Below are 144179 nucleotides of genomic sequence, written 5' to 3'. Positions count from 1 at the left end.
AAACAGGCTAGGACCGCCACTGGTCTTAGCTAATTTTAGGCCAATCTCCAACCTTCCTTTCACATCAAAAATTCTTGAAAGAGTAGTTTTCAAATAGCTAACAGATCATCTGCAGAGGAATGGCTTATTTGAAGAGGTTCTGTCAGGTTTTAGAGCTCATCACAGCCAGGGCTGGACAGGGACAAAAAATCGGCCCGGGCATTTTGACTAGAGACCGGCCCACCAGGATAGAGATTGAAAATGTGACGTCATTCAGGGGTAAAACCGCAAAGGATTCTGGGAACTTGTGGCAAGAGGTACTAGCGCACGCAGGCTTTTAATTGAACTCAGTTACACAGCGATAAAAAGAAACCCCAAAAATGGCAAGAAGCTGTTGTATTATTAACTGCAATAGCCGGTCGCATGACAGCCACGGGAAGCCGACGGGTGATAATTGGTGATATAGGTTACAAGCAAGTCTGGCGCTGAACAGAAATTGTCGCGCTATGCTCCTTTATTTATTGTGCATAAATAGTGAATTGTCCTGACACAATATTGTGTTTCGCTTCTGTTATTACCACGGTACATTGACAAAAACATATACTTTTATTCACAGGATAAAACAGTTGTTTTGTATCACTAATTGTCCAGTGCGATTACAACATACAATATTATTGTCACTGCTACATTTCTGTAATGCGTACCAGAAATTATTTCCACTACTAATTAATTACCGTTGAGCTCAAAGGTTATATTAATAAACGGTTAACGAATGTGTATTTATGACGACGATTTGTGAGACTGGTAAACTTACCTTTGTTTGTACGATGGTCTTTCGTTCTACACAGTGCATTTCAAGGTCTTGTACCCATCCGTCGGTAAACTGTACCTGGGCTTGTTGCAGTGACCTGAAGTTACTAAAAACTTCATGAGTGTATGCACTCACTCCAAGAACCGTATAATTATAAATCTGAGCGTGGTGAAAGTTGGGCAGCACGCTAATGTCTTTTGTCCACTCTGTGTGCTCGTAAGGGTCTGACCCTTTCACTCCTTTGATTTTTTCCTCGTATCTTTTCTTTGCCTTTTCGTCGAGTCTGTCTTTGTACCGTCCGGCATTGTTCTCCTTCGTTTTGTACATTCCTTTTTTGTGCGGCAAAGAAAAACCAAGAAGGTATTGGAACCAGAGAATGAACGTTTTGCGGTGCTGCAAATGCTTGCATTTGATGCGGTACTTGGATTGTTTTGCCACGAGTTCCCGGCATGCAATGCGCAAAAGTCACATGATCTGTCAATCGCTATAGGAAAAACCATAAAGCCTTTGCATGAAAACAACTGCTTTGATGTACACTGCCTTGTTGGTATATATGTATCAATCTAATAAACTTAAACCTACAACATCCTCCCTATTCTGGATTTTAAACAGTACATAGCGGAAACAAAAAGACTGCTTGGTCGAGTTAACCTCCTGAACTATCTACAACACATGGTGGAAACCTTAAATTAAGACCAAGAACACTAGAGGTGAGACATGATCATTAATTAATATTAAAATTAATAAATGACAGATTTAGTGATATTTTCATAAACACCTTCTTTCCTTTTTTTGTTCTCCATTTTCTTTAGTTCGTCTATAAGATTGCTAAACAAGGGGGCGGGTGCATCCGGCCTCCTCGGCTGTAATTGGTCCAGCCCAGAGTCGATCATGACCAATTGGCCAATCCAACACCTTTCATTATATATACCCTTCCTAAAAAAAATAAAATAAAAAAAAAATCCAGCGGCCCATAAAAACAAAAAATCGCCAGCGGCCCACCGGGCAAATGCCCGGTATGCCCGATGGCCAGTCCAGCTATGATCACAGCACAGAAACAGCTTTAGTGAAGGTTACAAATGATCTTCTTATGGCCTCTGACAGTGGACTCATCTCTGTGCTTGTCCTGTTAGACCTCAGTGCAGTGTTCGATACTGTCGACCGTAATATGTCAACGTGATTAGAGCATACTGTCAGTATTAAAGGCACCGCACTGCAGTGGTTTGAATCATATCTGTCTAATAGACTCTAATTTGTTCGTGTAAATGGAGAGTACTCTTAACACACTAAGGTTAATTGTGGAATTACAATGGTTTCCTAACTAGGACCAATTTTGTTTCTGTTATACATGCTTCCTTGAGGCCAGTGGTTCCCAAACTTTTTTTGCTGGGCCCCCTTTTGTTTTACATGAAAAATGTCACCCCCCCCCCCCGTGCTCCATTTTTTGCTCCATTGCGGTTTAAGAATAAGAATAATAAGAATAAGAACAACTTTATTTATCCCGAGGGAAATTCTTTTGTCATGTACATGCTCAAAGCAGCAGGAGAGACAGAGGAGCAGATGAATAAGATATAAGATATACAATATATACAATAAGAATAGTGTACAGTAATATACAGTAGGATAGTGCAAGACATAGTATCGGATAACTCTAACAAAGTAATATACATAACTATATCCTGGTGAATAAATAACTTAACTATCAGTGCAGGCGATTCTAGAAAGTGACAAAGTATTGTGCAATAGAATAAAGGGAGTAGCAGCGTATGATGGGGGGATGAAAACAAATGTTCAATAAGTACTGTTGGGTAATATTGCACGGTCTGGGAGGGAACAGAATAACATAGGTAATCGTCTCAGGAGAATCACCTACAGAGTGAGGAAGAGTTAAAAAGTCTTATTGCCACTGGCACAAAGGATTTCCTGTGGCGGTCAGTTCTGCATTTCGGGGTAATGAGTCTTTTGCTACGTTTGCTCCGATGGTCCATCATGGGGCTGTGCATGGGGTGGGAGGGGTTGTCCATGATAGAAAGAAGCTTTTTTAGCATTCTCCTCTCAGACACCTCCTCCAGGTTCTCAAGTCTGACACCCAGGACAGAACCAGCCTTTTTAATCAGTTTGTTCAGCCTGTTGGCATCAGCTGTCTTCACCCCACTGCCCCAGCACACAGCTGCAAAGAACACGACGCTCTCCAACACCGAGTGATAGAACATGGTCAGCATTTTCCTACCAACATTGAAGGACCTGAGTCGCCTCAGTAGGAAAAGCCGACTCTGCCCTTTTTTGAAGATAGCATTGGTGTTCTTGGTCCAGTCCAGTTTACAGTCCAAGTGTACCCCCAGGTACCGGTAGTCCTCAACGATCTCCACATCAGCCCCTCTGATGGTGACAGGGGTAGGAGGAGGAGCCTGCTTCCTAAAGTCCATAATCAGTTCCTTTGTCTTTGTGATGTTAAGTTGTAGGTGGTTTAGCTCACACCACTCGACAAAGCTGTCCACCACACTCCTGTACTCCTCCTCCTGTCCATCCCTGATACAGCCCACGATGGCAGAGTCATCCGAGAATTTCTGCAGATGACATGACTGAGACTTGTACCTGAAGTCAGATGTGTAGAGGGTGAAGAGGAAGGGTGATAGGACAGTCCCCTGCGGCACCCCTGTGCTGCTCAGGATGTTATCTGGGCAGCACAGAGACGGAGCGCCCCCAGAACCTCATGCCCGTCCCGGACCCACCCAGGGGCAGCCAGGCTACCAGGTCAGTAACCCACGTCCGTCAGCACAGACCCTCCCCTAGCCCCGCTGCACGCAGCCACGAGGAAACCGTCACCTAAGAGCCAACAGAGCCCTTAATTGGCCATGACCGCTACCCCGGGTTGAGCCCCCCAAGGAAGATGCTCCTGGGGAACCCCCCGACGCCCTAAGCCTGTCCCTACCCCCACACCAATCACAACAGTGAAGGTGGGACCAAACTATGACCCCCCCACCCCCACTAGGTGATGGAGCTGATCAAAGGAGCCCAGAGCAATTGATCTGATGTGGTGGCAGAGGCTGTATCAAGACTAATGTAATCTAATAGATAATTTCTATACTGGCTAGAATTAAGATTATTTTTATTTTTCCAGTTCATGAGGACTGTTTTCTTGGCTATGCATAGGGCAGTGAAAACCATGTGGGCTATATTCTTTTCTGAAGTGACATTATCTAAGCTGCCCAACAAACATACTAAAGGAGAAGTTGGAATGTTACATTTCAGACACTTCGATAAGTCTTCACATATCTCACGCCAAAACTTCTGAACTGGTGGACAGAACCAAAGAGCGTGGATATAATTGTCCGGTGAATTGGTTTGGCAGTGTGAGCAGTTGTTGGTAGACGTAAAGCCCATCTTGAACATCCGATGACCTGTATAGTGCACTCTATGTAGTATTTTGTATTGAATTAATTGAAGACTGGGATTTCTAATTAGATGAAAGGTTTTTAAGCAAATCTGAGACCAGAAGTTTTGGTCTAAGTTAACTGATAAATCCGCTTTAGCAGGTCCGCTGTCGCAGAGCTGATGACGTCATACGCCTGCGCCCCGTTGGCATCAGGGGCGATGTAAACAATGACGATAATGGCGAGGGAAAACTCACGCGGTAGATAATATGGTCGAAGACCGACTGCTAACAGTTCGATGTGTTTGTTACACACAGCCATCCTCACCTTAACGTGACTGGGGGAACACCAGCGGTTGTTAACATAGAGAGCGAGTCCTCCTCCCCTCTTCTTCTCGCTGCTGCCTGGGTCCCTGTCCGCTCTCACACACGTAAATCCGTTTATATCCACCACCTGGTCCGGGATGTTTTTGTGCAGCCATGTCTCTGTGAAACACATAACACTGCATTCTCGGAAAACTTTCTCTGTCCTTGTTAGTGTCGCGATCTCCTCCATCTTATTAACCAGAGATCTGACAATGCCAGTCACCACAGACGGGAGAGCAGGACGGAATCTTTTCCTCCTCAGTCTTCGCGTTTTCCCCGCTCTGCAGCCGTGGTAGTTTATTTCTCACCTCAAACATTTAGTAAACAATTAAGCAAATACAAGTAATCTGCAATAAATGACAGGTAGTAATAAAATAAACTACAAACTCTTTTACACTATGTCCACACCTACATGGGTATTTTTGAAAACGCAGCTGTTTCGTCCACACGTAAACGGCGTTTTGAATCACCGAAAACGGAGATTTTTTTAAAACTCCTTTTTTGCGTTTACGTGTGGACGAGGAATACAGAGTTCGACAAGCAACGTCAAAGGTATGTGCCTTTTTTCACGTCATGCTGTGCGCCACGTTATTGTTTACATGAGATGAATTGCAGAATGGCAGATAGAGACAAAATACTGTTAATCTGACTATCTTCAGGTTTTACACGCTTACATTTACACACATGCAGTTACTGTCCCTCTATTTAGAAAGGCAGAGGCGTCACGGTGTGATTATTTTACGTGTAGTTGTTTTTTTTCTGTGTAATAATATTCAACATTGCTATCAATACATTTTTCAAAAAGTGCCTCTCTGTGCAAAATGGGTTCAAAAACATAAACAACTGTGGGATACTGTTTGTCCGTGATTTGAACTGGGGGACCAAATCGTGGCAGGATCAGCCTGATATTATTTGTATCCCTCTGTAACTTTACTGTATAAAGAGCTAACATCTCCAAAATGTCAGGAGTAGTTAGTCATTACAACAAGTGTTTGTGAACTAAAAATCAAGAATGTGTTATACCGTTTGTCCGTGATTTGAACAGCCCAGTGCTGCTCCCGATGAAGGGAAAACCAATTCTGCAGGGGAGACGTACCTTGGCACTTGTGCAGGTGAAACCAAAGGGAAGATATGCTTCATCATATTCTCTAGTCTTTGTCTTAGAATGAAGTTGGTTTGGAAACATATTCAGCGATGCTTCATCTCCTGCTTTGCCTTTCTGTTAGTGATGTTCGATTCATGAACGAATCGTTCAATACTCGAGAATCACTTTACTGACTCGTGAATCATGATTCACAAGCGCAACTGACTCACTGACTCATCCCTGTTGCTGTTAGCAAACTAATTCCATTAGTAGAAATATATCTAGCTTATAATTAAAATTGTGGGGAAATAAACAACAGCCAGTTTATTAACAAAAACATTTCTGCTCTGAACTGGAAGAAAAAACCCTGAGTAGAAGCTCACATCAAGACAATAGGTCCTCGGTTCACAGTAGCATCGCTCAGCTAGCATGCTAACAGCACATTTGAGGTACTCGCCCCCTCCCTTGCTGTGCTGAATCATAGCATAAGCGAATCACTCAGGACTCACTAACCCCCTTCCTCCTGGCTCACAGCTCAAACGAGTTGAACGAATCACTGACTCACCCCCTCCCTCCTGGCTCACAGCTTCTTCTTCTTCTTCTTGGTTGGCAACCAATGTTAAGGCACTTTATCGCCCCCTGGCTCACAGCTCAGTGGACATTTAGATGAGAAAATATATATTTGACACATTTAAGGAAAATACAAATAAAATAAAAATTAATAAATGTTCCCTATAGAATTTTTTTGTTCTTTTTTACTCTAAAGAAAATAGTTGTTTTCTTTTACAATCATTCATCTTAGCAGTAGGATTTACATTAAAAGATAAACAAATTAAGTTTGAGTGAAAATATACATTTTTGCACTCTCTGGTCAACTGACTCAGTGACTCAAATGACTCAAGACACCCGATTCACTTTGGTGAGTGACTCATTAAAACTCAATTCAGTAAAAAGAATCGAATTTACCATCACTAGTTTCTGTGAGCGCCCCGTGCTAGCAGTGTCCAAGCGTTTTTTTTTGTTTTGTTTTTCCCCCCCCCTTTTCATACCGCGCCCCCCCTGCAATGGCTCTGCGCCCCCCCCTAGGGGGCGGACCCCACACTTTGGGAAGGTCTGCTTTAGGCAGTATCATTAGAAGGAATAGGACACAGTTTCACTGCTATGCACCTGATACCCAACTTTATCTGTCCATGAAGCCTGATAACACACAGACATAAATTACCTCAAATTTTCTGCTTTTAAATTCAGATAAAGTTGTAGTTTTTGTACTCCACCCTAACAGTCTTGGAAATACAGTATCTAACCAGATGTTAACTTTGAGTAGCATTAACTTGGCCTCCAGTAACACTGTGAAGAATCTTGGAATTATTTTTGATCAGAATATGCACATATTAAAAAAATACATAGGACTGCTTTCTTTAATTTTACCATCTTATCCATTCTTTCACCCTTAAAATAATCTCTAAACTTTTAACCTCTTTCTCTTCCAACTTTTTTTCTTTTGCTTTTCCTTCTTTTTTCTTTCTTAACCAAGTCCTATTTTGGTAGTCTCTTTTTTGTTTTCTTTGGTATAAATATAAATGACCTTTAAGTGAGTGTAATTGCAACCCAAAGATTTTGATCTCCATGAGAGCCTTCTCTATTGTTCTTTTGTTTCTTTGTTTAAAGTTTTAGCTCAGTGGTATTTGAGAATGTGTATCTAGATACCACTGTTATCTTTAAACTAGACATTATGCATTGCATGTTTAAAGCAAACTACTCTGTCAGAAGAGAGCATCCTTAGCATATGACTTCTACTGTGAGTGTGTGTGCATTTGTGTGGTCTCCTTGCTTTCAGGCATTTAGAACAAGTCATTCAAAGTTGTACAGAACACACACACACACTAACGCATTCACTCAGTTTGGCAAGTCTGTAGTGTATGTGTATGGGCGTCTTTCTTCTGCATCCTGCTCAGTGGTCACTTACCACACACACTCCACCACCACATCAACATGATGGTTATATAACTTTTGATGTCATCTCCACTGATGTTCCACTGAGTTTCAGTGGAATATTCCTGCTCAGAATTTATGCATTTGAAATCAGCTTGGACGTAATGTCATTCGCTTATCTTTAACGTTTTTCAAACTATTTTTTTTCTAAATTTCATTTCTTTCTTGTTACAACTTTGCTGTGCACACACATACTTTTTCAGCTGGTAAGATTGTGGAGCAGAGATAAAGAGCTGGCTGAACTGAACCAGATTGGAAGAACAGCGGCAACTTTTTATCTTAAAAGTGAGCAGTGCATCACCCTGTTTGTACCCATGTGTGTTTCTCTAACATGTAGCAGGTCTGATTTGTGTCACGAGCATTTCCAGTTTGAAGTTCAACAGCATCTGGTCCAGGGTTTATTTTCCATCCTGTGTTCCTTCCAGTGGCTCTGCTGCTTCCAGGAAAATTTAATCATACCTCACAAATAATGCCCACAACAGGATACAGAGGCACACAGAGAAGGAGGAAAGTGAGACAATGACACTGAAAAACGTTTGAATCGTTTTATTATAAATGTACAAACTCCTAGTTAAGCAGTCAAAATTCTTGCCCTTGTCTTGGTATTTTTTTTTTTTTTTTACAACCAAAATAGTACAAGTTAAAAATTATTTTACCACTTCTATCAACAATGGGAAACACATTAAAAGGACAAACAATACAAATTTTTATCACAAAGAAAATAACAGGCAATTACTTCAATACAAAATCTAAAAAAACACATTATACTGGTTACATGGGGCATATCATATGCAAATCTGCTTTCATTAAGCAAATAATTTGAAAAGCTGTATTTGCTGTATTTGAGGCTGATTTGTGTAATTTTGACTCTGTGTAGATTAAAGAAAGTTCTAAATAAATTTAAACTTGTTGACCTAATTCTTGTTTTTTTCTCTTTTAAGTCATTAAAGATGTATGTTGTACAATCATTCCACTCTGTAAAAAGAGCAGTTCAAAGACATCTTTAAAAGCCCCAAATTACCATAACATTCATGGTCATTTTGAGTAAATATAAACCTCTTACAGTCCCTTACTGTTTCCACATCCACTATAACCAAAACAATCGTTGCTTCTGATAAATCATTTTGCCTGGAAAAGGTTATAAGACCATTTCCAAACAAAATCAAGTCACTCTACAGTGAGAAAGATTATTGATGTGGAAAATATTCAAGACATTTGTCAATTGTCCCAGGAGTTGACATCCCAGCAATTCCCCCTAAGGTCAGATCATACAATGCTCAGAGAAATTGCAACCAAAGAGCTACATCTCAGAATCTACAAGCCTTAATTAGTATGTTAAATGTTACAGTTCATGACAGTAAAATAAGAAAACAATTGAACTAGTATGGATTGTTTGAAACACTGCTGCCAGGAAAAAGTATCTTCTCTCTAAATAGAACATAACAGCACCTCTTGGATTTGTAAAATTGCATCAGAACAAACCACAAGACTTCTGAGAACATGTACTTCAGACAGACAGTACCTAAGTTGAGATGTTTGGCCATAATGTGCAGCGCCATGTTCCATGAAAACCAATCAGCAGACACTTAATACCGTCTGTCAAACACAGTGGTGGAGTGATGATTCAGCCTTGTTTATTACAACAAGACCTGGGAACTTGCAGACTGAACCAAGCATGAACTCTGTATACCAAAATATTCTAGAGTCAAATGTGAGGCCATCTGTCCCCCAGCTAAAACTGGTCATGCAACACGACAATGATCCCAAGAACACCAACAAAATAGCTGACAGAGCTCTGCATAAACAAATGCCTACAAACCTCAAAGAACTGAAACAATGTAAGCAAGTATGGGTCAAAATTCCTCCACAGTGATTTGAAAGACTAATAGTAGACAGAAAAGACTACTTTACATTGCTTCAGCTTATTGCTGCTAAAGGTGCATCTAGAAGCTACTGAATCACAGGGTCTAGTTAGTTTTCAGAACGGAGTCCTGTGAAATCTCTCCTCTTTTAGACAACTCTCCTGATCAGGATTCAGTTAACCTAAATTTGCTAATCCTGTTAAGCATTCACACAGAGTTGATTATAAATGTAGTACTTCAATCTGGGTCTCCACCAATTTTATTATCCAGACATTCACATAAAACAGGTAGTGTTTATAATCTGGGAGTATATTGGGATCGACTAACTTTTGAAGCTTGCCTTCGGCAAGGCTTTTTTCTTGTTTATGTGGCCACTTCTGCATTTGCTTAATTTTTATAGTTCTGGAAGTTGCTGCTTGTATATAACAACGTTATCCTTTAATAAGTCAAGGCTTATTGTCTTATTTCTTTAGAATATAATGTCACGCCAAAGCTAATACAACATAAAATTGATTATAATGACTAAAAATCAGAAGGAAAAGCAAGTTTCTCCTAATCTAGATGCATTTCATATTGATGCTCATCAGAGACTGGTCAGTAGGAGGTGGTTTTTTATTTACTGGTAGTAGGTTAGGCAACATCTGAAAGACTGGAAATCCTGGGTTAAAACTGAGGTTACTTCTTAAAGTCCTATACATATTTCAGGCTGGATTTCACAAAATTATGTATAAATTATGCGCAACCCCCCCCCCAATAAAATTCTGATGATAAGACAGTTTGTTCCACATTAATTGTTGTTTATGTGAACAAAAAATACAGATCTGGAGAAATAATTTTGGCTTTTCTATAACTTTTCTATAACTTCTCCATGTCACCCAAGATACAATACAATTCTGCTTTTCTTGTCTGCAAGTGCTGTGTCCGACAGTTACTGACTTAAGTGCGTGCACATCAGAGCAGCAACCCAGTGACCACACAGTGTTTAATTTATCCACAGTTTTTTCGAAACAAAACACAGACGGAATATCTGTTCAGGTTTCGTATTTCTTCCATCCTCGGCTTTGTTTTTACTCACTGGACAAACTAAATTGCCAAATATTCATCTAACCATCTGCCCATTATTCTAAATAAGCAAAAATGACATCATACATCATCTGATGACCATTATCCCATGAGTACAGTTTCTTGTCCAGTGGACAATAAGCCAGCTGGGAGTTATGTGCATGCATGTTTGTGAACGCCAGGCTTGGCACTGTGTGCGTAAGCGTGTGAGTGTCAAATGCGTAGGTCACATTTGCATAGCGACGCTCCATACTATCCACTGCATAAAGCACGCCACATACCAAAAAGCTGTTACCGTAACGACCTCTTCTGAGACCTGTGCGAAAGGTCTGTATTGGTTGAAGGTCTCGAGGGTGGAGGTGGATTAGCAGGATAACTTCCTGGTGGAAGCCCTCTGTGTCCAAAGCAGGGTAAAGCAGCCACAGGCCGGACTCATCTACCGCAAACTCGACCTGCAAAATACACAAGCTCAAGTTTGTATGACTTTTGCATCTTAAAATAATTTTAGACTGCAATCTTTCAGGTTGTTGTTTTGGTTTTAGAACCTATAATTTTACTGATCTATTCATTCCCACTGCAGTTATTCATCTGCAGCAGGCAGCTGTTTACATACTGTGCTTAGCTCCCCAGACAGCAGATTAAGGTAGATTGAGGTAGTTCTTGCTGGTGGAGATCAAAAACAGATTTAGAGAATCTTTAAAGAGTTTAAAGTGAGCCTGACTGGCTGACTTTTCTTTCTAACTACAGTTGAGGCCAAAATTATTAGCCCCCCAGGAATTTTGGAACATTTTGCTAAACTTCTGCCCAACGTTTGCAGCATTGATGAAACTTGATACATTTAAACATTCACCAGTGCGATTTAGTAGCTTTCGGTACATTTTGTAATATAAAATACCTTTTTAGGCTTGCTTCATATCAAATATAATAAAAAATGGGGTGGTCAAAAATATTAGCCCTATGTGAATGTTTGCTTTCAAAACACCTAGAGTAATTAACCAGTCAGCTTTGAAACCACATCTGTGCAGTCAACTGGCTTCCTAACAACATTCAATCAGCATAAAAAGGGTTCAAGGAACAGGGCATTTGAACACATGAGAGGAACTACTGTTACTGGCCATGCCAAAGATAAAGGAAATAATTCTGGAGCTCAGAAAAAAAGATAGTAGAGGTTCATGATAAGGGGGAAGGCTACATGCCATTTCCAAGCAATTCACAGTGTCTAGAACTGCTGTATGTTGCATCATTGCCAAGTCCAAGGAGACAAATTCTGTAAGAAACAAACCTGGCTGTGGCCGTAAGTTCAAGATTTCAAGAACCCTGGAGACGAAAATAGTCACAGATGTCAGCAAGGAACCGCGGACATCTGCCAAGACGATTGTTACTGACCTGGCCTCTTCTGGAGTTGGTGTTTCAAGGAACACAGTTGTGACGGCTCTTCATCATGGTGGACTTCAGGGGCATCATCCCAGAAGAACACCTTTACTCAAAGAGCGGCACATCACAGCCCGACTGAGGTTTGCCAATGAACATTTGTAAGGTAAAGATCAGTTCTGGAAGTGCTTTGATCTGATGAGACTAAACTGGAACTGTTTCAGCACATAGTTGTTGCTTATGTTTGGCAAAGAAAGGCACAGGCCTTCAACCCCAGGAACACAGTTGGGAACATCATGCTGTGAGGCTGTTTTGCAGCCTCAAGCACAGGGAGCCTTGTTTGGTTGCATGGCATCATGAAAAAAGAAATTACGTTGACATTTTGAAGGAGAAAATGCAGAAATCTGCTCATAGTCTAGGCTTAGGTCGTCGCTGGGTCTTCCAACAAGACAATGACCCAAAGCATACATCAAAATTAGTCCAACAGTTCCTCAAGGATACCAAAACCAAGATCCTGGAGTGGCCCGCACAGAGCACAGACCTCAATCCTATTGAGAATCTGTGGCGAGTGCTCCAAGTTAATGTCCATGCTTGGAAACCATTCAATTTGGACGAGCTAGAACAATTTGCAATGGAGGAATGGGCCAAAATCCCTCAGGAGACCTGTGAAAACCTAGTAAAGACCTGCTCTAAGAAATTGTTGTCAGTTGTGGCTCAGAAAGGGTACAGTATTGACTATTAATGGCCATGGGGCTAATAATTTTGGATGTCTCATTTTTGCCCTTTCTTGTTTTAACTTGGTGTATCAATAAAATATCCTAATTAAACTTAGTGGACATTGTTATTTTGGAAACAGATACACTATGCAAAACAGAGACTTGTTGTTAATGGTCATTTTCACACTAAAATCAAGAATGTTCTCTAATTTCATAATGGGGGCTAATAATTTTGGCCTCAACTGTACCTTCCTAACATCCACCTGCAGTTCCTTACTGAAAACAGGAATCTTCTGTTTAAATTCTCAAAAACAAACCACAAAAGTGATCAGCTGAGCTCTTTAGTAATTTATAATGTTCCCACACATAATTTTAATGACGCTTGAAAGACTTCTAAATGTTCTTGTTTAAATCATTATGGAGTACTTCTTGGGCCGTTATTTAAAAATGAAAGTAATGAGTCTTACTTCAGTCTGTGTCCTGTGAATTTGCTCCTCCAGTAAAGCATCGTGCAGTGTGGTCCACGCAGCCACATATCTGTGCCTCAGGTCATATCTGATAACGTCCCTGCTGAAGGCTCGATTATAGTAGAAAGCCCCATTAAACACAACATGGCCTGTTCCAGTGAAACTGTAAGGTAGCTTGTATGAATTACTTGTCTGACCTGAACAGGAAGGACAGAAAATAGATATGCACAACCTTAATGATCATCAAACTAAGATATGTCCATCATGTAGAGAAAATATTTTACTGCAACTAATTGATTGATTGATTGATTGATTGATTGATCATACTTTATTCATCCTAAGGGAAATTGGGTTAATAAACATTGCAACGATTTTTACCTTAATACCAGTATTTCAAATGGTTAAAAATTTATTTTGTTTTCTAATCACACTAATGTTGAGACTAGATAATTTCTGTTTATAATGTTATGCAATAAATCAGACTGTATTTTATATTTCATATTTGGTTTCACAATTATCCTCTCATTTGTACTGTCTTATAATTAAAAGACCCGCCTCCACACCCTTTAAAAAAACCCAAACTTGTTTCCAGGCTGTGGATGATCTTTGTCTTTGTCAAGAAAATTTTTTAAAGTATTTCAGCTTTTTAGAAACATCTTGGTTTCAAGCATCCAATGAAGAACAACCATATATGATTTTTGTCAAAACTTTGTGATTAAGTAATCGTCATTAGGATATTGAGCTATGTAATTGTCATTGTAAAATTTCCCCAAATTGAGCAGCCTTATTTTCTAAGGCAGAAAATCCCTGCAATATCCAGGAGAAGACAAATATTGCATGCTGATGCATTAAAATGATGTTCGGGCTAGCTTTTCATCCAGATGCAAGGGCGAAGGCAGTTTTACGTCACTGCAAAGGGACAGCCATGGTAGATGAATGCCCTTTCCTGAGCCTGGTTCTGCTGGAGGCCCCTTCTTGTTAAAATGGTGTTCTTCCTTCCTACCATCACCAAATACTAGCTCATAATGAGCCGTATGCTCATCAGGGTTCTCTCTAATAGTGTCTATTACATGGGCCTTTCCTTACAATGTGAAGCACTTGGAACAACTGTTGTTATCTACTGGCACTACACAAATAACCATTAATTTAAACTATTTTTACGTACTTTAGGAAACCTCATTTAAAATGAAATTGGACACCAAGATTTAGAGGATTAAATATAAAGATCATTTGATTGTTAAGTATCTAAACTTTAACTCCTAGACCTGGTAATATTGAAACACAGGTGCTAAAATGAATTTCACAAGTGTATAGAATTTTACCATACTCATGTTCAGCTTGAAGGACCTGATTCTAATCCATGAATCTTTTTCTAACACATCCATTGTGTGTGAAATATTGTTTCCTGTTTTTCTGTTTTTTTACTTTTACGGATCTTCATGTCACTGTTTGTTCTGTCGTTCAAATATGAAATGCATTTGCCAGTGGAATCTGTTCTGATTGCTAAAATATTGATAGAACTTTTATGAGATGAATTAGGGTACCTGACATTGTTTGAGATTAGAAGATAATCTTTTTCACAAACACAAACCTCTGTACCTAATTTGAAGGTGTCCATGTCTCGGAACTCCAGTAGGTTGCTGCCATAGTGACCACTAGTGAGGTAGATGACGTTCCCATGACCACGAGCATCTCTCATCCAGGCTCCATCACTAAGGCCATAAGTATTTTTCTGGACCGGTTCAGAGATGCTAGCTACTGTGTCCTTACACACTCCTGTAAAAATACACATTAGGTGTCAGCAAGGATGCACCTACTACCAGATGAGGTATTACAATATGCAGATCAGCCAAAATGCTATAATTACACCTTTCTAGTAATTATTTTGTCTGTCTAATATCTACAAGACTAAACAGTTATTTTGAAGAGGGAAACTATTGATAGAGGCCAAAACCACATTTTTTATCAGGCTGGGAAGCTGAAACTGAAGGCATTTTAACACAGGATTTTGTGAGATCTCCCTGAAGTGGCCACTGGAGCCCTGGAGGTTACCATTTCATTTTTATGAAATAATCAACATTATTAGCTTCATATGGAAATGAATAGGTTCATTAGTCTTACTCTACCTGGCTTTTTGGTAACCACTGGTTGGTCAGCGGGGCTCTCTGTCCAGCTGAGGCGGCTTTTGGTTCTTGACTGAGGCGCTGAGGTGGGAGCTGCACCAATAGGTGGAGTGATATTGGTGTCTGAGGGTGAAGTGGTATACTGGCTGACAGGCGCAGTGGGGTAAATAGCAGTTCTGGTAGTTAAGGATTTTTGGGTAGTTGCCGTTGGCTTTGGAGTTGTTGTGGAGGAGCGAACTGGTTGGGTTGCAGTTATAGTTTGTTGGCTGGTAGATGGGGGAGCTGTTGGTGGATGGGATGGTGAAGAACTGGTCAACGGTATGTCTTTGAGGTCTGGCTTTATGGTAGTTTTTGAAGGCCTGTTAGGTGGCAGCTGCTCAGACACCTGCAAATCCACTGATGATTTTGTGGTTACAGAAGCTACAAGACAAGATAAAAGAAGAAAGGGCCTTTCTCTGTAATTTTTAAAATGAATTTTACCTTTGATTAAATTAAAAAAGCCTTTAGCACATAACTTGAAAGCATTGATTTTACAGATCAATGCAACAGACTTACTGTTCTGTGCTTTGCCTTTCTTATCCTCCTTGTAGCTCTCTTCCTCTGCCTTATAAAAGGTCACACCCCTGATGACAACAGTGTTTTTGTCTTTCATTGGCTGCTTTGGCTCTGTCTTCTCTTTGATTGGCTTTCGTGTTTCTGTCTGATTCCTGATTGGGTTCTGTTCCTCCACACCATCTTGCTGGTGGTTTGTCTTCAGCTGGCTGTCATAATTCTTCTGTAACAGAAAATTCAGTCTCATTTATAATGAAGAGGGACTATCTACGCACGATAGCAATCTTCTAGAAGAGTGCACAGCATAAAATCAGACAAGAGTTTGTCTTGGCTTGTGATCTGTTAAGACACAGATTTTCACAAGGTTTTTACCTGCTTGTGGCCATAGGCAGCTGCTCCACTTTTAACTCTTGAGCGCTCATCATTCAGTTTCTTTTTTTTCGGCTGGATCTTTTTTTCTTTATCCTTTTCCCTCGCTCTTTCCTTTACACGTTCTTTCTCTCTCATTCTTTCAGTCAAATTTTGTGTGAATGCCTTGAGTTCAGAAAAAGACACATGCAGGGTCAACCAACTATTTCAGATGACATCACTTTGCACTTAGTCTGGACTCTGTGAATATACAAATATATATTTTTAGAAGTCTGGATATTCAATTCAATTTTATTTATACAGCGCTAAATCACAACAGTCGCCTCAAGACGACTATCTTACAATCTATTATTGTAAGGTAGACCCTACAATAATAGATACAGAGAGAGAAAAACCCAACAATCATATGACCCCATATGAGCAAGCACTTTAGCGACAGTGGGAAGGAAAAACTCCCTTTTAACAGGAAGAAACCTCCGGCAGAACCAGGCTCAGGGAGGGGCGGGGCCATCTGCTGCGACCGGTTGGGGAGAGAGAAGTAAGACAGGATAAAAGACATGCTGTGGAAGAGGGCCAATGATTAATAACAGGTATGATTCAGTGCGGAGAGGTCTATTAACACATAGTGAGTGAGAAAGGTGACTGAAGAAGAAATACTTAATGCATCATGGGAATCCCCCAGCAGCCTACACCTATTGCAGCATAACTAAGGGAGGATTCAGGGTCATCTAATCCAGCACTAACTATATGCTTTAGCAAAAAGGAAAGTTTTAAGCCTAATCTTAAAAGTAGAGAGAGTGTGAGTATGAATGGTTATCTGTCTCTCTGGTTCAGCCCTGTGTACCTTGCCTCTGACCCTAAAGTAGCTGATATAGGCTCCAGTGCCCCCCGACCCTGATAAGGATAAATGCAGGGAAATGGATGGATGGATATATGTCTTCTCCTTCACTATAAAGTTCATTCTCATTGTATGTGCAGAGGAGAATTTAAAACAAAATCACAGAAATATTTCTTTAAGAGTAAAACTTCTATGGCCTAAAGACAATACCAACTATATATTTTTTTAATTAATTGTAAAAATAAGCTATTCCAGTATTGCAGTACAGCCATCCATATAGGGGTATCATATTTCAAGGAAATGTCCAACAATCATATTTCTGATATTTTTTTTAAAAATGAATACATTTTGTTGATTTTTGCGGCTCACAGATAACAAACTTTACAAGTGTAAGTGAGTGACGGGCATTTGCCATCCTTCTTTTCCAGTGAGCTGCTGTCATTGATGACACACTTGCAGCATTATAGTACAATAGTAGTGACACAGTCAAATGTAAACACAAAAGTAGCCAACGTGTTTTTCTTGGAAATTTTAAGTAAAGGGAAGTTGCATCTTAGGTTGAGCCTTTTGAACTGCTATTTAAGGCCCTCCTTTTACCACCATGTAAACTGTGTGAGTAACTTTCATCCACTGTTTGCTTTTCCTGTTATATTGAGTGCAGTTAAGTGCAAGTGCTCCACCAATGCTTGGTGGAGTCATTTGTTTATTTTTGGGTCGCACATTACGAACTATTAGTTGCTCCTTGGTAGCCTAGTTGTAACCGGTGATGTGTTTTTGCCTTAAGTAGGGTTTGTTGCTTCCACCTTTAGAAGGCAGTCACGTCCGGGCTTGTCTCGTTTTTGCGGGCACTTTGGAACGTAAACGCTTGACATTGCTATATCGTTGCTACAACAATGTCAAGAGTTTAGAGCACATAACTGGTATACTAGTATTGCCCTAAAGTATATGATATGGCACAGTTTAACATCCAAGCACAGTCAAAGAGCAAGCTGACAGAGGATATGAAGAAGCCAAAGTGTTTAGTTTTACCATTTGTTTGTGTTAGCAGGTCTGTCTACCTTTGCAAAGCTTCTGCATTAAAAATATATACATGCTGTACATAAGAGTATGTACTGTAAACAAACTATCAGTTTTGATATTTAATAAGTGTTTTTTGGACAACATGTGCTCACCTTCTCTATGTTGTCCACCCTGGTCAGTAGCTTGGTGGTAACAGAATGGAGCTTTAACAAGTCCATTCCATACAGAGAGCCTTCCAACAAGTCAATGATAGTTGCCAGCTAAACAAAATCAAGAAATTGTTTTTTTTATTATTATTATTAGTTAAACATCTTCCCGCTCAAAACTAACTTAACAGTGTATCATTAGTAACCAGAACACATGTATATGTTTCTACCTTGATGTCATCTTTGCTCGCTTCCTGTAGTTTTTTAAACCTGTACTCTCCCTCGCAGGGATTGACAGCGGAAGGTGGAGCCATGCACACACACTTCTTGCAGTCTGTTCCTTTGGTAATTGTCTCTACAGTGTAAAAATCCTGAGATGGTGATTTTAGGTCACTTTCATGGACATGGCTGCAGTCGGATCGCTTGATTGGTCGAACAACACAGCGACACACACAGTCGGACCCTGAAGACACTGCTTTTACTTTGTCGTAATCTCCCAGCAACTGAAACAGAGGAAGAAAGTTGTCTTTCTCAGTATATTTTTTCCACTATATAGGCCAGATAGCAGGAAACCTGAATAAATAGTGAATGTAAAATTGATAGTATATTATATTATACTTATATTATAATTTATTTAGCAGAAATGCAGGAACTAAAATCAGAAAAAGAGTTGAAATGTCTGACGATATGCAGCTGCAACAGTGGTGAGCTGTGTGGAATGAAGACAGCTATAGGCATTTACAAACAAGCCCTCTTTGGTTTGGGCCACTTACAGTTTGAGGATATTACATAACCAACCACCAGGGGGATGCAAACTTTTACCATAGTGTACACTCACACTCACACACAAACACACACACAAACACACAGCTCTGGGCTTGATTTACCATGACAGTATGAGGTAAAAGGAAATTTCCCGTATAGATAAACTTTTGGAATCGCTGTGTCAGAAAAAACCCCTGAAATCCAACTTAAGATGGAAAACGAGAGGTTCAGGGTTTACTGTTTAAAGCAAAGTAAGTCCTAACAGCACAAGTGCTGTGGGATCTCATGTGGTTTTCCCTTGGTGAGGTAGATGGAATGTTTTGCTGAGGTACTAACTGCTGTTACTCTTCTGGAAGAAGAATTAAGCAGGTCGAAGTAAACAGGTCATGGATTGAAGTTTTACTTTTTATAATTTGCATAAAAGAGCATGGCTTTGCAGAACTTTACTTCAGTTCAGTCAAATGTAAAAATAGGTCAAACAGCACATCATCTTGTGCGTTTAACTTTTAAAACGTTTTAAAATTGAGAACTGCCTTAATTATTAAAACTAGGAATTTCTATTCTCCCAACTCATTTGCAGTATGTGAATATACATAAACTTCTTTGTCAGTGTAGTTTAACATAGAATACAATTAATCATAAAAAGGCGCACATTATAGTTCACAAACCTGGCTTATTATATTCTCTTGGTTTTCCAGCTCGTCCTCCAGAGGCTCGACAGTGGGTTGGAACTGTGGAACTCTCCCCTGAGCGGCTTTCTCCGGGAACTGGTGACTACCCTCTGCTTTGCCTGTGGAGTTGGCATCTTTAATCGGCCTCAGCTCGTCGGTTTCAGCCAGCAGCATCTTCTCCCGAATGCTTCCGTCCACCGCCAGGCTTCTTACAGCACAGCAGAAAATCAGCAGTGAAAGTCCGCGCCACATTTCTGCACAGCAGCTAAGGATAAGAAGGACTCTGTATACAAACTAGTCTCAAGTAATTATCAGGTAGTTGTAGCCAAAAATTGCGAAGCAAGTACGAATGAATAAACACCCACGCATCAAACGGTCCAGTAAATTACTTCACTAGAAAGTAGGCTTATTGTCCTTCCGAGAGGGTAAAAACGAGTCCATAAAACGGTTTAGCTTGAAAAAAGTACTCAAACTTAAAAAAGAAAGAAAGAAAGATCTCGTGTACTTGTTATTTTTTATGAAGAATAGTATTAAAATATTTTTGTAAAAGAAACGAATTATAACTTAAAAGCTAAAATAATAATAATAATTTTTTAAAAAGGTTGCTTTAACTCGGGTCAGTGTGACGTGTCGCCGGTGAGCTGGGTGGCACCGAGGACCTCGACACCGGCCCCGATCAGAACTGGACTAACTGCGCTCGAGCCTGAGCCTGAAGTGGGAGTGGGACAGATGGGCGGGGGAGGGAGAAGGGAGAGAGAGAGAGCAGAATGGCTCCAGGTTGGACACTTAACATTACACACAGCTTACTGCAGTTTGCCAGCCAATCAAAGTAGCCTAACTGGGCACTGCAAAGGTCCCGAGGGGTTTATTATGTCACAACTGTTTTTGCTTTCCCAGTAAACCTCACGGTGAGTATGTTCACGTTTAATAAGGTTGCCATTAAAACCGATGTCAAACAATTTTCTTACTGTTAATGTCTCGAAATATACCACAAGGTATTTAGTTTAACCAGAATATCTGAAAACTGATCCTGCTTATTGTAACAAAAACTATTAGAAATATAGAGACTTTTTTCAAATTATATTTTAATATTTATATAAAAATACGTCATATCGTATATGAAAAATTATACAAACAAGTTAAACTATTGTATCCTTCCTCACTCTTTGTGTCTGTCATAAACACATGGCCATTAGAATGTCATCAAATATACACCCATCCGTTCACTTCCGCTTATCCATTTCAGGGTTGTGAGTTGGATTCACGATGTTCATGATGAAAAGGCACTTTCGCTGTAGTAGGGAATTGTGCTTTTTGTGATTGTCTTCCAAGTACATGCTGTTCGAATGACAACACGTTCTCACTCCCAAAGCATAACATGATGTTCATATTAAGTATGGACAAAATCTTAGGTCAGTGTTTGAAAAAGTAACCCCTATGAGCCACAAACTCATAAGACAGCAAACAAACTCTAAGTGTTCTGTACAAAAACCCAGTTATAAAGTACACCAAAAGCTAAAAGCTATGTTTTGTTGTGTTAGCTAAATATTGTGGAAATCACAGTGGTCATTAAAATGTGTTTAGAATTTGCAAATTGATGATGATTTATCTCAAAAATCATGGTGTCGCCTACATAAGCTGCCTTTATAGGTTGACGGTATCGGTATTGGAATTGATTAAACTGGTCCTGTGTTTACTCCGTGTCAGAGTGTGAATAGCCTAGTTCAGGCACACTCTGGCTGTGTCCCAATTCAGGGTCTGCACCAATGACTGTATAAAAGATGGACGACGCGACACCGCCTCCTCCCATTGTGCAAAAATGAAGCCAAAATATCCCGCTTGTGGAGGCTGCCATCTTGCATTTTTGGAGCCAGAGTCTGCGCAGTAGTGACTTGAGGTGGAGCGACTGCTTCACGCTCCCGCCCACACACCCGCTGGACATGACCGCAAACACGCCCCCCTACACTTTTTACGTAGCCCGGCTGCTCCATTTTTTTGCTGATGGGTGGACTGACGACTTGTTAAATTAAGGTAAATACAACCACGTCACTGTTATGAAAAAGACACATAGCTTAACATCTTATAGTTCTACAATATCTAAAATCACTCTGTTGTTAATTCGTTTGCTAGATTAGCCGCTAGCATACGCAATGTGTTGGGGGCTTGTTGCTAGCTAGTTAGCGATGCTACACACCTGTTACTCTAATAGTCTGTATTATTGAATGATTCAGCACTGCTTAGGTTTTGTTATACATTTTTAGACAGCGATAAGATCAGCTACACACTCCACAAAGGCCCAGAGTTACTGTTAATATCAAAAATGTAATGCTGTCCTTTGAGATTTTAACATAAGACTGTGAGTGTAATGGATCTAAAACTGTTTAATTCTTCAGAACCGTCTACAGTCAGGTAACATGGAAACTTTAAAAACAGCAGCAGAACGTTTCAGTAGTGTAGTCTAATTTGTTCTTTTCATTTAATAATAGAGTCTATATTATATCAACAGCTACATTCACCCTGGGGAGAAACTAGTGAGGCAGACCATGAGGACTTAGCTGGGTTTCTGGGTCCAGAGGTTTGGAGAAACTTCTTTCCTTTCTTTCATCACAGCTGTCCTGTGCCAGATGTTCTGTTGACCCACTGAGAGAGGCTTCATTTAAGAAACACCAGGAAGACCGAAGCTCATGGCATTGATCAAGTGGGACTTATCATCTTCACCAGCAGCTCCCTCACAGGGAAATCTTCAGCACTCCTCTGTAGGCCCACCCCAGAAGATGGATAAACCCAGCATTTCATGAACACTGTGATGGAGACCTTTGGTTTGTGTAACGTGTAACGTTATAAATACTCTGATACTCCCCAGAGTCTCCGGACTTTTACATAAAGATATTATATTCAGTCCTGTAGAAAGTTATATATTTAAAAATATATTATCCTCTCTGGTTACTCTGGTATGAATAACTCTGAATCACTTTATGGTAAATAACACACTATCTGCAAAAAACTGTTAAAGAATTCCAGATCACAAATTTATAGTTAAACATACAAGTGACGACCTTTGACCTTCATCAGGTTTTATTTAATTGTGTCAGAGAAACTCAAATGTGCTCTTCATGCAGCTGAGTACATAAAGTGTTTAAAATGGAAGCTGTGCAGGTCTGAGATCAGCAGCTCTCAGAAACACCAAACAGGTCCTGTTAATGCTGATATATAGTGACACAGTTACAGGGGTGATTAATCCTTTTGACTTTTTGTCTTTAACTTTATCAATAAAACAGCTGCAGCTTTCACTGACAGCACATGTGGTACTTTAACCTTTGTACTGTTTTCATCAGTTCATTTTGCAGTTAACATGTGAACATGTTGGATGATCTGTCTGCTGTCACTGGGTGGTGCTGAGGTCCGAATCTGAGGGCAGCTCCTGTAATAACAAAGAGAACAGAATCATCACAAACTGAATTATAAAGTTTATCTCTTAAATCTGAAGTAAAGCTGATCCTTCTGTCCTCACACTCAGGATCTGAATCTCTTCTCTTACATTTTTTTCAGTTCTACAGTTTAATCCATAGTTACAGATTAATGAGGAGTTACTGAGGTACAAGCTTAAAAAAATAAAAAATTGGTGTTACTCTTTACACATGTGGAGACTGAAAACATGCTGTTGTTTGCACATATTTAATAATCAGCTCTACACAGGAGCTGAAGCAGAGTGGAGCCTGTTTACAGTATAACACTTGTAATAAAAGTACAGTAACGATAATTAGTGACTGAGCAGCCCGGGGCGTTTCTCTTGATTTCTTTAGTCAGGGTAAATTCATTCACCTGCACGGATTAGCTAAACAAACTTTACAAAACATGTTTCCCCGACAGCCGAGTGCTCATCTTAGCTAGCTAGGTCCTGAGACCTAGCGCGGTAGTTACGGATTAGCTTACAAACACGTTTAACTTACCGAAAAAGTGCAGCGGGGCCTCGGGTCCTTCTGTCGGGTAGTCCAGTTTACTGAAGAACACCTCAGTCTGTCAGGTTAAAACAATCAGGCGTGTTTTCGGAACGTAAACGCTGGCCGTCCTCTCAGAGCCTACGCTCTATCTGCTATTCCCGAACAGAGATACGCAAGTTTCTCCGTGACTGCAGCTGTCAGTCAAAGCTGTTATGATGACGTTACACCCCAATTTAACATCACCGCGGTAGGAATTAGAATCAAACTTATGGGAAAGGAGACCCCTTGGACATCAGCGTGATGAGAACTATTGATAACAAAAGAAAGAATCTTTGGAAAAAGTTTATCTTAGTCTGACCCTAGTCCCATCCGCTAACATGGAGGAGGCGGGGTTTATGACCTATACTGCAGCCAGACACCAGGGGGCGATAGAGACGTTTTGGCATCCAGTACGCATTTTAAGTGCGATTACGTCATCGCCACGCGTCGACGGCTGTCCCAATTCGAAGTGTACTTCAAATTAGTGATGGTAAATTCGAGTTTTAATGAGTCACTGAGTCAGTTGACCAGAGAGTGCAAAAATGTATAATTTCACTCAAACTTAATTTATCTTTTAATGTAAATCCTACTGCTAAGATGAATGATTGTAAAAGAAAACAACTATTTTCTTTAGAGCAAAAAAGAACAAAAAAATTCTAAAGGGAACATTTATTAATTTTTATTTTATTTGTATTTTCCTTAAATGTGTCAAATATATATTTTCTCATCTAAATGTCCACTGAGCTGTGAGCCAGGGGGCGATAAAGTGCCTTAACATTGGTTGCCAACCAAGAAGAAGAAGAAGAAGAAGCTGTGAGCCAGGAGGGAGGGGGTGAGTCAGTGGCCGTTTCTCAATTCTCAAGTACGTGAGTACGTACTCGCGTTCTCGGCGAGTACGTACTCGCCGAGAACGCACGGGAGTACGGACTCGCCGAGAACGCGAGCACGGACTCGCGATTTGTACAATTGGAACACCAGCGTACGTGATGATGTCACAGGTCCGGAGTTTTTACTGCCGTCCCCTCTTAATGTAACTGTGAGTAACATGTTATGAAGCTTAACTTTAATCACAGCCAAACCGGTTTACTCAGGAACAAATAAAACACTGAAATAAACCAAACATTAACATTTAGAAGTGATCTAAGTGACTTATATATCATTTTTAACCTCAGTAGTGAAACCTCTAATAATAAAAATAGTGTACATGTACATACGTGTACATACCTCAATAAAAACAAGCAGGTGAGATGTTGGAACGCTTTTATTTTTATTTTAGTGGACACTCAATACTATAGACAGCTGCTGGGGTTTCTTTAACCTGAGTGGTGAGAAGACCGCGAGCGGGGGGGGGGTTTGAAAACGATGTGCCGGGAGTCCGCTGTTGAGTTTTGGACGAAATGCATTCTGGGATATTTAGCTGTACCAAGTCCACACCGATGGATGCTCGATAAAACGGGCGGAGCGAGAACACATCCGGGACTTTTTCGCGTTCTCGGCTTGATGCGTACTTCGAATTGGAACAGTACTTGGTCTCCGACTGATGACGTATCACGAGTACACGAGAACGCAAGTACGCACAAGTATGCATATTGAGAAACGCCCAGTGAGTGATTCGTAACAGGAAGGGAGGGGGTGAGTCAGTGAGTCAGTGATTCGTTCAACTCGTTTGAGCTGTGAGCCAGAAGGGAGGGGGTGAGTGATTCGCCTTACACTATGATTCAGCACAGCGAGGGGGTGAGTGATTCAGTGATTCGTTCAACTCGTTTGAGCTGTGAGCCAGGAGGGAGGGGGTGAGTGATTCGCCTTACGCTATGATTCAGCACAGCGAGGGAGGGGGTGAGTACCTCAAATGTGCTGTTAGCATGCTAGCTGAGCGATGCTACTGTGAACCGAGGAGCTATTGTCTTGATGTGAGCTTCTACTCAGGGTTTTTTCTTCCAGTTCAGAGCAGGAATGTTTTTGTTAATAAACTGGCTGTTGTTTATTTCCCCACAATCTTAATTATAAGCTAGATATATTTCTACTAATGGAATTAGTTTGCTAACAGCAACAGGGATGAGTCAGTGAGTCAGTTGCGCTTGTGAATCATGATTCACGAGTCAGTAAAGTGATTCTCGAGTATTGAACGATTCGTTCACGAATCGAACATCACTACTTCAAATGCATATGTCGCTACCCGGCGGGGGGAGCCAAGATGGCGCTCTGAGCAGTCACTTATCGTTGAGCTCTGCGAACCTGGCCATTTTTTAAAATATATTACACACAGTGAACAGAGATTTTATTTACGCAATAGTCATCCTTTACTTCTACTTTTCGTATCTATTTGTGAACCAAAATGAGCAAACCCGAGAAGAGAAAGACCGAATCTAAGAAGCTGCAAGGTAACAGCGGTTCCGTTAGCAAATTTGCTAATGTTAGCCAAGCTGCTCAGTCTTCTCTCACTACTGAGAAGCCCGCCGACGCTAAAAATACTCTCATCGACTCCATGCATGACTATTTGGAGGCAGTTTCCGAACCGCTTCAATATTCCCGGATGGAAGAAGAGTTTCCCACTCTCCCTATCACTCCATGTGCCTCTCCCGCTGGTAAGCTTAGAGAAGTTGCGGATACGGAGACATCTACGGTTCTCTCCCAGCTTTCATCACTTACCATGTTGATTAACTCGAGTTCGGACACTCTTGAAAAAATGGTGAGTGACAACTCCATAGTCATCTCCGAGATGAAAAAAGCTGTCCAAGAGAACACTGAACATATCACAGCTGTGAAGGAGTCATTTGATGCTGTCTGCGCTGAGTTAAATGATATGAAAGGCAGAGTTGTCAGTGTCGAAGCACAGCTCGAAAAATATAAAGCAATCGCTGAAGCACAGGAAAAGCGCATCTCTCACCTGGACAACTATTCACGGCGTTGGAATCTGAAGCTCTACGGTCTGACCGAGAGGGAGAAGCAGGACGTGCGGCAGGAGGTAATCAAAGTCTGTAGATCGGTCCTACCGGAGGTGCAAGATAAATTCCCCGACGTCGTTGACACCGTCCACCGCATCGGTCCCAAGAAGTCCAACAACAACCAACCCAGGGGAATCATCATTCAGTTTACATCCAGGATCTACCGCGATGCTGTCTGGCGCGCTGCCAAGAAGTCCACCTACCTGAAAGGTAACAACCTAAAGTTGGCTGAGGATCTGTCCCCTGATGACCGCGCCCGGAGAAACAGACTCTGGCCGGCTGTGGAAGCTGCGCGCAAAGAAAACAAGCTGGCGTTCTTCGTAGGAGGTCGTGCGTTCGTGGAGGGAAAAGAGATTTTTCCACCCCTATAATTTGACCCAAGGTATTTTGAGGTGAAAACTGAAGTATCTTAAGATTAACTTCGTTTCACCGCTGTTCTTTTTTTTTTGTTGAACTCATAAAACGATCAGAGTTAAACTGATACATTTTATTTGTTATAAGTTTATTGGTCTTGAGTTTGGCTGCAATATTTTTGCAGTAAATATTATGAGCAAGCTGAATAAGCTTCTTTTTATTTTTTTTATTCTTTTTTGAATAATTAGTTATTTAAATGGAGCAAGAAAAATTCTAATAAGCTCCCTTTAAATGTGAAGCGTTTATTTATTTATTTTACCACATTGGTTCTATTTTCATAGACTATTGTATTCCTGTTACTATTCAAGTTCACAATTTCCTTACTCAGGGGTTGCAGTTCTCATCTTATATAGGACTCTCTTAAGTGACCAGGTTCCCAATTCAACTTTTCTTCATTTACTTGGTCTAAGCTTTTTCTTATTTGTCACTTTTAATTTTTGTTACTATCCTTATGTCTCTGTCTGTTATTTCTTTAAATGCGAGAGGTTTAAGAAACAGTGTTAAACGTAAGGCTATTTTTTTGTTTTGCAAGCAGTTCAACTCAGATTTCTGTTTTATACAAGAGTCTCATTCAACAGAACAAGAAAAAAACATTTTGGAGATCGCAATGGGGAGATGATTTGTGGATGTCCCATGGTACAGAGCGTGCTGCTGGTGTTTGCATACTTAAAGGAAGATTTAATGGTAAAATTTTGAATTCTGAAATAGATAAAGATGGTCATTACATTTTTCTAATAGTTGAGGCTGCACACTCTATCTATATTTTAGTCAATGTGTATGGTTTTAACTGTCAGAGGGAGAATAAACTATATTTTAATAGGTTGGAGAAGCACCTACTGCACTGGTTATCTAAATATCCCAATTCTTTTATAATTTTTGGTGGAGACTTTAATACAGTGTTTAACAGCTATTTGGACCGATGGCCTTCTAGAAGTTCAGACTCTAACTCATTCATAAGACTGTTTGCACAAAGATTTAACTTAGTCGATTCTTGGAGGGATTCTCATTCATCTCAAATAGCTTACACATGGTGTAATAGGACTCAAACCAGGCACTCACGTATCGATTATTGGCTTATCTCAAAAGATTTAGAAAAAGTTAAAACGGATATTTATCCTACACCGCTCTCAGACCACAAAATGGTTAGCTTATCAATCCCATTGTCATCTTCCCCCATCACTAAAACTTCATACTGGAAGCTAAATAGTACCATTCTTGAGCATAAGGAAGTGATTTGTGAAGTTCAGAGATTCATTAAACTTTATTGGAATAAAGCTCTCACAGATAATAAATTTTGTAGCAACTGGGAACTTTTGAAATATGAAATTGGAAAATTCTTTAGAAAATACAGCAGTGATTTGGCAAAAGAAAGAAGATCTGATGAGACACAAGTGATACAAAAGATCACGTCTTACTTCCAAACCAATAGACGCCCTCAGTGAATCTGATAAGATAGAACTGGTTGACCTGCAGCATAGGTTGGATGAGATTTACAAACGCAAAGCTGACGGAGCATTTATTCGGTCTCGCAGAAAATGGCTCGAAGAAGGAGAGCAGAATTCAGCCTATTTTTTCAGACTTGAAAAACATCAATCTAACACCAACTCTATCCTACAACTAAATATTAATGGGACAATTTCTAATGATAAGGATACCATAGCAAAATATTGTTCAAACTTTTATTGCAAACTTTATTCTTCTAGTTATTGCCCTCAAGCTTGTCTGACTTTTTTTTAATTCTTTAGACAAAATCACTCAGCTGAATGAGGAGGAAAGTCAGCTTTGCGACAGATCAATTTCTTTGATCGAGGTTGCAGATGCTATAAAACATCTAAAGATTAACAAATCACCTGGAACTGATGGCCTTACTGCCGAGTTTTACAAACAGTTCGCTGACAGTTTAGCCCCGTTTCTTTTAGAAGTTTTTAAGGAAAGTATGGATAGAGGTGCACTCCCTCCCACTTTATGTCAAGGTTTGATTACCCTCATTCCAAAACCAGGAAAGGATCCTTTGCTCTTAGACAATTGGCGACCAATCTCTTTACTGAATAATGATTATAAGATACTGGCACAAGTTCTCGCTAATAGAATAAAACACGTATTAGATGAAGTTATTGATGAGAGTCAATCTGGATTCATGCAGAATCGTCATATCTCAAACAACATAAGATTAATTTTAGACATAATAGATTACCCAGAACTTGTACAGGATGATAGTCTTATTCTTTTTTTAGATTTCTACAAGGCGTTCGACTCCTTAGAGAATGAGTTTATTTTTACTGCTTTAAATAAATTTGGGTTTGGTCAATCCTTCTGCAATGCCGTTCGGACACTGTATTCCAGGGGTAGGCAACCTTTCTGATGGCTAGTGCCATTTAAAATTTCCTCAGAAGTCAGAGTGCCATATGATTGCATTAGCAATAAATTTAATAACGCTCTATATGAACAGTTACACAATATATAGAACCACTTTATAGAATTATATTTGTTTGCAGATGTTGGCAGCTATCAGCGAATAGTTATCAGCTATTTTGAAACAAAAAAAGACACTTTTTATCCATAACAAGAACTCCATAACAGCAAATGGACTGTACAACAGAAAATACAAATGCTATTTATGGTCTCCTCACAACAATGATAAGAAAAATAAACTCAGCCAATATGGCATGTTTGTTAATACAGAGACACTCATGTTAATGTGATCTCAGGTCTCCCACTCAGAGACACAGGTCTCCGAGTGTCCAGCATTCAGACGGCTGCCTGAGGACACTCATGTGAGAGAAAATCTGCTCATACAGATATGTAGAGCCAAATACTGTCAATAAGGCCTCTGCAATGTTCTGGAGACAGTTAAACTTGTCAGGTAGTGATGTTCAGCAGGTGAAAATGCAGTTCCATGAACACACACAGCTGTGGATTCCAGCTGCTTCGATGTTGCATTAACTGGCATTTACTCAGCCAGCATTTTGACTAAAGACCGGCCCCCCAGGTATTAAAGCCATAAAGCCTTTGAATGAAAACAAACGTTGTTGTGACAGTGATGTACAGTCTTGTTGGTATATGTATGATTTCTTTACATTTTACATCAGATAAAAACTTTGGTTGTAAGATTCAGATAATTATTTAATAACAGCCAGACATTTTAAATGAGAATATGAAAGTATTTCTTTGCGCCCCCCTTTCCCTGTTAATGCCCTACCTGGCCCCCCTGGCAAAACTTTGCTAGATCCGCCCCTGCACAGTTACCAGCTGTCAGCTACTTAGAAAAGGATCCTGGTGTTATTTGTCTCTCAGAAACAGTTCATAACTTCCCTTCAACTCATTCATGTCACCTAAAAGGTAAACCTGTTTCTCCATCACCTGTTCAGCTCTGATGATTCAGTAAGGACATCTCCTGGTTTCATCTTCATGTTTCCCTCTCACCAGATATACAAACCGACATCATGACCAGCAGCTTTTACAGCTGTGGCTCCAGCAAACATCAGCTGATACTAGAAATTAATATTAAATAAATTCTAACAACAGCTGATCAAGCTTAAATGTGCTGCTGTTGTTTAGCGCGACATCCGGCGGTTTCCTCTTTCTGGCGCAAAGTGGGCGATAAACAAACAAGAGAGAAAAGCCAATCAGCTGATCATTGATCAGTTTCATGATTAAAGTAGCAACATCAGAGGGAGGGGAGAGAATGAGAGAAGAAGAGGCAGCTGTGCAGCGTAACGACAGAATAAATTCACCTTTGTGTCTTTTTCCATCCTAGCTGAAGTCCGGGCCAAACTGCGTCCCTTCTCAGCTCAACACGAAACGCGTAATAATTTCTCTGAATGCAGGACGATTCCATCATTTTACGGAACGATTGGCAACTCTACTAACTAACCTTATGAATAAAATAAAGTTTACTATCAGTAACATCATAGCACCGACCCAGCTGTATAGAAACTCCGTCATGCTAGGTAGTACGCAGTACCAGTTATTGTAACTGACTGTAAAAAGTCAGCACAACGAAAATAAACTCCACCTAAACTTGGTTTATATCTGACACAGCTAGACTGCAGGTCATAACTTCTTACCTTAAGTTCAATTCACCTGACACTTGGACCGGCGGCCACCTCGGGTCTCTCCTCCTCCTGCCTCCCTTCTCCCTCATCCACCTGCTGGCCTCCACCACTTGCTAATGTTATTGAATCTGTGGAAGCTCCGCCATAGCCACCACCAAACAATTGAGTTATTTTTACACACCGGCCAACATCTGGCCAATCCACCATCTTTCATTGTTTATACCGTTACAAAAAAAAGAAAGAAAGAAAAGAAAAAGCATCGGGCCACCCCGATGGCCAGTCCAGCATTGGTCGTGCCATCAGTTAACCCTTCGCATGCCAACTGTGGCACGCGTGCCTAGGGTTGCCGACCCCTGCTGTATTCCAATAGTAACAGCTCCATAAAGCTTGCCACTGGTACTTCCCCAAGATTCTCTCTAAAGCGTGGAGTGAGGCAGGGTTGCCCCCTATCTGTATATTTATTCCTTCTTTCTGTGCAACTCCTTAATTCATACATTAAACTCAGTTCTTTAAAAGGCCTGGTCATTGCTAACAGAGAAATACTCATAAGTCAGCTGGCAGACGATACAGCTCTCTTCCTCAGAGACACCTCGCAAGTTTCAGTGGCCATTAACAATATACAGCCATTCTCTAAAGCCTCCGGACTTTCACTTAACCTGCATAAATGTGAACTTCTACCAGTTAAAAGTTGTTCAGCAACTTCAATTCATGGAATACCTGTAAGAAACTCTGTAAGATACCTTGGAATTCAAATAATACAAAACGAGCAATCCAGATGCTCCACAAACTTTACTCCTATTATAGATAAAACCCAAAAAATCTTTAATCATTGGCTACAGCGAGACCTGTCGTTGAAGGGAAGAGTTCTGCTTTCGAAGGCTGAAGGTATCTCCCGTCTAACCTATGCTGCCCAGTCACTACATGTTGATAATACAACCTGCAAGTCAATTAACAAATTATTATACAGTTTTTTATGGAAAAATAAAACTCACTACTTGCGTAAATCAGTTGCTTTAAATTCATATGATAAAGGAGGTATAAATTTTATTGATTTCGGTGCTCTTAACAACACCTTTAAAATAAACTGGATTAAAAAGTATTTAAAAAATCCCACTTTTATCTGGAACTTTATCTCACATCATGTATTCTCTAATTTAGGCGGCCTTAACTTCCTACTGCTCTGCAATTATAGTATTCCAAAAATACCACTGAAACTTTCTCACTTTCATCAACAAATTCTTTTGGCATGGGCACTGATTTACAAACACAATTTCTCTCCACAAAACTGTTTTATTTGGACTAACTGCAATATTATTTATAAAAATAAAACTCTTTTTTTTAATAACTGGTTTAATAATGGGATAATCTTGGTTAGTCAGTTATATAAAGAAGATGGACTCTTATATAATTACTCTGAATTCCTCAGGAGATACAATGTACCGATAACGCCTAAAAAATTCTCAATAGTGTTCGATGCCATCCCATCTGGTCTGTCCATGTTACTCAGATGCTCCCACAGTGCTCCACTACAGGTCACTCCCCCGGATGTGTTACATTCTTCCCTTGGCAATGTTTGCTTCTCCTCTCATAAGTCTATAAATACCAAAATAAGATCTCTCTTTCAGGATGCAATGGTCTCCGTTCCATCAGCCATATTTTATTGGGCCAATTTTGTAACCGATATTGAATGGAAAAAAGCTTGGACTTTACCACAAAGGTTTCTTTTAACGAACAAAATTAAAGAGATTTCCTTTAAATTGATTCATATGTTTTACCCCACCAAACAACATTTGTCCAAATTTATGGCTGAAATAAATGTAAATTGTACCTTCTGTCAAGAGCAACCTGAAACAGTTACTCATTTGTTGTGGTCATGTAAATTTACATGTAAATTCTGGAAGGACTTCCACAAGTTTATTACTGACTCTGTTCTCCCTAATTTTCAACTATACTACAAGGATGTTATCTTTGGCTATTATAATTTTAAAGACAAGGACAATGATGCTTTCTTCTTTATAAATTTGGTTTTATTTTTGGCAAAATTTCACATACACAGGGCTCGCAAAATCGCTAGTCCGACGTCCCGGGGCTAGCGATTTTTCCAGTCGGGCTACCAAAATCCATCTCAGCCCTGCCCGTCGGGCTATCATAGGAATGAAAGATATGTCAATGCTTTTGCATTCTTTCACAAATGTAGCTGAGTTATTATGTCATCGGCATCGATGAGCCACTGTCAATATGTGACACATTGAAATCGTGTTTGAATTTGCGCTTGTTTTTTGCTTTCACTTTCACTTTGCGATCGCGCGAACTGTGTGTAGAGAGTGGCAGCACTAATTGGTAAGTCACAGATTAATTGCGCACCAATTCCTCTGACATCGTCTTATCAATCGTTAGCTTACTATCAAACATGACAAGTGAAATCTCCTGCAGCAAGCTTAAACATGTGATAGAGGTTGATTGCGCAGAGAATTGTTGATCGTTATGTAAGTATGTGTGTAAGAGCAGATGGCTTTAGGCAGGTATTTTAGTTCTGCAGAGCCAAACAAGACAGGTCAGGGTGAAGAAGGGGCAGCCAAAGAAAAGCCGACCACAAAACGGAAAAGTTATGACAAATCAGACAATGAGGGAAAAAGAAAGCGCAGCTTTTTTGGTTTCATGGACAAAAGAATTTATGTGGCTGGAATATGACGAGCTAAATAACATAATGTTCTGCCGGGTGTGTTGTGAGTTTCCCTCGATTTCTGAGTCGACAAGCGCCTTTGTTACTGGGACCAGTCATTTTAAGAAAGACCCCATCAGAACCCATGAGAAATGCAAGAAATACATTATTGCTCAGTCTGCAGTATCTTTCCCAGAACAAACACCAATTGCAAAAAGCATACTAAAAGTAAACCAAGCATAACAAGAAGTCCTGAAAAAACTGTTTAGAACAGCGTGCTATGTTGCAAAGAGTGAACTACCACTGGCAAAATTTAGCAGTCTTTGCAAACTTCAAAAAGCAAATGTCCTAGATCTGGGTTCCACTTGCCTCTTACCCGTGATTTCAGTGGAAATTTCAAATTCAGGATCTGACACAGACTGATTCATGTTGTACACAGTTCTTGCAAGTTCATAGAAATTTCTGTTCAATTACAACCAAATATTTGAGTTGATGGTTGAAATTGCTGTTGTAATTTGTGTTTTAAATATTTTTAGATTGATGTTTTGTTTCCTTTACAATATTATACATTAAAGTATAATATTGTAAAGGAAACAAAACATCAATCAAAAAAATTGTCCTCTTTTTTTTTGTTCGGGCTACTTAAATTTATTTTGGGCTACCAAAAACTGAAGAGTGCCTGCCCAAAGGGCTACCAGGGATTTTGAAATTTTGCGAGCCCTGATACACAAAAGCAAAGTCCTCGGCAGAAAGCCTGAACTTCTTGTATTAAAAATGGAACTCGCACAATATATAAGGACAATCTCCTCATCAAAACACACTAAGGCTCTCAAGACTGTTAACATTTGTAACCGTTTTAAACTGCTAACTTGATTTTGGCTCTTGCAAACTTTTGTTTATTTATGTTCCCCTTAATTTATTTTATTTTTGTACTCACTTTTGTCTCACTGTCTCCGTCACTCTCATTGTTCCTCATTGTAATACCACAATGTTATCTTTTATGTGATTCCTGTTTTACTTAACTGTATGTCTAAAATCCGATCCGTACCGGAAACCCGATCGGTACCCCGCATGCGCAAATCTTACGTCACTTCCTGTCTTTGCCAGCATTGCGACATTCAATATATTTGAATGATACGGTTAGCGCCCAGTTAGCTCCTAGCATTTCTCAACAGCTCTGCCTCCTTTTTGACTACCGGGACATTTAAACAATGGATACCCCCGTATACAAATAAATTCATGCTTTTCTCCTCAACAGAGAGCGTTCCCTGAATGAACAACAGCGCCGTAAAATAAGAAGAATGGCGCCTAATTACAGACTTAATAATACAGACTTTGTAATATCTCACGTGTAGATTCATCAGCCAGATTAAGTGTTTACTGACAACTGACAGTGATAGCGGACATCATCATCACTATTCCAATCAATCCTCTCCACACAGACAAGCATAAACACACTGGACTATCGCTAAATCAAATTTAACACACGTTTGTAATGACGCTAATTCAGTTTACAATAGGGTTCATTCGCTCGGTCAGCAGGTGGCAGTATCCTCATACACTGGGGAGTAAACTGCCATTAAACGAACAGAAGAAGCAGAAAACCCCTGCACATGCGCGGTGCGGATCGGGTAGACCCGATTTGTACGGTCCGACTTTGCACATGAGCAGTAAGGATCGGGGAGTCCTGATCCGTAACTATCTTTTTATTTTTATTTTATGTCTACATTACATTGAAATGTTTCATTACTGGAAACATTTTAAGAGATACTTATTATTCTTAACATCTTAACAGATACTCTGACCCGCAACTATCGTAAAATGCTTCGACCGGAAGTAGACACCTTGCGCGCATGCGGGGTACCGCTCGGGTTTCCGGTACAAATCGGGTAGTGACAGCATACTCCAAATGCGCCGTCGATTTCCCCAAATATCAAGCGTGGTCCGGTGGACGCTTTGTGGTCCCATATATCCCACAATTCATAGCGCGGCGGTGGGTGTGGATAATTTTGCCGCAAAATACGGCAGACGGGAGCGGCCGAAGAGTGAACTGTCAAAAGTAAGTACTGAATATCATGTCACTTATTTATGTGCGTATGTTTAATAATGAAGAACATTATATGTGTCTTTTTGCTGCTGTTACAACCAAATTTCCCCTTGTGGGACAATTAAAGGATTATTCTATTCTATTCTATTCTATTCTATATATATATATATATATATATATATATATATATACATACACACACACACACACACACACATATATACACATATATATATATATATATATATATATATATATATATATATATATATATATATATATATATATATATATATATATATATATATGTATATATATGTATATAGCACAAGTCACCATCAAGTGTGGGATCTACCAAGGAGATGCTCTGTCCCCACTGCTGTTCTGCATAGGCCTGAACCCCCTCAGTGAGATCATTAACAAGACTGGCTACGGATACCGACTACGAAATGGAGCAGTTTTCAGCCACCTCCTGTACATGGATGACATCAAGCTGTATGCCAAGAGTGAACGAGACATCGATTCACTGATCCACACTACCAGGCTATACAGCAATGACATTGGAATGTCGTTCGGACTGGAGAAGTGTAGTCGGATGGTAACAAAGAGAGGGAAGGTAGTCAGAACTGAGGGGATTGAACTACCAGAAGGCAACATTGCAGACATAGAGGACAGTTACAAGTACCTGGGGATCCCGCAGGCAAATGGGAACCATGAAGAGGCCGCTAGGAAAGCTGCAACCACCAAGTACCTGCAGAGGGTCAGGCAAGTCCTGAGGAGTCAGCTGAATGGTAAGAACAAGATCCGGGCCATCAACACCTACGCCCTGCCCGTGATCAGGTACCCTGCTGGAGTAATAGGCTGGCCAAAGGAGGAGATAGAAGCCACTGACATAAAGACAAGAAAGCTCCTGACCATGCATGGAGGGTTTCACCCCAAGTCCAGCACCCTGAGGCTGTACGCTAAGCGGAAGGAAGGGGGCCGGGGACTGGTGAGTGTCAGCACCACAGTCCAGGATGAGACAAGAAACATCCACGAATACATCACGAAGATGGCCCCAACTGACAGCGTGCTCAGTGAATACCTCAGGCAGCAGAAACCCAAGAAAGAGGAGGGAGACGAGGAACCATCATGGAAGGACAGGCCCCTGCACGGTATGTACCACCGGCAGATAGAGGAGGTGGCTGATATCCAGAAATCCTACCAGTGGCTGGACAAAGCTGGACTGAAAGACAGCACAGAGGCACTAATCATGGCAGCACAAGAACAAGCTCTGAGTACAAGATCCATAGAGGCTGGGGTCTATCACACCAGGCAAGACCCCAGGTGCAGGCTGTGTAAAGATGCCCCAGAGACAATCCAGCACATAACAGCAGGGTGCAAGATGCTAGCAGGCAAGGCATACATGGAACGCCATAACCAAGTGGCCGGCATAGTGTACAGGAACATCTGTGCCGAGTATAACCTGGAAGCCCCGAGGTCAAAATGGGAGATGCCCCCAAGGGTGATGGAGAATGACCGAGCTAAGATCCTGTGGGACTTCCAGATACAGACGGACAAAATGGTGGTGGCTAACCAACTGGACATAGTGGTGGTAGACAAACAGAATAAGACGGCCGTAGTGATCGATGTAGCGGTTCCGAATGACAGCAATATCAGGAAGAAGGAACACGAGAAGCTGGAGAAATACCAAGGGCTCAGAGAAGAACTCGAGAGGATGTGGAGGGTGAAGGTAACGGTGGTCCCCGTGGTAATCGGAGCACTAGGTGCAGTGACTCCCAAGCTAGGCGAGTGGCTCCAGCAGATCCCGGGAACAACATCGGAGATCTCTGTCCAGAAGAGCGCAGTCCTGGGAACAGCTAAGATACTGCGCAGGACCCTCAAGCTCCCAGGCCTCTGGTAGAGGACCCGAGCTTGAAGGATAAACCGCCCGCAGGGGCGAGATGGGTGTTTATATATGTATATGTATATATATGTATATATATATATATATGTATATATATGTATATATATGTATATGTATATATATATGTGTGTGTATGTATATATATATATATATATATATATATATAGACCCCTGCACGGTATGGCCCCTGCACGGTATGTACCACCGGCAGATAGAGGAGGTGGCTGATATCCAGAAATCCTACCAGTGGCTGGACAAAGCTGGACTGAAAGACTCCCAAGGTAGGCGAGTGGCTCCAGCAGATCCCGGGAACAACATCGGAGATCTCTGTCCAGAAGAGCGCAGTCCTGGGAACAGCTAAGATACTGCGCAGGACCCTCAAGCTCCCAGGCCTCTGGTAGAGGACCCGAGCTTGAAGGATAAACCGCCCGCAGGGGCGAGATGGGTGTTATATATATATATATGTGTGTGTGTGTGTGTGTGTGTGTGTGTATATGTGTATGTATGTGTGTGTATATGTGTATATGTGTGTGTATATGTATATATATGTATCATAATAGTCTGACAATACATATAATATTGGCCATATTATATTTACATTACCACAGTGAGATGATTTTAGTCTCATGAACAACATAAGCTAATTGTTATTTACTAACTAATCTTGAAATGACTGTTCAGTACAGAAATGAAGCCCAACTATCATGTTTTACAGTCCTGTGGTCTCAGCCTCAGATACTCAACTAATCAAAGTGATGTCATGACAAAAATGAATGACCAACAAAACATTTTTTCTCCTTCATTTATGTCACACGATGCTGTATGAAACGTTTCTCGCGGTTAGTTTCATGGTTGCTAGGCAACCTGAACAGCGCGACGAAGGCTAGACTGTCTCATTTCACAAGCCTCTCACTTCCGCACTTCTCGTACTTATAGTACGCACCGTACGTAGTACGCGTAGTGTGCGTACTTCAAGCGTGCAGACCCTGGCTGTATCCCAATTCAGGGTCTGCAGCCTTAAAGGCTGCATTTTAAGGCCGATTACGTCACAGTGGCGCGCCGAAGGCTGTTCCAATTCAAAGGCTGCTCAAAATGCAGCCTCAAATGTGTCCTTCATTTCCCTGAATTTTAAGCCTGTGGCGGTGTAGACTTCGTGGCCCAACATATCCCACAATTCATAGCGCGGCAGTCACTGTGGATAATTTTGCCGCAGACGGCAGGAGCGTAGCGGCCGAAGAGTAAACTGTTAAACGTAAGTACTGAATATTATGTCACTTATTTATGTGCAAATGTTTAATAATGAGGAACATTAAAACATTACTGTTGGCCACATGTCGGCAAAGTTATTTGCCATTAGCGATGTTTGTACTTTCAGCATTTACTTGGTTTTAAAGCCTTTAAAATATAATAATACAATAGCTGACCTTAATCTTACAGAGAATGTGATGATTTTATGGATAATTAAAGTCAGTCATATATCCACAAACACAACAAGCTGGAAGTCAGTGAATGCTGCTCGGTTTGCAGTCCTGAATATCACGGCACAAGCAGGATTCACTGCACTGTTAATGTTAGCTATGTTATATTGCTGCCTCTGTTCGGTGGTGTCGAGCCAAACGGACTTTAACGTGTGTTTGAACGAGCTGACGGTTCACTCGTTAAGCTGAAAGAAAGATGCTTTAATCACAGGAGTCACAAATGTGTCCACTGTACCATCTGGGAACTCTTCTTGTTTAGCACTTGTAATAACACAAACACTAAATCCTCCTTCTCTTGTGCTGTATTGTAGCAGTGTATACACCTGAGACTGTCACCTGTCTGTCTGTCCTGCACTCTCTCTCTTTTTCTTTCTCTCTGATTGTGTAATAAAAGTATGAACATTTATTTATAAGTTACACTTGTGTTTGAATCCTGCAGCTTATCACACATTTGATTTCCATGTGTGACAACTGCAAGTGTCCAGAGTGAGGACAGACTGAGGGAGCCACTGCTGCACATCATCTGTGAGGCTTTGCACCCCTGATGATCCACCAGGACAAACTCAGCAGTGTGTGAGGAAGAGGAGGAGGAAGAGCCAGCAGCAGCTGACAGATGGAGAGAATAGACAGACTGTTCCCTGTTTGTGAAGGACTGCTAGAAAAGTTTAAAATAACTAATTATCTGTCCTGAATCAGTCTTATTAGGTAATGTTCAAATAATGTTATCATTCCAGTGTTTTCAGTGTGGGAGAAAGTACTCAGGGCCTTCAAGTTACACACTATGAAAGGCAGCAACAAGTTTAATGTTCAGAAACCTAAAGTATGTATCAGCAGCAGAATGGAGCTAAAAATAAATGTTTGTTTCAGTTCTATGAAGCTTTGAGTATTTTGGATTAGTAGCACTGCTGTGTTTGTTGCATCATATTGCTGTAACTGTTTATATGCTTTATATATTCTGAGGTAAGTTGATCTATAGTGTTACATCATATTCTATAAGGATGTTATGTGTTTGTATACTTTCTGCCCAGTTTGGCCCATTTAGCAGAAGTCAGCCTGTTTAAGGCTCTGATATCTATTCTGTATGACTTAAAGCAGTTATGACATGGTCTGATTTTCTCACCCAATAAAGGAATATTTAATATATCAGTCTACTCTTCATTCTATCAGAAACAGTTTTCACAGCTCGTACATTTGCTTTTTACACATATATGTAAGCATTGAGCCAAATTTAGTAATGCCAACATATTAAACGGACAATATTTGTCTCTTATATCTAATACATCTACATATACACTGTCAAAGATACTTGTCTTTGAGTGAAGATTTAAGGTGATAGGACATATAAATAAATGCAACTTGAATCTTTACTGAAGCTCAGTATTTGACACAGAGTTAACTCACATGAATTTCACTCACATGTGCTGTACCAATGTACCTGCACATGTGATGTGACAGTAGAAGTGATTTGATTTGAGAGTTCAAACCCACTGCTGTAATAACTAATAATGATTAATATAATAACTATAATATTGGCCATATCATATTTACACTGACTTTAGTCTCATGAACAACATTAGCTAATTGTTATTTACTAGCTAATCTTAAATGACTGTTCAGTACAGATATGAAGCCCAACAATCATGTTTTACAGTCCTGTGGTCTCAGCCTCAGATACTTATTAAATCACACAAAGCTCATGTAGAAACAAACACATGAACAAAATATGTTCTCCTTCATTTCTGTCAACCACACGTTTCCAGCTATCATGGTTGCTAGGCAACCTGGGCAGCGCGACGGAGGCTAGACCGTCCCATTTCACAAGCCTCGCACTTCCGGCCTTAGCGGTCTTTGAGTACGCGGCCCTTGGGGATCGTTGAGGCTGCGTACTTTAAGGCTGCAGACCCTGAATTGGGATACAGCCCCTGAATTGGGACACAGCCGCTGTGTCCCAATTCATGGGCTGCATCCTCCTGAGGACCCGGCCTTCGCGGTCTACGTGGGCCGGGTCCTCAGGAGGTCGGGTAGGCCGGAAGTAAACGGCAGTGAAAATGGACGGTCTAGCCTTCTGATTAGCGTCACCGCTGTCTCGGTGGAGTTTAATAAACTGGGCCGTCTGCTCCTTGCTATCTAAAATATAACAGGACACTGGCGTAAATTCTCGACCGTCTCACACTTCTGTTTAATCAGTTATCTGTTTGACGTTTATTCAGCTGTGTGAAAACCAAGGAGGAACCCACCCGGAGGATTAATAAAGTTTTATTTTATCTAATCTAATCTAATAACTTTTAATTTCAGCCAAACCGATTTACTCACGAACAAATAAAACACTGAAAAAAGACAAACAATAACATTTTTAGGTTGTCTAAGTGACTTGTATATTACGTTTAACCTGAGTAGCGAAAGTCGGCGGTGATCTGAACATGATGTGCCAGGAGTTGTGCCGTTCTCGGCGGCTTCAGTAACCCTCGAGCTCTCGGCTAGCTATCGAGCTGGTGGGTAACAGACGTCTCCGAAAACGTCGAAGCACTTTTGCAAATATGCGATGTCTTGATAAACCGAGTAGATATTTGAAGTTTAGACACCCACATTCTTGCCTGAAAATATGTTAAAAGATTATTTTGTGACCCAGAAAGATTAATAAGAGCAATTTTAAAACTTAGTAGCGGCCGCCATTGCCGGAAACTGGAGTTTGGCTGGGCCGCGCTATGAATTCTGGGATATGGTGGGTCATGAAGGACACACCCGACCCATCCTTCAAATTCGGGGAAAAGGAGGACGCATTTGTCGGCTGCATTCGGAGGAGTCTACGAATTCGGACAGCCTTCGGCGCGTCGCTGTGACGTAATCGGCCTACAAATGCGTCCTCAGGAGGATGCAGCCCATGAATTTGGACACAGCTAGCCTCTGACTGAGCACAGAAGCCCCACCCATTTGATTTAAAAGAGGAGGGGCTTAAACAGCTTGTTTCAGACACTCTGCAACAAAGCCCGGTAAAAGATAAAGAAGTTTATTTTTTAAAAGCTACTCCTTCACTGTCCAAGAATAAAGCCAAATTGAACTTTAAATAAACATAATACAAAATATAATCTTTAAGAGATTTAGTTAAATTTGCTATTACCTGGCAACTGTATATTTTGATAGAAGGTTAGGGTCTAGACTTTCATTGGTTGCAACAAAGGTACTTTTTTTCATCTTAGTATATAAGGTTGACTCTAAAGTTTTATAGATTCAGCAGAGGTGAGAAAGATTAAAATAATTGTTACTTAAATAAGTTCATTTTTTCATTTGCCGTCTTGTTCTTTTTGTCACTACCCACAGTTCTAGCTCAGAGGTGGGGGCAGGAACATAGACTGATTAATAGCGATCTCTCCGTGAGCTGCCACAGATAACCCAAAGATGAGGGACTAAATGCTTGTTATCTTTTCTAACTTGTTCAATAAATGCATAAAAAATACTTATGTTGTTAGGTAAGGGTATTAGTTTAAACATATACTTTCACTCTTGTGCATACCAGCAGATGGCCTTGCAAGGATGGCTGTGACACTTGGGTACAACGTTAAAGTTGGTAGGGGCCGCAGTGACAGATTCCACCTCACATTTTGCTGGCCCCACCCCACCTTACCACACACTGACTCACAGAGGAAATGAGCTGAGCAAAAGCGTCTTGACACATCAGAGCAGCTCATTCAGTTGACATGTATTTCCTATGTGTGTTGTGCGCAGATCCTTAAATAACCCCAGTCACCTTTTCTTAACAACCTTCAAAAGAAAGAAAGTAGACATTATGGGAGCATCTTCCTCTGGCTTGCTGGATGAGGCCAAAATCAGCCACATCAAAGGTAACTAAGAAATCACTTTTCTTTTTCAGAGCAGCTCAGAAAAAGTTGAATGTCAGTTTTCTAATCCTAAGAAATAGAGGGGAGAGAGTAAAAGTGAAACAGAACCTATAAATGTATGGGCACAATGATAGCAGCTACTTTGGCTTTGTAGTAGTCAAAGTAGTAGCAGTAATAAAAGTGATAGATGTGATTATTGCAGCCTTTGTTGCAAAAGGAGCAGTGAATGATATAGCTGTATCAATGTAGTAGTAAATTTAAAAATAAACCAAACTGCTACTTTGGTTCGATTGCTTTTTAGACAGCATAAATATATTTTTATTAGTCTTCTAGTTGCTAACTTTCAGCAAAAGGCTGACAGGAAACCTGGTTAGGGGTGCAGTGTGTTACAAGGGTCCACGGAATAATGGGTTGACTGGGGAAATTGCGGTTATTTTGGGCTGGGTATGAGCCTTGGCCACCAAGCTAAGAGGAAGACCTCAGTTTGACAGTAACCAAGCAAAGGAAATTATGCTTTAAAGTCTAATTAAATTATATCTATTTTAATGAATACTTTAATAGAAAAAAGTAACAAAACTGATGTGCTCTGTGAATGTTTTTGCTTATTTCTCCATGTGTACATTCCTATACATGTTATCAGCACAGTCACATCCTGTCACTAATCTCCCTCGCAAACTCAAATGTAATTACAGCTATTTCCAACTATTATATTATTATGGGTTGTCAGATCTCTGTCTATCTATGTGTGTCAGTATGTAAGATGAAAGTCAGGCTGGATAGTGACCCAAAGAATATGTGATACTGGTCTCTTACTGTAAACAAATGATTATGATCAATCTAAACTGAAGACACCAGATTAAAAATCCGGAACCACAGTCAAAAGCCACTTAGACACCAACGTACACAAGCAGGACTTTTATTAAATTTGGCCACATGAAAAATTATTTCACACCTGCACACTGTGGTATTGTTTATATTTGGCTGAGTTCCTTTGTATATGTGTGAGGTAGTTGATACATCCTCTCACCCTTGTCAGACATGCACATTATTTCTTCAAATATGCCTGTCTTGTCTTACCTCTCCAAGATTACTTTTTACTTACCGTTTATTACTGGCTTTTTATTGTTTTTTTGTTTTTTCCGCCGCCTGTCCCGTTTGGTTCTTTTGCCATCAGAATTATTGCCGTATTGGTCCATTTGATTGACCTTTGTTTTTATTGTTTATTTATTTTATTTTATTTTCAGTTGTTACATATGGGACAGACATGACTGGGGGAAAGGAAAGGGAGAAAGAAAGAGGGGAGGGAAAAAAGAAAAACAGCGGGGAAGAGGAACGGTGATAAAGGGCACAAAAAAGGTGGTGGTGGGGGGCAAAAAATACATACATATATATATATTTATGTATATATATATATATATATATATATATATATATATCAATCACCTGGATCACCTGTTGAGAAAAAAAGAGAAAACAAGCAAAAAAGAGAGCAATATAATAAACATTATCGCGAAAATCTATGTGTATATAACAGTAAATACTAAATATTGAATGTTATTGTGCAGCTTTAAGTGTTTTGTTAACTGCGTTAAATTTTTTTTTAAAAAAAATCTCCCTGGAGTCCAGTGCTAGTTACATGGGCAATTTTTATGCCTTATCTCCAACATAACTTACAACTCCAAAAAACTTAGCATTGACAAATTCTTACCTTATAAACATTAGGACTTTATTTTTCCTATAGGTGGTTTGGCTCACGTTTAGTGCTGAGCAAATCCTACACAGCTGTCAGCTTTTTGCTCAAAACATTAAAAAAAGGTTAAGGATGACTATCAGAGCTGACAGAGGTATTTGAGTTATGTCAGCCTGATGTCTGAGTGGTCACACTGCTTTCCCATAAAAGTCACAATGAGACACTTGCTGGGCTGGATTTAAATGGTGAATCGCCTTGTAACCATTTACAGCCATTCATACAGTGCTGTGTTCTATCCCTTTAAGTGCTATCTAACTACAATGACATTCTCACCTGTGACCCTTTAACTGCACGTAGTTATATTAATAAACGAGCATGCACAACGTTATGATTCCACATGGCTCTTGTGCATTTTATGCTCAGCTCATTAGCATCAGGATTATTTTCAACAATATGTATATAACTCTTAATGAAATTTAAAAGAACACTTACATTTGGTCCATGCCTGAATGTCAGACAGACTTTAACATGCTGAACAAGCTAGCCATATTATGTAGCCCATATCTGAAGCAGGCTATGAAAGGCATTGGCCTAGCAATTTAAACATTTGTCAGTATAAAAATATTGACAAGTGCAGCTTTAATATGTAGATTTCCATCCTTAAAACTAAATTTACCATTCCCAGTTACTCTGCACTTGCAATGGTTTCCTTCAGTGAACGGTATGTATAAGTTCAAACTCGTTTTGAAATTAGTTTTTAATATCATGGAGTTTTTAATATCTGTGTAACAATGCACAGAGAGAGGAAAACTATGCTAACTGATTACTGGTGTAAAAGAATACACATGTAAATATGTGTCATTATGAAAAAAATTGTTCTAAACAAGTTTGAGTAACATCAAACACAATAATAATCCCAACAACAAGCTGTGTTTCTGTATGCATCCAGGACTGGTTGATGGTACATTCCAGAGCTTCAGTGACTTTTACCGTCAACAGTACTCTGTAGCCTACCTTGGACACTTACACCAGGAGGTGGAGCCTAAGAGAGAGGGGAGGGGGTTATTGCTTACACGGAGGGTAAGAGTTAAATCTTTTCAGACTCAATTCGACTACATATATATTTACGCATGTTGATGCAGCTGGAAAATTGGTATAAATTTCTAATTATGTTAAAGTTTAACCAGTGTGTGCTTGTGTGTGTGTGTGTGTTTGTGCACTGTACAGCCTCAGTATGCTCCTGAGGAGGTGCTGTATGAAGGGAGCATTAAGTTCTCCAACTGGGATGAGCAGTTAAAGAAATGCAGAGAGAGATACATCATTCTGCGAAGAGACTACAAAGCAGAGATACATGACAGCATGGAGGTAACACACAGATTAATACGCTCACACACAGCACGTGAAATTTGCAGTCTAAATGATTTGCATCCTGTGATGAACATCGCTATCTGTGATTCCAATTTTTAGACTTTCAACCGTGGATGTGTGGCTAAGATGGTCCTCCAGCTAACGGGGGCAATTGTGTTCACCAAAGATGACGAATCAAGAGCTCACCTTGAGAAAACCTGTGCCGGAATACTGAATGGTATTTTAGATGTGCAACAGCATGACTGATACTACTCATAGTTTCTCTTCCCAGTGAAGATATGATCTGCTTTTACTCAGCATCTCTGAAGTCAGTTAATGAAAATGAAAAGACTGTCAGTAGGAAAATGCTCCATGATGAGGGTATGAGTACAGCAAACTGAGTAACACTACAAACTTAATCATTTTAGTACAGATAATTATTTATATATGTAGAGCTCGTCACACAAGGCAACAACTTGATAACAAGCAGGTTTTAATAAAGAAGTGGAACCTTCAGGGTTTTCCGCTGGATTTAACAAATTCCTGACCGTTCAAAACATATTTGAATTTTAGCAAGCTGTGATAAAAGGCGGAAAACACAGCAGCCATTAGGATGATTACCAATCAGTGATGCTGACCGCTTGTGTTTGTGAATGTCTAACACTGTGCCACATTGACTTATGGTATAGCATTTTCTTCTTTCCTTTCATAAAGGATCCGCCAGTGCAGTCTGTCATTTGTATTAGAGCCTAGATTGTACTAAATTCTTCTAGAGGGAGAGAGATATTTTGAAAATGGAAACAGGAAACATTGAGGAAAGTAAGATATACAGTGATACATGCTATCTATCAACTGTTCGAGACCACTTGTAAATGTCCTTGTTTTTTTTGTGTGTTTTTTTTTTTTTAAAGAACATTTAAATAAAAAAAGGGTTGAAATATTGTAAATGAAATTTACAATAGTGAGGTGTCTGAAAAATCAGATTGTGTTGACCCATTTAAGTGTCAAATACAAGATTTTATACAAGAGTGTGTACTACTCCTCTCACATAACAGGGCAATTTGATCAGAATAGAAGAAAATGTGGAAAGTTGCTAAAGATGATCAAGCTCAACAGAATCTCTAATGAACCTCAAATTCACATGTTCAGGCTGGTTTGCAATTTGATTTCATAGCAATCTGTCAAATCAAATACCATGATTCATCATTATTAAGTAACAAAGGTCACCAGTATCTATGAAGATGTCCAGTATCTGATAGATTCGAATTTAGTCACTTAATTACATAATAGATAATTTACTAAACAGTCAGAGGCTATGAGTGTAACATAAACAAAAGCTTCATTGTTGGACACAAATTAATAGAGAATACAGTCAAACCCACATCAGTAATTTTGTTGTATTTGTGTTTCCAGGAGTAAAGGAGGACTCTTCTTCGGCAGTCGTTAATCCAGATGCATTTGCTGTGCATCTCCACTTGGCTTACACAGGCCACACCTGCTTCCTGTTTCAACAAGAGGAGGAGCGAGATCACTTCCTGTCTGGCCTGAAGACCTGCATTAGACATCGCAACCTTGGTAAACACTCATATGTATGCTTTTGCCGTGGCCCACTTAGCCTTGCTTCAGATGTGCAGGGTAATAACACAAAATAAAGGCAAAACAATGTCAAATGCCTGCTTCCACAATCACTGCAAGCTAAGAAATTCCCTAAGCAGTCAAAGCCATCACACTTGTAGATCATTTTAAAAGATGAATCGCTCACTTTCAAATTATTTGAAATATCCAATTTTTTTTTTAAAAATGACCAGACCCATCAGTTTCCCCACTTTTTCTCCCCAAAGGTCTTTAAAAGGTCTTTATATGTTGGTATGACTAAGTGCAATTTACCTATGTGCATGACTTCTAATTTCTGAGGATGTCCTAGTTCAGAATTATCCAGAAATATAGAAAATATTAAAGGGTTCGCAGCATTTGAACAACTGAGTATTGTTTAACCTTTTTTGGCCACAGTAGCGGTTTTTCCTGCCCACCTTTAATAGTCAAATAAAAAGAAGATCACAACATTTTACAACAGTACTTCAATAAAGGTAATACTAAATCTTGGTAAAGATGAAAGTTATATACAAAATCTTAGCTCTTAATAGAGATCCCAAGGTGAACATTTTCTTGCAGTGGGGAGAAAGATTTTAAAGATGCTTACGAGTAAACGATAAGATGTTTCTGCTGGTTTTCTGGAGCACATCAGCAGATGTATTAAAATATATTTTTCATAAAAAAATATTGATTTTTTACAAAGTTTAACTGTCTCATATTATGACATAGTTTGTCACATCTCAAAGGCCTGAAGGAGGATCATATCAAATAGTACTGCATTAGGCATGTGTAGGTCTGTGTTTTCAGATATCTGACTTCCATATTTATTTATCAGAGATGTTAACAACATTGTAGTATTCATATTTCTCACCAGAGCAAATCTGTGTCTGAGTCTATCCATGTTATTGTCCATTACAAGTGCATTTGCATTTGTTCTTGTGTTTTCATATCAAATGAAAACAGTTTTACAAAGTATGCATCATTCTTGCTCAGTAACTCTGAATTTTTCTAAATCTCTCCTAAGCTGGTAGTCCTTGCTAATATTTTTGAGCTAAGAGCTCAAAAGGATTCTCAATATTTTATCATGATGTGCAGCGCTACATGCTGTTGATTAAATCCAAATACATTTTACAGTTGTCTAATATCAGATGTGAGTGTAAAATATTTCAAATTGTTGTAGCAGAGTCCTGCTTCTGGTTGGCTTATCTTTAGTTTGTCATTCATGTTGTGGCAGTTGCCCGGGTGACAGATATAAATATTAATGCTGCTGACTTCCTGTGTGGTTAGCTAGGATACAAACCAAAAAACAAACCCCTTCACTTTAAGCAATAAGGTTGCAAAAACACAGCACATCATATCTGCACAAAGATATCCTCAGCAGGAAATAGCACACAGATGGCCGCCACTGACTATTTCACTTTAGATGTGTAAAGCCACAGCACTTAAAGTGATGTTGATTTTATTCATCTCAAAGTGATATATCAACCTCTTCTTCCAATAACCATATCTCTTCATTTAAACACTTCCTTGGAATTGTAAGTCTTTGACTTTTTTAAACATTTGATGATGTTCTGGTGTCCCTTCAAAAAAAAAAGCTAGCCTACCTGAAGTACTTCTGCCCCCACTGTACACTTGTATGATATATAACACATAATGTTAATTTTAGATTATTGCAATCTGACAGTTGTGGTCAGATGTTTACATAAACTCATGAATGTCATGAATAGGCATGAATATCTTGTTAATTTAGGGGGTTTTAATTATTATTGTTCATTTGAGTTACGAATTTGCATTTTCTCTAATCCACACATGATCATACAGGCTGAAGCACACATATATGCACTCATATCCTTATACATAAAACACAACTTGAACAGGTAGTCGTTGACAGGCTTCTGGCAAATTCTGGTTGGATATTTGACCACTCATCTTGGCAGAATTAGAAGACTTAATTTAAATTGGTATGGTAACAATATTAAACAATAGCCTGTCCAGTTTTTACCCTGCCCTTCACATCATGGTAGCTAGGATAAGGCTTCAGAGGAGTGGAGAATTTTTTTGGCCAGGTTTGCAAATTAAATTAAGAGAGTTTAAAAGTATCATGTGGAGGGTATTTACAGATGTCAAAATATTGGACTTTAAAAAAGAAATTTTGCAATCATTATTGGAGATTATTTGGATAGCTATTATTTTTAGTGTTTGTGCATACAAACTAGGTTTTACATAGTCTTTTCTAAAATTAGGAAACCTCTCAGTAGCTGCAGTGAGAAAAAATGCACACTGTTTTGTGAATTTAGCAATGACACAGATGCAGACTTGGTATGTTAGTCAGGGCAAATTCAGGGGTGATAGGTAGTGATGGGACTACAGCTTTTAGTTAGCTCATTTGAAACTGTCTACTTACCACAGAACTATTTCTATCCATCCATCCATCCATCCATCCATCTAAACCAACTGAGCGAGTCCTTGGGTCTACCTCCTCGTGGTAGGACATTTCCGGAATACCTCACCTAGGAGGTGTTCGAGAGGCATTCTAGTCAGATGCTCGAACCACCTCAAATGGCTCTTTCTTATGTGGACGAGCAGTGGCTCTACTTCAAGTCCCTGGTCGGGTTTTCCACTCATAGAAGAAAACTCATTTCTGCCACTTGTATATTTAACCTCATTCTTTCAGTCACTACCCAGAGCTCGTGACCATAGGTGAAGGCTGGAGCGTAGGATTGATGGCTTTGCTTTATGCTCACCTCTGTCTTCAATTCAATTAGATTTAATTTTATTTCAATTTAAACAAATCATAACAATAGGTGCAAAAAATCACTCAGTGGGTTGAGGAGTGTAAAAAAACATGCATCATATTCAATTCAATTTAATTTGAATCTATATAGTTCCAAATCACAACAGAAAAACCCAACAAGAATCATACGATCCCTAATGAGCAAGTGCTTCAGCAACAGTGGGAAGAAAAAACTCTTGGAACAGAAAGAAACCTCCAGCGGAACCAGACTCGGGGAGCGACGGCTGGCTGGGGGTGTAGAGGGGAAGACAGGACAAAGACAAGCTGTGGAAAAGAGCCAGACAGGGTTTTCGGGACAAACTGTTAAATGTTCAGTTTCTATGCCATATGTCAGAACAAGATCTAGAATGTCATTAAAGTGGTGGGTGGGTTGTTTTATATTTTAAAAGAAGCCAATTGATGCTGCCATTTTTAGTATCTACATGGATGTTAAAATCACCCACAACAATTATTTTATCTGAGCTGAGCACATAATTTAGATAAAAAGTCTGAGAAATCGTACAGAAACTCTTAGTAAGGCCCAGGTGGATGACAGATAACAACAAATAAAACTGTTTTTTGATATTTCCAGCTAAGGCTAAGAATCAGGCTTTCAAATGAATATCTGGGTGTTTGGTTAATTAACAAGTTGGAGGAAGTTTTTGGGCAGCACTCAGACAGTCAGGGTTTTCAAACGGGGTGCTAAACGGGGTCTCCAATTCAGTGATCCTGGCCTCAAGAGCTGCAAATAGGCATTTAATTACAAGTATCATTGTTACTAAAGTAGGCCGAGGAGTAAGTAAACATCTGACACAATGAGCAGGAAAGTGCAGGAGGAACAGATGAAAAGACCATGCTGCTAGAGAGTCTGCTATGAGCTAATCTAAGCGAATCCCTAGAGACACATTTAGTGAATACTGTCAATATAATTAGCGGATCAATCAACAGAGAATGTACTTTGTATAAAGTATGTGAAGACTATAATTTGAGATAAGATGTTGTCTATATGTTTTTAAGTAAAATCTATGCTATCTAATCAAAACTATATCTTCAGTCGAGGTCAGCAGCATCCCATGTGTAAAATGCCTCTTCCTCTCCTGAAATATCTGATGGTTTACCAGAATCGCTTTGAGGCTGACCAAAAGTCAAATAGGAAATGGCCGCATGCTGGGTTTTTTTTTTTTTAATTTTTTAGCAGGATATGATTCATATTAATGTTGCTGATGACAAATATACATTTACTTTATCAGCATTAGTGGGACTTTCTGTTCCTTAAACTTCTGCAGTCAATTTTTATTAGAAAAAAAAAATCTGAAACAGCTCAAGGGAAACTAGACTACAAGACATGATGTTTTTTAGTGAGTTAAAAAAAAAGAACAAAAAAAAAATTAGAGATGTGAAAATGGTCAGATGTGTTGTAATGAGAATGGAATATTGATGTCAGGGATCCACTGAGGATCTGATCCACAGATCAGCACAATTTCTACCAAACTAAAATGACTAATGACAAAATACTAAGAATTAAGTATTTTAATACTTACCACACTTGTAGATCATTTTAAGCCACGGGTGTTCTAATACGAATGGGATACTGATTTCAACTTTCAGAAATAAAGGGACAGGATGAGCATGCCACCAGATTATTTCAGAATAATAACAAAATCCCTACTTCCTGCAGACCCGTGGTGTAATTCATCATATGAGAGTCAAGCATATGCACGAGCCCTCCGACTCTACCGACAAGAGAAAGGATGCTATGAATCCTGGGAAATGCTGCTGGGCACTGAGGAACAAGTTTGTACACACACACATTAAAACTTTAAGCCTGTCTGTGTTCTTCATTTCAATTTAGTTCAATTTATTTTTATAGTGCTAAATCACATTAATAGTTATCTCATGGCACTTTTTTTTATAAAGACCCTACAATAACATGCAAGAATAATTAGAAAACTCCAACAATCAGATGTCCCACTACGAGCAAGCATTTGGTGACAGTGGGAAGGAAAAACTAGGAGGGAAAACCTCCTTGTGCTGCAACCAGTTAGAGTGTAGGGAAGGGAGACAGCAGAAAAGACAAACTGTGGAAAAAAGACAGAGATTAGCAATAATTTATGATTAAATGCAAAGTGTTGTAAAAACAAAGCCATAAACAGTGTGCTTGCGTATGTAGGTGCTAGCCTCCCAGGTGATGGAGGAATTGTTGCCATGGTTACACAGTCAGCTTCAGTCCAGGATAAAAGGCAAGAAGACTGAAAGGATACGGCAATGGCTCGCAGTAAGTAAAAATATGACACCACGTCTCTGCAAATTCTGAGTCCATCTATTTATGAAATGTTCCTGTTCAGGATTGTTTTAGTACTATGTCACTCGTTTAGCATGTCTCTTAATATTCTAACTAACACTACTGAATGGTACGGTAAAAAATGATCAAAGTATTAAGCAACATTCACAGGAATTATCATCTAATCAAGCAGTTCTGAGCAGCTTGCGAACATACGAGGTAATGAGCTGCTTTGCAAGATGTGTTTAACAATATATTTATAGTTAGCAATACATAGGGGTATTTCTTTTACTACACTTTTTCACTTTGAACTACAACACTATTATCTTTTACCCCGTGTTCCAACAAATTGTGTGTGGCAGTTTTAGCATCAGTTTTTTATCTCTCTGTTGCACAGTATATTAATTTGTTCGTATGTATAGACAGTGCAAGCAACCCACATGCTGGTGCTGGAAAAGCTGACTGCAGGTCTGGATGCTCTGAAGAAGGAGTGCCGTCAGACAGCATCAGATAATCAGGCGCTCATCAGATCCAATCTGGACCAGATAATGTCCTCTCACTTGTTCCTGGAGCAAAAAGTCAGAGGTACACATTGTTTGACTAAACTCATCTGAAAATGCCTAGAAAATGAGTGACTGTTTTTAATGGCTAAACTCAGCTAAATCCATATTAAGCTACAAACTGAGCGACCAGCCATGGTTCAGCTTTTGTGCACATTTTGTGAATCTGTATCTGTTTCAGCATGTGTATGTGAAGAGGCAGAGAAAGTGTGCAGTGAGTCTGTAGCACCCTACATGTCCTCCATCCTTGAAGCACTTACCGAGAACATAAGCGGAGGTATTCTTGGGATGCAGCGCACACTGAAAACACAGATGGATTCGGCCTTTTTACACAAAAACGAAGGGACAGAGGAGACAAAGAAGGTGAGAGAGGACTTTGGGTTTGTTCCAGTAGTCCATTTTACTTAGGAAGGTTCCTAACTGAGTGGCAGCCAAAATAAGAGCTGTTCCAATTCTCCAAATACTGAAGAAATAAGTTTGAATGCTGCCTTTATTGTTTCCTTTAGCATAGGATACAGTGAACCATCCTTTATGAAAACGGAGGTGAAAACACTCCCATAATTCACTACAATGGACTATCTGACAATTATGAACACAGCCGACATAAGTGGAGCAGATCATGTAAATGTTATTTGTACAGTAGCTGCATTTTCCATTTCATTCCAAACCTCTTGATATATTTACAATTTTTACCAACAGTTTGTTAAGCTCAGAGCTGAATATCATCAGGAGCCTCTAAACACTCAATGTGAAGACTGAGTGAAGAGTTTTAGGTTTTAGCAGTAACAAGAGCAATAACAACTTTGAGCCATCCATGCAAAGTGCAGATTACGCATTCATTCTGATAACATCACCCCTTCTAAAAGTAAACTCTCCCAGTAGCAATGATCACACCCACAACGGGCATAAGACATGATTTTATGTTTCTGTGGTTTTTTGCATTAGATTTCATGCAAGATGTCAGTAAATCTGGCCATAAATGTTCCTTCTTCTTTAAAGTGCCAGCCTTTGTAATGAAGGGATATTTTTCACAGGCTGTTCTCGTTTACATAATCTCCATAAAACAGAACACATTGTGGCATTTTGTACTCCATCTTCCTCATATTGTAGTTTCAACGCAGGTGGGACATTTTCATTAAGGTTAGACTTTTGGAAGGCACCCCTTGTGCCGCTTTTGTGCCATCTTGAAGAGGGTCTCATTTGAAATCAAGAAACACAAGATGTTTGAAGTTGAAGATGTTTGAAGTTTTTGCTTGCCCAAATTTTCAAAAGTGCTGACAGAAAGCATTTGCTCTCTTTCTTTTAGGCCTTGTCCAGTCTACGATCAATGCGTCTAGATCAGTGCTACAAGCAAGTGGAGAACCTGACAGAGAAACTCGAAGCCTTAAAAGAGCGATTTGGATTGAGCAGCATTCATAGACTGGTTCACTATGCAAGTCTGGAGATGGAGCTGGTATGAAGCACAATCTTCAGTATAGACATGGCCTCTCAAGGAGCCTAAAAGTAGAAAAGATTGACGTGAGCTGTTTTTTAGTGTTTGCTGTGTGTGTGTTACAGTTGCTGGACAGTGCTGTCTACACCTTGGAACAGTTCCTCCAGTCATCAGCCAGACTGCAGCCCACTCAGGTTCCTGTTAAGTTGAACAGGGCTACAGAAAGAGTGCTGAAGGTAAAAAAGTTAATTATTTTTAATTTAATTTTTATTTAATAAAAAATCTATCATGTGTGATCAGAAGATTTCTGAAGGAACTGTATAGACCGTGTATTTTAGAAATCCAAATAAATGAAAGATATGTGATTTTCATAAAATAAGGAATAAATATGCTTAGATACACCATTAAAATGTTACATACTGAAACAAAATGATGTGTGCATTCTAGTGGGAACCCTGGACTCTGGTCCCAAACCCTAAAAACATGTCTTTGTAGCGGGTGTAGTGTGCAGCTTGTTAAACCTGGAAAGCCCTGAGAGACTATTTGAAATCTACAAAAAAAAAGCATTTGTGTCACTGGCAACTTGTGTTTTTATGTGGGTCAGTTGCAAATTGACACACTACAAGTTTAATTGCGGATTCAGACAGCAAAGTAAAGTAACCTGTCACAGTGATAAGTAACTTGTTCCTGTTTTCTAGTGTGCCCCACAAATACAATACAATCTTTGCTCAGAAGTGAGTATTACAAAAAATCTTGCTTGTGTGTGTGAGTAGCAGCTGGACTATGACAGCAGGGTAGTCCAGAGGAGGCTGTACGAGGAAGCCCTGCTGGAGATCACTCTGCCTACTCTCACCAGGAAGATGGACAGCAAGTGGAAAACTGTAGGTCAACCTGCTGCTACTTCACTCTGTCTCACTCTATCGTGTGTTATTGATATTTTATATTCTACAAAGCATGGACTGTCTGGTTTTCTGTGTCCAGGAGCTGCAACAGTTTGAGCAGTACATTTTCGCTGACTACAGCAGTTTTATCCTGGTTCATAACATTTACGATGATGTTCTGAAAACCATTCTCAGCAAGCAGATAGAGACAGGTAAATATTGATCTCGATATTGATCTTTGTTCGTGCATTGGTATAGTTTCTTGTTTCTTCTTGTTTCTGGTATTCTCTCCTAGGCTACAAGGAGACAGGTTACAAATTAAACGAAAATCCTGGACTCATTTTATTTACATGGTTTTACCTCAGAGAGAAGCATCATTGTGAATCTATAAATTGTAAGGATTTGGTCACTTTTACCCTGTCATGAAGCATCTTCAACCTATTTTTGGATGACAGTGCATCCAAGCCCATTCATCAGGCACAGAGACCACTCATTTTCTGCTTCTAAATTCAAATAAAACTGAGGTTATTGTACACAGCCCAGAAAACCTTAGAAATATGGTATCTAACCAGATTCTTGCTCTGGATGGCATTACCTTGGCCTCCAGTAAAACTGTGAGGAACCTTGGAGTCATTGTTGACCAGGACATGTCCTTCAATGCATATATTAAACAAATCTGTAGGACTGCTTTCTTCCATTTGCTCAATATCTCCACAATTAGAAATATTCTGTCTCAGAGTGACGCTGAAAAACTAGTTCATGCATTTATTACTTCCAGGCTGGACTACTGTAATTCATTATTATGAGGATGTCCTAAAAACTCCCTGAAAAGCCTTCAGTTAATCCAAAATGCTGCAGCAAGAGTATTGACAGGGACTGGAAAGAGAGAGAATATTTCTCCGATATTGGCTTCACTTCAATGGCTCCCTGTTAAATCCAGAATTAAATTTGAAATCCTGCTCCTCACATACAAGGCCCCATCTTATCTTAATGACCTTATAGTACCATATCACCCTTTTAGAGTACTTCACTCTTGCACTGCAAACTTACTTGTGGTTCCTAGAGTATTTAAAAATAGTAAAAAAGTAGTACATCGTACTTGTATGATTAGGCTTAAAACCTTCTGTAACAAACCACGGCAGACCTGGTGACATTTTTATGCTCTTAAGCATCCTTTATTAACTCTCACACGTTGCTATTCACACCACAGCTGGCGCTAACCCGCTGCCAGCTCAACATACCAACAACAACAAGAACCACACTCAGGACCCAGTAGTATTTATGCAGGGTGGTGTGATGACCCGAAGCAGCTCCAGTGCGTTGGCTTCTCCTCCAGCTGCGCCACAACCACGCCCGCCACACTTTTTCTAAAGCGTATAGTTAGAGAGTGATCAGGTGACCCTGAATCCTCCCTTAGTTATGCTGCAATAGATGTAGGCTGCTGGGGGATTCCCATGATGCACTGAGTATTTCTTCTTCACTCACTATGTGTTAATAGACCTCTCTGTATTGAATCATACTTGTTATTAATCTCTGGCTCTCTTCACAGCACGTCTTTTATCCTGTCCTCCTTCTCTCACCCCAACAAGTTGGTAGATGCCCACCCCTCCCTGAGCCTGGTTCTGCCGGAGGTTTCTTCCTGTTTAAAGGGAGTTTTCCTTCCCACTGTCGCCAAAGTGCTTGCTCATAGGGGGTCATATGACTGTTGGGTTGTTCTCTGTATTTATTATTGTTTATATATATCTTACAATTTGAGTATGAAAAACATGCTTCATATCTAATTCCATTCAATTCAGTTCAATTTTATTTATATAGCAACTGAATCACAACAACAGTTGCCTCAAGGTGCTTTATATTGTATAGTAAAGTAAAGTAATGTAAAGACTTAATAATACAGAGAATCCCAACAAAAATCATATCCCCCCCCCCTATGAGAAGCGCTTTGGTGACAGTGGGAAGGAAAAACAGCAGAATCAAACTCATTGAGGAGCAGCCATTTGCTGCGACCGGGTGGGGGTGTGGGGAGGAAGACAGGAAGAGAGCCAGAGATTAATTATGACTAATATTTGAATGCAGAAACCTGACATAGTGAGAGAAAAAGGTTAGTGAAGAATAAACACAGTGCATCAAGGGAAGCCCCCTCCTGCAGCTTAGACCTAAGCCCGATCTTTACAAGAGGGTGTCTGTCTCTCCAATCCAAACTGGAAGCTGGTTCCATAGAAGAAAGCTGAAGGCTCTCCCTCCCATTCTACTTTTAAACACCCTAGGAATCACAATTAGGCCAGCAGTCTGAGAACAAAGTGCTCTGTTGGTGTGATACGATACTATGAGGTTTTTAAGATAAGATGGGGCCGGTTATTCAAGACCTTTTACATGATAAAAAGGTTTTTAAATTCAATTCTGGATTTAACAGAGAGCCATTGAACAGAATCCAGGATGAGAGAAATATGCTCTCTCTTTGTAGTCCCTGTCAGTACTCCTGCGGCAGCATTTTGGATTGACTGAAGGCTTTTCAAGGTGTTTTTAGGACAGCCTGACAATAATGAATTTTCTACCCCATGTTTTCAGATGTAAAAAAACAATAGGTTCTGAAAACCTGGACATCCATTAGGCAGCTGACAGAATAAAGTGCTCTGTCCTATAATGAAACCTGTGACAAATACTGAATATGAACTGGAGCATTCCTGTTTGGTCCAAACATAAATTCTGATTTTGTCTCTTCCTCATTATCAGCTGTCCAGGATGCAGCTAGTAAGAAGAGCAACAATCTCCTTTTGGACACTTCAGATCTTGCAATTAGTCAGTACAGTTTGCTGGGACAGACGCCTCCAAACTCTGCACCAGACAGCCCATCCGTTCATGCCCGACAGTCCTCCTCAGCCATGCCCACTGATGATCAAGAAACTATTTCTGCAGTGGAAGAAAAAAGTCAGACAGTTGATGTTTGCCCCCAGAGCAAGACAGAAGGTAACACTGATAGTGAATGTGACCAGACACATGTCTCTGACCAGAGCACAGTGCTTCTTTCTCCAGTCATTATCGTGACACAACAGTTGGGTGAAACTGGCAGCAAAGAGGACCTGTTCCTGAAGGAAACCATAGAAGTTCAGATCACAACTGATGCATCTTCTACAGCAACAGAGCCAACAATAGCAAATAGATCAGACACAGACGCAAATGTTACATATGAAGTCAACGCACCCGAGTTATCTGCTGAACAAGGACCGACCATCCCAGACTCTCTGGAGTCGTCCCCTCTGGTCTCACCTCAGACAACAGAGATCCAAGTTCAAAGTGAATCTGCTATGCCTGACCTTTCAGTCTCAAATCAGCCATCAGAAGAGGATTCTTCCATCCAGCCTGCCTTACCATCACACCCACCTGATGCAGATAGTCCAGTAAAAATCAGCCTCGGATCACTAAGTGAGGCAATTGCTTGCAGTTCCTCAGAACCTTCTGTTATGCCAATGATGGGACAGCAGACCACTGACAGAGCAGTCTATTTGACAGGAGAACTTAAAGACAATTGGGAGGTGGAGAGAGTAAAAGAGGAGAAACACAAAGATGAAGCAGAAATTGAGGGGCGTGAGACAATTCAAGCAGGGGAAGAACAGAGAGAGAAAGAAGAGGTAACAGAGGAAGAAACAGGTGAGGGGCAGATGGAGATCCAAACAGGAGGTGAGCCTGCTGATGACAGTTGCAGATCATCTGGATCACCAGTGGAGACCGCCACTGTCTTAAACACAGAGCAGAGAAAGAATAAAGAGATGATGGAGGAAGAAGTGCCAAGCAGTGAACTCGGGGTTGAAAATAAAAAGGATGAAGCAGTCACAGAGAAAGGAGATTCTACAGAAGAAAAAAAAGAAGAGGATAAACCAGTGGAGAGTGCTAATGAGCTACCATCGGACAGCGTGGCTTGCATCAGAGAACTTGTGGTTGAGATTATTGAGATAGAAACAACAGTCTCCCCTGTTGCTGACAGCAGCAACAATCTCTGAAACAAACATTAAAACAGCAAGAGCAGGTCCAGGCCGATGATTCCCAACCAGATACAAGTCACTTCAATAAGCCTTACATTTTCTAATTATTCCAGACAGAAATTTGTGATGATTTAATTAATGTGCCATGTTTTCATACAACAGTAAACAGCTGAAAAATGAAATAGTTTGTCATTCTATTGTAACTCTTTTGTTGCTTTTTATGATTATATATTTTCTTTAACAATTGCATTGAATCATCCAAATAAAGATGTTAAACTTGTGATTTTTTTTAAAAAAAAAGTCGCTTTAATAATTCATTTGATTTGGTCCTCTTTAACCAATAAGCTCCAACTAATGCACTGAGATCTTTCTGAGACCTTTCTAAAGCTGTTGTGGCAGGCATGTAACCACTCCTGGGGTGTACCAGTATGAATATTCAGTTTTATATGGAAAATTTGTACACCATGTAATCCAAGCGGTTGTCTTTTTAATTTTTATGTACATGTGTTAGGGTAAAGAAATCAAATTAATGTTAAGTTGCAATTCCATTCAGGATGTTGAAACAGCTGTCCACAGTATTGCCAGTTTCTCATGTACCCCTTGGGAAAATTAATTGTCCACCCCTGGTGTACGAGATTCCGGTCAGACAAATTGGATGGTCAATCAAGCACAATGATAAAATGATTGGCAAACCATTTGGTAATAGTTTTGGCACTATGAGGAGGTGGAAAGGCCTGCTGGAAAGGAAATCTGCATCTCCATAAAGCTTGTCAGTAGACTGAAGCATGGAGAGCTCTATAATCTCCTGGTGGACAGCTGTGATGGCCTTAGATTTGAGAAAACACAGTGAACCAACTCCCACCAATGCTAGCAAGATGACATGCAAACCACAAAACAGACTACAGAAACTTCACACTGGTCTTCAAGGACCTTGAATTCCGTGTGTCACCACACAAGGAACTCGATTTTCAAATGAAATGCAAAGTTTGGTTCATGAATAGTTTGATATTCCAAATGTGACAGTTGTGCCTCCTTTCTCTAAGTGTTGGCTTACCTGCATGCCACTCCAGGAACTGTAAAAAACAAGATTGATTAAGATGGATTTTTCTCTTGAAGTTTTGATTTAAAGTCATATTTGCTTTAACTAGTAAATTTTAAACACACTATTTTAACTTTAAGATGACTTTGCCTTCCCAGCCTACTGCCAGTAGACTGTTTATACTTTATACAGCAATCCAGACATTGGCCAAGTCATGTGTGGAACACCCTAAATCTGAGACATAATGAATAAGTCAATCAATTCTTTTCTTCCTGACGAACATTTGAACAGATGCATTGTACATTTCATCTTTTAATCACATTGAATGCAAAAGGCATACATATTTTTATTGTTTTTATCATAAAAATGCAAACAATAAATGTCTTGTTGATCTAAATTTGAATTATAACTTAAAGTCTATTTAAATAATTAATTAATTATTTAATTTAAGTTGTATTTCACATATTCTTGTGCAGGAAATAGATGTATAAAGGCCAGCATTTAAGAAAACTTTGATAACCTAAGTGCTCGGGAACCGAGTGGGAGCTGAGCACTCCTAAAACTCCTAAAGAACCTAGACTGGCCCTGCTCTGATCTGTGAAAATTACTAAATACCTCCTCAAAGTCTTGTGCTTTTTCCACAAACTAACCACTGCATGAACAGAACTGACAATGAACAGATTGTCAGTTCCAGTGTGTGATATGAACCATATCCCACAGTGTCCTCTAATGTTGTAGTTACAACCAATGTGACAACCAACATTTGTTTTTATGAAACACTTTTGTTTAACATAAAATAAAATTAACTTAATCAGAAACGTTGTGCAAGGTAATTAAATTTTAAATTATATTTTATAAATAACTAATTAAATGTATGTATGTATTCATTTTATTTTTCTGAAATATAAGTGTAAAAAGGAGCACCTATATTTCATAAATATATAGTACCAACTCAAGGTACTTTGACACTAACAGTAATAGGCTTATAACATATCAGAAATATATTGTGGGCCTAAACCATTCGGTGCTTTGTAAACCTACAGGAATATTCTAAAGTCTAGCCACTGGAAAGTCACACTGCCCCAAACAGACATTCCTGCTGACAAAACAGGGAAAGAGTTTGTGTATTTTCACGCTTACATATTGGGATGCTGAACATGACTGTTACTGGAAGATTGCTTGTACAACTTGTTATAATTTATCTTGCTAATTAAGTCCATCCATCCATCTTCTTCCGCTTATCTGGAGCTGGGTCGGGGAGGCAGCAGCCTAAGCAGAGAAGCCCAGACCTCCCTCTCCCCAGCCACCTCCTCCAGCTTGTCCAGGGGAACACCAAGATATAATCTCTCCATCATGTCCTGGGTCTGCCCGGGGCCTCCTCCTGGTGGTTACATGCCCAGAACACCTCACCCAGGAGATGCCAATGGAGGCATCATTGTCAGATGCCTGAACCACCTCAACTGGCTCCTTTTGATGTGGAGGAGCATTGGCTCTACTCTCCCCTCCTGGTTCAGCCCCTCCCGGATGATTGATTGATTGATTGATTGATTGATCATACTTTATTCATCCCGAGGGAAATTGGGTTAAGGCTGCCAGCCATGCCAGCGCCGTCTTACCCATCCGACCATACATACATTACACAAACATCACATGGGGAAGACAGGTCAGAGGGGTATAACATGGAAAAGCACAACATGAGGAAAGATAAGGAGAAAAAAATAACTCCCCCCAGACTGAGCTCCAACAGGGAGATCAGTTTGAGAACAGAAAAAAACACCTCTGCACATAGCACATGAAAAAACTCTTAATACACCAAAGAAACACATGACAAGCAACAGGGGTGGGTAAAGGGTGAGAGACAGCCAATGTAGACAGTACATCCGGGCCTGCAGCCTATGCGCTGGTCTCCTTGATCCACCATCAGCATTGGAAGGGAATAAGCGTCGAAGGCGTTTGGAGGGGGGAAGGGGGAGGAGTGTACATCTCCATGTATATATATATATGTCTGTGTGCGTGTGTGTGTGTCTATGTCCAGAGTTCAGCTGAGACAGTGTCCTTCGCCCTGCCAGGCTAAGTAAACAGTCTTCCAGCCAACCAAGGTGGCCTTGCATAGAATGGGAAGAACAGTCTAAACACAGTCGTTATCAGGGTGTTTTGTTCAGCTCCAGCCTTGAGACCGCAGCTGGCGCCGAAGGGGTCTCCGCATGAAGTGATGATGGTTTTTACTTTAGTGCGAACAACTCATATGAATTTCAAAGCTGTTCTAACAGTCCGAAACTGGTCTCTCAATCTCCCGTTGGAGAGCCGTGAGCTTTCTATGATGTTATCAAACTTACGTTCCGTGATGTTGTCATTCTTGTGGTCAAAGAGCAGGTTCTGAGAACTCACGACCGCAGTGCGCTTCCCAAGATGTGATCAATTTGCGCCCAGAGGTGTTATTGCGAGCGAGCCCCTCCAGATGTAATCAGTTTGCACTCAGAGGTCTTATTCTAAGTGTTCACGGCAGCCGTAAGCTTCTCCAAGATCTTATCCGTGCTGCACTCAATGACCCATTTCGAGAAACTCACGCCTCGTCCCATCGTTTTAATCCCAGCGGGCAGCCTTGTGGGGGTTTGAACAGCCGGTTCCGCTTCCTTAATTCTTCGATAAGCCAGGGCCAAGCCAGCTCCGATCAGCAAGAACCCTGTTATCATGGTTCCGAATAGGTAGATATCTTCAGCACTCAGGCTCACCCGAGCCCAGACTTCTCGTTGAAGGGGTGTCAATTGCAATTGAGACAGGGTGGCTGAACCTCTCACCCTGTCTCTAAGGGAGAAGCCAGCCACCCTGGGGAGGAAGCTCATTTCTGCTGGTCACTACCCACAGCTCGTGAGTATAGGGACGTAGATCGACCGGCAAATTGAAAGCTTTGCTTTTAGACTCAGCTGTCTCTTCACCACAATGGACCGGTACAGCCGTCCGCATCACTGCAGCCACAGCACCAATCCGTCTGTCGATCTCCCATCTCTCGTGAACAAGACCCCGAGATACTTAAACTCCTCCACTTGGGGCAGGAACTCGTCCCTGACCCGGAGTGGGCACTCCACGGTGTGCTTAGGGTAAACCTGTCCTCACCTCCGAAAAAGGCTCCAGTGTTGGACCTTCCATTTTTTTTATTTATAAGGGATAAAAATGTTCCTCTCTAGACCTATTTCATAAAAATCATTCCATTAAAAACATTTAAAAAATGCTACCTGACCTTGATTTATTATTTCATTGCATTGTCATTTACAACATTTCTTTGTTATTCTTGTTTAAAAGTGTTTTACAAAAACAAGTTAATATCAGATAATTATACATAGATGCAGAATTGATTTTCCCGTAACTGTGAAAATAGATTTAAACTAAATATGACAGGTTTAGTGTAGATCGTGGGTGTCAAACTCCAGTCCTTGAGGGCCAATGTCCTGAAGCTTTTAAATGTGTCCTTGCTGTGACATACCTGAATAAAATTAGCAGGGCTTTAGCTAGACTTTAAAGAACTTGACTGCATAATAAGGCAGCAATTCAGCCATTTGATTCATGTTAGAGCAGCTCATGAGTGAATGAACATGGTGCAATAAAAGTACTTTCAGAAGTATCGGGTTGGCTGTAGCTAAAGAGCAGTAGTAGAGCAGGTCAGGTGCTGACTGGAAGGTTGGTGGTTCGATCCCTGGCTCCCCAAGTTTGTGTGCCAAATATCCTTGGGCAAGATACTAACCCTGACTTGCTCTCTGATGCGTCCATCAGAGTATGAATGCATACAGTGGCGGTCCTAGCCTGTTTGGCGCCCTGGGCGAACACTCCCTCTGGCGCCCCTCCCCCCCACACACACACACACAAAACATATTAAGGATTGTACATTAAGAAAAAACTGTTGTACACACACACACACATATGAAGAGAGAGAGAGTATGCATGGTATGCAAACAGCTACCAAACAGCCATCATAATTCGTCATACAATGAGAACAGGACAAATCAACAACTGACAATGACTAATTAATATTAAAATCTGTAACATAAAGTATTGTTTGGAGTTTAGTCTGTTACTGTTGCTATTTTTACTATTTCTTCTTGGAGTAACTGTAACCCACATAATTTCCTTAGGGATTAATAAAGTATTCTGATTCTGATTGTTTCAGGATGACCTGCCATTATCCAATGACACATCTGCTTACCTGTATCTTTTGCTCATTTCTCCTCCTCTTCTTTTCACTTTTTTCTAAACTGAGCACCTGATGGCTTTGAACTTTTCTTGTCCATCTTCCATTGGTTTTAATTTTGCACTCCAGTATGAACACCCATCCCTCAACTCGAGGATCACCACAACATAACCTAATAGACCTACACCTTCGTTCACAGATTCACTTTGTCTAAGGTGTATTTCTGAGATTTCACACAACCCAGGATTTAAATCATGAATCCATAATGGGCTTGGATTTACAACATTATGAATGAAATGTGCTCTATTTGGAAGCAGCAGGCCCCCTCCCCTTTCGACGGGATGTGTGTGAGACTTTAAATCATCAAACTGTAAATTATAAATGTTAAATTGTTATTGATCCCTTTACCCCGAGTCCTAAAGTGTATATTTATTTTCTTACTCTTCTTATATTTATTGTTTGTTTACTTGCACTGCTGTAACTGGAGCCTCGTCGTCTCGTCCCTCTATATACTGGACTGTATGTAGCGGAGATGACAATAAAGTTTACTTTGAATTCAGCAGCGAGCAGGCGCACCGAGGGCTCTCGCGCTCACTTTTCGTGTACAGAATTTCGAAAAAAACATCGGTGCAAATTATAAGTCTGTATGATGATGTCTGGTGTTTTCGTGTTTGTTGGTTTGTTTTATTTTTGTTTTATTTTGCGAGTTGGTTATTAGATGCTGCTCCAGCCAGCCAGAGAATCCCCCGCCGCCCCGCCCTCTCCTCCCTGCGCCGCAAGCAGCAGGCGCACCTCGCAAACGGAGGGCGCCCTTACTCCCAGCAAATGGGCGATAGAAAACCGATCGGTGCCTATGCCATTCCCAATATGCGCTGGCTGACGTCGGGGGAGCATGAGTACGAGCATTTTTTTTTGGCCGATGGCCGTGGTGCCGCCCCCCACCACGATGCCGCCCCGGGCAACCGCCCGTGTCGCCCGTATCTAAAACCGCTACTGAATGCATATGAATGATAGTTAGAAAGCACAAAGTATAGATAATAGTGCTTGTGTGAATGTGACGTATTGTATCCAGCCTCCATAAGTAGGACATTCTGCCTTCACTTTAATACAATGGAATGAAGTGGAGCCACATCGTCCATCTTTTATACAATAATTTTTCACTCCTTGTGAAACTTTCCCAAAGATGCTCCTTGACAATCTTGTCAAAACTGCAGTCACCCCAGTTGCTGTGCACATTTTCTCTTTTAGTCTGTTAATATGCTTTGATACAGTACTCTGAGCAGCCAGTCTTTTCAGCAATGAACTCCTGTGGCATACCCTCCTTGTGTACAGTGTTGGATGTTTGTGGTTCGATCCCTGGTCACTCCAGTCTGCATGCCAAATATCATCGGGCAAGATACTAACCCCAAGTAGCTCTCTGATGCATCCATTGAAGTATGAATATTAGATAGAAGGCACTTAAGCGTAGAAAAGAGTGCTTGTATGAATGGGCGTGAATGAGGGATGTTTTATAAAGCTCTTCGAGCACTTATATAGAGTAGAAAAGCGCTATAAAAGAACCAGTTCATTTATCATTTACCATTTGATTGTCATCTGGAAAATTGTCAACTCAGCAGTCTTCTCTACATTCAGTTAGGTGTACTGAACTATACAGAGAGATACATAGTTTTTAATACTCTTTCAACAGCAACTTACTCAAATGTAAAATGAAATATTCTAATACTAGAATACTCGATATCTGATTTTTATGAGCTACAGGCTATAACAAAGCTTCACAAAAAGCTTTAAATATTTCACTTTGTGAAGTGAAGATATAATATATGAAAGTTACTTTTCATAAAATATTAAATAGAAAAAATAAATAAATTGTAAAAATATACAGTATATGCTACAGATGTATAAACCAACAGAATAGCAAAAGATGTAATTTGACATGCCAAGAAGCTGTAGACCTGAAACAGCCACTTTTATGGCATGATTCTACTCAAATTATGTTCACAGATAAGGTTATGTTTTAGTCACGTTATGTTTAGTCATGTTATATAAAATGTACTTGTGATTAAATAGTAATTACAACAGTATGTTTTAGCTAACTTGCAATAAGAAGAGTTGACCATACAGTCCATACAGCTGCTGTCACATGTCAAGTCATGGACTAGTGAAGTGCTTTTAATTGTATCAATGTAATTTTGGTTACAAACAAAAAACAAGAAACAAAACACCCCCCCCCCCCAAAAAAAAAAAAAGCAGAATAGTGTTGAATATTGCTGCAAATTTGAAAACTATAGCTCATCACCATTTTACAATCAATGATTAAATTATGAGAGGCCAGGTAAGTCATATCATGCTATCCCAGACAAAGTATATGATGTTGTATTTCACAGATGTTGCACCTTTTTTTAATAAACCAAAGAAAATACATTTAAAATCTCCGATAGAACTTAAAGAGTACAGACGATCCAGTTGTACAGCATGAGTGTGAAAACTTTGATGTTATTGTGAGTGAGATCAAGTGTAAGTAAAGTGAAATGTAGGATTCTTTTTTATTAAAGAACCTTAGGATGAAAACAGAAGGGTAGACAGTAGCTATGATCCAGTTCTTGCTAAACAGCATCGTGTCAAGTAGTAATAAAGTCAGCCATTATGTTTACAAACAAAAAACCCCACCAAACAAAAATATACATAGATACACAATAACTTATGATAAAGTAAACAAAAACACAAGTACATATGTGCAAATAGGACTAAAACCAATACTGTATGTAAAAGTTTTCTTCAAACAGACCATCTTTTCCATATGTGGTTTAATCAGTGGCACGGTATATTAATATGCCACCATGTATTTAAAATATACATGTTAAACCATGTTATCAAAGTAGGCATGTTATATTTAGCTTCTTTTTTTTTGGGTTTTCTTTTTGTTTTATTTTTTAAGTGCATGTTCACAGAGACAACTCTTTTGAGATCTCATTGCTGTTAAAAAACACCCAGAAGCATTATGAGGAATACCCAACGTACACTCTTGTTTCTATTTAAACAGCCATGAGAAATGATATGCTAGGTGACTGATGATCATGGATGGGTTTTTTGTGTTTCTTTTTGAAACACATTTCATCAGTTCACAGCTATCTTTCTTCAAGGAAAGGATTTCTGGCCTCATTTTATGAACACTGCATTAAGTGTGGTCTGACAGGACAGATTTAGATTTAGCAAGTTTGTGGGGTAGCAGGTCAGATACATCACATAAATGTAGTGGTTAGAAAAAGAGCTCCCTATAATACTGCTGTGGTTTTGACATCTGTTATAACCAAGTTTTAAACTACAATAAATCTTAGGGCGCTTTGAGACTGGGTTTGCATTTTTTAAATATTAATTTGTACGTGATGTACATACACTTTGCCATTGTTCTCTAGTTTTCTGCATGCATTTCAAAGACTAAGAAAATGAACTAATGGCACAGTACCACCTGGGAGTGCTACAAAAAAATAAGAAACAAGCATCGTTTACCAATTTTCCTTCTTGGGAATTGCATTTGAAGTCATTGCTGTTTTTTACAATTTAAATCATTAGCCAATGAGATCATGAAAGACATGACGAAATTTTATTTTTCAGCTTGTAGTAACAGAGATGGAAACAGGCAGCACTTCACTATTGCACATCAATATAAAAAAACAAAAACAAAACAAGGGGGGCGGGGGGACAGGTGTTTAAAGCCTTTGCAGTTTCCTAATTTCTAATAATGCTAACATAGAATTTCACTTAAGGAGCTGAAGAATTTTACAGTTAAAAAAAAAATGTCAATGCGGCTCAGCAGACTATAGCCTGCTCTCCTCTCTGCTGCAGACTTGAGGCTATACCAGCGGATCACAGAATGATTTGAACAAACTGTCAGCAACTACACTGCCCTGCAGGTAATGTAGGCACCAGGCTTTTATCTGTTGGTCAGCATTCAGCTCCTACATCAACTTGGACCTTTTAACAGTCACAAATTTACTTATGCAACATTTAACATGAACTGAAACCTATCCACGAAGTCTTTTTGTGGAGATCCAGACTAGCTGGCCAGTGTGAAAGCACCCTAGGTTGTAATTACAATGTTCCCATTTTACAGTGACATAGATAAAAGAAACATGCTGTAAACTCATTAAATAAATGTCACATGTTGACATGGTTATGGAGGAGCCAAAGTGAAGGATCTCAAACAGTTCAATAACGGCGTGGAATATTTTTGTATAAATTAATTATCACATAAGAAAAAAAGAAAAGCAAAACTTACCAACATACAGCAGCAAATTTTAAAGAAAGACGTAACTAGTTCTGCTTGAGATGACTGTAAATAGATGAAATAGCTAAGTGAAAATTGTATGCAATCTGCAGTGTTAATGTGGTCTGTATTATTAATTTCAGCATTTGAAAGCACTGTCTGAATAACTACAACTATTCTTAATATGTCAAGATGAGGCATATGAAATGCTACACTGCAAGGGGCTGTCACTTTAATAAATTAAACAATGAGAGTGGAGTTGTAGATAATGTGTGAATATGCACTTGGTGGAGAGGAATGGATCAAAGACGATGTGAACAAAGCAGACTCAAAGTGTCTATGAGTACTGATAAAAGGGCTGCTCATCGGGTCTGAAGCCATAGGCCGTGGCTGGTCGTGCAGGTGATGAGCTGGTCTGGTCGAAAACATCGCCAGCGTCTCTGGTAGACAAAGTTTAAAAAAAAAATGCCAGTTTAACAGTATGAAAAATAAAAATGTGAAACACTGGACTGGGATTTTATATTGTGGCAAAAGAGGTGGAGGCTTTGATTGCCTGAATTTAAAATTCAGTAAGCTGTAGAATGGCTCATGTTTCTGTCTTCTGTTAACTCACCCTGCATGGTGCGAGTCTCCATTCTGCGGTTGCAGGTCACTGAAGAAGTCTGGGCTGACTGAGCCATCTCCTGGAGTTATTCCATCTAAAAGATTGAAGAACACAACAATAAACCAGCAGATACACTTAATTTAAAAAGTGTAAACGGACTAAAAGTCTAAATTTCAAGTTCTAGCCTATTTTGACTCCCTGCTATGTAGTTACTTACCTGTAAAAGTCAGTTTTTGCTTTTGATGTTAAATGTGAATTTACTGAATGCAATGACATTCAGTACAAATAATAATTTAATAATGTCACACAGAAGACATCTCTTCTTATTTCCATCTCTTAAGAGAACAGTCAGATGGGTTGTTTTGTTATTTTAAAATTACATAACTGTTAGAAAAATCCCAGTCTTTCGATTTCAATTATTGATTATTCATTCTTTGAATTTTGTGTGATAAGCTGGAATAAAAACAAACAAAAATGATAATTTATGCCTAGAACTGCCAAATAAGTCATTTTGACCCCAGAGAAATGTAAAACACTAATCAGTACATACTTGGCTGTATTGTGTGTAAACAAAACAAACACATTATACATTTAGATAAGAACGCTGCTATATCATGATCAAAAGCTAGTTAAAGATAAATAACTATTAGCCCAGGCGCTGTAGCCAGAGTTTTTGCTGGTTGAACACAACAGAGACCTGAGTGTTTGTACTAATCCGCACAACAGTGAAATCCGGAGAGGAGCAGCCAAATCGGATGGTTTTAGGGGGTGAGGACTGGGTGAAGGGCTACAGATGGGGGAACAGTGGATGGTCGGTGTGGGAAGAGGTCCAGTGGCATAAAACAGAGGTGGACAGATTGATACATTTTCCGTATTCTACATTTACAATAATTTATTTATTAAAATTTGGTTTATTTTGTTGTAGCCCATTGTATGGTAAACTTTTAAATGTAGTCAATGAGCTGTTTCACAGTGAGCTCCTTGTTATTAATAGCTTCATTATGTTTGCTGTACTCTTTGTTTAATAGTGGACACTAAAATATATTTTACCTTTACAATCTGTAATGAAATAATCTAAATCACTAGACAACTTCTAAAAATTCATCTTAAATGCTTATTTTGTCAAATCCCAATCATTTATAAAAATTAAACATCAACTTCCTCAGGAAATGACTTCTTTGCCATTTCTGCTGCTGTTATGGGATGAGGTCAAAATGACAACCTGCCAGTCCCCCCCCCCCCCCCAAAAAAAAAAAAAAAAACCAAACTCTCAAGTCTTGTTGGGAAGGTAAAATTTACTGTCAGGCTGGTCAATTTTCCTGTTCTACATGCACAGCTGAGTCTTTGCTCAGCGTACCTGCACTGTAGAAGAGATCAGTCCGGTCATTGTCGTTATCATAAAGATAAGGCTCAGACTCATCTGCTTGCCGACTCTCAACCATCTCCAGCCACTGGTTGTTGTGGAAACGGAACTTCTCTGACTGAATTTTCCTGCCCCACTCTTCGTCATATTCCTTGGAGGAGACAGACCAAAAACATGAAGGTGCATTTCTAGTCCTTATTTTAGAAAACAGACATCCATCAGTAGCACATTGTTAACTTACAGCAATAATATCAAGGGTGTTGTCACACACTTTTCTAATTTCTGCATTCTTGTCATGCATCAGATCAATGAGGTAAGCTGGAGCCTCTACAAAGAGGGTTAAAGAAAACCCACAGAAATCCTCAGATAGTGCTGTAAGACAGACAGACATATATACACATATACATACACACATACAGAGAGAGAGAGAGAGAGAGAGAGAGAAACGAATCACAGCCTTGGCCAGCCGCTTGAAGAGGTACACCAGAGAGATCGAAGGCAGGAGAATAAACCAGCTGTTCTCCACAGAACCATCCAAGGTGTACTCTCAGTAGCATTGGAACAATATGAGAACAGCACCACCAAGGCAGGAGACGGAACAATACTGGAAGAGAATATGGGAGAAGGACGCAACCCATAACGGCAATGCTCAGTGGCTAGTGGATCTGAGGGCAGACCATAGCGACCTCCCTGAACAGGATCCAGTAACCATCACAGTGACAGACATCCAAGAAAGTGTCTCCAGTATGAAGAGTTGGACAGCACCAGGCCCCGACATGGTTCACGCCTACTGGCTGAAGAAGCTGACTGCACTCCACGAGCGTCTGGCGGCACAAATGAACCAGCTGCTAGCCAATGAGAGACACCCAGAATGGCTAACCGAAGGCCGGACAGTCCTGATCCTCAAGGACCCCCAGAAGGGACTGGTCCCCTCCAACTACCGACCAATAACCTGCCTCAGCACTGCGTGAAAGCTCCTGTCAGGCATCATACCAGCTAAGATGAACAGGCACATGGGTCAATACATGAGCGGGGCACAGAAAGGGATGGGCAAGAATACCCGAGGCGCAAAACACCAGCTACTGGTAGACAGAACAGTCAGCCGAGACTGCAAGACCAGGCTGACCAACCTGTGCACTGCCTGGATTGATTACAAGAAGGCTTATGACTCAATGCCCCACACATGGATCCTGGAATGCCTAGAACTGTACAAGATCAACAGGACCCTGAGAGCCTTCATCAGGAACTCAATGGGGATGTGGTGGACAACACTAGAGGCCAAGTTCAAGCCCATAGCACAAGTCACCATCAAGTGCGGGATCTACCAAGGAGATGCTCTGTCCCCACTGCTGTTCTGCATAGGGCTGAACCCCCTCAGTGAGATCATTAACAAGACTGGCTACGGATATAGACTACGGAAGGGAACAGTTGTCAGCCACCTCCTGTACATGGATGACATCAAGCAGTATGCCAAGAGTGAACGAGACATCGATTCACTGATCCACACCACCAGAATATACAGCAATGATATTGGACTGTCATTCGGGCTGGAGAAATGTAGTCGGATGGTAACAAAGAGAGGGAAGGTAGTCAGAACTGAGGGGATCGAGCTACCAGAAGGCAACATTGCAGACATAGAGGACAGTTACAAGTACCTGGGGATCCCGCAGGCGAATGGGAATCATGAAGAGGCAGCTAGGAAAGCTGCAACCACCAAGTACCTGCAGAGGGTCAGGCAAGTCCTGAGGAGTCAGCTGAACAGTAAGAACAAGATCCGGGCCATCAACACCTACGCCCTGCCCGTGATCAGGTACCCTGCTGGGGTAATAGGCTGACCAAAGGAGGAGATAGAAGCCACTGACATAAAGACAAGAAAGCTCCTGACCATGCATGGAGGGTTTCACCCCAAGTCCAGCACCCTGAGGCTGTACGCTAAGCGGAAGGAAGGAGGCCGGAGACTGGTGAGTGTCAGCACCACAGTCCAGGACGAGACAACGAACATCCACGAATACATCAGTGAATACCTCAGGCAGCAGAAACCCAAGAAAGAGGAGGGAGACGAGGAACCATCATGGAAGGACAGGCCCCTGCACGGTATGTACCACCGGCAGATAGCAGAGGTGGCTGATATCCAGAAATCCTACCAGTGGCTGGACAAAGCTGGACTGAAAGACAGCACAGAGGTACTAATCATGGCAGCACAGGAACAAGCTGTGAGCACAAGATCCATAGAGGCTGGGGTCTATCACACCAGGCAAGACCCCACGTGCAGGCTGTGTAAAGATGCCCCAGCGACAATCCAGCACATAACAGCAGGGTGCAAGATGCTAGCAGGCAAGGCATACATGGAACGCCATAACCAAGTGGCCAGCATTGTGTACAGGAACATCTGTGCCTGGAAGTCCCAAGGTCAAAATGGGAGATGCCCCCCAGGGTGATGGAGAATGACCGAGCTAAGATCCTGTGGGACTTCCAAATACAGACGGACAAAATGGTGATGGCTAATCAACTGGACACAGTGGTGGTAGACAAACAGAAGAAGACGGCCGTAGTGATCGATGTAGCAGTCCCGAATGACAGCAACATCAGGAAGAAGGAACACGAGAAGAGCGCAGTTCTAGGAACAGCTAAGATACTGCACAGGGCCCCCAAGCTCCCAGGCCTCTGGTAGAAGACCCGAGCTTGAAGGATTGACGGCCCGAAGGGCGAGTGGGGAAATATATACAGGTCCTTCTCAAAAAATTAGCATATTGTGATAAAGTTCATTATTTCCTGCAATGTACTGATAAACATTAGACTTTCATAGATTTTAGATTCATTACACACAACTGAAGTAGTTCAAGCCTTTCATTGTTTTAATATTGATGATTTTGGCATACATAACTCATGAAAACCCAAAATTCCTGTCTCAAAAAATTAGCATATCATGAAAAGGTTCTCTAAACGAGCTATTAACCTAACCATCTGAATCAACGAATTAACTCTAAACACCTGCAAAAGATTCCTGAGGCTTTTAAAAACTCCCAGCCTGGTTCATTACTCAAAACCGCAATCATGGGTAAGACTGCCGACCTGACTGCTGTCCAGAAGGCCATCATTGACACCCTCAAGCAAGAGGGTAAGACACAGAAAGAAATTTCTGAACGAATAGGCTGTTCCCAGAGTGCTGTATCAAGGCACCTCAGTGGGGAGTCTGTGGGAAGGAAAAAGTGTGGCAGAAAACGCTGCACAAAGAGAAGAGGTGACCGGACCCTGAGGAAGATTGTGGAGAAGAACCGATTCCAGACCTTGGGGGACCTGCAGAAGAAGTGGACTGAGTCTGGAGTAGAAACATCCAGAGCCACCGTGTACAGGCGTGTGCAGGAAATGGGCTACAGGTGCTGCATTCCCCAGGTCAAGCCACTTTTGAACCAGAAACAGCGGCAGAAGCGCCTGACCTGGGCTACAGAGAAGCAGCACTGGACTGTTGCTCAGTGGTCCAAAGTACTTTTTTCGGATGAAAGCAACTTTTGCATGTCATTCGGAAATCAAGGTGCCAGAGTCTGGAGGAAGACTGAGGACAGGGAAATGCCAAAATGCCTGAAGTCCAGTGTCAAGTGCCCACAGTCAGTGATGGTCTGGGGTGCCATGTCAGCTGCCGGTGTTGGTCCACTGTGTTTTATCAAGGGCAGGGTCAATGCAGCTAGCTATCAGGAGATTTTGGAGCACTTCATGCTTCCATCTGCTGAAAAGCTTTATGGAGATGAAGATTTCATTTTTCAGCACGACCTGGCACCTGCTCACAGTGCCAAAACCACTGGTAAATGGTTTACTGACCATGGTATTACTGTGCTCAATTGGCCTGCCAACTCTCCTGACCTGAACCCCATAGAGAATCTGTGGGATATTGTGAAGAGAAAGTTGAGAGACGCAAGACCCAACACTCTGGATGAGCTTAAGGCTGCTATCGAAGCATCCTGGGCCTCCATAACACCTCAGCAGTGCCACAGGCTGATTGCCTCCATGCCACGCCGCATTGAAGCAGCCATTTCTGCAAAAGGATTCCCGACCAAGTATTGAGTGCATAACTGAACATAATTATTTGAAGGTTGACTTTTTTTGTATTAAAAACACTTTTCTTTTATTGGTCGGATGAAATATGCTAATTTTTTGAGATAGGAATTTTGGGTTTTCATGAGTTATGTATGCCAAAATCATCAATATTAAAACAATGAAAGGCTTGAACTACTTCAGTTGTGTGTAATGAATCTAAAATCTATGAAAGTCTAATGTTTATCAGTACATTACAGGAAATAATGAACTTTATCACAATATGCTAATTTTTTGAGAAGGACCTATACACACACATATATACATACATATACACACACACACACAATATATATATATATATATATATATATATATATATATATATATATATATATATATATATATATATATATATACAGGGCTCTAGAGTGCGACCAATTTGGTCGCAAATGCGACCAAATTTTTCAGTGGTGCGACTAAAAAAAATATTTGGTCGCACCGGTGCGACCAAATATTTTCGGGTAACAAAAAAAAAAAAATCTCTGCAACTCTCCGTGTGGTCAACAACAGACACACATTATGCCCTATCGTGGACTAAATCAATCAGAGATGGTCAGGGGCGGGACCTCTCTGATTGGCCGTGGTTCAGTTGGAAGTGCAGGTAGAAGAGAGAGGTGAGTAGCTTGAATAAGGCGATATCAATTCATTAACGGATTCCACACAAAGACGTAAACACAGAGCGGACCCGACGCATCAGAATCAGCTTTGTCTTTCTCGGCTTTCTCACCCGACGGCCCGTAGACGGACACGCTGTCGGAGCTCACCGAGCCCACCGTCCGCGCTGTGTCATGCTGTGTTTTTGCGCTGATTCTGAGCTGCAGGTTTTGTCTCTCTCCAACCAAAATTCGCCGAGCCAGCAGCCAAAGAAGCAGCAAACTACGCTTCACATTTGATCAATGTCGTCATGAATTCCCTCTTACTTTTGCTGTTTTGCTTCCATCACGATAAAAATCACGCTTCATGCACAACTCTCTCTCTCTCTCTCTGTACTTCAAGAACAGTTTCCCGTCTCAAATCTCTGTTTTCTGCATTATCCACTCGCTTATTACCCACCAGTCTACCGTTGTTTACAGCGCTGTCGGCCGCTGTCTTTTCCTTTTTTTCACTTAAATGACCTCGGACAAGAAAGCCTAGTTTCTGCTGTTCAATACTGAAGAAATGTAAACTTTTTTAAATTGTGCAAAATTACAGAATATTGCAGAATATTTTTAAGGTCATCTGCTATAAAAAGCCAGGCCAGAAAAATCTCCTTCATGTTTTTCTGTGTTTTATTCTCAGTTACTTTCACACAAAGGCATCTGCTGTGATGTTCACAATTCTGATGAAGTCTCACATTTATCAGTACTGATAAATGATCAGAATTATAATATTTCTGACTGTCTGAGGCTAAATTGAATCGAATCAGGACTTTGAGAACCGGAATCGAATGGATTATAGAAATCAGTGATGATACCCAGCCCTAGTGAGCAGCCTAGGCCTGACAGAAGTTGATGTAGCTGTGGGTAATAAGAAAAGATGAAAAAAACTATTGATAACTTTTTTTGTTAAGTTAAGGCCTGATCCGTCTGAAATTCATAGCCAGTGCTCTGACACAAAGCCATCAATCTTTGAATGCTGAAAAAGCACAGTGTATCCAGAAAACACATTATATGCTGTGATAAATGCACTGCCCAAGTGTCCCTTCTCCCCACTGCCTTTCAGCAGCATGCAACAGCAAACAGGTCGTCAGAGGAGGCCAAGATGATGATTAAGTTTAACATTTTCTACAATATTGACAAAGCACTTTAAGCACAAGTTTGTTAGTTAATAATTTAGAAATGAATATTGTCTGTATGGACTTCCCCCCCCAAAGAAAGTGCACATGTAAAACTGCGGTGTTAAGCGATGCGGTTGAAAAATTTGAGTGCGCCTAACTTTTGTGCCGGTACGCCTAAATTTTTAAAGTTAGGCGCACCGGTGCGCCCATGTCAAAATGTTAGTCTAGAGCCCTGATATATATATATATATATATATATATATATATATATATATATATATATATATATATATATATATATATATATATATATATATAAAAACAAAGACGGGATGAACTGTGGGAAGGATACGGGTGTCTTTGATGATCACATCTCGTGTAGCTTGGTGAAACACCATCTGATAGAAGACGTAGACAATCTGGCATACAAACTCATCGTCCTCCTGCTGGGCTATATTAAACAAAGGAGACACACGATAATCAGTTTATAGACCAAGGACACAGGAAAGTTATATGTAATACAATTTTGGGGAAACCACTGGTATGCATGTTACCGTTCAGTAGCTCAATAAGTGCAGGAATAATGCCAGATTTAGCTAACATGACGGCACAGGCATCATCCATGGATACCGTTCCGATCATTATGACCACCTCCAGGATGAGATCATCCTCTGCTGAACCTGAAACAGACAGAAGGAAGTGTAGTTTTAGAAAGTTATTCCAGTCAAAAGAGAGCAGTTAAGCTAACTATTTTCTGACTTTTTGATAGTTTTGCAGTATTTATTTAGCACTAGTTATAAAAAACTGCTTTATAGTAGAACAAAGAAATAAACATCTTTAATATGGGAACAACAAATACAATGTTAGTGTAGCTGCCGTCATGGGCAACTCTTGCATTTAAGTTCCTTTTATTAGATATTTAAGGTTGAAACAATAAGTAGTTGAAATATTAATAAATAAAAAATAAATAGTAATTCATGTTTTGTTGATTAGATTTATATGTTTCAATGTGTTATTTGTGCTAATTGTGCAATTAGATAGGAACCTTTTCTAAAGTTCCGTCTGTTGTTGCTAAGAGGGCATTTTTTTTGGCTGTCACACTCAGCAAGCTAATTAAGAGAAGAGCCATGAGGTTTGCACGTCTACAGAAAGTTATAAAAGAGTGCCTTTTTGGACCTCCCCACAATGTAAAGATGAAAGTTTTATTCCCTTAGAGTGAGGCCAATGGGGTAAATGTTTTATTTTGTTTCTTATCGTTGTATGTAAATACATGAGTGTTGCGTGATATTCCAGTGCAATTACCGCAGTGTGAGGTGTAATGTGTACTTTATTGATCCTTTTTTTGGAATGTTTCGTCATATATAATGCTTAAGGACTTTATTAAGAATATTCATTTAAGTTTGTATTTCTTTTTAGTTCTGACGGCATTGTATCGGCTGTGGTTGGACATCATTACATGTTCAGACATGTCGAAGAATCCTCCTGTCCGAAATAAATGTCAGTTAAAATGCAAAGAACAAGTTGAGCTTTATTAAGACTCGAGGGGAGTGACAGTTAGTTTTTTCTGTGAAAAGAACTATGGCCAAACCATAGCAAGTTTCCTAGTACTCTCTGTCCCAACAAGTACACAAATTCCACTATATTAAAAGAGATGAAATGAAAAATTATGTGAAGGCACCTGGTTTAAGTCTGTCTTTAAGGTAAGGTACTAGATTATACTCCTTCAGCACCAACTCCCAGTCCAGGTCAGGGATGGTGAGGTTGGCTAGAGTCCCCAGACACTCCAGAACCCACTCCTCTTCTTCCTCTTCTTTAATCTCCGCTGCCAGGTCACCAACATAGTCCTGACAAAGCAAGAAGAGAATTTACACAATTAAAAACAAACAAAAAACAAAACAAACAAACAAAAAACAAAAACACCCCGCCTCAACCATCCTGAAAACAAGGCTGATGTTTACTATGGGTCAATACTGATCACAGCAATTTCCATACACAATGATTATTAAATAATGACTGATAATAATGATAATTATGATCATTTTAGGTTGTAACGTTTTCTTTATTGCATATAACTCACTATGAACAGTGATTTGGTTTGGCCATCATGTTGTGAGATGTTTCTGATCATCTTCATGAGGAGGCAGTCTTTCATCTTCAGAGCTCTTTTCATGAGCATCTTCAATCCATCTCCTAGAAATGGAGAGACACTCAGAATAATGTAACCCAGTGTTAAAAACGGGATTAAAAGCATAAATATGAATACTCATTTGATTAAAATACTAATTTCATAATGGTAATAAATACTGCTAAAAAGAAGGTAAATATAATAAATATTGAAAAAAGCATGTAAACATAAGTTTAATTAATATGTACGTATGTATATGCAGGGCTCTAGACTAACTTTTTGACATGGGCGCACCGGCACAAAAGTTAGGCGTACCGGCACAAAAGTTAGGCGCACTCAAATTTTTCAACCGCTTCGCTTAACACCGCAGTTTTACATGTGCACCTTCTTTGGGGGGGAAGTCCATACAGACAATATTCATTTCTAAATTATTAACTAACAATCGTGTGCTTAAAGTGCTTTGTCAATATTGTAGAAAATGTTAAACTTAATCATCATCTTGGCCTGACGACCTGTTTGCTGTTGCATGCTGCTGAAAGGCAGTGGGGAGAGGGGACACTTGGGCAGTGCATTTATTGCAGCATAAAGTGTGTTTTCTGGATACACTGCTGCTTTTTCAGCATTCAAAGATTGATGGCACCATGTCAGAGCTGGCTATGAATTTCAGACGGATCAGTCCTTAACACAAAAGTTATCAACAGTTCTTTTCATCTTTTCTTATTACCCACACCTACATCCACTTCTCTCAGGCCTAGGCTGCTCACTAGGGCTGGATATCATCACTGATTTCTATAATCCATTCGATTCCGGTTCTCAAAGTCCTGATTCGATTCAGTTTAGCCTCAGACAGTCAGAAATATTATAATTCTGATCATTTATCAGTACTGACACTTGTGAGACTTCATCAGAATTGTGAACATCACAGCAGATGCCTTTGTGTCAAAGTAACTGAGAATAAAACACAGAAAAACATGAAGGAGATTTTTCTGGCCTGGCTTTTTATAGCAGATGACCTTAAAAATATTCTGCAATATTCTGCAATTTTGCATAATTTTAAGGAGTTTAAATTTCTTCAGTATTAAACAGCAGAAATTAGGCTTTCTTGTCGGACGTCATTTACATGAAAAAAGAAAAGACAGCGCTGTAAACAACGGTAGACTGGTGGGTAATAAGCGAATGAATAATCCAGAAAACAGAGATTTGAGATGGGAAACTGTTCTTGAAGTACACACAGGGAGCTGTGTAGGAAGTGTAATTTTTATCGTGGTGGAAGCAAAACAGCAAAAGTCAGAGGGAATTCATGACGACATTGATCAAATGTGAAGCGCAGTTTGCTGCTTCTTTTTGGCTCGGCGAATTTTGGTTGGAGAGACAAAACCTGCAGCTCAGAATCAGCGCAAAAAGACGGAAACACAGCGCGGACCCGACGCATCAGAATCGCTGAGCTCCGACAGCGTGTCCGTCTGCGGGCCGTCCGGTGAGAAAGCCGAGAAAGACAAAGCTGATTCTGATGCGTCGGGTCGCTCTGTGTTTACGTCTTTGTGTGGAATCCGTTAATGAATTGATATCGCCTTATTAAAGCTACTCACCTCCCTCTTCTACCTGCACTTTCCACTGGACCACGGCCAATCAGAGAGGTCCCGTCCCTGACTATCTCTGATTGGTTTAGTCCACGATAGGGGCATAATGTGTGTCTGTTGTTGACCACATGGAGAGTTGCAGAGATTTTTTTTTTGTTACCCAAACAGGTGCGACCAAATGTTGGTAACAGTTGGTCGCACCGGTGCGACCAAATGTTTTTTTTTAGTCACACCACGGAAAAATTTGGTCGCATTTGCGACCAAATTGGTCGCACTCTAGAGCCCTGATATGTAATATATAAATGGTGTGGGGGCAGGACTTAGTCCTGTGGAGTGTGTTTGTTAGATCCACTGAGCGACCAATCATTGGCCGGTCTGACCCCTCCCCCAGTCTGTGTGCGCTGCTCAGACACCTGTGCGTGCCTGCGTGTGCCAGTCAGAAACGCCAGAGACACAGACGGTGAAAGGTCCGGTTACCCGTGCGGTGAAGAAGCTAGCTGGATAGTAAAAGTCCTGTTTTCGGTGAGAATAATAAGAGTGATACTGTACTCCAGAGGCCGTGAGCCAGCGTGAGCACTGTGAAGCCCCGTGTAGCATTTGTTGCTTCACATGGTAAGTCCCAGGCAGTGCACTAGCTCCGATGCTAACTTCCGCTAGCCATTTTGCAATGAAAGTGCCCTTTCGGAGGCTAAAGCAATTAGCACTGAGTCTGCTGCACTTTATACGAAATGTTCTTTAAAGGTTCATGTCACATTACTGTGGTATTGATGTGTAATGTATGGTTTTGTGCGAAGTTATGTTAGCACATGTTCACTTTTCTCATGGTGCTAATTATAGTTCTGCACACTGAGTATTAGCAATGTGAAGTTAAGTGCCTTCACCTGCACTTTACTTAGCTGAAACTTGATAAGTCTCAAGCCAATGTGTATTTTTAATGCACTGCTGAGCTATTTTGTATTATTTTAAATGTGTGTTTCCTATGCACTTTTTCCCTTTTGAAATTAGAATAACTTGTTGTACAACATATTTTGAAAGAAATTTAGAAACACTACAAGCAACTACTAGTAGTAATAAGTTACAGATATCATAGCTTAAGTGTTGAACTACTGTGTTCTGGCCTGGTCCCCAGGTCAGGTTTTTTTCCTTTGCTTATTTGGATTGGATTGGTTTTGAGGACCTGAGAAGAATCGAGGATCCCTTTTCCAGTACTGGATGGTGAGCCCAGCCCAAAGAGCCGGATGAACTGGTAGATTGTAACCCGACTGGTTACAAACACACTGAGTGACTATTGAACATTGACAGACTGAAATTGACTTTAAAAAAAAAGACACAAAAGACAATATATCCTTGGGTCGACCATTTGTGGGGTTTATTCTATTTTATTTTTGTTTTAAAAAGCGCGCTCTACTTTTGTTAAATGTGCACAACCTGCTAAATTTTAATAATTGCTAATAAATGCAATTGTGTTTTCTACACCTGCTGTGGTCTAGTCCTCTGTTGTCATACACCCTTGGCTCCTACGAATCTAGAACCTGTCTGATCTGGCCCATATTTCCCTTCTGTCCTCGTACTGTGGTTAAAGGTAACTACACTGCCTGTACTACATGCAAAGAAGGCAAGAAGTAACACTAACAGGTCTTACATGCCCACTACTAGTATTGCACCACCAGTGTTACATAAGTTACAAAAGTGGCGAGCCAGCCAGGAGCCTAGAGTGTTGTGTGACAACATTGGAATCCTCTTTGACCTTTGATCAGACGCTCACATACGGTGAAAATGGATTTTGTCGAGAAGTATGCCGTTAAAGTACCAAATGCCATTATTGTTAGCGGTGTTACAGATGGAGAGAAAGACAAAGAGGTATTTGAGTTTCTGGAGCAACATGGTACTATTCGTAGAGTGCTCGCTGTCGATGATGACTCTTCTGCATTCCACAAAAGTCAGATTGTAGAGTTCGAGTCCAGTGCATCCGTTGAAATGTTAGCACCTAAGCTGCCTTACCTCTTTCAGTCCACTGACAATCCAGATGTCAGTTACCGCATTCAAGCCTTAACGGACGTCTATACTAAGACCGTAGGGGGCAGTGTTACTGAGGCTTACATTAGCAACCTGAAGGGTTTAGCCAAGTTAAGTGGGAAGGATTTCGAAGAAGTGTTGCGGGAGGCCATGTCCACAATAGGGAAGACCATCGAAGCTGCTGAGACAGCTGAGATAAACCCCGAAAATGATACTGCTGATCAGATTTGCCCTGTGGTAGGATCCACACAACTTGGAGCCTCACCTTCAGTCTTAACTGAACTGCCTCACCCTCTTGAACCCATTCAGGGCACATTCCAACGCCCCATGAGACCAAACTTGACACCTCAAATGTTGAGCCCAACTGACCTCAACCCACCAGAGGTTCAGAAAATAGTAGTTGAGCATGTTGTCAAGAGTGTTGAGAAGACATCACATGCTCACTCTACATTAAGACTCAGAGCTTTCTCTGGCAAGATGCCCAGACCTTACAGCGAAGCTGACTATGAAACATGGCGTTCTCACGTTGACTTGTTGATGGAAGATGCTTCTTTGTCTGAGTTGGAAAAAACTCGTAAGATTCTTGAAAGTCTCCTTGCTCCCGCTTCTGATGTCATCCGCCCTCTTGGGCCAGAAGCCACTCCTGCAGACTATCTTAAACTTATGGATTCAGCTTTTGGCACCGTCGAAGACGGTGAGGAACTGTTTGTACGCTTTATGAACACCCTCCAAGATCACGGTGAAAAGCCCTCTGCTTATCTGCTTCGTTTGCAGGTGGCGCTCAATCACACCGTGCGCAGAGGTGGGCTTGAACCACATGAAGTAAATAAGCAGCTTCTTAAACAGTTTTACAGAGGCTGCTGGGATGATAACTTGCTAACGGAGTTGCAGTTGGAGCTAAAGCATAAGGAGCCACCCACTTATGCAGAGCTATTGCTTCTCCTGCGTACTGCAGAAAACCGACAAGAAGTTAAAAGCACACGAATGAAGAACCACTTTAGCGCCACAAAACCAAAAGCAGTGTCTCATGAACAGACGGTCACTCAAACAAATGCAGATATTCGTCAAGCAGAGTCAGATAGTCTCGAAGAGCTGAAAAAACAAGTTGCCGATCTAAAAAGCCAATTAGCTGCTGTCGTGAAGCCTAAGAGACAAGCAACACTGAAGACAGTTCGAACAAGGAAACCTGAAAATAAAGAACCTGACCATGCCAAACCTGAAAACTCACCTCCACCCAGCCGCCCCAGTACTAGGCCCAAGCCCTGGTATTGCTTCCGCTGTGGGGAGGATGGACATATAGTAGCCACTTGTGAATCAGAGCCCAATCCTGCCCTTGTAGTTGCAAAACGAAAGGAACTAAGAGTGAGAAGGCAGATATGGGACAGACAGAATGACCAGCTTTCTTTAAACTAAATTCTGCCTCCGTTGCGGGACAAATGGAGGCTGATGCTTTGTTAACCCGTCCCACCCAGGTTAAACAAAAAGCTTCACCTAAAAAGCGTGCCAGCCTAAAGTCACACACAAGAACAGATTCCTTTGACCTTCCTAAAGGTCTAATTGGTACAAAGAGTACTGCACAAGTGGAAGTTAATGGTCACACAGTGAGTTGTTTGCTAGATACTGGTTCCCAGGTGACTACAGTCCCCGAGTCCTACTATCATCAGCATTTGTCCTCTCATGAGATTAAGCCATTGTTTGAACTTTTAGAAGTTGAAGGTGCCAACGGTCAGTCTGTGCCTTACTTAGGCTATATTGAACTGCATGTCACTTTCCCAAAAGACTTCCTTGGCATTGAAGCTGAAGTGCCAACACTTGCCTTAGTTGTCCCCGATGTGCGCACAGCTTCTCAGTCCTTAGTGCTAATTGGGACAAACACATTAGATGTACTTTATGAGCTGTACTCTGACGCGTGCCATGAACTGCAGCTGAACATGCCATATGGCTATAGGGCAGTTCTAAAAGTTCTTGAGTCACGACACAAACAGTCCAAAGACAGTAGTCTTGGTTTAGTGACGATGCACAACAAACAGCCACAGTTGATTCCAGCAGGCCAAACTGTTGTTCTAGATGGTGCTGTAGCTGTGTCAGCTGGTAACGGTGAAAAGTCCGTCTTGTTAGAGTATCCACGGATGTCAGTCTTACCTGGTGACATCCTTGTGAAACCTTGTCTCATAGACCTACCTGAACGAGCACCTTACCTTGTCCCAGTTGTACTTACCAATGAATCCGAACATGATGTGACAATCCCTCTAAATTGTGTCATCGGAGAAGTCAGTGCATATCAAAGAGTTCTATCTCACGAACACTCAGTGAGAACTCCAAGATCCCGAACTGAGCAGAAGTCAAATGTAACATTTAACTTTGACTCTTCCCCTCTTAGCGCTGAATGGAAGGAGCGCATAACCGAAAAGCTAAGCCAAATGCCCGAAGTGTTTGCACAAAATGATCTCGACTTTGGAAAAACGGATCAAGTGAAACACACAATCAGATTGTCAGATGAAACACCGTTCAAGCATAGAGCGCGTCCCATCCATCCGAACGACCTGGAAGCAGTCCGTAAGCACCTCAAAGAACTGCAAGAAGCTGGTGTGATCAGGGAATCTACCTCCCCTTTCTCTTCACCCATTGTAGTCGTGCGGAAGAAAAATGGTGAAGTCCGCCTCTGTATCGACTACAGAAAGCTTAACGCGCAGACTATAAAAGATGCTTACGCTCTCCCCAATTTGGAGGAAACGTTTTCCACCTTGATCGGGTCGCAATGGTTCTCTGTCCTGGATTTAAAATCGGGGTACTACCAAATTGAGATGGAGAAGCTGGACAAACCCAAGACGGCGTTCGTATGTCCCATCGGCTTTTGGGAATTTAATAGAATGCCCCAAGGCATTACAAATGCCCCCAGCACGTTCCAGCGACTCATGGAGAAATGTATGGGCGACATGAACCTGCGTGAAGTGATCGTGTTTCTTGATGACATCATTGTATTCTCCAAGACACTTGAAGAACATGAGGCTCGCTTAATGAAAGTTCTTGATCGCCTGAAAGAATATGGGCTCAAACTCTCACCCGAGAAATGCAAGTTTTTCCAAACTTCTGTCAGATATCTCGGGCATATTGTGTCCAGCAAGGGAGTGGAGACTGACCCTGAAAAGGTGGAAGCCTTAAGTACCTGGCCTGTGCCTCGTGATCTCAAACAGCTCCGCTCATTCTTAGGTTTTTCAGGGTACTACAGGCGGTTCATTAAGAACTATTCGAGTATCGTTAAGCCCCTCACTGACTTAACATCAGGCTACCCTCCTTTGCGCAAAAGCACAAAGCCTAAAGCTAAGTCTGTAAAGTACCATGACCCCAAGACACCTTTCAGCGAGCGATGGACTCCCTCTTGTGATCTTGCTTTCAAAACCATCATTGAAAAGCTCAGTACTGCGCCTGTATTGGGTTTTGCTGACCCTAAACTGCCATATACGCTCCATACCGACGCCAGCACTACAGGGCTTGGTGCCGCGCTCTATCAAGAGCAGAATGGCCAGACCAGGGTGATAGCTTATGCAAGCCGTGGGTTGTCCAGGAGTGAATCCCGTTATCCCGCCCATAAGTTAGAGTTCTTAGCCTTGAAGTGGGCAGTGACGGAAAAGTTTGCAGATTACTTATATGGAAATCAGTTTACTGTCGTGACAGACAGTAATCCTCTGACGTACATATTAACTACTGCTAAGATGGATGCCATGAGTTACAGATGGCTAGCTGCCCTGTCAACGTTTAGCTTTAAGCTCCAGTACAGAGCAGGCAAGCTTAACTCAGATGCAGATGGCCTTTCTAGAAGGCCACATGGCGAGTTGCTTAACGACGCAGTGTCCCAAAAAGAGTTCGACCACATACAGCAGTTCACACAGACTCACCTGTCCCTACCTGACAGCAGTTTGAGTCCTGAAGTAGTGTCTGCTATTTGTGAGAAACATCTTGTATGCAGCTCTCAAAATGACACCATCCCTTTGGTTCACTCGCTAGCCATTTCTGCAGCTGCCATTCCAGGTGACTTTGTCAATGAAAATGACTGTGGTGGTCTTCCTGTTATACCCCATATGTCCCCTGAACAGATCACAAACGAACAAAGAACATACCCTTGTCTGAGGGAAGTCATTGCACAAATTGAAACTGGAGAGAAGGTCCCACCAACTGTGCGAGCTGAACTTCCTGACATCAATCTTTTACTCCGAGAGCTCAATCGACTGGCGATACACAATAACATCCTGTACCGAACTCGCCAAGATGGAGGAGATGTTACTTACCAGCTTGTCTTACCTGAACAGCTCCGTGACTCAGTCTTCCAAAGCCTCCACTGTGACATGGGCCATTTACCTTAGATCTTGCCCGAACAAGGTTCTATTGGCCTCGCATGGCAGCATATATAGAACATAGGATCAAAACATGTAACCGCTGTGTAAGACGTAAAACTCCTCCAGAAAAAGCAGCTCCACTTGTGAATATCAAATCCAGCAGACCCCTCGAATTAGTCTGCATGGACTTCCTGTCCATTGAGCCTGATCGAAGTAATGTAAAGGATGTGCTTGTATTAACTGATCATTTCACGAAATATTCATTAGCCATCCCTACCAGCAATCAGAAAGCTCAGACCGTTGCAAAAGCCCTTTGGGACAACTTCATAGTCCACTACGGGATACCCGAACGATTGCATAGCGATCAAGGTCCCGACTTCGAGTCCCACCTTATCCAAGAGCTTTGCAAGATCATGGGCATTCGCAAAATTCGGACAACACCCTATCACCCCAGAGGGAACCCGGTAGAACGTTTCAATAGAACGTTACTAAGTATGCTAGGTACTCTTGAGGAAAAGGACAAAACTCAGTGGCACAACTATGTCAAACCACTCGTTCATGCGTACAATTGTACGAAAAATGATACAACTGGTTTTGCCCCATATGAGTTGATGTTTGGCCGTCAGCCAAGATTGCCAGTCGATCTAGCATTTGGGCTGCCCTTTAACAACAAAAGTTTCAAGTCGCATTCTCAGTACATAACAAAACTAAAGGCAACTCTACAAGAGACCTACAAACTAGCAACAGACCATGCTAACAAAATAGCAGAAAGAAACAAAACAAGGTTTGATATGCGAGGGAAACCCTCAAAACTAGACCCAGGTGACAGAGTTTTGGTGCGTGCAGTCCGTCTCAGAGGCAAGCACAAGCTAGCCGACAAGTGGGAGACTGATATTCACGTTGTGGTGAACCAAGCAGGTGACTTGCCCGTCTACAGTATAAAACCCCTAACGAAAGAGGGCCCAGTCCGCACAGTCCACCGCGATCTCTTGCTCCCTTGTGGTTTTCTTGCCCCTGTTGAGGAGAAACCTGTCCAACCAACTCATGTACGCAAACCAAAAACAAGGCAATCACCTAAACAACATGAGGAATGTGATCATTCGGAACTGGAGGATGAGGATGTCTGTTGGTTCAGAGAGGAACCTATTCAAGAGCCCATAAAGGTCACTCAAGTCTATGAGATTCCCCAGCCAAAGACACACCCTAATGATCACAACCATGCTGAAACTAACTTGCCTGGACGTGACAACTTACATGAACATGACAACTTGCCTGGGCGTGACAACTTACCTGAACATGACAACTTGTCTGGAGGTGACAATTTAACCGGATGTGACAACTTACCTGAAAGTGGAAATCCACTTGGATGTGGAAGCCTAGAGGAGAGTGAAACCATGGTGGAACACTCAAACACTGACAATGAAAGCGAGAGTGACTCTAACTTACCCGATGGACCTACCTGTGATGGGCCAGTGGAAGAAGACAACTCAAATGATAATCAAGCAAACTCAAGTCAGTCAAATACTGAGAGTGAAGCCGCAGCGGCTATAAGGCGCTCAGAGAGAACAAGAACCCAACCAGAACGACTACAATATAGTCAGTTGGGAAATCCCCTCGTTTCCATTGCCCAGTCCCTGTTTCAAGGTCTAAGCCTGGCTTTTACCAATGCCTTGACAGAACAAGATCCTGTGGTCATCCCCATGAATGCTGGTTCCCCTGTCATTACCGTTTAGCTATCCCATGCAAAGGGACTTGCATGATTCTAAGGGGGGATAGTGTAACCCAGTGTTAAAAACGGGATTAAAAGCATAAATATGAATACTCATTTGATTAAAATACTAATTTCATAATGGTAATAAATACTGCTAAAAAGAAGGTAAATATAATAAATATTGAAAAAAGCAGGAAAACATAAGTTTAATTAATATGTACGTATGTATATGTAATATATAAATGGTGTGGGGGCAGGACTTAGTCCTGTGGAGTGTGTTTGTTAGATCCACTGAGCGACCAATCATTGGCCGGTCTGACCCCTCCCCCAGTCTGTGTGCGCTGCTCAGACACCTGTGCGTGCCTGCGTGTGCCAGTCAGAAACGCCAGAGACACAGACGGTGAAAGGTCCGGTTACCCGTGCGGTGAAGAAGCTAGCTGGATAGTAAAAGTCCTGTTTTCGGTGAGAATAATAAGAGTGATACTGTACTCCAGAGGCCGTGAGCCAGCGTGAGCACTGTGAAGCCCCGTGTAGCATTTGTTGCTTCACATGGTAAGTCCCAGGCAGTGCACGTGCGCTAGCATAGCATGCTACTTGCTGCTAGCTCCGATGCTAACTTCCGCTAGCCATTTTGCAATGAAAGTGCCCTTTCGGAGGCTAAAGCAATTAGCACTGAGTCTGCTGCACTTTATACGAAATGTTCTTTAAAGGTTCATGTCACATTACTGTGGTATTGATGTGTAATGTATGGTTTTGTGTGAAGTTATGTTAGCACATGTTCACTTTTCTCATGGTGCTAATTATAGTTCTGCACACTGAGTATTAGCAATGTGAAGTTAAGTGCCTTCACCTGCACTTTACTTAGCTGAAACTTGATAAGTCTCAAGCCAATGTGTATTTTTAATGCACTGCTGAGCTATTTTGTATTATTTTAAATGTGTGTTTCCTATGCACTTTTTCCCTTTTGAAATTAGAATAACTTGCTGTACAACATATTTTGAAAGAAATTTAGAAACACTACAAGCAACTACTAGTAGTAATAAGTTACAGATATCATAGCTTAAGTGTTGAACTACTGTGTTCTGGCCTGGTCCCCAGGTCAGGTTTTTTTCCTTTGCTTATTTGGATTGGATTGGTTTTGAGGACCTGAGAAGAATCGAGGATCCCTTTTCCAGTACTGGATGGTGAGCCCAGCCCAAAGAGCCGGATGAACTGGTAGATTGTAACCCGACTGGTTACAAACACACTGAGTGACTATTGAACATTGACAGACTGAAATTGACTTTAAAAAAAAAGACACAAAAGACAATATATCCTTGGGTCGACCATTTGTGGGGTTTATTCTATTTTATTTTTGTTTTAAAAAGCGCGCTCTACTTTTGTTAAATGTGCACAACCTGCTAAATTTTAATAATTGCTAATAAATGCAATTGTGTTTTCTACACCTGCTGTGGTCTAGTCCTCTGTTGTCATACACCCTTGGCTCCTACGAATCTAGAACCTGTCTGATCTGGCCCATATTTCCCTTCTGTCCTCGTACTGTGGTTAAAGGTAACTACACTGCCTGTACTACATGCAAAGAAGGCAAGAAGTAACACTAACAGGTCTTACATGCCCACTACTAGTATTGCACCACCAGTGTTACATAAGTTACAATAATCTCTTCTAAAAGCCATAAAGACATCAGACATCTGGTACAGGTGATGGTGAGGCAACGGTCTAAGTTGTGCAAAAAGTAAAATACCTTCACACATGAGTTGTGCATTCTTCTTGTTTGCAGCCAGGTTGATGCAGATGGAGATGAGCTCAGTTTCAATTTCCTCCTCACCATGCTCGTACAGCATTTGCATTAGCTACACACAGACACACAAAATTGTACCTTAGACTTTAGGACTCAGGCACTATGATGAGTGTTCAGCTCGGTGTACATTTTGTACCTGTGGTATGCAGTCAGTGTAAACAAACATGCCCTTGAACCGGTCATCCATACTGATGTGGTACAGGATACGCATTGCCATCTGTCGGTTGTTCTCATCCCCTGAAAACACACACAATAACGATGATACCATTATCATGTTACAGTTTTGCATAAAATGCCAAGGGTTCACAACAGCTACACTGCGAGGCTGTTAACTATAAAAGCAAAACGCAGAGATAAATACATTTCCCAAATCTGGGATATATAAAGAGCATCTTTCATCTGGTGCTAAGCTAGTGCAAGATTTAAACCAAGGTTTTTGTGTTCGTTAAAGAAGTTCCCTAACTGAACTAAGTGGCAAGAAGTTGACTGAAGAGGCAGCTGAATTTATATTGTCCAAAGAATCTCAAATATACAGTAGCTTTAAAACCAAGCTGTAAACAGGACACAGTTTGAAGTAGGTGAGTTTAACCCTTTATTTTAAAGCAACCTGTGGCTTTTTTTCTAGTTTGGTTGTCATTAATTTAGTTTTAAATTCCATTCCATCTATTCCTTTCTTTGTTCTACTCAAACAACAAGTGAATCTCTGTAACCTACTAATTCATGCCAACTTGTCAGAATTGCTTGAACTGAACTTGCTTTGGTCAACAGCAGATTCCTGCAGTCACCTGTAGTTTGAAAATGGCAACTTGTCTGCACACACCTACCATTTACTCGCTAAGCTGCAGTGAAAGGTGGAAAAGGTGCAACCAAAAAGGGAAAAACAGAGATCATTTGATGGACTGAACGGAGACTGAACAGAGACTGAACAGAGATCTCGGGGGCGACAATCTCCGTTTCTCATTTGGGTTACATTTTTCAGTTTGATCACTGCTGAAGAGGAGATTTTCAACATAAGCATGAAGTGCTTTTATAACACCTGACAAGATGAACACCAGGAGAATGTGAACAATTTTTATTCAGGATGTAACAATCCACAGTGTTGATTGTGTGTCGACTTATCAGCAATACTTAAAAAGCTGTAAGCTACACGTTTGTTCCCAGCAGTCACTTTGCTAAAAGGCACTGCACCAATACTGTGAATGGATCGCTATGTGCTGCATGCTATTAAGCTAGCGTGCATCATTACCTAACAGGACAGTGAGTTTAGGTAACAGGCCAACTTCTACCATCTTGGCTCTAAGTCCAGAGTCAAAGGAGAGGTTGAGCAGCAAACGTAGAGTCAAGTTTAATAAGTCTTCATGTTTACAGGGAACCAGGCGAGCCAACCGCTCCACTGTATCCACCTCAGCCTACAAATCAGAGACAAACACAGATTATAGCAAATCTAATGATGGTAAACTCAGCAGAAAAGAATTTATGCCACTGACAAGAGCTGAATGAATATCAAGGGCATCACAATAAACAAAAACAGACAAATTCAGAAATCCAAAGCAAGGATTACTATTATTGTACTGTCTACCTACTTTCCAATATTAGAAGCTATTAGCTACATATGGTGTGGAGCTTGCCAATAAGACACTACCATTTACAGCACCCCCCCCCCCCGCCCCCCCCCCCCCCCAAAAAAAAACAACAACAAAAAACTAACCTCTGCACTACAGAAGACTTACAATACTGGAAGACAGCTGACTTACAGAATGTTTCCCCACAATCACTAACAGAGGAAGAAGGAATAACAATACAAACCGGTTTTTTTTTGTTTTGTTTTTTTTTTTTTAAACAAAGGATGTAGAATAAAAATAAATGAAGTTGACTTGGTTAACAACAGATCTCTGTAACATAAAAATGATCATCAGGACTGTTTTCCCTATGCTCCCGGCAAGCGTTATCGAATCTGAAAGTCTTGTTTCTACCACCCACCATGTCATTCTTATTCTCAAGAAAGATGGAGAGTTTTTTAAGGAAAGAAACCACCAGGACAAGCAGCTCCTCATCATCACGTTCAAGAACTTTGACCAACAAGCCAACAATGTTTTTATTCCTCATCTTCAGTTCTGTCCTCGTATCCTCAGCAAGGTTCAGCAAGAGGTAAAGAGACACTAAGAACCAGAGAAAAACAGGCCAGCAGAAGTGAGGAGGAGAAACAGAAAATTAGAGATGATATAGTAATTTCAGTTACATCTGATCAACAAAAGTTCTGAACGAGGAGATTAAAAAAACAAAAAACAAAAACAAAGCCTACCTCTGAGCAGCTGTTCCTGCTTAGCCAAAAGGCCATGGTATTTTCTGAGAGCCTTGTCCTGGTCTCGTCTCAGGGAGCCATTCTCTGGTGCGGACTCACGTGCACAAAAGAACATTAAGGAAAACTATAGCAAAAATATAAAGGGGGAGAGGAGAAAAGTAAGCAAAAAAAAAACCCAACAAAAAGGATATAGGCCTTGTTTTTCTTGCGTAGCTCCTCACGCCACGCGTCGTATCTCTTCAATTCATGTTCCACCACACTCATACACAGGGCGCCTATTTTATAATGACTCACCACCCCGTGAAACTGGGAGAAACTGGAGGAGGAAAAGTAAGAGGATTAAACACAACAGTAAGAATAAACGTGATGGAAGTGAGCTGCTATGTAAGTGTGTGTGTTACCTGGAGAAGCAGAAGAATATATAAATGATGATGGTGGCTAGGTCTACACTCTGCTTCCAATCCTCCCTTAGTACTCTGGCCAAAGCACCAAGAGCTGTCTCTATTAGGAAAGACAAGAAAAGTTTTCACATCATAAGTACAGCAGATAACGCCACAAGAATATTTTGTGATGCAACATGTGCCATCTAACAAATTTTCAGTTAGAAAAAGATACTTGGGGTAATAGAGAACCTATTGAGCCCATTTCCAGGAGCAGAGTTTTGGTCTTGGAGTCTTAAAGTAGCTTTACATGTTACGCAGTCCAAAATCCTTAATCCTTAGTTGTATAGTCTGTGTAGCCCATCACTTTATTTTCTGTCTCATATTCGCCGTTTTGCCTGTTAGCTCAGTGCGTTGAGTGGACGACCACATGCCATGCGGCTGAGAGCAGCTAGCCTGGGTTCAGTCCGACCTGCGCCCACTTACAGTTTATCGTGGAATATCTAGGACAGACATTTCGCAAGCTTACTTGTTATAACCACACTTGAATTCATAGAGCAGTGTTTCCCCAACCACTGTGCCACGAGAAATGATCAGGTGTGCCCAGGAATATTATCTTGGTCCACCTGATTAGCAATATAAGCCAGTGGTTCTCCAGCTGTGGTACGTGGGCTCCCTCTAGTGGTAGGTGGGAATTCTCCCCCCAAAAATTTTAAGATTAAATAATATACCATGTTCTGATTAAGGGATTTCTGAAAACTTAAAATGTACAGCTCTGCTATCACTTCTGACATAAACGAAAACAGAAAAACTAAACAGCAGTGACGTTTGTAGGGTTACTGAAGTTGGTCTAGCTGGTATATGATGATGTGCTACATGGTGGCTAGCGACACAGCTATGTTAGCATAATATACACACAGTAGGCCTGCACGATTTTGCAAAAAATGAGAATCACGATTTTTTTGCTTAGAATTGAGATCACGATTCTCTCACGATTTTCTTTTCCAATATAAATATTTATAGCACTTATTAACTGCACATCAACTTCGTAACAGTTGAAACTGAACATAAAAACAATAAATAAACATAAAAACAATAAATGCCTCACATTTTGTTGTTGCCGCAAAATGTTGTACTGCTTGAAATTCCGTCTCCACCGTTGCTCGACACTGCGTGTACAGAGCAGGTAGTGCAACAATAGAAAAATAGTTGCGGGACGGCACTGTGTAGCGTTTGTCTAGGGCAGGGGTCAGCAACCTTTAACACCCAAAGAGCCATTTGGACGCGATTTCCACACAAAAGAAAACTCTGGGAGCCGCAAATACTTTTTGACATCTAAAATGAACATAACACTGTATATATTGGGGTTTTTTTACCTTTATGCTTTGTGTGAACAACTAAGGTGTGTTGCTTAAATGCATGAAGTGCTACAGAGAAAATTACATTTTAATTTTGTAATTAACACGTTTTGAACTTTGCAAAATTCCGCCTAAGTATGTATTTTACCTGGTTAATATGTGTGGCGGGGCGTGGACTGCAGCGCCGCTGCAGGGGAGGCGGACGCACCTTAGCGGTACCCGCAATCACGCCTCGCCGCCTTAACATCTGTGCCACCTATGCTGTTGTGTTGGTGTGTGTCGGGCTGCGAGCTTTAACACCGGCTGTATGGGTAAAGCAACCGTGTGTGAAAAGTGGTCAATAAAAAGATGCTGAAAAGCGTGTTCATGGAAACATAGTCGGGTCTGCCGTGATATGTTTACAATGGGACTTCCGCACCTGAACCTCTGCGCACAGCGTCTGCTGTACGATCGGGGCTGTACGAAGTCACTTTCATCTTTACGCACGACTGTAAGCTGTCGTCTGTGAGGGGTGAACGTGTTTGTTTTTGGAGAACAGCTGCTGACATAATGTGGATCCGAAGATCCATAATTGGCCTGCCTGGGGTTGATCGGGTATATCGGCTTCCACAAGTGTGACGCTTATTTTGATCGATCAAAAACTAATAGAATATAATTTTATATTTATATTTCAATATCACAATAATCTTCCAATTTAGAACTATGAGTTAAAAAAAGAACTAATATAAATAAAATAGACTTTAGCTAATTACTTACAAAAAATTATTTCCCCAAACCACGCGGAGCCGTAGAAGGACTAAAGATCCGCATGCGGCTCCGGAGCCGCAGGTTGCCGACCCCTGGTCTAGGGTGTTGATCATTTTCCTAAATCCCTCGTTTTGCACAGTGTTGATGGGAGCCATATCTTTGGTCAGGTGATAAGTAATAGCCTCCGTAATTTCTTTGTGCCTGCGGGAGTTCGACGTGTATAGGGAAGCGCTGTATAAGGTTCCCGTTATTGATGTTTGGGTGGTTGACCGGGACAGATTTTCTCCTGTCACTTTCTCGTCATCCCTGACGTGTTCTCCGTTGTTTCTTTCCTGCCAATTTGAGCATCACACGGCACAGCTTCTGTATCACGTGGTATAAGGCTCCGCCCTTGTCATTTGTTGAGCAGGAAGAGTGAGCGCTTGTTTTCATGCAGGTTATGTCCCGGATCAAAATGCGGTACAATCGTCGTCGTCGTCTTTTTTTTTTTTTTTTAAAAATCGTTGTCATTTGGAAATGAGATCGCACGTAAGTATGAATCGAGATCGCGAATTTCTAACGATTAATCGTGCAGCCCTAACACACAGTGAAGCTGGAGGAGGAACGCTAACTTTTTTCCACTCGATAAAAGTTAAAGCGAGGGTTCCTGATTAGGGTTGGGTTTTGATTATTGATTTATTGATTAAAATCGATTCTAGCTTGGATAACGTGATATCAATTCATTAAAATCCCGAATCGATTTTTAAATATAAATTTATTTTGCCTAAAACGCCAGAATCTCAGGTTAAACCTCACAAAATTTCAACAACCACCAAACAGCTAAAACAGTAAATGGGAGCAGGTACATGGATTCTGCACTAAGACGTAAACACAAAGCGCTGACCCACCGACGCATCAGAATCAGTGAGATGTCGCCTTTCTCACCCGACGGCACGGACACGGTCAGGGCTGAAAGCCGACAGCTCGGTGATTCTGATGTTTCAGTGGGTCCACGCTTTGTGTTTATGTCCTTTTTGCGCTAGAGTCTGAAGCTACAGGTTTTATTTCTCTCCAAACAATATTGACTGAACCAGCAGCAAAAGAAGGTCCAAACTACGCTTCACATAAACATCGTCATGAATTCCCTCTTACTTTACTGCATTATTCGCTCGCTTATTAGCCACCAGTCTGCAGAATATTTTTAAGGTCATCTGCTATAAAATCCCAGGCCAGGAAAATCGCCTTCATGTTTTTCTGTTTTATCCTCAGTTACTTTGACACAAAGGCATCTGCTGTGATGCTTACGCCTTTGATAAAGTCTCGAAAGTGTCAGCTTTCTTTTTATAAAAATAAAAATATGGATATGTACTGATACGTGATCAGAATTATAATATTTGAATCAAATCGAATTGATTTGGGACTTGTGAATTGGAATCGAATAGATTCTAGAAATCGGTGACGATACCCAGCCCTATTCCTGATGGTTAGGGACAAACACAACTGCGTGGCAGGATGCTGTAAATGGACTACACTTCAGTCATTAGAACAACTGAGATAATCCATCCACAATACGAGGTTAGTCATTAATATACTGCTGCATGGCATAAGCTTTAAAATGAACAGTGGTAATAAAAACCGAGAGTAGCTGAAGGTGATCACTGCCTCTTTTAGGGGCTTTTTCAGATTAAAAAGAACAAGATACAAAGCATTAAAACATGTTAAAAACACAACAGCCTTGATAAACGCAGAGTAGTTTTGACCCAGAAGCAGAGTTCATATGTCATCACTTAAAAATTGGATATCCCACCTGCTGTGAATGTTTTAATGCAGTACAGTTGTTATTATTATCATCACTTGTCACATCCTGTTTATGACAGTTAAAATTAATAACATTGAAATAAGTGCCATGGCTCCAAAAGGTTGGGAAACACAGGTTTAGAGTGACCCATTCTTTCACTAATGTTTGTAAAGCAGACTGCATGGCTAGGTGTTCGATTTTATACACTTGTGGCAATGAGAATGAAAACACCTGAATTCAAACAGGTAGCCCAACACTGTAGTCCACACAATATATCTAGCATCAAATACCATCATAACACAGATGTCAAAATGTTAGTATTCTAACAATAACCCAAAGAGACGACCTTCGAGTCGATACTGAGCACTGGTTAGGTTCAATTATTTTGTAGTGCAGAAAAAAATGGAAAAATATGCTAAGAACTTGCTACTGCTCTGGAGAAAATGACAATTATATACAGCACTTCTAAGTAAAGCATGCTGCATTTACTTATTAGACAATTAGAGAATCAAATGTTCTTTCTGTATGCTGAAAAATATAGCTAAATAAAAATCAATCAAAAAAGGTAGTAACCAATGAAGAGCTCTCGGGGTGCGTTTGTACCAATGATGTTACACTAACTTGATTAAATGGTTTGAGTCAAACCATATCAAATATTTTTAAGAGATGACACACTTAAACTATCCAGGAATGTCAGGAAACTGCTGCAGGTATGACTCTGTTAACCACCAGAATTAAGATGGAGAATAAAAGTGTACCATTGTGCAGTAGTTCCTCCAGGTTATCAGGGTTACGGGCAAGTTGCAGGATGAGAGCTGAGCCTCTGATCTTCTCTGGAATCCCTTCATAGAGCAGTTCAATATACTCATCCACTCTAGTTATACTAGCCTCCTCATTTAACTACAAACACAAACAGACACACAAAGTTGTTGACTGATAACAAATGCATTCTTTCACCAGCCAAACTATTTAAACAACACATTTGAGCAACTTCGGGTTGTTGCTATAATGAAGACAGAACACGTGCTTACTGCTGTGTGAGATCAAACTACAGTGGAACAAATGGTTACCTCTATGCCTTCAAATGGTGTCAATTCTTTGGGCTTGACTGTTCTTTTTTCTTTTTTTTCCACTGGTGACGTGACAAAACACACACACACACACACACACACACACACACACACACACACACATAAACAGCCAAAATAAAGCACATCAGCATTAATTCCAAACTTGAAACTTTACTTGCATTAGTTTACATTTTCTTTTATTAGCATCACAGTGCATACTTTAGGTCTGCCATTACACAACCTCCTTACATGTCTTAATATTTCTAGAATGTTTACAGTACATGCTGGACTAACAAGCTGCCAATCTACATGTGGGACTGAAGTTAGCCAAAGTCGGAATTGGACAGTAAAGATTTTGGGCTCCAGAGCACAGGTGCAATGAAGGTGGTATGACTAACCATTGCTCTCCACTGGGGATGATTTCCTGTTCTGCAAGTAGTACAGGAGCTGCTCCACCTGGGGCAGACGGGAAGCAGGGATCATCTTACACTCCTCCAGCACTTTCTTTGCCAAAGCTCCCACATCTGTACTAGGAGAAAGACTTTTCATGCGGATACTGGAGCATGAAAAAAAAGGCAGAAGAGAAAGCAGAAGCTAGCAGGTTTCATTAAATTCAAAACAAATATACTGATTGTAAAACTGTGGCCCAATAACCTTGTTTCGTGGCATAAATAATACATATCTTTTTTAATCCTTTCCACAGGCAGAATAGTCCTCTTTTCACACACCTAATGTAAAAGACACTGTCATGATGTCACCCACTAGTTTGTTTGTGAGGTCCTGTTGTGATGTAAAACCTAAAGACAGACGCGCTCAAATGGTAATAAAATATCTAGTTAGGCCTGCCTTGCAACGAAACCTTATTTATTAGCGTTTATTAGCAGCAGTTAAGACCATAAAGTCATTTTCCAATCAGATAAATCCTTTGCTGCTGATTATTGGGACCTACTTTTCAGACCTAGAAGCTACATTTGTCTTTTATATACAGTATATGCTGCCCAATTATGCTAACGTCACTCACTGGCAGAATGAAATTAATGTGACAAAACAGATAAATATGAGCCACTGACACAGATAAATGTTACCTTATTTGCAAATAGGTATATATATTAGTAAATGGGGCAATATTAACTGATAGAAATATGTCAGCACATGACCAAAACTTTGTTTTGTAACATGGCTTTGTTACCATCCAGCAACGGAATAAAAGTTCATTGCAAAAGAAATGATTAAGAATTATCTGTCCAGTTTAGATGGATTAGACTGACAAAGGCTAATTTGACATAAAAATCTAATCCAATCAACTTAAAAGCTCTGACTGACTAACTGAAATGAAGTATTTAGGAGTTGTGAGTCAAGAGGCCACTTACATTTTTTGTCCCTCCTTGCGTTCTCCAAGCATATGTCCTCCACTCTCTCCAAGGATAGATGCCTCCACCTCATAGTGGACTACAAGGGCCTTCTCTGTGGGATGGACGTCCAAACCGCCCACAGTCACTTTGCTTTGAGTGATCAAGAACAGGCAGTACAAAATACGGTAAACACATAAAACTCCAGTTGTTTAATTTACATCATACCATATAATAACTGCATCGGACGCAAAGCAGCTAGCAAGTTAATTTCACAACAAAATGACTTTAAATGTTGCTACAGAAAATAGGTCGTTAATTGCCAAGCCAGTAACAAATCAGCCGCCCATAACAATAACACATAGGAAGACACGCCCAGACAGTAGCATAATATTACTATACTGGCTAGCCGGCTAACAATAAAACACGATTCCACAGAGAGTTAAAGCATGACAAACACGAGCTAAACTCGGTGCAAACCCCCGATTGCAAATAAATTCAACACTACGTGCAATTAGCTAGCGATTATCCACCACAGTTTAGCACGGAAGCTTGCTAGCTATTTTAGCTCCAATTCAGATTTCCAATCCCCCTTCCTTCACGTAGGGAAGCTAATAATAAACCCAGTTCAAGAATGTTTCCTTTTACTGGCGGATTTATAAGTCAGTGGAAAACGTGAAATCAGTCGTTATTTGTTTATAAGTTGTCATGCACTGTAGGCTCCTTTTAGAAATAATTGGGTAACTGTGCTAACGAAGGGAATGTGAATACAAGCATGAAGGCTGATTTAAATTGTGAGAGATTTTAAGTGACCTTTCTGTCAACTGCATGCACGCCAAACTGACCAGCACGTTGTCGTTATTTATTTAAAACATAAACAATTATATGCTCGCATTCTGCACCGAGCAAGAAAACACGAAATTTCCCAAATTGGAAAGGTAATTAAACATTGCACTATATAAAGAAATACCATGGATCAGGGCAAGCTAATCAGCAAGAATTTCAATTTAAAAAACGCTTCCTCTTATCTTCCAAGTGTTTGTTAAAGTTCACAGTAAAGCTAACGTGATAGTATGGACACCATATACACACCTAAACCTTAAATTGGTAACCATAGCTAGCAAACGATAACATTACTCTTAGAATAATAAACTCACGTTATGACTGACCGTTTGAGATAACGTGCATCATCCTGCATCTTCCTCAGATTTAAACTTCAATATTTTTAATGAACGTAACAGTAGTGATGTGTCGAAGTGTGTCGGGTAATCTCGGGGGAGTTTTTATGAAGCGGGTATCGAGGCTCGCTTTGATTACGTATGCAGTGACGTTCGTACCACGTGACTGATTCAGTAACTGGTAGTGATGGGAATTACGGCTCTTTTTAGAGAACCGGCTCTTTCGGCTCGACTCACTAAAAAGAGTCGGGTATTTCGACTCCCAACCGATTCTTGAGGTTGTTTTGTTGCTTTAATTAATGTATTATCAACAACAATATAAATTTATGCACAAAAGGAATTACTAATGTAAAATAAACGTGGTTTTATTTATATATGTTTATATATAAATATATATATGGTGGCCCCTAGAGACAAAGCACGTCCAAACTCCAAAACACGTACAAACTCCAAAAAGCACGCGCAAACTCCAAAGCACGTACACTGTAAAATGTAATATTGTGTTTAATTAAAAATATTAAATAGGCTGAACTCAATTTTTATCAATTTGTTATTAGAACTTGATTTAGATAAGTTACCAGTACTTTCTATGCAAAAAACGCTGATAAACTCAATTTATTTGAGTTGTCTTAACTTAAAAAACTAAGTAAGCTGGAAGTTTTGCTTCTCAGTGCGGAAGGATGAAAGATGTGTTTTGAAAATGCCACGTCACTACCGTCCTCCTCCCTCGCGGATCAGTCCGCATGTTCATGGTGCCAGCATTTGTTATGGACTATATTGAGCAAACCTGGAGAAGCGTCAGCTCAATATATTATTGTTGTCATTGCTGTGGATCTTTACCTGATACACTAATTTGGTGAGTAAATGTTTACTCTTATTCAAACTGATTTTGTGGCTTCTCTTAGTTTAGCACCAGGTTTATAATCTTGCTAGCTAGTTAGTGTTAGCCTACCGTTGCTGCTGCCGCTGGGGCTCATGTTATTTAAAAATTAACACCACAGCCTTATATACCTTATATGTCTGTGAAATTTTCTGTTGATTGTTTGAAATAAAAAAAGTGAGATAAGAGCTTAGACAAAATTCTTTGGGAGGTGCAGCCCTTAGGGGTGGGGTGTGGGGGGTATTTTCAATCCATAGCCATAACTAACTAACTAACTAACTATATATATCATGTTTAACCTGAGTAGCAAAAGACTGCAGGGGGGTTGAAAACGATATGCCAGGAGTTAGCTGTGCTCCCGGACTCTATCAAGCCTTGACCTCCAGGTCAGCTATCGCGCTGGTGGATAACAGAGCTCTCCGAAAACGTGGAAGCACTTTTGCAAATATGTGATATTTTGATAAATTAAGTAGATATTTGAGCATTACACAGCTACATTCTCGCCTGAAAATATCTTAAAAGTTTATTTTGTGACCCATAAAGGGTAGTCTGGGGAAAAGGAGGATTGCGTTTGTCGGCGGGGTTGTCGGAGCCTGTGCGTACTTGTAAGCGCGGTAATGGCGGAGGAGCGCGGCTAAAAAACTTATTACTTTTTCTGGGTCACAAAATAAACTTTTAAGATATTTTCAGGCGAGAATGTAGCTGTGTAAAGTTCAAATATCTGCTCGATTTATCAAGGCATCACATATTTGCAAAAATGCTCCGACGTTTTCGGAGACATACATTTTTTTTCATGCTTTGTGGCAGCTTTTGAACATCTGTGGCATCTATTGATGTCAAATCTAGCCTTTATTTAACAACATAAGCAAACTCTATGTTACAACGATTGCACAGCCATTAAGGATCAAATCAGTTTCTGAAAAGTGTTCTGTTTTTTTCTCCCTCTGCTTGCTTCTTACTGTCTTTGAGGCTCGGGACCAGCACTCCTGTTGTTGGACAGAAAGACATCAACTCAGTGGTAAGTATTTTGGTTTTCCAATATATTAGCAACTGTCAGTGACATTTATATTAATCAGGCTGAACTTTAATCATACTTTAGATCAGCCTGTTTTACTTATTGTTTTATTTGTGCTTTGGTTTGGGGAAGTTGTTTCTTTACTGATCTTTTCCTGTCTTCTGTTATTAGACTTGAGATATGACTGCACTCCAGTTAATTCTACAAGACATGCTGTGTAAGTAAACAAACAACAACAGTTTGGTCTGCATTTCTTGAAAGATCACATCCCCCAAACTTAGTTTAGAGGGTCTACACTGTATATAGTGAAGTCTGCAAGTTTTCTATTATTATTGGCCATGTTTGCATAGCCCTTTTTAAAATGATGCTTTCATGACATTATTGTATGTTGGGTGGTGGTCACGGCTATCCAGACTGACAAGTGGGACATTGAATGTCACCTCTCCGGTGGGGAGGGAGCCTGAGATTGTCTAAATTGGAGTCTGTTTTATGCCAAATGCAGATAAAAATGTTTTAAGAAAGCAATTAAGTTCATGTTCCAAAAAATATGATTGTTTGCTTGCAGGACAACAGGAGAGATGAGTCCTCCATCACAGATGGTGTGGTCAGTGAAGATGGTCGCCTGCAGGTTCAAGCTCATTGCATCTCCAACCCACATCCACTGCCACTGTACTTAAGGGAAGTGAAAGACTTTCTTCTGCACCTACATTTGGATCACCTCGATCCATGATAGTCATTCAGGCAGTAATGCCTGGACTGGAAACAAGCATCCTTAAAATAATACAACATTCCAGCTCCTGTGTTGGAATGAAAAACAAATGTGTTGTTTAAATTAGAGACTGCACTTGTGACAGAACAACAAATATTTTATTTTGATAATATAAGTAATGTAAGTACAAAACAAACTTGTGGTAGGCCTAAACTTATTTTCAGAATAATTATCTGAGACTTTGTTTCATTGTAAGATTATAACAGTGATGGCAATATAATTGTTTGTTGTTCAGCAGAACAGTGTCCAGTATGTTGGCTGTTATACTTTGTTGTGTTTGAAAATAAAAGTTGGGCTGATTTTAACATCATTACAAAAAGTGTTGTTAATTATTTTTAATAATATTCAGGTTACCACAAATTGTTTTTTCATTTAGTTGAACTTGAAATGTTTGTCAGTAGGTAAACAATTAGTATTGTACAGTCAGAAATATCAAGTTATTCTTAATACTGCAGACTTGCAATGTATAAGTTGTCCTAACAGTCATCTTAAGTAAGCTTTACTTAGTTTTTTTGAGGCAACAAGTTTCCTCAATTTTTTTGAGTTCTGGGAACTAACACAGCTGTACAGTGTACTCAAAATGAGTAAGTTGCCCTAACTTGGTCATCTTACGTAAACTTGATCCAATTTTTTTGAGTTCTGGGAACAAATGAGCTTGTACAGAGTACTCAAAATAAATAAGTTGTCCTAATTTAGTCATTTTTAGCTAAGCTTTACTCAATTTTTTTGAGGCAACGAGTTTCCTCAATTTTTTTGAGTTCTGGGAACTAATTAGATTTTACAGTGTACAAACTCTGAAGCACGTACAAACTAAAACACATTGCTAGAGCTACCTAGATCACTTAAATTACACAATTGAAAGCATATGTGTATTGTTTGTGTATTTATACACAAGCACTCATATATATTCAAATAATTAAAAAAAAAAGTTCATTTACCTGTTACTACCACACACCAAATCCGGTCATTGGTACTTCCTGGCTTGTGTAGCCACTAGGTAACAAAAGCTCAACACTGCGTCTAGCATTCTGGAGCACATCTGTTGTACGTGTTTTGGAGTTTGTACGTGCTTCGGAGTTTGTACATGCTTTGGAGTTTTTACGTGTTTTAGAGTTTGTACGTGTTTTGGAGTTCGTACGTGGTTTGGAGTTTGTAGGTGATTTGTCTCTAGGGGCCACCGTAAATATACTTTTATTTATTCACTCCACATAAAATGTAATAAATAAATCATATAATACAAAAACCAACTATTCACATTTCAACTTTTAACTATTTAAATTTTCATCTTTTTCCTTTTAAACAAATTTAAAGTGAAACAACACAAAACACTGCAAACCACAACACAATTAAATATAAATTAAAATATGAAAACAAAAAGAAGATGCATATTCTCTGTCATATGAGCCTGCATGAATAAACTTTCTGAATCCTTTATCATCCGCAACTGAAAATAGGTGTGGATGATTACTTTACCTTTTTAAAGTGACGTTGTTGTCCCTGGCTCTCTTTCTCTCTCTTTCCCTCCTGCTCTGTTCCTGTGCTACTGCGAGTGTAACTACCGCCCCTCCCCCCTCTTCCCAGCGCAAAGCACAAGGCTCACGTGCGGAGTGAAGCGGAAAAAAAGTGCGAGAGAGAGGGTGAGAGAGGGTGAGAGAAAGAAGAAAAAAAAACCCACCGCTCCCAATCAGGAGCCGGCTCGCATCGTTCATTTCAAAGATCCGGCTCTAAGAGCTGTTTCGTTCGCGACCGACACATCACTATTTGTCTGCCAACTTCTTCATCGAGGTGCTGCCACAGGTTTTCTGAAATAATAAAAAATGCATGGCCGTTACACTTTTTGTCATCTACTCCAAATTAGTACACATTAGCATCAAAATAAATGTACGCATAAGCTGATAATACTGAACTTAATACTGCTCTGATGAAGGTCCAGGCTGTGGCTTAGATGTTGTGCGGGCAATTACTGCAGCACACTCCATTTTCAGGCGATTGACTGCCTCACTACACTTGGAGGAACTACGAAATCCAAGTGTTTTAAATCTGGGGTCTAAAAGTGTTGATAGGGTCAACACATTTAATGACTCCAGATTAGAAGCAGTGTCTGTGACTAAGTTGGTCATGGAGATGGGTGGCTGCTTGTGTGTGTAGATGTAAAGAGTTCCACTCAAGTGCACAATATAGCATTTTCATCATCGGGATGACCTTTGATCCTGAAACTCTCCTCTCCTCAGACAACTCCACTGTGGTCTGATGGAAAGGGGCCAGCACAAGAAGTGCTTCCTATACAGTGTTACACTCATCAGCCGTAAGTGGAGTTAAATCTGTTGGAAGAGAAGCAACAGATACCCAGACTGCTTCTTTCTCATTATGAAGCTGTGGCAGCATCTGATATGTGCTGTTCCAACGTGTTGGTATCTCGTTGATAAGTTTCAAGATGGGCCGTCCCATCTGCTGCTGCACTTGAGCAAGCTTTTCTTTGGCTGTAGTGCTGGATCTGAAGAATGATACGATTTGTCTAGATTTGTCTCTTATAAATGAAAGTTCAGGGATTTGACCACATGATTTCTTGACTAATAAATTGAGTTTGTGTGCAATGCAAACTGAATGTCGAATTTGGAGAGTTCTTGGTGCTGCATCGGTCACAAGACACCTTACCTTATTTGTGATGGCCCAATCATCCATCATGCCCTTTTTGAATTGGGCCAAATTGTCTGCAGTGTGACTTTGTGGAAAGTGTTTCACACCCAACACAGATGTACATAACTGCATATTCTCATTAATGTAGTGACAGGTAAGAGCCAAGTAAGCCTCCATCCTCAAAGAGGTCCATATGTCAGCTGTTATACTCACTGCCACAGCTTGTGGTATTTCCATTTTCACTCGTTTGAGTTCCTCTTTATGTTTTTTGGCTATCAATTCCTTGATGGTCTGAAGATGAAACAAAATTAAATCAGTATGCAGTACTTAACATCAGCTACCTGATGAAACATTGTCTATACAAACGTTTCTGGTTGGCAAAACATATGATAGATCAATGACCTGAACCAGCTCCCTGAACCCCTCACTCTCCACAGTAATTATAAAAAGTTAATGGTGAACTGGACTTTACGCAGAAGCAGAGCATAAAGTGTTTTACGGGGTTGACAGTCCAATTGTGGGATTATAATATTATCTTATGCCATGTTATACCCCTGATTAATGATTGTGAAATTATTATGTAGTTTTAGTTTGCATTATTCTCCTGAATTAGAAGAAGGTGATAATTATTACACTGGTTAAACTGATTTGTATTACATTAGACTGCTGACTCAGTGTGAATGAATGATATTGTTTTATGATGCATTATACTGCTGAGTTATAAGAAATACTGTTTTCAGAGAGTCAGGACCTTGCTTTTTTCTGATAGTAGAGGAGACAGAGAGCACATTCCACTGGAGCTTCACTCCCACCGTTGTTGAAGGCAGACGAAATAGGGAGCCAAGGCCATAAGTCAGGCTCGCTTTTGATTAGAGAGTCCCAAACATGATAGCTTGAACCAAGTTTGAATAATTAAGAGACCAATTGAGGAACATAATAAGTGAGGGAGGCGTAGTAGGGAAATGTGTTTGTTTTTGTCTCATGTCTCAGAGGTTGTTGTCTCATTCCCTGGGCCAGAGGACGGCTAGAGAGGGTCAGAACGAAGGCAGTGGACCTGGGAACGGTGACCCGGGCCCATGATGCCATTGATAGACATGGAAGCAGCTGAGTGGGCCGAGGAGTGACACAACGCAACGTATGGTGACCTCTTGTGGTCAAGAGGTCAAGAGAGGGAGTGTGGAGACCAGGGAAATATTTTACTGCTACTATTCATAACCATCATCATTACTATTGCATTAATCATTATTTCATCAAAGTATTTATTGAAGCTGTTGGCATTACGTTAAAACTTGTATTACAGGTGCCGTCATAATCATTTTCGACACACCTTGCATTTTGTGCTTATTTAAAGAGTTGAAGCTCAGTCAGTTAATTGAGGGTCGTAAGCTTTGTTTGGCGCTACATCCAGACAATCTATTGTGTTAGGGACTTTGAGCTATGAAAAGATTGCCTACACGCTTACAAAACACATATACCATGTTATTCATTATTATCTTTTATTCATTTATATCCTTTTTATTAAGCTTTGAGTAGTTGCATTTGATTAAAACATTTATTCAACCTATTACATACATAGTTTCAGTTAGGTTATTATCCACATGAGAATTGGCCTCTCTTCTCATAAGACAGAGTTTGAGTGAGGTCGATACACACACACATACACACACACACACATATACATCTTCAAGCAACTTAAAGAAGTCCAGGCGCTTTTTTTTCCAAGCTCCTTAGACAAAACAGCTGTGCAAATTTAATATAAATCGCTCTGCTGTGTGGGAGGGAGCCTTGCGTGGTTTTCAAAGGATATCTTATGATCCCAACTTGATGATGTAGAAATGTTTAGCTTATTTTAGAGTTTAGGAATGTGTTAAGATGGAATGTAGAATTATTGTAGAGACACTGACACTGCCCTCAATGTAATAAAGGCCTGAGTGTGTCCCTCCCCCACTTGAACTGTGAAGCTAAGACAGAAAGGAGTTAATGTTAAGTGGAAATTCTTCAGGGCATACCTGTGTGGGGGTCTCAAAGTTTGTAACTTGATAACTGTGGTCTGGAAGGGAGATGGACTTTTATGACCCCCAGGAAGTCACAGACACAGACACACACACAGTGCTTAAACTGTTACACTCACACATCTATATGCACACTCACTCACGTGCACACACATACACACAGGTATGCGCACACAGTCACTCACGAGTACTCACATAGACACGCGGGAACGCGCACATGTAGGCATTCACGTGCTCATGCATACACACGGAGACAGAGTTTGGAGCACACCATGGGGGTTTTATGATGGGTCGTTTCTATAAAGCTGGCTGGGACTAACAAAGGGGTGAAGATCTTTGTAGAGGGACACCGGCCTCGTCTTCCCTTCCAAACGTAGTGAAACAGGTAAATCAGATGAGTGTTTTGATTATTATGGCGGTATAGAGGTGGACTACGTTAAAGGGTCCACAATCTTGTATACATTTGATCTTTGTGCTGTCATTAAATGTAAGGGCATGCTGAACAGTTGGGTCTAACATCTTTAATGGCAGTACAAAATCGGATGGCGTTAGATATGTTGTTGGAGAAAAAGGGGGCGTTTGCGCTATGTTTGGGAATGTGTATTGTACTTTTATTCCAAATAACACAGTTCCCGATGGCTCTGTGACCTGAGTTCTGGAAGGCCTAAAGACGTTGTCCACCACAATGTATGAGCATTTGGGAGTGGATAACCTGCTGGAAGCGTGGAGGACCTCTGTCTTTGGGCAATGGAAAGGTTTCATTATGTCAATTATGGTTTCTTTGTCTGTTTTTATTGCAATAATAGTGACGTGTGGGTGTTGTTGCGTGCTTTGTATCAGAGCCATGCTCGTAGGACTCATCAATCGTGCTGTGGGAGAAGCTGATACAAAGGCAGACACTAGGATGCCACTTTTGGGAAATGGGGAGTCACAGTATGAAAACATTATGGTGAAAGATTTAGTGTAGTTTTATTTGCCATAGGGCAGATAAAAAGGGGGATTTGTAGAAATGTTTAGCTTATTTTAGAGTTTAGGAATGTGTTAAGATAGAATGTAGAATTATTGTAGAGACACTGACACTGCCCTCAATGTAATAAAGGCCTGAGTGTGTCCCTCCCCCACTTGAACTGTGAAGCTAAGACAGAAAGGAGTTAATGTTAAGTGGAAATTCTTCAGGGCATACCTGTGTGGGGGTCTCAAAGTTTGTAACTTGATAACTGTGGTCTGGAAGGGAGATGGACTTTTATGACCCCCAGGAAGTCACAGACACAGACACACACACAGTGCTTAAACTGTTACACTCACACATCTATATGCACACTCACTCACGTGCACACACATACACACAGGTATGCGCACACAGTCACTCACGAGTACTCACATAGACACGCGGGAACGCGCACATGTAGGCATTCACGTGCTCGTGCATACACACGGAGACAGAGTTTGGAGCACACCATGGGGGTTTTATGATGGGTCGTTTCTATAAAGCTGGCTGGGACTAACAAAGGGGTGAAGATCTTTGTAGAGGGACACCGGCCTCGTCTTCCCTTCTAGAAGAATGTATGCTTAAATAGAGAATAAAGAATGAGTAAAGATGAGTGAAGATGAGTAAAGATGAAGATGAATAAAGATTTTGTAAAAATGATTACTGGGTCCGGTGCATCTCTGGAGGCCCGAGGAATAAAAAAGAACCGGGGCAAAACTGATTTCTCAACAGTTTTGGTGCCGAAAACCCGGGATTCGCTCGAGGCCCAGAGAGGAATTGGCAGAGCTGAGATCGTGAAACGAGGCGACCAGAGAGCTAGCTCACATGATTAAAAGGTAAGCACGACCTGTTTATTTTCGAACCGTGCATATTGTTTAAAGCCTAAATTATCTGTTCGCTAAGTTGAACGTATTGTAGTGTAAATTCACTCAGTAGCAGAAAAAAAGGCGGCTAGCGTCCATCCCAGTGCATTAAAGCAAGAGACTTTTGCTAAGAACTCAGGTTGATGTTTAGCATGCTGTTGAGCGACTAAAGCAAGAGACTTTTGTTAAGAACTTCAGGTTGATGTTTAGCGCCCCGTAAGAAAATCTCCGTGCGTTAAAGCAGGAGACGCTTGTTACGGATTAATAGAATCGGTGTTTCATCCGAGGCGGTGTGTGATCCGTCTTAGTTATTAGGAAAAAAGTGGCGGTGTTGTGATCCGTCCTCCGTGCGTTAAAGCAGGAAACGTGTGTTACTATTAGTTAGAAGATAATAAAGATAGCATGAAAGGGATATGGAAGGTATTAAATAGTATAATAAAAAATGGACCAAGGACTAATGACTACCCTGGGTATTTTATGGAAGGGACAAATACTATTAGTAAAATGAACGAAGTAGTAGATGGATGCAATGATTTTTTTGTAAATATAGGGCCAAAACTGGCTGCGGAAATAAAGGTTGATATGATAGAAAGGGATACTGGAGGAAACATTGAAAGGAATGCAAGTTCAATGTTTTTAAGAGCAGTGGAAGAGAAGGAGATATATGATATTGTCAGTGGACTTAAGAACAAAACAAGTACTGACTGTCATGATATTGATATGGTAACGGTAAAGAGAGTAATTGATGGTATTGTAAAACCGCTACAATATATTTTTAATTTGTCTTTCCAGGAAGGGGTTTTTCCACAAAAAATGAAAGTTGCAAAAATTATTCCCATTTATAAATCAGGTGAAAAGCATTGTTTTACAAATTATAGACCAGTGTCGGTACTCTCTCAGTTTTCTAAGATACTGGAAAAACTATTTCTAAAAAGATTTGATAACTTTGTGGATAAACATGAATTGTTGGCAAATTGCCAGTATGGGTTTAGAAATAACAGATCAACAGTTTTGGCACTGATGGATTTAATGGAAGAAATAACTGAATGTATGGATAACAAGAAGTATGCACTTGGAGTCTTTCTAGATCTAAAAAAAGCATTTGATACTGTGGACCACAAAATTCTAATAATCAAACTGGAAAAATATGGGTTTAGGGGTGTGGTATTAGATTGGATAAAAAGCTATGTGATGAATCGACAGCAATATGTACAAATAAATGAGTTTAAATCTAAATTGATGGATATTGAATGTGGAGTACCTCAAGGATCAGTATTGGGACCAAAAATGTTTATTATGTATATAAATGATATTTGTAAAGTATCGAAGATACTAAAGTTTGTAATTTTTGCAGATGATACCAATATACTTTGTTCAGGTGTGGAATTTCAACAGGTTTTGGAGGTGATCACACAGGAGTTAAAGATATTAAAGAAGTGGTTTGATAGAAACAAATTGTCCTTAAATTTAAATAAAACAAAATTTATGTTATTCGGAAACTATAAGAAAAACATTAACATTGAAATTTGTGTTGATAATGTATATCTAGAAAGGGTTAATACCATAAAATTTCTTGGTGTGATCATTGATCATAAGGCCTGTTGGAAATCACACATCACTTATGTGAGGGGAAAGTTAGCACGGGGCATTGCTGTCTTGGGGAAAGTAAAACAATTTCTGGATAGGAAAACATTGTATATGTTATATTGTGCTTTACTATTACCATACATGAGTTATTGTGTAGAGGTTTGGGGAAATACATATAAAAGTAATATTCAGACTATAATTATAATGCAGAAAAGGGCTATTAGACTAATAAATCAGGAGGGGTATAGGGCTCACACAAACGCGCTCTTTATTAAGACGCAAGCTATAAAATTCCAGGATCTGGTGAAGTTTAAAACAGTGCAAATAATATATAAGGCAAGGAAAGGGATGCTCCCAATTGAAATAAGTAAATGGTTCTTAGAAAGAGAAGGGAGGTATAATTTTAGAGGGAAGTGGAATTTAAAATTACAAAAAGTAAGAACAACATTGAAAAGGATGTCTATTTCAATAGCGGGAGTTAAATTCTGGAATGAGTTAAAAGAAGAAATAAAGGTCAGTAGTGATATAAACCAGTTTAAAATAAAACTCAAAAAAGAAATTTTAAATAAGTATAAGAATGAAGAAAGTGCAATTAACCCATTTTCTTGATTTTCTTGTTGAACATGAGAATTTATTTATTTTATTATTATTATTTTTTTTTGTGATGTTATTATGTTCTAAGTTGAAGGCATTGTAAACGTTTTTGTTGTTCAAATTTAGATGATGAGGATGTAAACCTGAGGGGGTAGGGCTAAATAAGTATATACTTCTGCCTACTCCTTTTCAAACAACTGCATGGAATGATTTTATGAAATGTTGGTGAATGTATATGTTTGAAATAAAAAAAAAATAAATAAAAAAAATAAAGAAAGCGGGGTTAAGGCCTTGTCGCCGGCTGAGGGCCGTGCGTGTGCTCCGAGTGTGGCAACTCAACCCATCTTCGGACGTGTCGTTGGGACCTGTGGGACAGGATAGCCGGGGGTGGTGACCTGGGCACCGGGGGCGCCTTAAATAACTAAAGCTAGGTGTTGGATCCTAGTCGCGGTTGATAACCTGCATGAGAGTGGGGGCAAGTTGTTTCGTTAGTTGCTTCGTTAGTTAGAGTACGACTGCTTGGCTCAGCCCACTGGCTGCAGTGTTTGTAGACTGCGTTGTGTGTGTGTCAAAGCGCCGTTAGAGTCGGCGTCTCGTTTGAAGTACGGGAGTCAATTAAAGTAACAAAAAAAATTTGTGTCTAAAAGTGTGTGTTTGTGGTGTGCAGAAATCGTGGCAGGAGGCCGTGTCGCGAATTGTTGCAAACTGTGAAGTCAATTGGGGGGTTTAATTTGGTTTTATTTATTATGGGGAAGAGAAACCGCGGTATCCAGTCCGTGGCGCAGTTTGAATAATTTGTGAGGTGTACAAGAGCGGACGGCACCCGCTCTGTGTGCCGACTAGGGCGTTGTCCTGAATCAACTCAAGTACTTTACTTTACCATCTTGAATCAACTTCAAGATGGCGCCGCGGATGGCAGCCTCGGTACTGCGCTCTCTCGCACTTTTCTTGTTTTTGTTTATTTTCTGCGCTTTTGGTCACTCAGACCACATCACTTTCTCCAGAGATGAACTGCTAAACATCAGGCAGTCGTCTCACTATAGTTCTTATCCATTTTTCACAAACCCGGAAAGTTTTTTGGAGATTTTAGTTGGAGGCGCAGCAGCTCTCTGTGGCTCCTGGAGGAGACGCAGACGGGGGACCCGCGCTGGTGCACTGGTGAAACTACGTCGGCGAGGATTCCGCACGGCACTCCCCTCCATTCACCTCGCGAATCTCCGCTCTCTTCCAAACAAAGTCGACGAATTACTGCTCTTAAACCGGACTAACAAGGACTTTGCACGCTCTGCTGCCCTCTGCTTCACTGAAACCTGGCTCAGTGAGCGTGTCCCAGACGCTATCTTAAATCTGCCGGGCTTCCAACTTCACCGGGCGGACCGCGAAACGGAGCTCTCAGGGAAAACAAAGGGTGGTGGAGTCTGCTTCTACATTAATGAAGGTTGGTGTACTGATGTCACAGTGTTACAGAAACACTGCAGCCCACACTTGGAAAGTCTTTTCATCAATTGTAAACCGTTTTATTCACCGCGGGAGTTTTCTTCCTTCATGCTGGTCGGAGTTTACATCCCTCCTCAGGCCAACGCGAACAACGCACTGTGCGAGCTGGCTGACCAGATCACCACCCTGGAGAGGAAATTCCCGGACTCCTTTACAATTATCCTTGGGGATTTTAACAGAGCAAACCTCAACCACGAACTCCCTAAATACAGACAGCATATAGACTGCCCCACCAGGGACAACATCATACTGGATCACTGCTACACCACTCTAAAAGATGCCTATCGCTCTGTGCCCCGGGCAGCTTTGGGACATTCTGATCACTGCATGGTCCATCTTATTCCAGTTTATAGGCAAAAACTCAAACGTGCCAAACCTGTAGTCAAAACTGTGAAGAAGTGGACTAACGCAGCAAAGCAGGAACTACAGGACTGTTTTGACTGCACTGATTGGACTGTTTTTGAAGCTGCATCTGATAACCTGGATGAGCTCACGGACACTGTGACATCATACATCAGTTTTTGTGAAGACGTGTGTGTGCCAACAAAGACCTTTTGCACATACAACAACAATAAACCATGGTTCACTCCTAAACTCCAACATCTTCGTAAAGCTAAGGAGGACGCCTACAGAAGTGGTGACAGGGCCCTGTACAAGCAAGCCAGGAACACACTGACCAAGGAGATCAAAGCAGCTAAAAGGATCTACTCCCAGAAGCTGGAAGAACGGCTCTCAGCCAACGACCCTGCGTCAGTGTGGAGGGGCCTGCAGGAAATCACCAGCTACAGACGCCCCCCACCCACTGTTGAAGCAAACAAAGACCTGTTGAAGCAAACAAAGACCTGGCCAACGAGCTAAATACATTCTACTGCAGGTTTGAGACGGACAGACTCCCACGCCTCATCCTCCCCTCCCCAGAGACACTGCTTCAGACAATGACCCCCAACACACCTTCCACTTCTCCCCCCTTCACCCTCCCCCTCCCCAATCCAGTCTCAACGACAACCCCCACCCTCCCCAATCCAGACCCAACGACCACCACCACCCTTCCCATTTCAGACTCAACGACCGCCACCTCCCTCTCCAATCCAGACTCAACGACCTCCATCACACCTCCCACCCCCCTTTCCTCCTCCCTGGAACTCAGAATACACACTGAGGATGTGAGCCGACTATTTCAGAAACAGAAGCCCAGGAAAGCCCCCGGACCAGACGGTGTTTCACCCTCCTGCCTCAAGACCTGTGCTGAACAGCTGGCTCCCATCTTCACTCACATCTTCAACAGATCCCTGGAGCTGTGTGAAGTTCCATCCTGCTTCAAACGCTCCACCATCATCCCTGTTCCCAAGAAACCTACCATCACAGGACTGAACAACTACAGACCTATCGCCTTGACGTCTGTGGTCATGAAATCCTTCGAACGACTGGTGTTAGCCCATCTGAAGGACATTACAGGCCACCAGCTGGACCCTCTGCAGTTTGCCTACCGGGCAAACAGGTCGGTGGATGATGCAGTGAATATGGGGCTGCATTACATCCTGCAACACCTCGACCGCCCGGGAACTTATGCCAGGATCCTGTTTGTGGACTTTAGTTCGGCTTTTAACACCATCGTGCCTGAACTTCTCTCTTCCAAACTCTCCCAGCTCAGCGTGTCTCCAGCTACCTGTCAGTGGATCACCAGCTTCCTGACAGACAGAAAGCAACAAGTGAGGCTGGGGGAGATCACCTCTGAAACTCGGTCCCTCAGTACTGGTGCCCCTCAAGGATGTGTCCTCTCACCACTACTGTTCTCCCTCTACACTAATGACTGCACCTCCAAGAACTCGGCTGTTAAACTCCTAAAGTTTGCAGATGACACCACCGTCATTGGCCTCATTCAGGATGGTGATGAGTCTGCATACCGGCAGGAAGTTGAGCGGCTGGTACTCTGGTGCAGTCAGCACAATCTGGAGCTGAACACTCTTAAAACTGTAGAGATGACAGTGGACTTCAGGAGACACCCCCCAACTCTGCCCCCCCTCATCATATCAGACAGCCCTGTGTCGACTGTGGAGATCTTCAAGTTCCTGGGTACCACCATCTCCCAGGACCTGAAGTGGGAGACCAACATCAACTCCATCCTCAAAAAGACCCAGCAGAGGATGTACTTCCTGAGACAACTGGGGAAGTACAGTCTTCCACAGGAGCTGCTGATCCAGTTCTACACTGCAGTCATTGAGTCTGTCCTGTGCTCCTCCATCACAGTCTGGTATGGTGCAGCCACTAAACAGGACAGGAGCAGACTGCAGCGGACTGTACGGGCAGCAGAAAGGATCATCGGTGCCCCCCTGCCCTCCATCCAGGATCTGTACCTCTCAAGAACCAGGAAACGGGCAGGGAAAATCGTCACAGACCCCTCACACCCTGGACACAGACTTTTTGACCTGCTGCCCTCTGGCAGACGGTACAGAAGCCTGCAAACCAAGACCACCCGACACAGGAACACTTTCTTTCCCCTCGCCATCTCCCTCCTAAACAGTTGACCTGTCACACTGCTTCCCACTGCCAGACTGCAACTGCACCTTATGTACATTCTGTAGTATTCATTCCACCTCATTTCATTTCTGTATTTTATGTACATAAGTTTAGTTATTTATAGTTGGTTCACACAGCTTTGTGTATGTATGTGTATGCATGCGTAATGTACATATAGGTGTGTGTGTGTGTGTGTGTGTGTTTTTACATTGCTGTGCTTGAGAGCCACCATCTACCGGAACCAAATTCCTTGTATTTGTCTGCACATATACTTGGCCAATAAACACGATTCTGATTCTGATTCTGATTCTGATCAGCAGAAGAAGTGTCTCGCAGAAAGATTGTATGGGACTGCGAGAAGCATGAGGTGTGTGTGAGCCAGCCTCGAGGGGCGTGTTCACAGGTGGAACAAAGGAGGAGTAAAATGTGTGTGTGTGTGAGAGAGAGAAAGAAAGGTGGGGGCGAGTGACCAGCCTGTGAGTGTGTGTGAATTCCTTGATGACAAAAGAGGGAGAAAAAAGTACATTAGTTGATTTTCTGTGAAATAATAATAGTTAAGAAATCAAAGTGATCAAATAGGAGAAAGTGAACTAAAATAAATAAAGAAAACTAAACAGTGGATTAGTGTTAAGTTAATGATAAATGAATTGATAAAATTGATGAAATTAACAGTGACATTTAAAGGTGACCAAGTACTCAAGGATGAATGGAGAATTTAATGGCTGACTGTATGAGAGCTGTTGGGGTGAAAGGAAAATGAGCTTGGAGGAGTGAGTTTACAGGTTAATGTGTGGGTGTAAAACAATGGGGTAAAAAAAGAGAAAAAAGAGAAAGAAAAACAATGAAGAAAAAAAAAAGAAAGAAAGAAAAGAAAAAGTGTGTAAGTGTGAGTGGGAAATTGTCTCCAACTGGGGAAAGCAGTGACACTACAGGTCATCTTCTTCCCCTGCTGGACACAAAAGAAAACATAATTTGGAGTATTGTGGGTGAAAATAATTAACAACAACATCAAGAAGATTTTTTGTGTTTGCGGTTAAGAACAAATAAAATTTTATTTTCGGGGTTTAAAGTCAGTAGAGTTCAAAACAAAATAAGAGGAGATCTGTTGCTTTAGGAGTGATTAAAATATCTGCAGTCATAGTGAATAATGAAAGTCTCTCAGTCTGTCGATTACAGGTGGGGAACGGACTTGGATCAATTCTCCACGGGCAGCAGTCGGAAGAAAATTATAGGTTAAGATCATTAGAAATTAAAAAAATAGAAACACCCAGCCAGCATTTTTGGCTGAATTGTTTTGCAGCTTCTCGTCCTCATCCTGAAAAAGCAAGCTCCAAGGAAGCTAATCTCTCCCTGAAGACACAGAGTGCAGTTCCAGGAGCACAAGCATGAACATCAACAGTGGACAGCAGTCCAAGAGACCTGAGCAGAGAGGTCCAGCAGCACTATGGGCAAACGGCATCAGAAAGAGAAGATCCGTCATCTTGATTGGATGAATGGAGATGCGTTTCCAGCAAGCTGCAACTTCACTGTGTGTGAAGGACTTTTGAGAAGATTGTTGGAGTTTGACACTTGCCGTGTTTGGAGCAAGATGGCAATGAAAGAGACAGTGGGAGCATACACGGGACAAAGCTGAAGAGAACTGACTGCCATTGGACTGCAAAGTGGGAGAGGAGAAAGGAGCAGGTGAGGACAGATGAATGCTGTTTTAGTGTGGGGAATCAAATTGGGTTAAGGAATCTGGGGAGACAAACGACTGCCTTGAAGTGGAGGATTGACAAAGTGTCCAGACCACCACAAAAGGGGGAGGAAGACAAGCACCGAGGTATGCAAGAGTACTGTTAGAGAAAATGGAAAGGCAACACCACACATGCACATGATATGCACTACAGAGAACACAAAATCATACATAAAGTGTTACACATCACAAGAGGGTATTTGTAGAAGGGGTTAATAACACACAGCGTGGTAGCCAATGGTAACCTGCAAGCATTTTGGGTTTAGCTGTGACTGACTATGACAGAGATTTTCATTTAGATGTTTCTGAAACAAAACTTGGAGTGAACGGAGTTTTGTTTCAGAAAAAAGGGGGAAGGTACATAAATGGACGCACAGAAATAGTAAATGTATTAACCCGACTAACACACACACACGCAATGAAGCTCATTAGGACCAAACACAATTTTAAGTAGGCAATACTGTTACCATCATCCTGTCTGGTTTATTGAGTGGGTTGAGAAGTGATACATAGACGACTGAATTAGTATTATTTTGGGGAACATGACTGAATGATAACAGGGGTGAACAGAATCCTGCAGCCAGAGTTTAAATGAATAAAACTAGCAGATTTGTTTTTGTTTTGTTTTGTTTCTGATGTATGGGGAAGGTTTTACCATGACACCAAGTTTTAGATTTGGTGTGTTTTCACCTATTAGAAAAAGAATATTCTGGGACAAGTCCTAAGACCGGGCTTCTGTATTTTTATTTAATTTTGTTTTTCATTTTGATCTGTTATTTTTATTTTTATTTTGTTTTTGGACAGTGCACTGGGAGTTTTGTTTGACAGTTTTGTTTGTTATTTTATTTTATTTTATTTTTTGTTTTGAACAAGTGCACTGACTTGTGTTTGTGAATTTCTTTTCTTTAAGCAGACCCGTATGACGGGAATTAAAAGCGCTATACGACATGTCGAGAAAACCGTTGCAAGTGGGTTTCTCCAAAATTACAATGGGCTCTGGAGAAAGCCGCTTATTTGGGACAATTAGAAAATGAGAGTCCCTGCCCAAAAAGGATTCAGCGAGCTAATCCGATCTAAAAGTTCTTCTTTTTCTTTTTTGAAATGACGTCATTTTACTAAGAGTGGAAACTAAATGAGACGATAGTTTCCACTACCAGCAAAGAAAGAATGGATGAATGAATGAATGAGTGAAAGAGAAAAATTTGACTGACTGGTAAAAGCTGACAAGACTTGACCACTACTCAAGGTTAACCTCCACCTAGACAGGACAAAAGGGTGGATGAATTTATGTGTGTTTCTTTTTACAGGAGCAGGAAGATGACAGCAGCATTCGAGGTTGTGTGACGATTTAACCTTTTAAATGCCACTTTCTGTGTTTGTGAATCTATCAGGGGTGTGTTATTCATGGGCTTGTGCGCAGCGTTAACATTTATATTTCTTTTCTACAGCAGAGAGTTAATCATGTGTTTGATTATGTGAGTTACAGCAGGACACACTAATGGTTAATGTTCTTTCTACTACAGGATTACTGGGTTTATGTGTGAAGGGAACTGTGTTTACAGGCTATATGTTGATTATGCTATCACACTGTGTTGTTGGGAAAATGTTGAATATTATGGGGGAGAAGTGAAAATAGTGTGAAACACATCCTGTGTTGAAATCAGTGTCATTCTTCTTACAGCAGGCTTAACTTTATGGCCTTTTATAGCACCTCTGGAACCTGTCGACCGGTGCCTGACCTCCAGTATTGTCCATGTGTGTTGCTAATGTTTGTTTTTCTAAGAGTGCATGTAGAGGATTCAGCAGAAAACAGACAAGTGACATGAGAAAACAAATAAGAGATGCAGTGTTTATGGAATAGTCTAATATGGGCTCATTAGCTGGCCACTATTGAGCTCATAGTGATAAAATGAGTGGAGTGACATTGCTTAAGGAAAGCCACCGATTAAATTGTGGAATAAATTGGGATGATTCATGATTTGGGACAAATTATGGTAATAATAGTGATTTAATGATTTGAGAAAACCTGCACATGATACTTGTCTTTGATGCTGAATACTTTATTACACTTATGATCTATAGTTGGTTGCAAATGTGTAGTTGTTTTAACTTAAAGACTTTATCTTCCAGGATACAGGCTCCAGGTGGAGCTGGGAGTTAGACAAGCTAAACATTTAATTGCTGACTGATGTTTTTACACAGGGTTAAAGGTTGGAGTACGGCTGCTCCAAGTGGGAAACCCTGGAGATTGTTTTAGGGAGACTGTGCAACATTCTTGTACATGTCTCATTAGGGAGTTGACACATGGGGTGAAAGCCATGTGGCAAGAGGAGTGTTATTTTTAATTTGCAGATGTCGTGAGGTACCATGACGAGAAGGAGTGACTGAGGAGATCGTCCACAAGATGGGAGCTGAGGCCAGGAGAGAGTCTTCAGGAGGATCAGAGATCACCTTCAGCACAGCAGACATCATGCAGGAGATCGTCATGAGGAGACTCTGCACAGCAAAATCTTGAATAAAATGAAAGAGTTTCGACGTTGACATTGAGGAAGACAGCTAAGGTGTACGACGTGCTCTGCCTTAAAATCTTCAGCAGCGTTGGAACGTGAGAATTAAGGGAAGGAGAGAGCGTGCCAAGCTCCAAAAGTGACAGCGCAGAGGAAGTCCAGCGATGGAATTGTGATTCTGTGAACAGCACAAATGATTTGATGCTCTGCAGAGAAGCCTTCTGCGTGGGAAAAGATGTAAACCGACAAGCCTTTCATCTATATTTACATCATGTCAACTTGTCTAGGCTGGTTGAGGGGAAATTGGAGAGAAACAGTAGTGTTAGGTGTGATAACTGTTGTTATTATAACTGATTTTTCTTCTAAGTGAATTGCCCAGAGACAGACCTGAATCCACTCCGGTGACTCCACCATCACAGGCCACGGTGAAGCGAACCAAACGTAGTGAAACAGGTAAATCAGATGAGTGTTTTGAGTATTATGGCGGTATAGAGGTGGACTACGTTAAAGGGTCCACAATCTTGTATACATTTGATCTTTGTGCTGTCATTAAATGTAAGGGCATGCTGAACAGTTGGGTCTAACATCTTTAATGGCAGTACAAAATCGGATGGCGTTAGATATGTTGTTGGAGAAAAAGGGGGCGTTTGCGCTATGTTTGGGAATGTGTATTGTACTTTTATTCCAAATAACACAGTTCCCGATGGCTCTGTGACCTGAGTTCTGGAAGGCCTAAAGACGTTGTCCACCACAATGTATGAGCATTTGGGAGTGGATAACCTGCTGGAAGTGTGGAGGACCTCTGTCTTTGGGCAATGGAAAGGTTTCATTATGTCAGTTATGGTTTCTTTGTCTGTTTTTATTGCAATAATAGTGACGTGTGGGTGTTGTTGCGTGCTTTGCATCAGAGCCATGCTCGTAGGACTCATCAATCGTGCTGTGGGAGAATCTGATACAAAGGCAGACACTAGGATGCCACTTTTGGGAAATGGGGAGTCACAGTATGAAAACATTATGGTGAAAGATTTAGTGTAGTTTTATCTGCCATAGGGCAGATAAAAAGGGGGATTTGTAGAAATGTTTAGCTTATTTTAGAGTTTAGGAATGTGTTAAAATAGAATGTAGAATTATTGTAGAGACACTGACACTGCCCTCAATGTAATAAAGGCCTGAGTGTGTCCCTCCCCCACTTGAACTGTGAAGCTAAGACAGAAAGGAGTTAATGTTAAGTGGAAATTCTTCAGGGCATACCTGTGTGGGGGTCTCAAAGTTTGTAACTTGATAACTGTGGTCTGGAAGGGAGATGGACTTTTATGACCCCCAGGAAGTCACAGACACAGACACACACACAGTGCTTAAACTGTTACACTCACACATCTATATGCACACTCACTCACGTGCACACACATACACACAGGTATGCGCACACAGTCACTCACGAGTACTCACATAGACACGCGGGAACGCGCACATGTAGGCATTCACGTGCTCGTGCATACACACGGAGACAGAGTTTGGAGCACACCATGGGGGTTTTATGATGGGTCGTTTCTATAAAGCTGGCTGGGACTAACAAAGGGGTGAAGATCTTTGTAGAGGGACACCGGCCTCGTCTTCCCTTCTAGAAGTGCATGCTTAAATGAAGATGAATAAAGATTTTGTGAAAATAACTACTGAGTTCCGGTGCCATCTCTGGATCCCTCGACGAAAAAAGAACCGGGGCAAAATTGATCCGTAACAATGATCAGTGTGAAAATCTCAGATGATATGGGGAAAAATGAGCAAGGGGTTGATTTAGGTGGGCCAAGGAGGGAAGACTATTAATGGACACCATTGCCAGGTCAGCCATGTTTGAGGGGAAAGAAAACTGCAAGAACTTGGCGCTTGACAGTACTGGTAATTACCTATTTTTCTAATATTAATAGTGTGAACTTTTTAACTGATATTTATTTTTACAGGCAACATTTCTGACAGTTTTGCTTTTCCCTTTATTCTGTTGCTTTGCAGCTCTCAGAGGGGACTGGTACTACATCTCTGGCAGAGCCATTGCAGTGAGCTTGGTACATGGTGGTCCACCACCTAACTTTCTGTCACCAACAGTATTTTCTTTTCTAGTTGGAAATTCAGCAAATCCACCCTGGAAGACATAGCTCTTTGAAAAAGTCAAAGAGTTCCGAGTTGAAGAAGAATTGTCTCCCCATATGCTAATCAAGTCCAAAACCTCAGTTTCTGTCCATTGACTCGCTCCGTCTCCAGTTTCCCCCGCCATGCTTTCTCGTTTGTCTTCTCCGGCGCTGATAATTGGCTTCTGTCTTGTGTCAGTGACGCAAAAGACGAATTTAATGCGACATGACCATTCGAACAGCAGTTGCTTTCTAAAACATGAGATATGTATCAGATTCAGTACCACATACGAAAGTGAACTAGGTCGGATTTGAAAATATTGGATTTGTGCTGTTCAAACTGTCATACTATAATCAGATATGGGTCGCATAGGGTCAAAAGTCGGATTTGATGCGCTTTTGCCTGCAGTGTGAACATAGCCTAAGACCTGCAGTGTGAACGTAGCCTAAGAGACAGGGCTAAGAGACACCCATCCCCTGGTACATGACATTGTCATATTTCAGGTCATCCACAGGGTCCTATTCAAAGGTATTTGGGTATTCTGTGTTTTTCAGATTAATTAAAATAGTGATAAAAATCTTACCTATTAATCAAAATGGCCATTTTAATAACCTAGTACAATTCAGTTTGTCAAATTGATAATATGCAATTAACTTAGAAACCTGAAATTGCATAATTATTAACATTCATCTATTAACATTCATCATTTTCATCATTCATCTATCTCCAGAAGGAAGCAACAGAAGAGCTGCTGAGGAGATGGTTGTTACATTCTGGAGAGACTATCTCCAAGATGCAGAATAATGGATTGCATTTATATAGCGCTTTTCTAGGCACCCAAATCGCTTTATAATTCCACTATTCACACACTGGTGGAGGCAAGCTACAGTTGTAGCCACAGCTGCCCTGGGGCAGACTGACAAAAGCAAGGGTGCCATATCGCGCCATCGGCCCCTCTGGCCAACACCAGTAGGGTAAAGTGTCTTACCCAAGGACACAACGACCAGGACAGAGAGAGCAGGGGGATCAAACCGGCAACCTTCCGGTTACAGATGAGCTTCCCAATCCCCTGAGCCACGGTCCCCCACTGAAGGTAATTGCCACTTTAGTGTACCATAAACAGATATAGCGATTTATAGTTCTGCATTTCTGAAATCTTTATTTTAAATAACATACTTGTATAACAATAACACCACAGCTTCTGCTGCTTCTTAATTACCGTCTTGGTTGTAGTAACATTTTTACATAGTTTTTTGAGACTGCTGAAAGATGAAAAGCATGCTCTATAGTCATTGCAATAACAGTTATTAAGATTCTTGCTTTAGATTAATACTCACTGACAATTTATTCTGGCCAAATGATCTAATATAAAGTTACCTTTTAACATTTTTTTCCTTCTCTGTTTTATGCAGAAGAAGAAGGACCTTCCAAGTTAAAGAAGCTATTGGCCTTTGCAACTGGAGCAACTGCGGTGCCACTTATTGGCTTTTCCCCAGCACCCTTGATTGAGTTCATTCATAGAGGAGATGACGACTTTTCTTCTACACCAATTTTCCCTCTTGCCAATACGTGTGCTAACTGCATTAGGCTGCCACTACATGTTTCATACCAGTTGTTCAAGGAGATGTTTGATTTTGCCTTAGGTAACACTTATGTCTTTGGGAGGGTGTGAACACATTATGCTGTATGAGTTTGTGGTTTTATCTTTTGTATTGGTCTCTCTGCTGATTCAAAGTGAGCATTGAGTATTAACTTTTTAAGGTTTTAATATTTCCAAATTTAGCTGCGTCAGTCAAATTGATGTTTTAAGACATCAATTTGACAAGAAGTGATTGTTCTTCAGGATTAAAATCCAATTGTTTAACAGCACTTCAGAAGTTTATTTAGACTGTTGAGTATGAACATATAATCTTTGTCTCACTTTACTCTTTTCATGTGTATGTGCATCTGTCTTTGATATGAATGAATGAATTGCTTTATTGGCCATATGCAGGTTGCCCCACAGAGGAATAGAACCTCAGTCGTCACAGCAGTCGTCCTGCACAGCGCTACCATTCCAGCGTGGTGCGCAGACCCGCCGTCTTCCCCCACAGGAAAAAAAAAGCATCGAAGGCGTTTGGAAAGGGAGGGGGATGAGTGTGTGCTCATCAGTGTAAGTGTATGTGTATGCGTGTCCAGAGTTCAGCTGAGACAGTGTCCTTCGCCCTGCCAGGCTAAGTAAACAGTCTGCCAGCCAACCCAGGTGGCCTTGCATGGAATGGGGAGGAACAGTGTCAACACAGTCGTTATCAGGGATTGTTTTGTTCGGCTCCAGCCTTGAGCCTGCAGCTGGCGCCGGAGGGGGTAGCCGCATTAAGATGGCGATTTCTTTCCAATAACTCATGAAAATTTCGAGCTGTTTTAGCTTTAGCACCTCGACACTGGTCTCTCCATCTCCCGTTGGATAGCCGCCAGTTTCTCCATGATGTTGTTTACCTGCAATTCCGTGGTCTTGTCAATCCTTTGCTCACAAAGCAGATTCTGAGACCTCACGACCGCAGCCAACTGATCCGTGATGTTTTCCAGCTTCCGCCCATAGTTGTTGATTTGAGCTGATTCTTCCCTGATGTGACCCAGTATCCGCTCAGAGATGTTATTCTGAGTATTCACTGCAGCCGCAATAGCCTCCAAGCTCTTGACCATATCCCCGTCTGTGAGCCCTTTCTGAGAAGCCGCGCCTCGTCCCGTCAATTCAATCTCAGCGGGCAGCTTTGTGGGGGTTTTAGCAGCCGGTTCCGCTGTCTTAATTCTCCGATAAGCCAGGGCCAAGCCAGCTCCGATCAGCAAGAACCCTGTTATCATGGTTCCGAATAGGTAGATATCTTCAGCGTCCTCGATTGACAGTCCCGCCAGGCACACGATCCTCCATTTCTGCCACCCGTCCATCGTGTATCCGGCAGGGAAAGTCCCTCCAGGGCACTCAGGCTCTCCCGAGCCCAAACTTCTCGTTGAGAAGAGGGTGTCAATAGCATTCAGAGACCAGTTGATCAAATCCATAGTTCTCTTTAGGTTTTAGATACAGACTATGAGAGAGTGTTCCAGGGAAGTACAGAAAACACGAGACTAGACAAGGACATAAGAAGCTAAGCAGGGAAGATAAGGGAGAGGAGAGGAGAAAGTGTGACCGCCTTCGCTGAGAGCCAAAAGAAAATAGTTGCCAAAATAGTTGCCAAAAGAAAATATGGTTGTCTTTCTGTCTGTTTATTCTTCTGCCTGTCTCAGTTTGTGTTTGATTGACAACAGAGCTGTCATTTTATCCTTTTAAAGAAAATGCTTTCAATATTTTGTTATTTTTGATCAGATATGTGTTCTGAAATGTTTTTTTGTTTTTAAATTTTTTTTGCAAAATATTTGATTCAATGTAGAAGGTGTAATAGTGAAGAAAAAACATCTATTTCATAATTTCCATCATTTTCTAAAGGATTCTGTCATGGTCCCTGTGCCTGTTTGGCTGGCTCAGTGTGGCTACAAGTGTTTTTGTCTTGTCCCTCCTTGCTCCCCTCTCGCGCTCTGCGTGCTACCGGGGGCGGAGTTCATTGTGGACTCCCGCCCCTGGCTTCCGCACCTGCAAACAATCATCTGTGATCAGCACTCTCTCAAGCTCACTACTTAAGGCAGCTGCTAGGATTGCCTCGTGGCTGGATTATTGTGTAACCCTCGTCAGTGTTTCCTTAATTCTTCAACTTTCTTCAAGTTTCCTTTGTGCATCATTATAATACTAATTTCCTCTCTCCGTGCTAGACTCTGCATGCCCAGCCTGAGGACCTGCTGCTACTGATCTGTTGTGAGTGTGGTGAGTCGGTGTGGTGTGAGCATGAAGAGGAATCACTGGGAGGAGAAGCCCCCATGTGTGAATAACCCGCTTGTGTTTTGACCTCACTGCCTTCGTGACCCCTGGAGACCCCAACCCCTTTTCCCTTTACCTGTACATAGTTGCACTTGGTGTGAGAAAATAAACTAACTGATCTCTGTGATTCCAGTCTGCGTCTGAGTCCCTCCTGAGCTCGTGACAGATTCACTTGTTGAATAATGTTCATTGCAGTCTCATTTATGTTGATGTAAATATCTGGAATTATAACATTGTTTGTTTGAAGTTCTGGTAATGGCCCTTCTTCATGGAGGTGAGAGTTATCGACATAAAAAATGTTATTTATAAACGACTGTATTCCAACATTGTTTGTGACACCTGTATGCCACAGCTGAAGAGACGTCTGTCCTCCTTGTGTAGAGAGACCATGGTTTTTCCACTGATTGACAAATTCTGTTAATGCTCTTTCAATCCTTGGCAAATAAATTCGGTGAATCCAGCATACCCTGTTCTTCCATAAAGTTAAAAATATTTATAAAGTGTCTTGATACAACTCTGTTGGGTTCTGCCCACAGTCTTTCAGTTCTTTGGTTATGTACTGAAACACCTGTAGTAACACTGTCTACTCCTCTTCTCTGTAAGATAAAACGAGCAACCTGTATATTTTCCATACCATGATTACACCTGACCCTTAAGGGCAAAACTGTGGCGGACCACCAGGTAGCTCCACTCACACCCAAGTAGAAAGGAAGTTTTGGGGTGGAGATTTTGGCGCTTTTTGTATGTGGAGTTCTGGTGAATCCGTTAATAAAGTTGGAGTGAGACACTGAGACCTCTCATGTTCGCCACATTGGTGACCCCTGTGGCGAACATGCTAAGGTTCAAAGACGAAGCCAGCTCCGGCCTGGGAGCATCGGCTGCCGCCGGACTTCCACCTCCGCCGATGGCTGCGTTTGCTGTGGCTCTTAAGTTCCCGGATTTTTGGCTTCACGACCCTCCTTCATGGTTCGTGCACGTAGAAGCTCAGTTTGCTCTTCGTAGAGTTTCAGCTGACGATACCAACTACAACCATGTGGTGGCTTCACTTGACCCACTGTCCACCCGCTGCGTGATAACTCTCCTCCGGGACCCCCCCGCCCAAGGCAAATACACCGCCCTCAAGGCACTGCTGCTGCGGTGTTACTCACTCTCTGATGCTGAGCGGGCCTGGGCGATGGTACCGCTCTCGAGCTCATGGAGAGCATGCTGTCCTTACTGGGCGCGGATGACAGAGGATTCCTCTTCACTCACCTCTTCCTCCGACAGCTGCCGGCTCCGGTGCGCACTGGCCTTGCCAACTCCCCGCTATTGGCCACGAAGGATTACTGCTCCCTTTGCGGAAGAGGTGGCTCGCATCCTCCTGGCTACCAGGAGTTTCGGTGTCCAGGCGATTGTCCTGGACTCCCCCCCCTCACCAATACTCCAAGGGCCGTCCGACTTGTCAATAGTGGCTGGAATCGCTGCATGGTGGCACAGCAGAAAAGGGCTTTGTTTTTATCACCAGAGTTTTGGAGTGAAGGCACGGCGCTGTCTGCCGCCTTGCAGTTTCAAGACCCAGAGAAACACAGAAGAGCCTTCTTCCCCCGACTGGCTTGGACAGGCTAGCTGAAGGCTGCGGACCACTGCTAACTGCGGCTAATGGCTCCCCAACCAACCTTTCACCCTTCGGTGACCGTTTGCTTTCATGACCGTGACTTTCAGTGGAACTTTGTAGTTGCTGCTAGCTCTGTGCCTATAATAGGCGCTAATTTTCTTTGTGCTCACAGACTGCTGGTTGATGTTGCTAACAGACGTTTAATTGACGCTGTGTCATTTTCTTCATTACCCTGTTTGACTCGGGGTGCTCAGCCAATGCTGCATGCTAACTCAGTAGCTTCGGGTAACGCTTTTCAGTGTTTGCTTTCTGAGTTTCCCTCACTCACTGTCCCCACTTTCTTGAGCACTGTGACGAAGCATGGGGTGGAGCATTACATAACTACAGTAGGGCCCCCGGTGTTCGCGCATGCGCCGCCTTGGCCCTGCCAAACTGGCTGTCGCTCGGGAGGAGTTTGCCACCATGGAGCGCCTGGGCATCGTGCAGCGTTCAAATAGTGCCTGGGTTTCCCCATTACACATGATGCCCAAATCTGATGGTTGGTGGTGACCTTGTTGGGATTTCCGCCGTCTCAATAATGTCACCGAGAGCGATCGTTATCCCATTCCCCACATCCAAGATTTTTCCGCCCATCTTGCGGGGACCTTGTCTTTTTTCGAAGATTTATTTGGTACGGGGATATTACCAGGTTCCTGTGCGCGCTGAGGATGTCCCCGAAACCGCTGTCATTACACCTTTCGGCCTTTTCGAGTTTCTGCGCATGTCTTTCGGCCTGAAAGGTGCCGCCCAAACCTTCTAGCGGTTGATGGACTCGGTCTTGCGCGGGCTGCCCTTTGATTTTGTATATCTTGATGATTATACTGGTGGCCACACATGTTCCATCTGCGTCAGGTTTTTCAGCGTTTGGCAGACGGGCCTACCCGTGCAGGATGGCGGCCCTCTCCTGGTCTGTGACGTTTCCACCGGCCGCCCTCGCCCGGTAGTTCCCGTTTCATGGCGTTGTCGCGTTTTTGACTCGGGACATGCTCTCTCTCATCCGGGGGTCCGGGCCTCTGTTAAACTGGTCAGCTCTAAGTTTGTTTGGCCAGGCCTTCGCAAATCGGTGAAGGAATGGGCGGCGGCGTGCATTCCATGCTAGCGCATGAAGGTTCATAAACACACCAAGGCACCCCTGGAGCAGTTCTTCACATACCACATCTAAATGAAAATGAACCATTACAAATGTAACTTCTGTGTTTCAAATCTTCAAAGTTTGTAAGCATTAACTGTAACACTGAAACCTTTACGTGAAAAGGTTGCTTTTCACGTAAAAGCACAACATATTTCTTAATATTAACTACTGCATGTGGCCTTTTACAGCTAAAATGTTTAGGACAAGTTTAGCTGTTTTAACTATTGTAATCATAAAAAAATTTGCAACCTAAACATCACTTCCTAACATCCTCCCTAGCAAATAACTGTTTCCCCTCTTATGTTCCATACTTATTTGCCCTGGATCTGCTTGTGGAACCAGCTCATCTTTCTGTCCCTCATAACTGCTGGCATGTTGCTGTGTAGTTGTCTGCCTGACTTCTTCACTGCTGCGAACCTGCTGCAAGGTGCTGCTGCTGGCTGTGCTGCTAAATATGTCGGTTAGTCTGTGACATTTAGAGGCTTCAGCATCTAATGCCCGCAATTTTTTTTTCTCTTGCCTTCTCAGCCCCACCCTTTTCTTTCCTTTTTTTACTTGCAGCCGCGTTTTGCATCACTTCTTTCCACCGTCTTTGCCTCCTACTCCACTTCTTCCTCATACTCCATGGCTGTGTCCGAATTCAGGGGAAGGATGCTCATAAGGACACTACCTACCTACGTCACAAGGTAGTGTTCTTAGACGGACGGGTAGTCAGGAAGTGAGCGGCTGTGGACAGCCCCCTTTTTTTCTCCATAGAAACTTTATTGAACAAACAATGAGTATCCAACATAACAGATGGGCTGTGGACAGCCTCCTAGCCTTCAACTCCGCCCTTACTTGCGTTTTTTTCCCGGTCGCTAGCGCCACAGCGCGAAAACTTTAAAATGGACCCAGAAATGTCGATCCGTTTTAATTTTAATTCTCGAGGAGCTAGAAAAACCTTATCTTCGTCGGCCGCACGTTTTGTACCTTAGGATCATCAGAGACAATCATATCCAGGTAAAATAATTTCCTTTAATCTACACGCATTTAGGAATTACTGAGCTAATTACACGGATAATTGAATTATTGCCGGCGTTGTGCCAAAAAAGTGTTCGCCTGCCAAAACTGATTTCCAGTGTTTCCGTGTGTAATATGTGTAATATCTTTATGTATGTTGGTAAATAGACTTCGGTGAACATGGTTTACAAAGAGGTTTTATATATACAATAATTACCTGTTGTTCAAGTATCTTTATAACTCTGGTTATAATGTAGGTACAATTGATATATTTGTTGCGCTGTCTGCTGTCCTCTTGACCAGATTACTCTTAAAAAAATAAATTTCTAATGTCAACAAGATTGTTTGTGAACTGGATAAATAAACGATATATAAAAGTCACTGCCAAAAACTGATTGCAGCTTCTACCTTGTTACAGGAATGTTGCTGGTGGCTCAAAGTGACTTGATATCATTAATGGGGGAAACATTTGACATATGTTTCACGTATTATAGACCAACAAGTTATTCATAGCAGGTTAAATACGAGCAATCAGTTTTGGGCAAAAACTGTTGTCTGCTACAGAGTTACAAGTATTATACTAATAATATAGCATCCACCATCTCCTGCTTGCATATTTCTGAAAACATCTTAGTGGTGTGGCAGCCACGAGTGAGCCAGCCCTGCGAACCCCGTGGATGGACGATGAAGTGGACAGTGGGAGGAAGCATCCTAAAGCTTTTTGCAGACCACCCTGTGTGATTCTCCACTCGTCAACCAGAAAAGACAAACCGCAGGTCTCAGTTGCAGCAGCCCATCCACGTCTGATCTTGCTCCGGCAGATTCAGCAACACTGCCAGAGACTTCCTGTAATCTATTACAGTTGTTCAAGAAACGGTCCAGGAACAGCTCACTCAGGTTAATCCTGTGTGAACAACTGAAAATACTGTTTTTCCATCTTTACATACTGTGTATTTGAAATATTCTTGTTTAATTGTTATTGTTATTTACTTTATTGCTATCAAATAAATATCCAAGTAATATTGTTCAAAGTTAGCATTAAGTTCATACATGTTACAAATGCCTGTAAATCAAATTGAGTTCAGTGACAATTACTGTTTGTTTGAATCAATTTATTAATAACATAAAACCTTTAAACTAATGCAACACATATAACAATGTAACAAATATATTCAAATAAATAAATTTCTCAATACAGAACTCATTTGGGAACTAATCTTTCTAGAAGTGAAAACAGTCTGTCCATCCTCTCCCTGCGCTCTCCTCTCCTCAGCCTCTCTTTGCTGCCTCATGTCCTCTCTGATGAGGTCTAGCAGCTCATCATTCCTGTCTCTTTCCCTCTTTCTCCCTGTCGTAGGTGGCTGAGCCGCTTCGTCATCGCTGTCGTTTTGGTCACCCACTGCTGTGCTTGGCCCTGGAGTGTCCTCAGGGAGAGAGGAAATTAGGCTTAGTGGAAGGCATCTGTCCTATCACCTCATCCATGAGGGCAAACCAGGGCCAAGCACAGCAGTGGACTTCCCACTGACCCCCTCTCCTGAGCCTGGATACTTGCAATCCTAAAGGCAGAGGAAATCAAAAATGACAGCAGGCAAATAAAAACACCACAACAACTCTTAGTAATTGCACATTTATTAACTTGTGTTCCTAAGAATTATCTTCTTGATAACACACATATGTACTTTGTGTTCTTTAAAGTTATCTCATGTCTTCTGGCCTGCAAGGGGGTGACTTTCCCCTGCAGGCCCATCTTCTCCAGAATTGTCCTGATCACACACAACAAATAAGAGAAGTAAGGAAACCATGGCAACTATGTTAATCCCTAAATCCCAAAGTTTTCACAGCAGAACACCAGAGGAACACCGTCTGGACATCACAGGTTCTGTACAGCAGCGGTCCGTGAGTCGTTTGGTACCGGGCCACGAGAGTTGAGGCTCCGCTGTGAAATTTATGGTTTTCAGGGTTTTATCATTAACTCGGTTTCCCTGGGTCTTTCCCTTGTTGTAGTTTTGTGTCTTATTTTGAAAGAAATATTTACACGTTACCATAGCGACCAGAGAGCATTAAGCGGCAGAGACGTGGATGTTACTCTCAATTTGGCACATTTTTAGGAGGACGCTGCTAATAAAGTTACACAATTACACAGTACAGTCACGTTTATTATTATATTTACAAAATACCACCGTTTTTGTCTTGGTCGGATCATTTTATGTGGTTGTATTTATCCGCCATACCTTAAAGGCCGCTCCGTGTCTGACATAAACCGGTCTGCGGCGCAAAAAGGTTGGGGACCGCTGCTGTACAGCATGAGGGTTAATAGGACCGTACTCATATGAATATGATGTGTAAAGTGATTTATTCTTGCACCTCCACGCCGTAGCGGCCCAATTCTTCACCCCAGTGAAGAGGTGATCATTTTCTCCTCGTTTTAATAAATTAAGCCGTTTGGTCTTTGTTCCCCACAACATATCACCAATTTGAAAAAATCTAAATTAGCTGTATGTAAGCGGCATTACATGAAAAACCGCGGGACCCGCCATACAAGCTGGTTTACGTTTATTTAAATAAAAGAAACATGTCTATGCAGATGCCCAAAGCTTAACAACACTACCGCTATAACAATTTAACTTTTGTACAACCAGATTTTCATATACTTACATTTGAAAGTGTTTTCCTCTCCTGCTTCGGCCACCATCGTTATCAGAAACAAATCTCCTGTATGACCCGAAATGAATCCTGGGATATAGTAGGACACGAAGGATACATCGGACCATCCTTAAAATTTGGGGAAAAGTAGGACGCATTTGTCGCCACATTTTGAGTACTCTTTGAATTCGGACACCCTTCGTCGCGTCGCCGTGACGTCATTGCCTCCAAATATGGCATTGGCGCATCTTTCCCCTGAATTCGGACACAGCTAAGCCTCAAATTCGCGGAAAAGTAGGACGCATTTGTCGCCACATTTTGAGTGCTCTTTGAATTCGGACAGTCCTCGTCGCGTCGCTGTGACGTCATTGCATCCAAATATGGCATTTTAAGCATCCTTCCCCTGAATTCGGACACAGCCCATTTCTTCGTCTCCTTGCCTGGCGGCCACAGCCAATGCAACTGACATCCAACTTAGAGGTGCAGTGCTGCCCCCTAGCATACTGGAGTGTGAAAGAGATTAGTGGAGGGAAAAAACAGGTGTTGAAAGTATGCGTGGAGAGTGGTGGACCGGCCCGCCGGCCTTCCTGGAGTACCGGCCTTTCTGTGATTCTCCAGAATCCACAGATGCCCAGTCCGCCCCTGCCTCAGTGGCATAAAATGTCTTTTTCCACACTACATTTACCTGGCACAATCGGTCAGGTTTAGGGATTAAAATTGTGATGTAAAATAAAAGATTAAACAACACAGGAGTATGTACATTAGACGACATGTAAATTAATCTACTATGAATCCCCAAAAATATTTAACATACTTAAACAAGGCAATTTCTGTTTTTTTGGTTATGGTTATGTTTTGGTTTTTTTTTTATTACCTTATGCTGATCATACAGATTCAATCCAGTAATGTTTTAAATGAAGGACCTTTAATTTTGACATATTGTGTTAATGCGTTTAAACACAAGGCCTGACCATTTCTGTTGGGTCTAAACTCAGACCCCGCTGTATCCAGGACTTATTCCCATGAAAGAAAAACAAGGCAACAGTGTTCGATCGATTACTTGCGCAAGGGAGGCCTCATCTGTGTCCAGCACGGAAATGACCCCGATGATGGCCTCCTCTCGCTGGCTTTTATTGAAAACACAGTTCACACAAAACAATAGTACTGCCCCTCATAACCCCCCTTGGTTACAAAGACAAGGCACTGTATGTAAATGTATATACAAGAATGTGTGTGTGTGTGTGTGTGTGTGTGTGTATGTGTGTGTGTGTGTGTGTCCTCCTGCTGATCAAAGGGTCATAAAACCTAAAAGCAGGAGCAACATCCTTGGTCATAAAGAGGGTAGTCTCCCCCACACCCAATGTATGGTTTACCATAGGTAACACAGTGAAACCATACAAAGGGCAGGAAGTTTTACCAAACATCAAACAGACCTTTACAAGGATGTTGCCTGTGATAAAACACTTCAACCTCGCACCCAGAACCTCGAGAATCTGGGAATGGGAGGAAAGAAAGAATTCCTTTCACAGAGTTAAAACAATGGACAAATGGTAAACATAAAAATGACAAATGTTTAACTATTCACTCTAACATTTTCCCTCCTGTTTTGTTATTTTTATGTTCCAAATTATTCCTATGTAGTATATTCTCAGCCATGCACCTCTTGCTTAACATTTTCAGTGCAGGCGTCATTCATACACAGGCTTCTGTCATTTCATTCATTTCATATTGTTGTAAGAGTACATAATTAACAAATGTATTGGAAATCATTTTAGTTAGCATTGATCTTATACACGGTAAAATGCATCCTATACATAAGCAAATCAGTGTCAATAGTCCAAAAACAGGAGTTAATATTTTTAAAAGAAGATGCCACCAAGGACCAGACAGTAACCACGCTATCCAGCCTTGTGGTGCATCTACTCCTGGTGTGCGATTCATCATGTATTTCTGCAATGTGGTTAAATTCTGCAGTGCTTCATAAATGTCTCCTCCACTTGTATATCCATCTGGTATGAACGTACAACATGTTTCTCCTATCAATTTGCATACTCCTTGCGATGCAGTTATCAAGTCCAAAGTCAGTCTGTTTTGCAAAACCATTGTCCTTATGGCCTTTTGCTCCTCTGCTAAGGCTGTTCCAAGGGTCTGGGTCCAATTTATGTGTCTCAGTAGTGCATATCTGTTAATTTCTACATGAGTTCCAACTTTCCCGACACCGATCCATGGGAACAATCCTTGTAAAAACTTGGCTCCGGGTCCTCAGATTCGAAACTCCCAGGGGACCTCACTTAAATCTGTGAGCCTTGTGCTTGCACTCTGTACGTCTCTCTTTGTCTTTGATCCTGGATGATGTTCAATTCTCTCCATGAAGAAAAAATGATCAGATAATTTCACGAGTGCACATAGACCTCCCCATTGTGCTGGTAAAGATGGGTAAGCCTTATGTCCACATAAGAAATACCAATCTGCTAACACCCTCGTACCTTTAGGTGTTGGTGCAATTGTTGAGCATTTGGTCACATTCTGTCTTCCCTCAGTAAGTGTCATTTGGTACGAAGAGTCAAATGCACAGTCTGCTGCTCGTTGAATTTCATCACTCGCACACCTGGCATTCATCAAACACGTCAGGCACCTAATTCTGTTCAGACGAGGGCAAAAAGAATAGGTGACGTTGCATAGATGCCATGGTAAATCCCCAACTTGGGCTGACCCATTGCCCTTGAAACACATAGGTAACTGGCCTACTTCCAGTTTATTTAACAGTATGATGTCCGGAAGTGGATCAGGAACTTGGGGCCAAGCCAGCAAATCTGTCTTACCAGAGCAATTCACCTTCCCAGCTACTGGTGAATCAATCTTCCCATTCAGGTTCAGGGGAGTTGAAAAGTTGGCAGTGTTCCAAGTACGTTTTACTCCTGGATGTGTTGCTAAAGCAAGCAAACAAACTGTCTCGCTCTCAGTGATGCTATATGGCCACAGTCCAGAAGAATGTGTAGACAGTGGCATATGTGCACAAGCATAACAATTGGTCTTGTTATTTATGTGAGCGGTTGTGTTCATAAACTGCCACCAGTAGTTGGTTGAAAACCCATGCGGGTACTGGGTGTGATTTGCTCTGTCCCAATGCGCTCCTGTCATCCCACTCAGGGTCCACAGGCACAAGAAGGCGAACAGCACATTCCCAGCCATTCTAAGTTGGGTTCAGGATCCGTTGGTTTCTTCACCAGGATTGAGACGAGAGGTCCTAGAGATATACTCCCCCCTTTGTACCCTGGACTTTTCACCATCACCCAGAGTCGGCCAGGAAGTGTGTTACCTTCTTGCAGTGCGCTTGATGTATCCAAGTGTTCCTTTTAGCGATCTTCACTGCTGTGGGCGTCGTCAGCAGCACCTGATAAGGACCTTCCCACCATGGACTGGACCAGCACTTCCTCTTTATGGCCTTTATCAGCACCCAATCTCCAGACTTCAGGCTCTGTTCCTGTGGAGAAACAGAATCATCTGGCAGATCATTTGCTCTCATGACTTCTTTACTTTTAAACATTTTAAGCATCCAATCTGCTAATGTGTTCTCCTCTTCTGCTTTTCTGTCATCACTACAGAAAACTGGAACTCTAAATGGTCTGCTATAAATAATCTCAAAGGGTGTCAGACCATTCTCTGTTGGAGTAATCCTCATGTACATTTTAACTAATTCTACACAGTCTAACCATGTCCTGCCTGTCTCTTCCATTGACTTCCTAAGTCTTAGCTTTACTGTTCCATTGGTTCTCTCTACCAACCCTGCACTTTGTGGGTGATATGAACAATGATGTTTTAATGTTATCCCTAGATGTTGTGCCATTAATCCAATCACTTCATTTACAAAATGTGGACCATTATCACTATAAATGGTCTCGGGAATCCCATGTTCTGGGATAATATTCTTACATATTGCTTTGGCAACCGAAATGGCATCTGCTTTTCTAGTTGGTACAATCTCTACCCACTTTGAAAAAGGGCACACTATCACTAAACAGTACTTATAGTTATTACAGTTGGACAGTTCTATAAAGTCCATGTGAATAACTTGAAATGGGTGACTGGGTCTAGGGAATTTCCCTCTCTTAGGTCTCAAATTACCCTGAGAATTGTGCTTGCAACATATCATACATGACCTGCAAAAATTTTTTTGAAAAGGTATTAAATCCTATAGTATAAAAATGTTGCTCCACTGCTGCCATCATCCCCCCTGTTGAGACATGGCAAAGCCCATGGCTCAAAATAGCAGCAGTCTTATACAAATTCTTAGGCAATATTGGTTTATCACACAGATAATAAACACCATCCTGCAAGTTCGCTCCCTTAGTGAGCCACAACTGTTTTTCTGCAGTAGGTGAATGTGCCTGCATGTCTGCTAATACATCTGGTGTAATAGGCAACGTCTGCTGGTGTTGCACTGCTAAAATATGAACACCATGTTCTCCTAAAGCTGCCTCTTTTGCGATCTTATCTGCAAAAGCATTCCCTAATGCAACTGGATCTTTTCCTCGGGTATGTGCTGCACATTTACAAACGACAATTCTACTGGGCAATAACACTGCGTCCAGCAGATTTTGCAAGAGTTTGGCATGTTCTACAGGTTTCCCTGTCGAGGTTGTCATACCTCGTCTTGCCCACTGTGCTGCAAAGAAATGTAATGTAGCAAATGCATACTGGCTATCAGTGTATATCGTCACATTTTGTTTCTCTGTAGCTTTACACGCTTCCGTTAAAGCTACTATCTCTGCTGCTTGAGCAGACATAGAACATGTTAGTTGTCCTGCACAGATAACTTTCTCACTATCTACTACAGCAAAACCTGTTTTAGCCTGTCCCTCTGCTGTTTTAAAACTCGAACCATCAACAAACCAAACCTTTCCCTCACTTAGTGGCACATCCGTTAAGTCCTCCCTCGGCTTACACTCCTTCTTGACGTGCTCTCTACACTCATGAGGAGTGCCCTCTTCCTCCGTTGGCAAAAGGGTTGACGGATTTAGAATTGTGCACCGCTTGATGGTAATGTGTGGTTGTGATAGTAAGAGTGACATTAAAGACAAATGTCTTGCAGGTGACAGAAATGTCATTTTAGTCTGCAGTAGTAAAACATCCACCTCATGTGGAACTAGCAGTGTCAACGGGTGAAATAAAACTATTTCCCCAGAACATTGAACGTCCTGAGCCGCTGCACACACTGATCTCACACACGGAGGCAAAGCGCAAGCAACTGGATCTAATCTTTTAGAATAGTAAGCTACTGGCTTCATTCTTCCCCCGCTGTCTTGTGCTAACATTGAAGTCATAAAATGTCCTTTGAAGTCAACTGTTTGGACAAATGGCTTTTTATAATCAGGCAATCCTAACACAGTCGAGCTTGTCAACAGTTGTTTCAACATGCAGAATGCCTGTTCTCCCTCTGGAGTCCAGCTTAGACTATCTGACATAGGTAAGGACTCACCGTACATCATGTCTAACAGTGGTTGACTCACTTCAGCAAAATTTGGTACCCATGAGCGACAATAATTGGTCAGTCCTAGAAATTGCATCATATGTTTCTTTGTCACTGGCCTAGGAGCTGCTAAAATAGCTGCTTTCCTTTCTGGGTGTATGCTTTTCCCTGCTGAACTGAGCTGGTGACCTAGGAATTTCACCTCCTTCTGTACCCACTGTAACTTTGAAAGTGACGCTTTATTCCCTGTCTTTGCCAAATGTGTCAACAGTGCTATAGACGTAGTCTTACAATTGTATTCTGAGTCGGACGCTATCAAAATATCATCCACATAAACTAGGATCTGTGAATGGGATGGTATTATGAAATCAGACAAACAATTAGTTATTGCCTGCATAAAAAGGGTTGGACTGTCACAAAAACCTTGTGGTAATCTAGTGTAGGTATATTTTTTACCTTGGTATGTAAATCCAAACCAACCTTGTGAATTCTCATGCACTGGTATGGAAAAGAAAGCATTACTTAGATCTACCACTGTGAAATGTGTCATACCTGGTCTTATCTGGTTTAACAAGGTATGAGGGTCTGGGACACATGGTGCAATACTTTCTACAGCTTGATTTACAGCCCTCAAGTCTTGAACCATGCGCCACGATTGAGAATCTGCTTTTTTCACTGGAAAAATGGGCGTATTACATGCTGCATTTGGAGCTTCTACCAGTATCCCTGCTTCAATCATGTCTTCTATTACAGGCTTAATCCCTACTTCTGCATCTGGTTTGAGGGGATACTGTTTCACTCTAGGTCTATATGAAGTTTTAGGCTTTATTACTACTGGGTTTGCAGTTTTCATTAACCCCACATCAGTCTTCCCTTTTGACCACAAGATGTCTGGAATTTGTTTAAGCTCAGGGTGATCATTTAGATCTACCATATGTCATTCTGCTGTTTCATTCTCACTTCCCTGTAAGTGTATCTGAGGTGTTGCATGTGTCACCCACCCCAGCTTCTTACGGAAGATACTGCTATGCATGTTTGTCTCCCATCCCCCTCCACATTGCTGCCATTCATTTGTGTGCTCTCCCTGCTCCACTAGAAATGCTAAATCTTCCCACTCAGCTGTGTTACACTTAGTTAGTGAAACATGTGGCATCTTTCCTTTGAAAAGTTGTTGAGCTGCTTCAGAAATTATCACACTGCATCCTGCCATTTGTTTACCATCAGTATATACAGTTTTCACAGTAATTCTTTGAGGACCCAGTTTCATTACTTTGTCAGTGTAGGCATCATCAGGTCCTGGTGTTGTTTTAAACCTAAGTGTGATGTGCATCTCATCTGGCTCCTGTCTATCATAGTCCTCAGCTAATCTCTCCTCAGCTGTGGTCAACATTTTACAGTTAATCTGATCTGGCCTAGAAGTTGACAGGTCAAGCGTCCAGTAGTAATGTACATGGCCACTGCCCTGGTGAACCATTGTTTCTGCAGTTTTTCCTTTTCCTGCAGTTATCATTCCAACAGCCGTGGGAATGATTGAGATTCCAAGTTTTACCATCATATCTCTACCCAAAAGGTTCACAGGACATGTCGGACACATTACTACTGAACCCTGAGCTGCCTCTCCAGTAGATGGATCTCTGATCCATACTGGCTTAGAGATCCTGTGTTGGTTTAACTGTCCGTTTGCAGATTTTACATAAATGACGCCGTTCGAGGGGTTTATTCCTGACACATGGTCCCTCAGGACGGTTTTATCTGCTCCTGAGTCACATAAAAACTGTATAGTTTTTCCCTGCACTGTTAATGTGCGAAAGGGTTTTACTTCTTTCCCTGATAAATTCAACAAAACCTCAGTCAAATCTATGGTTTGGGGCACTGATTGTTGTTTGTGGCAGTCTGATGGGGTGTTTAAACATGCATGTGTATTGGTAGTGACAGCAGATACTAGTCATTTATTATATGAGGGGTTAAGTGAATCTGGTCATCTATACTCCTCATAAAGGTCCTCAGGGCACTCTTTAGCATAATGACCTATTTTTCCACACCTATAGCACTCATCCCTATTCCTTTGTACTCTCCGGGGTGGCCAATTACTTCTGCCCCCCCTGATTCCTCCTCTAGCTCCTCCTCTGCCTCTACCACGTCTAGTCTGTCCCTGAAAAAATACCTGAGACTCCTCATCAAAATAAAATGTGGCAGCATTCAATTTATTCTGCAGTTTTTTCTTTTTACTCTTAATCACATCCTGTGCATGCCTTGCCCAGTTCATACATTGAGTAACTCCATCTGTGGTGTGATTTACATTTTGCTTTCTAATAAATTCAGCAATGGATGGATGGAACCCACTCATTAGGGCATGTTTCAGCTGCTGTTGATAGGGGCCTGCTACGTCTGCATCCTCTTCAAGTCCACTATGCCTCTTAAACACTTCCTCTAATCTACCTCTATACTCATGAACATCCTCTCCTTCCTTCTGTGTGCATTGTGAAATTTTTGTGTAGTCTGCAGTTGTTCTAAAAGTATTTCTGAGACGATCGTACACTCCATTAATTTGGACAGTGAGACCTGCATCTCCATAGGGCAGGGTGTTGTCACCTGGCCCTCTGCCTGTGTACTGTCCTCTGACACGGGTCCAATTATAAGTGAGGCACCTCCTAAAAGTAATCTCAGTTTCCTGTCCATTTAAACGGTACGAGGAACAAAGCTGTCTATGTCGAGTTATAAACTCATCAACATTAGTCAATGGGTCTCCAAGACTTTTACAAGCTTCAGCACATTCAGACTCGGTCCATGGCCGGTAAACATGAATAGTGCGGCTGTTATCCTGGTCCACTCCAAAATGTGGGTTAGCAACCTCACCTCACCCCCTGTGGCACCAGGGCCTTTCATGGACTTATTCCCATGAAAGAAAAACAAGGCAACAGTGTTCGATCGATTACTTGCGCAAGGGAGGCCTCATCTGTGTCCAGCACGGAAATGACCCCGATGATGGCCTCCTCTCGCTGGCTTTTATTGAAAACACAGTGTTGGGTCTAAACTCAGACCCCGCTGTATCCAGGACTTATTCCCATGAAAGAAAAACAAGGCAACAGCGTTCGATCGATTACTTGCGCAAGGGAGGCCTTTGGTCAAGAACCAGCTCTTGGAGCTCACGCTCCTAACCTGTCTCCAGCCCAAAGTCCTTCAAAGAGCAGCTTCCCTCGCAGCTATTTATTGACAAACTGTTACAGTTCACACAATAGTTTACAACACGTACCTCCCCTCTTAACCCCCCTTGGTTACAAAGACGAGGCACTGTATGTATATGTGTGTGTGTGTGTGTGTGTGTGTGTGTGTGTGTGTGTGTGTGTGTGTGTGTGTGAGAGAGAGAGATCTCCTGCTGGGCAGGAAGCTTACATCAAACAGACCTTCCAGATAGGATGTGTCTGTAATCAAACCTACAGCCCCTCACCCAAAAACTCAAGAATCTGGGGAGGGGGGCTGTGGAATTGCTTTCATCCCACAGTTAAACAATGTAGAAATGGATGGTAAGCATAAAAATGACAAACATTTAACAATTCACTCTAACATTCCCTCCTGTTTTGTGATTTTTATGCTCCAAATTATTCCTATGTAGTATATTCTTAGCCTAGCACCTCTTGCTTGACATTTTCAGCGCAGGCGTCATTTATACACAGACTTTTGTCATGTCATTCATTTCAGTCAATTCATATTGTTGTAAAAGTACATAATTAACAAATGTATTAGGAATCATCTTAGTTCGCATTGATCTTATACACGGTAAAATGCATCCTATACATAAGCAAATCAAATGTCAACAGTCCAAAAACAGGAATTAGTATTAGTCTGGGAGATGATTGAATGTTAGGGTGGGTACAGTTTCCTCTGCGGTGGGGTAGGGTGGGCTTCCCTGGGTCCTGTGGGGCTTGGCGGTGCTGCTGCCGTAGGCCCCGGTCTGGATGGGCCTGGACTTCCTTGCCTTGGTGGGTGCCAGAGGACGGGGGTGCCTACTGGGGTCAGCGGGGGAGCTGGCCCTAGGGAGGAGCATCTTGCCCCTCCTTTCTTTTCCTCCCCATCCCCGGCTGCCTCCCTCTTCCCGCTCCACCACACCCACCCACACAGGTAGGGCCTTGGGGTGTGGGTGTGTCACCAGGGTGCAGGGGAGACATCCCCCCCCTCTGTCCCCTTCTGGCCACCTGTGCCTCAATTTTATTCCACAACTTAGACATCCACATTATTCACACTGTCATAACAGACACATATATATAGGGCCTTGAGGGTGACCACGCCAACGGCGTCCAGTGAATGGTCTGAGTATTCAACCCTACCTCTGGCGCCGGTGCCCACCTCTCAATTTTAAATCCATGTAGACATTGAGGGTTCTCGGGAGGGGCCGTGCTAACACCTGCTGCTCTCCGGCAGCAGCACCATGCCCTCCCCTGTTTTAAATGCACTTTAGAACAACACGCAGCAACACTACACATGAGCGGGAGGAGGGAGGTATGGGGTCTTCACACACCCCTGTTCTCTGCCAGCCATCGGGGCGGGGGGCTGGGAGGAGGTGTTGGCTGACAGATTGGCCTCCCTGCTTCTGCGAGGCCTGGGGCGGTCTGCTTGCCTCCACCCCGGGGGGAAAGGGTCACATCTCTTGGGTCTGGGTGCCGTTTCCCCCTCTGGGGGCGAGGGTACCTGGACCCGGGGTATAGAGTATGTTTGGGGAGTGCGATTGTGTGTACATGTGCATATATGTCTATTCCTACGTTGGATGAGTGCTGAGTGTTTGTATATGTGTGCATGAGGGTGGGAATGCATGTTTGTGTCTGTGTGTGCCTGTTTGTCTGTGTTTATATGTCAGGTCAGGTCTTAGACTCCACCTCCCTGGGAACACCCAGGCCCTCCAAAGTGTGGAGGCCTATCTCCCCTCACCACACTCCCTGCCGGTAACTGATGCACTCAGGGGTCGGTGCATTGGTGGTTCTTGGTGTCCGGGGCTGGGCGCTCAGGTATACACCAGCTCACTCCCGGTGGCTACTTGGCGGGGCCTGGTGCCTGTCGCTCGGTCAGGCCTCTTCCGGGGCAAAGGGGGCCCTCGAACCTCCGGCCTCGGGGCCTGCAGCTCGGTTCACTCTGGCACAGCTGGCTGCCGGCAGAGCCGGCGGGCGCGCCAGTGCAGCCCCCTCTGGCTTCTGCTCCGTGGCTACTGGGTGACCCCTCGTCTGGGGATCTCCTCAGCCCTTCCCAGGAGGGTGGCACGGATGCCCCTCTGGTGGTACTCCTTGGGCTCTCGCACTCTGGGGCCCCTGGATGTCTGGAGCCTGGATCTCCTCCATGCCTGCTTCATGCCCTGGGGGACGGGGCTATGGCCCTCCACACCCTCTAGCAGACCGTTACATGGGGAAACCTTCTGTATACAAGCGCGCTGATCCACACGGGTGTGCACATGGGTGTTCACTGTTCGTAGAGATAAACTACACCTTTCTTAGCTGCTACTTCAAAGCACATTGTGCGCTGTCTGTGCTGCACAACAACATTCAATATTTAGTATTTATTGCTGTTTACACTTAGCTAGATTAACATGATGGTGTTGTGTTTAGTATGATGCTTTGTTTTTTTTTTGCTTGTTTTCTATTCTTTTTCTCTCAACAGGTGATCCAGGAGATTTTTTTTTCTCTTTGTCTTTGTAAGTGCCCTTTCTCACTGTCCCTCTTCCCTTCTGTTTTTCTTTTCCTTCCTCTCTTTCTTTCTCCCTTTCCTATCCCCCAATCATGTCTGTCTCATCTGTAACTACTGAAAATAAAATAAATAATAACAACAAAAGTTGATCAAATGGACCAATACGGCAATGCCATGATGATCCATTTGGCAAAATAAATCCATTTGGTATCCTTGTTGGTCTTCAGACAACAATTCTGACGGCTAAAGAACCAAATGGGACAGACAAAAAAAAAAAAAAAAAAAAAAGTATTCGGCCCCCTTGAACTTTTCCACATTTTGTCACATTACATCCACAAACATGAATCAATTTTATTGGAATTCCAGGTGAAAGACCAATACAAAGTGGTGTACACGTGAGAAGTGGAACGAAAATCATACATGATTCCAAAGACTTTTTAACTGGTGTGGTGTAGCAGCACATACACCACACCAGGTCCTGTGCTGCTCGCTGAGGACAACTACACCACACCAGTACCTGTGGCTCTGGCTGAGGCCATCTACACCCCACCAGGGCCTGTGTTGC

General features: G+C 41.4%; 3 protein-coding genes across 4 annotated transcripts; 1 reads left to right on the top strand and 2 right to left on the bottom strand.

Moving 5' to 3' along the window:
* Nucleotides 1-10585: 10585 nt before the first annotated feature.
* olfml2bb (olfactomedin-like 2Bb) lies at nucleotides 10586-19819 on the bottom strand. Its single transcript, XM_063462379.1, has 9 exons — nucleotides 19565-19819; nucleotides 18362-18634; nucleotides 18138-18245; nucleotides 16131-16292; nucleotides 15762-15981; nucleotides 15210-15626; nucleotides 14683-14859; nucleotides 13084-13280; nucleotides 10586-10981 (listed from the first exon to the last, which is right to left on the bottom strand). Exons 1-9 carry the CDS (start codon nucleotides 19817-19819, stop codon nucleotides 10586-10588), a joined length of 2205 nt encoding a protein of 734 aa, XP_063318449.1.
* A 22976-nt stretch (nucleotides 19820-42795) lies between these two features.
* Nucleotides 42796-59610, top strand: LOC134617030 (protein Niban 1-like). The gene is made up of 14 exons (XM_063462180.1): nucleotides 42796-42893; nucleotides 45530-45660; nucleotides 45808-45945; nucleotides 46048-46165; nucleotides 47341-47502; nucleotides 51972-52087; nucleotides 52464-52568; nucleotides 52997-53159; nucleotides 53316-53497; nucleotides 54441-54587; nucleotides 54692-54802; nucleotides 55340-55447; nucleotides 55548-55659; nucleotides 58181-59610. The coding sequence occupies exons 1-14, from the start codon at nucleotides 42839-42841 to the stop codon at nucleotides 59443-59445; spliced, it is 2913 nt and encodes a 970-aa protein (XP_063318250.1). The 5' UTR covers nucleotides 42796-42838; the 3' UTR covers nucleotides 59446-59610.
* Nucleotides 59611-68233: 8623 nt separating this feature from the next.
* Nucleotides 68234-100586, bottom strand: LOC134616730 (kinesin-associated protein 3-like). 2 transcript variants are annotated; one of them, XM_063461705.1, is made up of 20 exons: nucleotides 100436-100586; nucleotides 99300-99431; nucleotides 98328-98485; nucleotides 97930-97991; nucleotides 97618-97759; nucleotides 92999-93098; nucleotides 92789-92913; nucleotides 92598-92696; nucleotides 92276-92454; nucleotides 91542-91704; nucleotides 90432-90532; nucleotides 90239-90347; nucleotides 78806-78918; nucleotides 78407-78572; nucleotides 77283-77408; nucleotides 77081-77179; nucleotides 71122-71207; nucleotides 70875-71031; nucleotides 69527-69611; nucleotides 68234-69353 (listed from the first exon to the last, which is right to left on the bottom strand). In XM_063461705.1, the coding sequence occupies exons 1-20, from the start codon at nucleotides 100474-100476 to the stop codon at nucleotides 69251-69253; spliced, it is 2346 nt and encodes a 781-aa protein (XP_063317775.1). In that variant the 5' UTR covers nucleotides 100477-100586; the 3' UTR covers nucleotides 68234-69250. The 2 variants fall into 2 exon arrangements, with proteins under 2 accessions (XP_063317775.1, XP_063317776.1); XM_063461706.1 differs by having other exon boundaries at nucleotides 100448-100586.
* Nucleotides 100587-144179: the final 43593 nt, after the last annotated feature.

This window comes from Pelmatolapia mariae, linkage group LG18, assembly GCF_036321145.2.
Source record: "Pelmatolapia mariae isolate MD_Pm_ZW linkage group LG18, Pm_UMD_F_2, whole genome shotgun sequence".
Taxonomy (NCBI): Eukaryota; Metazoa; Chordata; class Actinopteri; order Cichliformes; family Cichlidae; genus Pelmatolapia; species Pelmatolapia mariae.
Note: the sequence above shows the minus strand (reverse complement) of the source record. Positions and strands in the feature narration are given on the sequence as shown.

Coding starts and splice junctions, on each gene's coding strand:
- olfml2bb (XM_063462379.1), bottom strand. CDS start 19,819: ATGTGGCGCGGACTTTCACTGCTGATTTTCTGCTGTGCTGTAAGAAGC. Junction 16,293..18,137: donor GGGTGGACAACATAGAGAAG/GTGAGCACATGT, acceptor TCTGAACTCAAG/GCATTCACACAAAATTTGAC. Junction 14,860..15,209: donor AGTGGTTACCAAAAAGCCAG/GTAGAGTAAGAC, acceptor GTATTTTTACAG/GAGTGTGTAAGGACACAGTA.
- LOC134616730 (XM_063461705.1), bottom strand. CDS start 100,476: ATGCAGGATGATGCACGTTATCTCAAACGGTCAGTCATAAC. Junction 92,697..92,788: donor ACGCAAGAAAAACAAGGCCT/ATATCCTTTTTG, acceptor TCTTTTGTGCAC/GTGAGTCCGCACCAGAGAAT. Junction 77,180..77,282: donor ACTTATTGAGCTACTGAACG/GTAACATGCATA, acceptor TGTTTAATATAG/CCCAGCAGGAGGACGATGAG.
- LOC134617030 (XM_063462180.1), top strand. CDS start 42,839: ATGGGAGCATCTTCCTCTGGCTTGCTGGATGAGGCCAAAATCAGCCAC. Junction 54,803..55,339: donor CTACAGAAAGAGTGCTGAAG/GTAAAAAAGTTA, acceptor GTGTGTGAGTAG/CAGCTGGACTATGACAGCAG. Junction 55,448..55,547: donor TGGACAGCAAGTGGAAAACT/GTAGGTCAACCT, acceptor TTCTGTGTCCAG/GAGCTGCAACAGTTTGAGCA.